Source organism: Quercus lobata, chromosome 10, assembly GCF_001633185.2.
Source record: "Quercus lobata isolate SW786 chromosome 10, ValleyOak3.0 Primary Assembly, whole genome shotgun sequence".
In the NCBI taxonomy this organism is placed as follows: Eukaryota; Viridiplantae; Streptophyta; class Magnoliopsida; order Fagales; family Fagaceae; genus Quercus; species Quercus lobata.
The window spans coordinates 46089997-46234175 of record NC_044913.1 but is presented as its reverse complement, the minus strand read 5'-3'; the positions used below and the strand labels follow the sequence as shown (position 1 = coordinate 46234175).

At 36.9% G+C, this 144179-nt stretch overlaps 6 protein-coding genes and 1 long non-coding RNA gene across 12 annotated transcripts; all 7 read left to right on the top strand.

Annotated features, from left to right (window-relative positions):
• Positions 1-29663: 29663 nt before the first annotated feature.
• Positions 29664-36296, top strand: LOC115965301 (probable methyltransferase PMT19). The gene is made up of 6 exons (XM_031084494.1): positions 29664-30610; positions 32176-32386; positions 32762-33059; positions 33977-34366; positions 35097-35174; positions 35952-36296. The coding sequence occupies exons 1-6, from the start codon at positions 29909-29911 to the stop codon at positions 36148-36150; spliced, it is 1878 nt and encodes a 625-aa protein (XP_030940354.1). The 5' UTR covers positions 29664-29908; the 3' UTR covers positions 36151-36296.
• Positions 36297-61512: 25216 nt separating this feature from the next.
• LOC115963099 (DNA-directed RNA polymerases II, IV and V subunit 12) lies at positions 61513-66917 on the top strand. The gene is made up of 3 exons (XM_031081991.1): positions 61513-61666; positions 61775-61867; positions 66660-66917. Exons 1-3 carry the CDS (start codon positions 61627-61629, stop codon positions 66680-66682), a joined length of 156 nt encoding a protein of 51 aa, XP_030937851.1. The 5' UTR covers positions 61513-61626; the 3' UTR covers positions 66683-66917.
• Positions 66918-72097: 5180 nt separating this feature from the next.
• Positions 72098-83987, top strand: LOC115963763 (pentatricopeptide repeat-containing protein At1g06710, mitochondrial-like). Of its 2 annotated transcripts, XM_031082911.1 has the most exons (10): positions 72098-75211; positions 76328-76647; positions 76757-76830; positions 76942-77025; positions 77238-77268; positions 77860-78033; positions 78528-78709; positions 81347-82604; positions 82983-83105; positions 83928-83987. In XM_031082911.1, exons 1-2 carry the CDS (start codon positions 72239-72241, stop codon positions 76370-76372), a joined length of 3018 nt encoding a protein of 1005 aa, XP_030938771.1. In that variant the 5' UTR covers positions 72098-72238; the 3' UTR covers positions 76373-76647; positions 76757-76830; positions 76942-77025; positions 77238-77268; positions 77860-78033; positions 78528-78709; positions 81347-82604; positions 82983-83105; positions 83928-83987. The 2 variants fall into 2 exon arrangements, with proteins under 2 accessions (XP_030938771.1, XP_030938772.1); XM_031082912.1 differs by lacking the exons at positions 77860-78033; positions 78528-78709; positions 81347-82604; positions 82983-83105; positions 83928-83987 and having other exon boundaries at positions 77238-77446.
• On the top strand, positions 81770-82300 carry LOC115964839 (cysteine-rich receptor-like protein kinase 29). The gene has a single exon (XM_031084076.1). The coding sequence runs from the start codon at positions 81770-81772 to the stop codon at positions 82298-82300; it is 531 nt and encodes a 176-aa protein (XP_030939936.1).
• On the top strand, positions 82409-85793 carry LOC115964838 (cysteine-rich receptor-like protein kinase 10). The gene is made up of 8 exons (XM_031084075.1): positions 82409-82604; positions 82983-83041; positions 83506-83703; positions 83890-84100; positions 84227-84464; positions 84592-84742; positions 84924-85021; positions 85514-85793. The coding sequence occupies exons 1-8, from the start codon at positions 82409-82411 to the stop codon at positions 85716-85718; spliced, it is 1356 nt and encodes a 451-aa protein (XP_030939935.1). The 3' UTR covers positions 85719-85793.
• Positions 85794-89396: 3603 nt separating this feature from the next.
• Positions 89397-135439, top strand: LOC115963765 (putative receptor-like protein kinase At4g00960). 5 transcript variants are annotated; one of them, XM_031082917.1, is made up of 8 exons: positions 89397-90407; positions 90786-90908; positions 91379-91506; positions 91688-91904; positions 92027-92264; positions 92393-92543; positions 92973-93029; positions 93191-93283. In XM_031082917.1, the coding sequence occupies exons 1-8, from the start codon at positions 89633-89635 to the stop codon at positions 93191-93193; spliced, it is 1692 nt and encodes a 563-aa protein (XP_030938777.1). In that variant the 5' UTR covers positions 89397-89632; the 3' UTR covers positions 93194-93283. The 5 variants fall into 5 exon arrangements, with proteins under 5 accessions (XP_030938777.1, XP_030938774.1, XP_030938776.1 ...); XM_031082914.1 differs by having other exon boundaries at positions 92973-93452; XM_031082916.1 differs by having other exon boundaries at positions 89399-90407; positions 91694-91904; positions 92973-93452.
• LOC115963766 lies at positions 103627-106154 on the top strand. Its single transcript, XR_004085909.1, has 4 exons — positions 103627-104539; positions 104626-104796; positions 104919-105393; positions 105472-106154. It is a non-coding gene; the product is annotated as an uncharacterized LOC115963766 (long non-coding RNA).
• Positions 135440-144179: the final 8740 nt, after the last annotated feature.

Below are 144179 nucleotides of genomic sequence, written 5' to 3'. Positions count from 1 at the left end.
TGAGATCATACGAAAACAAACCAAATTTCTCATGCATATTTATTCACTTTATAATCTAGCAAATAAATAAAAGAATTATATTAAAGATGAGAATTGGAGGAGAGGAAAAGAAACAACAAAACTAACCCCGCCCACTACTCTTTTATTCAAACATGAACTACAAAAAATTAATTAACCTCCACTCTCGCATAGTAAACGTCGAATATGGTGGAAATCAAGCAAAACACCAGAACTACAACTTTATACTAGAAATACAACTTTTCATGCAAATTCAAAAATAAGGACTCCTAAATAGAAAAGCTACTGGCTTACCACAACACAATGGCTCCAACTTGACCATCTGGTTTTGAGAGATGAGAAGTTGCTACAACGATTTTACGTTTAGGGTTTGTGGAGCATAATATATATATATATATATATATATTTATATATATATATATTTTTTTTAATTTATAAAAAAATCCATACATATTCCATGGTAGTTTTTGTATTAGTATGACTTTCACATCTTCAGGAATCTCGAGCCACTTCTCAACATTGCCATTCCACGATAGGGGCAGTGTGAAGAGAGAAGTGATTGTGCAAAGGAAGATTGGAGTGGGAGAGAAGGAGGTTTACTACGTGTGGATCGTTTGAAGTAAAAATAATTTAAATAAAAGAGAGATGACGTAGAAAATTGTGGTGCGAGTAACAAAAAGTCAACCAAAAGTCATAGGCAGGAGTCCTAAACGTGCTCATGTATTATTGGGTTTAATCAGAATTTAGGTTTTTGTATTATAGGGTTTTAGGGGAAAAAAATCAGAATTTTTATTTTTTTTAAAATAATGCTGACGTGAAAATTTGTGGAGCTCAACCAAAAAGGATTCGGTTTATATATATGTGTGTGTGTGCGTGTGTGTATGTATACATATTTGTAAGGACACGATTCCTGCGCGGCCCAGTGACATTTTTGGGTTCACGCGGGAGAGATCCCTCACAATACAATTTGTAGAGAGTGGGCTTGAAAAGCTTGGGCTTGGTCACGGGACGATGGTCCGGTCTGGATTTCAGAGAGGTCCCTGTGGAAAGTGGACTGGGCCTAAACGTTTAAAGCCCCGCCGTGCTGCCACTTCTGAGAATGGGCTCCTCGGACTTGATCCGAGGACCCTTGTGGTCCTTTCCGGCTGTCCAACGGAGGACCTTCTCTATTCTCTGCATGGATCGTTCCGGCGATCTTATTCATGAAGTCTTTCTCTTTTTTTCCTCCCCACTAGATTCACTTACTTCTCCTTTTATACTAGCGTGCGTTCGATGTCCTTCGTCCACGTGTAGGGTCAGTCTTTACAAATACTGACATTGGTCCCATCAGTCTAATCCCGGAATTGTTGGGGATGACTTGATAAAGCTGCAGAGTACGGTTCTGTCAGGCATTGGGCCTTATCCAGAAGGGTATTTAGGGTAATCGCCCCAAGGTATTTTGGATTTCCTCCCGAATTTGTCCCTTTATTCTGGGGGGATTATGGGCCTGCCGAGGACTAGACTGTCCTCGGCTGCCTCCCAAAATTGGTCTGTGCTCTGCGTCATGGAGCTTGGGCTACAATTCTCCTCGGATTGGGCCCTCGGACTCTCTAAGGGTGAATGGGCCTGGTCCACGAATTGTTGGGCCCCACAATAGCCCCTCAAAACCCTTCTATCCGAATTCCGGATTGGAAAGGAGGGTTTTGGCAAACCCGGGCCCTTAATATGGCCCATTTAGCTTGATCCCGCATTTATGTGAGCGGTTTCCTAGGAAGTTAGGCGGTTTTTGAGGGATTCCTTTTAATCCGCTCGGAATCTGCTCCTGCCGCTTGGATGTCCCAGACGCGCCCTTAATGAATCCCCTTAACGAGGCTCATTTATATCCGGCGGCTCATTTGATAAGGTGGAGAAGTGAAACGGACGCCTCTTTTTTCTTCAGATTCTTTGGGAAAGTTGAATACATTTAATGCCATCCGTTCTGCTCTTCCTATAAGTAGGCAAGCAGGAGGCCATCACTTTCGTACTAACCCCCTTCCCTTCTTATGAGATCACGACAAATGATGAAGAAATCATGCCCCTCCTCTAGACACCATATTCTGATAAAACTTGAAATGGCTCGATCAGGGCAAGGGTGGCGCAGACTTAAGATCCGTCCCGCCTCTCTTTTAGCCAAAATCCGAAGCAGGGGCTCATCACGCCGAACTCTTGGCGTGACTGAGTCGAGAATACCCAATATCAGCACCACCCGGCTCCTCATGAGCGTACCTAATATGGCACCAACGTGTTAGGAGTCAGGGCTGAGGCAGGGGCTAAGTGCTTCTGCTTCTCCCTCTTTTGCTCCTCGGTGCCCTCCTCCACCTTCTTCTTATAGTCTTCCCAGCACCAGTTCCGTCTTGGTGCCTTCCCTTTTCCCTCTTTTGTTCCTTTTCTTTCTTTTCATCCCTACTCTCTTCTTCTCCTCCTTCTTTACTCATGTCCTCCATCTTCCTCATTCATCTCCTCCATCTTCTTCAATTCTTCTTCCTTCTCCTTCAATTCTTCTTCCTTCTCCTTCAGTTCTTCTCCCTTGTTCTTCATCCTTTTCCGAAGGAGGTTCTTGTCACGATATGAGCAATGTTGAGACAGAGACTGAAGAGACCTTGAAGATGAGTTTAGAAGAAGCCTGACTGTTTACTTCTCTGTACTGCGAGTGTTATCGTTGCTTTAGCAGTTCTTCTTTTGTATAGGCTTGTTTGAGCCCTTTTTCGTACATTTTAATAATCTCTTATATTAATAAAAGTGTTTACTATTTCATTTTGCATATTCCGTTTATGTTTTTGTATATTGGTAAACGCTGCTCGGCTCAATGAGAAAGTATCTAAAACCGATGACAACTAAGACCAAAATACTTGATAATAAAAAGATGTTGCCATAACTTTAATATAAGTGTTTGGCCCAATAAGGCCGACCAGTGAAAAGTAATAATTACCATGCTGGCCGAGGAGAGAACTGGAGGTTTGATGCCGTGTTTGGGTCCGAGGACCATGCAAGGCCTTGACTCTATCCAAAACTCGTAATAATAATAGTTTTTATACTTGGTTTCCCCATAGGCTTGAGTCCGAGGACCATGCAAGGCCTTGGTTCAGTCCAAAACTCGTAATAATAATAGTTTTTATACTTGGTTTCCCCATAGGCTTGAGTCCGAGGACCATGCAAGGCCTTGGTTCAGTCCAAAACTCGTAATAATAATAGTTTTTATACTTGGTTTCCCCATAGGCTTGAGTCCGAGGACCATGCAAGGCCTTGGTTCTGTTTCATTCCCTCTCCTTAGGTACCCCGTACGCAGCCGGGCAGGAGGTTGTCCCTGGCATTAGTTATTACCCGGCGTGGGCCGTAGTCCGTGGGCTATCATGTAGCAGGGGCATGGGCCGCGAATTTTCTAGGCCCACAGATCAGGAGATATTTCCATAGTCTTTGGCCACGCGGCACTTTTGGGTGTCCCGATGTTCGAGGTGCACCTCCACGAGGCTCCTTTAGTCTTGTCGTTGCAGAGGTTTGTTGGAAGTCGAGCTGGAGACGTTTTGTCTGTAGCGTTCCTTGGGAAGCTGCGCTAATTAAATGCCACCACCCTATCTCCTCAAATAAATAAGAGAGCAAGTTTCTTTGCCTAGGCACCAGCTCCTTAGTCTCCTCCTTCAGCTCCCTTCCGCAGTAAGTCATGTTTGAGACGAGGGTCGGGGAAGAAAAACTCTCTCCGCCGCAAAGGCGCCACGTTCTCCTAAGGCTCAGAAGAGTGATATACGGGCAACGAAGGCGTAGATTCAAAGAGATATTCCCTTATGACAGAGGGGAGAGGGTGTTTCCCACGCTTTTAGTCAAAATCCGAAGCAGGTTCTGGTCATGCCAGATTTTTGGTATGTCCGAAGAAGGAATTTCCACCATCAGCACTGTCTACCTTGTAGCCGGCAAATTTCTGCGGGGGCTCCCCAACTTCCGGCTCCCTGCACCTTCTTTGTAGATGGTGTTAGCCTGAGGTCAGGTTCTTTTGCTGCCTGAGTTTCGGGCACGTGAAAGCGTAGAGGATGAAACGAGGTCTTGAGGCAGTAGCCAACCTCTCCTCTGTGCTACCTGCATCCTCCCACTGCGGCGTGAGGCTCAAGTTGGGCTCCTTTGCTGCCGGAGCTATGGGCATGCGAAAGCATGGGGGAAGGGACAAGGCCTCGAAGCAGTAGCCAACCTCTCGTCTGTGCTACCTCCTCGGCCTTCTCTTGCTTTCTTGCAACTTTCCTTTCTATCATGTAGCAAGTTTTATCACAAGTTGATTTCAGCTTCTGTTGTATGCTGTACTGTTTCTTTGTTTTAATAAAAAAGGAAATTTTGCCTACTTATTTTGAATACTGCTCTTTTGGCAACATTATTTTGTGGAAGGGTGTGCTCCCTGTGTTTGTTTCTTCAATGATACTTAGAGCAGGAAGTTTTGAAACATAATCCAATCAATTCTAATGTACCAACACTACCAAACATTACGGCAATAATTCATAGCAAGTTTAACTCAGGAAACTAGCAAAGATAACAATTGAATATTCTGTGATAAATATGAGTACCGTCCGAGGAGTTGACGGAGGGTAAAGAACTCAAATCGTTTCTCAGAGGACGTATTGCCCTACGTCGCGTCGATTCCCTTGGTGCTGCAGATATAAGAGCAGACTTGCGAATCCCCGCAATTTGGGAACTGACCCAATGGCGAGTGGAGAGCTTTCCTCAGATGAATCCAAATTCTACGTAATGTAGTTTTTCCTTACGAGTAGTTGGTTTTCCCATAGGTTTGAGTCCGAAGACCATACAAGACCTTGGTTCTGTCCACAACTCGTGATATTTATCTCTTGCACTTGGTTTCCCCATAGGTTTGAGTCCGAGGACCATGCAAGACCTTGGTTCTGTCCAGAGTTTATGAGATTTGTTTTTCGTGTTTGGTTTCCCCACAGGCTTGAGTCCGTGGACCATGCAAGGCCTTGGTTCTGTCCAAAACTTTTGATATTGATCTCTTGTACTTGGTTTCCCCATAGGTTTGAGTCCGAGGACCATGCAAGACCTTGGTTCTGTCCAAAGTTTATGAGATTTGTTTTTCGTGTTTGGTTTCCCCACAGGCTTGAGTCCGTGGACCATGCAAGGCCTTGGTTCTGTCCAAAACTTTTGATATTGATCTCTTGTACTTGGTTTCCCCATAGGTTTGAGTCCGAGGACCATGCAAGACCTTGGTTCTGTCCAAAGTTTGAGATTTGTTTTTTGTGTTTGGTTTCCCCACAGGCTTGAGTCCGTGGACCATGCAAGGCCTTGGTTCTGTCCAAAACTTTTGATATTGATCTCTTGTACTTGGTTTCCCCATAGGTTTGAGTCCGAGGACCATGCAAGGACCTTGGTTCTGTCCAAAGTTTGAGATTTGTTTTTGTGTTTGGTTTCCCCACAGGCTTGAGTCCGTGACCTGCAAGGCCTTGGTTCTGTCCAAAACTTTAAGATATTGATCTTTGTACTTGGTTTCCCCATAGGTTTGAGTCCGAGGACCATGCAAGACCTTGGTTCTGTCCAAAAGTTTAGATTTTTTTGTTTGGTTTCCCCAGGCTTGAGTCCGTGGACCATGCAAGGCCTTGGTTCTGTCCAAAACTTTTGATTTCATCTCTTGTACTTGGTTTCCCCATAGGTTTGAGTCCGAGGACCATGCAAGACCTTGGTTCTGTCCAAAGTTGAGATTTGTTTTTGTTTGGTTCCCCACAGGCTTGTCCGTGGACCATGCAAGGCCTTGGTTCTGTCCAAAACTTTGATATTGATCTCTTGTACTTGGTTTCCCCATAGGTTTGAGTCCGAGGACCATGCAAGACCTTGGTTCTGTCCAAAGTTTTTGAGATTTGTTTTTTGTGTTTGGTTTCCCCACAGGCTTGAGTCCGTGGACCATGCAAGGCCTTGGTTCTGTCCAAAACTTTTGATATTGATCTCTTGTACTTGGTTTCCCCATAGGTTTGAGTCCGAGGACCATGCAAGACCTTGGTTCTGTCCAAAGTTTATGAGATTTGTTTTTCGTGTTTGGTTTCCCCACAGGCTTGAGTCCGTGGACCATGCAAGGCCTTGGTTCTGTCCAAAACTTTTGATATTGATCTCTTGTACTTGGTTTCCCCATAGGTTGAGTCCGAGGACCATGCAAGACCTTGGTTCTGTCCAAGTTTGAGATTTGTTTTTGTGTTTGGTTTCCCCACAGGCTTGAGTCCGTGGACCATGCAAGGCCTTGGTTCTGTCCAAAATTTTTGATATTGATCTCTTGTACTTGGTTTCCCCATAGGTTTGAGTCCGAGGACCATGCAAGACCTTGGTTCTGTCCAAAGTTTATGAGATTTGTTTTTTTGTGTTTGGTTTCCCCACGCTTGAGTCCGTGGACCATGCAAGGCCTTGGTTCTGTCCAAAACTTTTGGTTTTGATCTCTTGTACTTGGTTTCCCCATAGGTTTGAGTCCGAGGACCATGCAAGACCTTGGTTCTGTCCAAAGTTTAGAGATTTGTTTTTTTTGTGTTTGGTTTCCCCACAGGCTTGAGTCCGTGGACCATGCAAGGACTTGGTTTCTGTCCAAACTTTTGATATTGATCTCTTGTACTTGGTTTCCCATAGGTTTGAGTCCGAGGACCATGCAAAGACCTTGGTTCTGTCCAAAGTTTGAGATTTGTTTTTTGTGTTTGGTTTCCCCACAGGCTTGAGTCCGTGGACCATGCAAGGCCTTGGTTCTGTCCAAAACTTTTGATATTGATCTCTTGTACTTGGTTTCCCCATAGGTTTGAGTCCGAGGACCATGCAAGACCTTGGTTCTGTCCAAAGTTTGAGATTTGTTTTTTGTGTTTGGTTTCCCCCAGGCTTGAGTCCGTGGACCATGCAAGGCCTTGGTTCTGTCCAAAACTTTTGATATTGATCTCTTGTACTTGGTTTCCCCATAGGTTTGAGTCCGAGGACCATGCAAGACCTTGGTTCTGTCCAAAGTTTGAGATTTGTTTTTTGTATTTGTTTGTTTTTCGGATGTAAGCCCCTAGATCAGGGCGGGGAGAGCCGGCTTGAGGCCAAGAGCCCCTAGGGCGGCCTACGCCATGGGCGCTGCAAGGAGTAGCCCCTAGCAGAAGTTTATGTCGGAACAACAGCTGCACGTCAAAAGAGACGGCGGAAGCTCCGTGAATTTTTGCTTAGTAGAGAGTTGACTCCACCGCCACCTGCGCCAAGCGCGCATGCTTTCCCACAGACGGCGCCAATTGTAAGGACACGATTCCTGCGCGGCCCAGTGACATTTTTGGGTTCACGCGGGAGAGATCCCTCACAATACAATTTGTAGAGAGTGGGCTTGAAAAGCTTGGGCTTGGTCACGGGACGATGGTCCGGTCTGGATTTCAGAGAGGTCCCTGTGGAAAGTGGACTGGGCCTAAACGTTTAAAGCCCCGCCGTGCTGCCACTTCTGAGAATGGGCTCCTCGGACTTGATCCGAGGACCCTTGTGGTCCTTTCCGGCTGTCCAACGGAGGACCTTCTCTATTCTCTGCATGGATCGTTCCGGCGATCTTATTCATGAAGTCTTTCTCTTTTTTTCCTCCCCACTAGATTCACTTACTTCTCCTTTTATACTAGCGTGCGTTCGATGTCCTTCGTCCACGTGTAGGGTCAGTCTTTACAAATACTGACATTGGTCCCATCAGTCTAATCCCGGAATTGTTGGGGATGACTTGATAAAGCTGCAGAGTACGGTTCTGTCAGGCATTGGGCCTTATCCAGAAGGGTATTTAGGGTAATCGCCCCAAGGTATTTTGGATTTCCTCCCGAATTTGTCCCTTTATTCTGGGGGGATTATGGGCCTGCCGAGGACTAGACTGTCCTCGGCTGCCTCCCAAAATTGGTCTGTGCTCTGCGTCATGGAGCTTGGGCTACAATTCTCCTCGGATTGGGCCCTCGGACTCTCTAAGGGTGAATGGGCCTGGTCCACGAATTGTTGGGCCCCACAATATTGATAAGAAAAGCAAAATAAATTTTTTTTTTTCAGTTCCAAAGATTAAGTATTTTGTAGTCAATAAAAAAAATCATTAATAAAATTGGTCCAAAGAATTATCTTTTTTTTTTCTTCAAAATTAGTAGCACTTCTTAAAATATTTAGCGCCTTTTCGCATCCAAAAAATAAAAATAAAAAAATAAAATTTAGCGCCTTTAATGCAGTAACAGCATTGTTTAGGAATTCATAAACTAAAATGTCTTTTTCTTTTTAAAATAAAATATCTAGCACTATTTTGGGATTTGTGCGTTAAAATCCAATTGATAAGAAATTATCTTTCCAATAAACACTATTTTATAAGATTGTTTAGTTTTTGAAATGCATTATATGTGATTTAGGTATGTGAATGAGATTCGTATATAGAATATTTAAATAACAAATTCTTGTGAATTCATAATTTTTTGATTTATAGTTTGTGATAAAATTAAGCATGTCCTTTGATAAGATTATAACATATCATATAATCTATCTTGGCCAGGGCTACAGTGAAAACTTTTGATTGATAAATAAATAAGACACTAATTACATACTTTTTTTTTTGAGAGAGAGTTTCAACCTATGGCGTCCGCTCCTAATGATAGTTTTTTTATCTCAGACCAAGACACTAATCAGTTTTTTGTATAGGTAGGGATTGAGTCTCATATCTCTTATTCAACTATCAAAAACTTTACCAATTAAGCTAACTAGAACCCACGAGACTAATTACATACTTAAATCAACATGAATGAGTCTAAAATCATCCAAACAATCCATTTAAAGAAGCATGGTGGAGCAAACTCAGAGAATAAAAAATGGGTTTGCATTGATAAGTATATAATCTAATGTGAAGGACATAATTAAACATGCAAGGAGATAATCAAGTAGAGTACATAATTAGTATGTTAATCAAAGAATTAAATCATGTATATAACATGTTAATTGCCCAATTATATTCATCAAGCATGTTGTTAATCACACCACCCAAACAAGCATGCTATTATTTATGCAAAGAAAGTGCTAAAAAACAAGACAATTAAAGGGTAAAGAAGCTTACTTAAGAGAGGATTATTAAGGTATTAATGAAGGATTATTATTTTGGGAATTTTCTAGAGAGAGAGAGAGAGAATTTCCAACAATTTTTTTTTTTTTTTTTATTAGGAGAGGCTTGGTTGCCAATGGCAGGTGAAGGATCAGTTAAATAAATAGGGATTGGGCCTATTTCTTCCCAGCCCCTTTGTTTTTTTCCAATTTCCTACACATTGTCAGCTCAAAATTTTCTATTCTCAGGTCGTATCTTGGAGCACTTGTTTGGAGAGCTTCTGGTATTTCGATTTTTGTGTTCTTGTTGTCATCGAAAAAGACTTGCACCCTACTTTCCAAAGTTACACACTTTATTTCATTTGTTATTGTGGTTGAAAAGTTATTCAAGCGGTTAGTAAGATGGTTCAAGACAAAAAATTTGCAAAGGTGATTTTTGGACAAACTTGTACACTGATATCTTTCAATCTGAAGATGATCTTGACGAATCGTTTATTCCAAGGCATAGATAATTGATCCTACTTCATGAAAGTACCAACGTTTTGGATTACCCATTCATGATGTGTAGCAAAATTTGGTGCAAAGTTACCGCACAAGCTAGTTTTGGAGTTTGGACCCAGTAAATGGGTTGTCTAATTCTTCCATTCGTGTGTATTTTTTTGGCCTTTCGACCTCTGTTTGGGGTCAAGTGAGGTGTCTTTTTTTTTTTTTTTTTGACCGAAAAAAGGTTGAAGTGAGGTGTCTTTAAAAAGCTTGTGATGTCTATTTTTCTAAAGATATCCCTTTTATGGCTCCAATTTCAAATTTGGCAAATTAGAAGCTTTGGAAGACGGTTCTAAACACAAGTTTTTGGTTCAAAAAGTCCATTTTGATAATTCTTGTAATTTTTTCTTACTTGTGTGAAATTGATGTACTCCAAGAATGCCAAATTAAAGTTTGTCATTAAAACTTTTCAATGACACCTTAGTTGTACCAACCCAACGCTGTTTGATCTTGATTTAATATAAATTAAGCCATAATCAAGCTTTATGACGCTACTAAAAATGGCTAACTCCTTTGGCTAAGTTTTCAGCATTTTGGCTATATATTGTCGGTTTCAACTTTGATACGGGCCCAATGAAAACCCTAATCTAGGCATGCAAAAACTATGTACGTGTTTTGTGATAAACCCTAATCTAGAACATGTGAACATGTTATGTGAATTGAAACCCTAAAACATTTGAAAGTTAAGAAAAACCTAGATCTAAGATAGTAATCCATCAAGAACTAGGAAATAAAACATGCTTGAATCTAAAAGAATTAGGATATAATTAAAGAAAAATGTTTAGAAATCTTATATGGATGCACTAGCACTCCAAGCAAGAAAGTTTCTTTGGAGAGTGGGATTTGTTAATAGAAAGTTGATAGCTTAAGACCAAGAGGACCAAGGTACCCCTTCTATTGAGTTGGGACCAAGAGGACCAAAATACAAAAGAAACCTTCCTACTACAAGCCCTAGAGAATAGGGACAGAGAGAAATGAAGAAATTTCAGGTTATTTTTTTTTCCCCTAAAATTTAGGATAACTTGAACTTACATTAGAGAGGGGGGTATTTTTCTTGAATGCTAGGGATCAAGGATGAGTTTCTAGGCATCGTGTGACTTAAGACATTTATGATTTTCTGAGTGAAAATATGTTGGGTGCAAGGTCAAACTGAGTGGAGAGCAAGCTAGAGAAAAAAAATGAAGGAAATTTTGTGGTTCTGGTCCAAGTCCCAACTGGCACTTGGTCCGGAATCCTCCAAATTCTTTACTTTTCGGTTCCTTTCTTTCCTGTTTTAATTGTGATCTGATTTCCTTCAAATTTTAACTCATTTTTCAGATTTCCTTGATCTCCGATCCGAGCTCAGTAAATTAATTCCAAATAAATCAATTTAGCTAATTAATTATTTAATCAATTAATTTTTACCAATTTTGCATGAAATCTGATGACGTTGAAAATTGTCACCAATGAGTCACACCGTACTCGCGACTCAAAGCGAACCTGCACACCAAGAACGAACGGAAGAAGACCTTTAGAGAGCACCGGTGTGGTGCCGGCCTAACACTCTCCGAAGGTCAAGTCAGAAGTCGTCGTTTCACTTTTTTAGAGCGCAAGAGAGGGTCAATTAATCTTACCTCGATTTCCGAGAATGTCAGTCCTTTTATAGTGGTGGAGAGGTGGCTTTTCTTCTTGACCTCCAGATCTTTCCAATGTGGGACTATAGTGGTGGAGAGTAGGCTTTTCCTTTTGACCTCCAGATCTTTCCAATGTGGGACTATGATACCAATTCTCCAAAATGTGGTGAACAACGATTTCCCTTTTTGGATCTTAGTGTTTTTCTGGGTGATAGAGATTTCGGATCATGGGCCCATATTGCGCCTGTCAGCGATAGGCTTTCACAGCGCATGGGACTATCTTCACACAGGTCCAACAGTCCCAATCCGTCAGGCCCATTAAGGTAGGCCCAACAGGCTCTATATTTTATCATCTTCAGTTGCCCCCTTCACCCCAATGATCCGTCTGTTTTTTGGGTCAAAGGATCAATGGGGTGACGATCCTAACGTAGGGGCATGACGGGTATTTTTATGACGGAAAGGTATCCGTGAGACCAAGAATGATTAAACTGATTGACGGATTTATGGAATGTAGTATGACGGTTCCAGGCGGATTAACCCGTCAAAAGAAGATTCATCAAGTTGACGGTTACATGAAGGGTACAATTTGTTGATGTGCCCTGACAGGTTGTCAACATTTATTGATCCTGCCACGTGTCAATCTCTGAGTGGCCGTTGTATAGGATCGAAGCGTCACTTCGTCTTCCGTGCATCTCCTATATATAAATAAGGCGCCTTACTTCCATTTTCACATTTTTTAACAAGAAATCGACTGTCAGAGCGAAGTCGTCAACCTTGTCAGAGCACTCCGTCGTGGACGTGAATCTACCGATTATAACAACCGTCACCCCTAATCCGCCAAGTGTGGTAAGTACTTCAATACATAACCAAGTTACATTTCCGTCCATGCATTGTTGTTAGGCTTACTATACCCGTCAATGATTTCAAACTCGTCAGTCTTAGGTTTTATCGTCAATTGTAGGAAATGTCTAGTGCGTCAAGTAACCAGTCGATGGTTCGTGACGTGGCGGAATACGAGAATGTATACCCGTCCGGTCATAAAGACCAAGAGAGCCCCGGCGAAGATAGGAGTCCGTCCGCCTCCTCTTCGTCCTCTACAGATGAGGATGTGGAGATAGTTGAAATAGAGGGTTCTGATGACGACGGGAATCAAGCACTGGAGTTCGTTGTAGGTGCTGATGGACTGAGGAAGTTCATCATGTTGCCAGAGTGGACAGTGCATAAGTTCACATCCGTCATCAGGGAGAAACATTTTAGCACTTTTAGAATTAACTTCCAAATCCCGGACTACGTTTCCATCCGTCTGCCTCATGTGTCGGAGAAGTGTTACTATGAAGGGGTAGAAGGTGTCGGAATATACGAGCAGGCGTTGAAGGCAGGACTTCGGTTCCCGCTCTCTACACTTCATAGGGAACTTTTGCACTACCTAGGGCTGTCCGTCACACAAATATCCCCTAACGCCTGGAGAGTCTTAATAGCCATGGAGATTCTCTATGGTGCATGGTCGAACGGAGAGAGGAGACTGACGGTCCGTGAATTTCTTCACTGCTACCGTCCAGACGAGATCTCTGGGTCAAGGGGGATGTATAGTTTTGCTAGTCGGAGCCCCTTGTTGAAGGTGATCTTTGAGACCCCAGACTCAAATAGAGACTGGAAGAGTCGTTACTTCTTCCTGGAGGGTAACAGATGGATGAACCATCCAGGGGAGACGGAGTACCTGCCCGTTGACACAACCTGGGCAGTGATAAACCAATTGCGTATGCACCCATCTTAGTTTTGTTCTGCTTTTCATATCCGTCCATTTTTATGTGTATATTCTAATCGTCTTTCTCTGTAGGTAGACGGTGCCCGCAAGTTAGCCTTGAGGAATTCAGTTTCCTTGAAGAGATTTGCAGAAAAACTAAGCCGGAAGAAAGGACCTGGGCCAAGTTAGTGAATCCAAAAACAATACATTGGTATTGTGACGGTCCAGAACCTACTCGCGAGGCCATTGCATATGACGAAAGAATACACAAACGTGAGTCCGTCAACTTTCACTCTTGAATTTAGCTTTTAATTTGAGTAAAAATCTTAATCCGTCCTGTATTTGCAGAAATGGACGACGCAAAGAGAAGGGCAATGATAAAATCACTAGCCGTCGAGCAAAAGAAGACGGGTGAAGTTGTGGTTCCTAAGATGCCGGGGTCGTCGGCTAAGAGGAAGCAGCCACCAAAGTCTGACCGTCCATACAAGCAGCCGAAGGTTTCATTGGAACCTGTTGTGGGCTTGATGGCTGAGGGTGTTAAGACCGTCACCCAAGCCAAACATGGAACCGGTAAGGGCTTAATGCATGCCCCACCCGTCAACGAGGAGAAGCCCCCTTCCCTTCTCTGTGACGACTCGAAGTATGCCTTGGAGAAACTTTCGTCGATAATTTCCGCAGAGGATTACGAGGATCTGGGGAATCATTCGACGGAGGCAATGGGGGAGACGGGCTTATTCGCCGTTGGACAGGTAACCGTTTTTTTTTTTACATCCGTCATTGTATGCCCGTCCACTCTTAGTTTTCTATTTAACACTTTGATTTTGCCTATTTCAGTCCTTGGTTATGATGAAGGGCTTGATGGATCGTTGCCTTAACCGTGAAGCGGCTCTTGAGCGTGTACGGACAAAGGCTGGGCAGACGGAGGAGGAGCTTAGCCAACTGTACAAGTGGAAGTCCACAATGGAGCAGAAGTTTGAACTGTCTGAGAAGACCAGGAAAGAGTTCGAACAGAGGACGGAAGAAGCTGGGAAGGCCTTGAAGGGAAAGGAAGATGAAGTAAAGGACTTGAAGAAGAAACTCCGTCAGGCCAAGGATGATGCCGTCAACGAGTATCGCGACTCAGAGGCATTGTTGAAGGAGCTGGGGGGATCGTTCCTTCAAGGCTTCGACGATGCACTCCGTCAGATAAAAAAGGCCTACCCAGATCTGGACGTGTCCATGATATCCGTCAGCGACCAAGATCAGACATCTGCTCTGCCCGTCGCTTCAGACAATACGGAGGACCTCTTTGGAGACGAAGCAGCTCAGGGTGACGGAGAGTCCGCTATGCCGAATGAGGTTCCTGTTGCCGACGCCAAGAAAGCTGATTAACCCCTTGTAATTGTTGAGGAGGATCCGTCCCCTTTTTATATATTTTTAGTACTTTGTAAACGGTTTATTTTAAGTTTGCTTTTGTATTGAACAATGTTTTTCTTTCATAATATGCTTCTTCATTATTTGTATCCGTTTAAGGATTTTCTCTCCGTCTTCTTGTATATTAAGCGTTAATTTGGAAAAACTGTTCTGTTTATCCGTCCACTTAAAAAGTTTTCCTCACCTTTAATCGAACCCGTCTATGACGTATACGATATACTATCCGTCCACTTTTATGGGCAGTTTTTTATCAAGTCGATGGTCTGTTCACCTTGTGGTGGTTATACCGTCCACTTTATGGACTTATTAAATTACTCGCCGTTTTGGTGATCCATCCACTTTGTGGCGGCTACACCGTCCGCTTTATGTACGTATATAATTTATACAACGTTTTGGGCGATCCATCCACTTTGTGGAGGTTGTACCGTCCACTTTATGGACTTGTAGAATTACTCACCGTTTTGGTGATCCGTCCACTTTGTGGAGGCTATACCATCCACTTTATGGACTTGTATAATTCTCACCGTTTTGGTGATCCGTCCACTTTGTGGAGGCTATACCGTCCAATTTATGGACTTGTATAATTCTCACCGTTTTGGTGATCCGTCCACTTTGTGGAGGCTATACCGTCCACTTTATGGACTTGTATAATTCTCACCGTCTTGGTGATCCGTCGGACATTCATCTTGTGAATTTCAAGTAATCATCTATGTAGGATGGTGACATCCGTGTAAGATGGTCCGTCCATCTTGTGGACTTTATTTTGTGTCCGTCCATCTTGTGGACTTTTAACTAGCATTCGTTAACTTTGAGGACAATTGTAATGACATCCAAGTAGAAGAAGATCATAATTGTATCTAATTATAGAGATGCGTAAAGGAAAAGTGCCTGCCCCCTTGGGCTTAAAAAAGGCACGACAAGATTGTAGCAAGAGAAGCACAGTTTAAAGAAAAAACTTATAAATAGTTAATAAAGGCCAAATGGAAAATTGGTTGCCGTTCGCCGTGTTACTGTCACTGGTAGTATTTCCTCAAATGCTCAGCATTCCATGGATGTGGTAGCTTCTCCCCCTCTGTAGTCTCCAGGTGGTATGTTCCTTTCCTTTTCCATGTCGTGACTCTGTAAGGTCCTTCCCAGTTGGGGCCGAGTTTTCCCTGTGTAGGGTCTCTAGCTGCACCCATGACCCTCTTGAGTACCAGGTCTCCTACTTGGAAGTCTCTGTGTCGGACCCGGGAGTTGTAATGTCTGGCCATGCGATCCTGGTATCTTGCGATCCTTTGCTCCGCCGCCGACCTTACCTCATCTATCAGGTCCAGCTGTAGCCTCATAGATTCGTCGTTCCTGCCTTCGTCATGGTTGTGAACCCTGTAACTTGTGAGGCCAACTTCTGCGGGGATGACCGCCTCACTCTCGTATGTCAGTTGGAATGGCGTCTCTCCTGTCGGAGTCCTCGCCGTTGTCCTGTATGCCCATAGTATGCTCGGTAATTCTTCGGGCCATATTCCCTTTGCCCCCTCGAGCCGAGTCTTGATAATCTTTAGCAGGGATCGGTTCGTGACTTCAACCTGGCCATTGGCCTGAGGATGGGCGGGTGATGAGTAGTGGTTTTTTATTCCTAGCTGTGTGCAGAAATCCCGGATGTGGCCGTTGTCGAACTGCCTCCCGTTATCCGAGACAAGGACTCTAGGAATACCAAACCTGCATACGATGCACCGCCAAACAAAACTTCTAATGTTCTTTTCTGTAATGGTGGCCAAGGCTTCCGCTTCTACCCATTTTGTGAAGTAGTCAATACCCACTACCAAGAACTTTAGCTGCCTTACCGCCGTTGGGAAAGGTCCCATGATATCCAGTCCCCACTGAGCGAACGGCCATGGAGCCGTCATAGGGGTCAGCTCCTCAGCCGGCTGTCCGATAAAATTGCTGAACCTCTGGCATTTGTCGCAGCTTTTAACGTAAGACTCGGCATCCTTCTGCATGGTTAGCCAGTAATACCCAGCCCGTACCAGTTTGTGCACCAACGACCGCGATCCAGAGTAGTTCCCGCATATTCCTTCGTGTACTTCCCTCATTACGTAGTCTGCCTCCTTAACCCCGAGGCATCTTAGGTAAGGGCGGGAGAAACCTCTCTTGTAAAGAATGTCTTTTATCAGGACGAATCTTGCCGCTTGGACTTTCAGCTTCCTCGCTGCCTCCTTCTCTTGTGGCAATAACCCGTCCTTCAAGTATGAAGTTATCTGGGTGGTCCAGTTTCTTTCAGAGCGTATCTCCTGCATATTGTCGGGGTCTATTAGTGGAAAGAGTTGAACAAAGGAAAGTACATTACCCGGTGTCGTCACATGTTCTGCTGAGGCGGCTTTGGCTAGCCGATCGGCGAGCTCATTTTCTTCCCTTGGTATTTGGACGACCGTCACTTTTAGCCCGTTGGCACTCGCCCTTACTTGATCAAGATATCTCTTCAACCTTTCCCCCTTGCATTCATAATCTCCGTTTACTTGATTGGTCACGACTTGAGAGTCGCAATGAACGACCACACTTTCAGCTCCGGCAGCTTTGGCTAGGTCGATTCCTGCTACCACCGCTTCGTATTTTGCTTCATTGTTGGTAATGGGGAAGTCGAGACGGACCATACATTCGATCTTGTCTCCTTCAGGTGACAGCAAAACTATGCCGGCCCCTCCTATTCGCCGATTGGATGATCCGTCGGTGTAGATGCTCCACTGGGGTGGTTCTTCTGCCCCCTTGTCCTCGTCATGCGTAAACTCTGCTATGAAGTCGGCTACAGCTTGTCCTTTAATGGCTACACGTGGACGGTACTTGATATCAAACTCGCTCAATTCTATTGCCCACAGCGTCAGTCGACCAGCGGTTTCAGGATTACTCAGTGCCCTTCGCAAGGGCTTGTCGGTCATTACGTTCACGGTATGGGCTTGAAAGTAGGGTTTGAGCTTGCGAGCCGCCGTGACCAATGCAAAAGCGAGTTTCTCCATGGGTTGGTATCTTTCTTCGGCACCGCGAAGAGCCCGGCTGGCGTAGTATACAGGCTTCTGTGCATTATCCTCTTCTCTGATTAAGGCCGCGCTGACGGCGGCAGAGGAGACAGCCAAGTAGAGGAAAAGTTCTTCACCTGGTTGCGAGGGACTCAATAGGGGTGGTGAAGATAGATATGCCTTTAATTCCTCAAACGCTTGCTGACACTCGTCCGTCCACTCGAATGATTTCTTTAATGTGCGAAAGAAAGGCAAGAACTTGTCCGTTGCTCTCGACACAAACCTATTTAATGCCGCTATCCTGCCGTTAAGGCTTTGTATCTCCTTCACATTTCGCGGGGGGGCCATCTCTACTATGGCTCGGATTTTGTCCGGATTAGCCTCAATTCCTCTCTGGGAAACCATGAATCCTAGGAATTTGCCTGCCGTTACGCCGAATGCGCACTTTCCCGGATTGAGTTTCATGTTATAGGATCGGAGCGTACCGAATGTTTCCTTAAGGTCCTCTAGGTGGTCTTCCTCCTTCCGGCTCTTTACCAGCATGTCGTCGACATATACTTGGACATTCCTCCCGATTTGCTGCGCGAACATCTTGTTCATTAGCCTCTGGTATGTTGCCCCCGCATTCTTCAGGCCGAATGGCATTACTTTGTAACAGAATAGTCCTTGGCTGGTTACGAACGAAGTCTTCTCCTGATCGGCCTCGTGTATGCGGATCTGGTTATAACCCGAGAAAGCGTCCATGAAGCTTAATAATTGGTGTTGAGCCGTCGAGTCTACTAGGACGTCGACCCTTGGAAGGGGGTAGCTATCTTTAGGGCACGCTTTGTTAAGATCGGTGAAATCCACCCACATCCGCCACTTGCCGCTCGCTTTCTTTACCATTACTACATTCGCCAGCCAATCGGGATAGTAGACTTCCCTGATGAAACTTGCCTCTTGGAGTTTGCGGACCTCTTCCGCTATTGCTTGGTCTCGTTCCGGTGCGAACGCTCTCTTCTTTTGTCGGACGGGTGGAAATGAGGGCAATACATTCAATTTGTGTACCATGACCGAGGGATCGATTCCCGGCATATCTTCATGGCTCCAGGCGAACACATCCTTATTGCTCCTCAAGAAAGCTACGAGCTCTTGACGGATTGCGGGTTTGGCAAGCGTTCCGATTTTGGTTGTTCTGTCTGGATTGGAACTGTCGAGGGTTATCTCCTCCAGCCTCTCTGTGGGTGCTGCCGTCGTTCGGTGCTCTTCTATGCTCAAGGCCCGGATTTGGTCTTGCATTTCCATCATAGCTACGTAGCATTCTCGTGCGGCAACTTGACTTCCGCGTAGCTCTCCTATCCCATACTCCGTTGGGAACTTGATCATTAGGTGGTAAGTTGATGTTACCGCCTTCCACGAGTTGAGTGTAGGTCGTCCAAGAATAGCATTGTAGGCGGACGAACAATCGACCACCAAGAATGTCACGTTCCTGGTGATTTGTTGGGGGTAATCTCCTACCGTCACCGGTAACGTTACCGAGCCCAAAGGGAATACCCTACTTCCTTCGAAACCAACGAGCGGAGCATTTGTAGGTATTAGCTGCTCCCTGTCAATCCTCATTTGCTAGAATGCTGGATAGTACATGATATCGGCCGAGCTGCCGTTGTCGATCAAAACTCGGTGCATGTTGTAGTCTCCTGTTCGCAGGCTGACGACGAGGGCATCGTCGTGTGGATGGTGTAGGCGCCGTGCATCCTCTTCCGAGAACCAAAAAACAGGGCCCTCTCTGTTTGCTATCTTTGGCACTATGCCCGTCAGCTGGACATTCTGCACCATCCGAAGGTATGTTTTGCGAGCCTTTTTTGACGATCCGGCCGCAACCGTTCCTCCGATTATCATTCTTATGACCCCTAACGGGGGTCTTGGCCGCCCGTCTTCTCGGCGAGGATGTTGTTCTTGTGGGGGTTGATCCGTTCTTCCCTTGTTGACAAACTTCTGCAGCTTCCCTTGTCGGATAAGGGCTTCGATTTGTTGCTTCAAGTCATAGCAATCAGCCGTGTCGTGGCCGTGGTCACGATGGAAGCGGCAATATTTGTCTCTGGACCTTTTGCTGGGATCACTCTTCAGCTTTCCTGGGAACATCAGGGACCCTTCGTCCTTAATCTGCATTAGGACTTGGTCTATCGGTGCGGTTAACGGGGTGAAACTTGTGAACCTTCCGCCCGTGGGTTTTGGACGTCTGTCCTCCCTTCGGTCTCCCATCCTTCCCTTTTTCCGCCCCTGGTCCTGCCGGGGATCCTCTTGTCTGTCTCTTTTCTTGGGTCTATCTTCTCGGGCTAGTAGCGCGTCTTCGGCGTTCATATATTTGGTGGCCCTGTAAAGAACCTCCGACATGATCTTAGGATCATTTTTGTACAAGGAGAACAAAAACTTACCCCCCTTCAACCCATTCGTGAATGCTGCTACCAGTATTTTGTCGTCGGCCTCGTCGATCGAGAGCGCTTCCTATTGAAGCGTGATATGTAGGCTCGCAACGTCTCCTCCTCTCACTGCTTGATGTTCATTAAACAAGCCGTGGATTTTCTATACCGATGTCCTCCGATGAAGTGCGTGGTAAATTGAGCACTTAGTTCCTTGAAGGTGCTGATGGAGTTGGGTGCTAGTCAGCTGAACCAAATCCTTGCTGCGCCCTTTAGGGTAGTAGGAAAGGCCCTGCACATAATCGCGTCTGCCACTCCCTGAAGATGCATCAGGGTCTTGAAGGTCTCTAGGTGATCTAGAGGGTCCTTGACTCCGTCATAACTATCCATATTCGGCATGCGGAACTTATTCGGCAGGGGGAAGGAGTTGACGGTTGTCGTGAAGGGCGAGTTAGTCCGGTTGACAAGGTCGTCAAGATCACTTGACACTCGACCCTTGAGAGCATTCATCATTACATCCATCTGTTCCTTAATCGCCTGCATCTCCACGATGATGGATTGTGGAGCTGTATCCATCGGGGAAGGGATGTTAACGTCCCGTCGCACTGGTCTGCTCGGGGCGTTACTCTCCTGCTGTCCGTCCTGATCTCTCCTTTCAGCACTGGTCCCTTCTTGATCCGCTCCTTGGTTATTGACCGCCGCATTCTTTTGGTTCAGCTGCTCTTCTAGGTCGTGGTTTTGTTTGGTTAGGCGCTCCACGGCTGCGGCGAGCGTCTTGACCTATTTTTCAAGGGCAGTCGTGGGGGCTTCTTCCTGAACGTCATTCGTGGTTGCCATTGAGCGAGTGAGTACCATGTAACTCTTTTGTCTAGGAAGCGATTAAGCGCTACACGTTCCCCACAGACGGCGCCAACTGATGACGTTGAAAATTGTCACCAATGAGTCACACCGTACTCGCGACTCAAAGCGAACCTGCACACCAAGAACGAACGGAAGAAGACCTTTAGAGAGCACCGGTGTGGTGCCGGCCTAACACTCTCCGAAGGTCAAGTCAGAAGTCGTCGTTTCACTTTTTTAGAGCGCAAGAGAGGGTCAATTAATCTTACCTCGATTTCCGAGAATGTCAGTCCTTTTATAGTGGTGGAGAGGTGGCTTTTCTTCTTGACCTCCAGATCTTTCCAATGTGGGACTATAGTGGTGGAGAGTAGGCTTTTCCTTTTGACCTCCAGATCTTTCCAATGTGGGACTATGATACCAATTCTCCAAAATGTGGTGAACAATGATTTCCCTTTTTGGATCTTAGTGTTTTTCTGGGCGATAGAGATTTCGGATCATGGGCCCATATTGCGCCTGTCAGCGATGGGCTTTCACAGCGCATGGGACTATCTTTACACAAGTCCAACAGTCCCAATCCGTCAGGCCCATTAAGGTAGGCCCAACAGGCTCTATATTTTATCATCTTCAAAATCAGTTATAGATGTTAACAAGAAAATTAATTATTAATTTGATCGTGCAAATAAGTTCAATCGTACAAATTGGTATTTTATAAATTTTTGTGATTATTGGTTCAAACATCCAAAGATGTTAACCGGAACCTTTATAGGTACTCTTACTAGCAAATATGACTTTTGTGAAAAATGTGCATTCATGTAAAAGTTACTTTGAAATCTTGTGACTCCAGCCAAAAGACATTACTTAAATTGTAATGTTCCTAACACAAAATGTCTCAAGTTTCTTAAAGGTTAGTATTATTAGATAACACTTAAAAAAAATAAATAAATAAATTAAGAATAACTCAGTTTATAGTTTAAATAGTGTTTATTTTAAATATGTCAAATCAATCAATTTAAGGTTTTTTCCCCTCTTGAATAGTACCTATTGCAAATAATTTTTATTTTATTTTTTATTTTTTATTTATAGTAACAAACACACATACCACTACAACAAAATGTAGTTTCAGTGACGAATTTTAGTGAGGAAAATTTTTTCCTCACAAAAAAGTACTATATAGCGACGAAATATATATTTCGTCGCTATTTATAAAAAAATAAGTAATATTTAGTGACAAAAATTAGATTTCGTCGCTATATGTTGTGTTGAACTCAGGCGCCAAGCGAAAAATGCTAGCGCAAAACTAAATTTAGCTACAGCGACGAAATTTTTCGTCACTAAAAGATTAAGTTTTTTGCGATGAAAAATTTCGTCGCTGTAGTGAGAACACTATTAGTGACGACAACTATTTCATTGCTGAATATAACATATAGTGACGAAAATAAGTCGTCGCTAAAAACAAAAACATAAATATCAGTATATTATCAGCGACAAATCCATGTTCGTCACTAAAGCCAGTCAATAGCAACGAAGTTTAGTTCCTCACTAAAAGTCTTATACTAATATGGACTCAGGCGCTAAGCGGAAAATTTTGGTGCCAAACTAAATTCAGCTATAGCGACGAACCGGTTCGTCGCTAATAGTAGTCAATAGCGACGAATTCGAGTTCCTCACTAAAGCTCTTATACTAATATGAACTCAGGCGCCAAGCGAAAAATTTTGGTGCCAAACGAAATTCAGCTATAGCGACGAACCGGTTTGTCGCTAAAAGTTTAGGTTTTTTGCGACGAAAAATTTCGTCACTAAAGGTGTTAATGAGAACACTATTAGTGACGAAAATTATTTCATCACTAATAGTAGTCAATAGCGACGAATTCGAGTTCCTCACTAAAGCTCTTATACTAATATGAACTTAGGCGCCAAGCGAAAAATTTTGGTGCCAAACGAAATTCAGCTACAGCGACGAACCGGTTCATCGCTAAAAGTTTAGGTTTTTTGCGACGAAAAATTTCGTCGCTAATAGTAGTCAATAGCGACAAATTGGAGTTCCTCACTAAAGCTCTTATACTAAAAGTCCAATTTCATCACTAAAGGTTCTTAGTGACGAAAAACTGGACTTTTAGTGACGAATTTTTTCGTCACTAAAAATACATTTTCTTGTAGTATACATACATAAGGAAGAGAGAAAGAGGTTCTAACATAAAGACACATCACAAACTCAACTCAAAAGTTATGGTAAGTTTTAACAAATGTGAGGTAAGTTATATTACATATAACACACTCTCTTAAATAATATGAGACAATTGCCCATTCTTATTTTGAGAAATAAACACACACACACGAGGAAGAGGGAAAGAGACTAAAAATAAATTTGATCATACAAATTGACATTTTACAAATGTTTGAAATTATTGCTTTAGGCATTCAAAAATGTTAACTTGAACGTTTAGATACTCTTACAAGAAAATATGGCTTCGTGAAAATGTGCATTCACGTAAAAGTTACTCTGAAATCTTGTGACCCCAGCTAAAAGTCATTACTTAAATTGTAATGTGCCTAACATAAAATTTCCCATGCTTCTAATAGGTCAGTATTATTAGATAACACTTATTTTTAAAAAATTTAAAATTTAAAATAACTCAATTTATAGTTTAAATAGTGTTCATTTCAAAGGTGTCAAACCACTTAATTCTATATAAAGTGTAAGAGTTAAAGTCTTAATGATCATTCTATAATTAGCTTAAAAATAATAAAATTTCTAAAGTGAGAGCATATCAATGGATAGGAAATTCATGAGAAAACTTTTGTTGTGGATGACGGTTTTCGTTATCCTTTTTTCTGTTAAAGTGCAAGCTACTAGCCTTGTGTCTGCCACTTCCCAGTTCCCATCCCCCTTTAGTTCTAATCCTAGTTACCCATCTCCCAAAACTTGATAACGCACGTTTATCTCAAATTTCATGATTGCTTTACAAATCAGATATCTTTATTTTGTCAAGACGTACATAATGAAAGGAAATTTGGAAGATGTGTTTCACGCTGTTATCAAGATTGTGCTATCAATCTAGAGGATAAAAGTGACCAAGATTATCGTATCGCTAAAAAATGCTTGAATTTATGCGTCAATACCTTTAAGAAGGAAAATGCAGAAATCTTTCTCTCGTAAGGGAAAGGAAGTAGAGTTAGGAATATATGTCTATCGTATAGGACTTTGTTTTATGGAATGTTACGAGTGAGATTGTTAGCGACACCTTTAGATTTAGGCCAAAATGGGCAAACGCCCCTTTCACACAAAAAATTCAGCATTTTGCCCCATTTCCTAAACTAGTTAGAGAAAAGCCTCTATTTTGAAACTCAATTTTCTCAAAATCAAGTTTTGAGGTAAAACTCGATTTGTAGAAAATCGAGTATGGGGTGATCAAACTTAAAAAAAAAAAAAAAAAAAAAAAAAAAAAAAAAAAAAATGGAACTTGAGTTCCATTTAAAACGCCATTATAGGGCTCCTTGAACGTAGCTATAGGTATGAGGTGATCAAACTTTAAAACGCCACTATAGGGCTTCCTGAACGCAGCTATAGGTATGGGGCAATCAAACTTAAAAAAAAAAAAAAAAAAAAAAAAAAAAAAAAAAAAAAAACTTGTATGGATTTTGAGTTTATTGAGCTTGAGATCCATTTAAAATACCACTATAGGGCTCCCTGAACGTAGCTATAGGTATGGGGCGATCAATCTAAAAAAAAAAAAAAAATGCATGAAACTCAAGTTCATGGAGCTTGAGTTCTAGATTTTTTATTTTTTTTTTTATTTTATAAATTTTTAGTTTGTTATAACTTGATTGTCCAAAAATCGAGTTTCAAAATAGGGGCATTTCCCAAATTAGTTTGGGAAATGGGACAAAATGTTAGATTTTTTTTTTTAAAAGGGCAAAAACCCATTTTCTCCTTAGATTTGTTTTAAGGGCATGAATGTACATATCTGCATGAACAATACGTCTATGAGCAACCAATACATTTTAGCAGGTCATGATGGGGGAGTTGATCTTATAAAGCTTGAAAACACTTTCTAATGATGGCTTTGATAAATTCCTCAATTATTTATATGATGATTATATTAGTAATGAGCTATAGTTGAAAACCACTTGATGCAAACGATTCTCAGTGAATATGGATAGTCAATGCCTTGAGGGTGATCTCCTCTAGAACCTTTGAGGAGTGAGGTAAAAAGTACCAAGCTATAAATCCAAGAAAAGGAGAACTGGTGTTTCCTCTTTTAATGATCTGTATACAGGAGGGTCGAACCACCAAAGGAGCTTTTTGCACAATTTTATTATTAATTCTATGATATTTCCTGATTAAAAAAAAAAAAAAAAAAAAAAAAAAAAAAAAAAAAAAAAAAAACTCTATGATATTTATAAATTTTGGCCTCATTAACACTAACTTGGGCCTCAAGTATAGCCGATCAACATTAACTTCACCAAATAAGAGATTAATTTCATCCAAAATTTACGATTTTGTACGTTTTTAGACCCCTTAACACAAGTTGTTTAACCTAGTTATATAGCCAAGTGATTACTTAGATAAATTATTCAGATCTAGGTTAACACAATAAAATTATATCATGTAAATAATGCGGAAATATAAAGAACACAACGATATGATAATCCAGGAAAATCAATCTCGTAAAAAATCTGGGGAGGATTTAACCTAGTTATCTTTAAGGTAAAACAGATTTATTATGAAAAAATTGAAGTTTTTACCATAGAACTTAGACCACTAACATCTTATTGCTACCTTGAGTAGAAAACTTACTATCACAACCACGTAATAGTTTTGAGTCCACGAACTACTTTTTTTTTTATCCACTGCAACCATAAGTTCTCCTACTTGTGACTTTGAGACTCCACTCAAAGATTTCAGATCTTTTTTAAGTTCTTTAAGCAGCAACTGAAGCAACCATCAAGTTTTTGATGTAAATCTTGATCTTGATAGCTCTATGTGTATATGGAGGTAAACACCTCTAGATCTCACAAAAGATTCAACACACAACACTCCAAAAAAACCTTTAAAACGTAGCTTGGGTTTTTCCTTTTATACTTAGAGTAAAAAAAAAAACCTTACACGCCAAACAAGCTTGGGCTGAATTGTAATTTCTGTAGAAAAATAAATTTGCACAAGATTCAATCAATCGAGTCTAATTTTCGATCGATTGAGCCTTACAGATTTTGTCCAATACTTTTTGCAATCACTCGATTCCAATTTTACAAATAAATACACTTTGAGTAAGCCTAAACCTAGACTCTATGTTTTGATCATGATTTGCTAACATATTACAGATTGAAGTTCTAATACATTAGTTTCTAAAGTCTTAGAACCTAACAGATTTCATAAATGTTGACTTTCCAAATTGAATTAGATACATGCAACGTATGATTATTTTCCACCTTGACCAATAGGATCATAACACGCTAGTAACTTTAAATTGGACCAATTAAAATTAATTGTTTATAATCACACGTCGTTGGTCTTGTTTCACAAAAATGCATCTTTAGCCGTTAAAACTTAGATTAATGATATCTTTAAACCTGGTGATCTAATTAAGGCTTGTGACTTGTCATTTTGATCATTATGACTCTAAGATTATTTAAATGAAGCAATTGGAGATTAATTCAAAATTATGTTTTACTCCCCCCCCCCCCCCCCCCCCGGGAGGTGTGAAATTACCATTTTGTCCCTTGATAAGGCTAAATGCAGGTTGCAAAATGGAGTGAGATAACTAAAGGATTTGGCATTTAATTTTTTTTTTTAATATTATTATGTACGATCTAAGGAGTGAGATATGAATGCATGGACATGTGAAATGAATGAATATATGATCATATAATTCAATCTATCATAAAGGTTAAAGGATTTGGCGACCTGTGTAACTCAGTTGTGTTTTCATCACTCAACTGAGTTTGTAAAATTTGTAAAATTACATCTATAAGTCTACTTTATTGACTTCTTTACTGTTTAATGTGTTATAATAATGGAAATAGTGTCCCGTGGGTAAGTTATCAAGATGGAAATCTGGTGAAAATAATGGAAATATTGAGGTGAACTCATCTAGCTCGAAAAAGAATAAAATCCCTTGTAAGAATTTACGATACTTTCCTTTGAAGTCAATACTACAAAGATTGTTTATGTTTCCCCATACAGTTGAGGCAATTAGATGACACAAAACAAGTGTGTTGATTACAGAGTATTAAGGCATTAGGCAAATTCCATTGCATGGAGAATATATGATGAGAAACACAAGTCATTTGCTTCAGACCCCTACAATGTTAGGCTTGGATAATTGGCAAGCGATGGCTTCAATCCTTCAGGGACTCTAATTTTAGTAATGTTTGCGCGCAAGAAGCATAATCTTCCTCTTATTTTTATTATATAAGCATTTGTTGCAAACTGCTTTGAACTTCAACACAAAATACACAAAATACTTATAATTACCACTAATTATCATGTATTGCGTGTTTTATATATGAAATCACACTTTTCCAGCCTTGAACCGAAATTACTCATAAAACGCAGTAGCACTTCCCTAAAACACATATTCCAATTACTGCTTGATCCAATTTGATGCAAATATGTAAACATCTTAGATAATCCCTTGGCACACGCCAATGGCAGTATCCCACAAACTTTTGGCTACGTGCAATTGTTATTTCTTCTGCTGCTAGGGAATGTTGGAAGTGGGTGGATAATGTAGCCATTGATGTGACTCAAGAGGAGTATAGCAATAATAAATACTACACTTTAGCTCTTAGATATATATAGACATAGATAGATGTGTTAATACCCTATTTTTGCACTCCCAAGTCCAACCAAGCACATTTCAATATCCTTAATCAGAGACCTCAAAACACATTGAATGGAAAATAACTAGCCACAAAAACACCATATTTGCCATCTCCAAGGCTGTTTAAGCCCAGCATGTAAAGTGTAGCCTGAATCAAAACCTAAAATGCAATAAATAAAATAAATAAATAAAAAAGAGCTTGCCGCAAGTATGGTATAATTTTAAATCAAGTTCAAACCCCCGTCATATGCCCAAAAAAATCCTTAGGAAGATCTAGGATTCTGCAAGGAAAATGATTTAAGGTATGAAAGGTATGTTATGAGAAAAACCATTTTCAGCCCTTGCATATAATTTCTAGGAAATCAATGCTGGTTACAATTTCTCCATAACTTTCGCTAAGTAGAATTATCTCATTGTCTACTATATTAAAAATGAAGGCCCTAATTCCAAGGAGTTGGCTTAATGATTCTTTAAGGTTGTGGTGACTTTAAGATTATTTTCTAGAGGGGTCAATAAGAACATAAATTGTATATAACATAATATAATATAATATAAAAGAGAACTTGAATATATTGATATTACACCCAAAAAAAAAATCAAAAATCAAAAACCTAAAAGACGATAAAGTTTAGCTACAAATTTGGTTGTAGTTTAAGGTTACAACCTTACCTAATATCTTTTTATTGGAGATGAATTTTGACAAATCCACTGTTGAATTGCATTTTCTGCTTATATCTTCCATAATTGCAAAATTTCTAAAAAATTAAAAATTAATAACTATGTCATCAATAAATTGTTAAAATTGTAAATTTTGTAGTTTAAAATTATGCATAAAATATAAACTTATATATGTGTGTTGTGAAGCTCCCTCTTGGAGACTTGAACCTCGGCCTTTGCCCCCCACACCTCACAATTATCTATAATTATGGAGTGATCATCGTACCAAGAGTGTGCGATGGTGACATGTGTATTTAGAGTGTAAAGAATATGTAATTTAATAGTTAGATTTAGAAAAAATGTAGTAATGTTAATTTTACTAAACGAAGTTGTAATTTTAGACTACAACCAATTTTATAGTTAAATTTTGTCCAAGCCCATATTCATTATTAGTTTTACAATTTTTATTTTTACAAGATTTCATATTTTAAAATCGTTACATGATATCTTCATTATCAATCCTATGATCTACATCTCCTTTAATGTACATAATCAAACAATTATTCATCCGCTGATCTCTCATTTGAATGATTTATTTCAAAAAATTTAAGATCTAGAAGGGCTTTTTCTAAACTTTAAGATTAACAAATTTCTACTTTTGTTGTTGGGTTTTTTATTTTAAATTTATTTTTTCCAAATTTTAGATCAAATTGGTTTGTTATTAAGTTTGTGTGTGTGTGTGTTCAAAAAGACTAAGATATTATTAGAGGATCATATACAAGAATTTTATATTAGAGGGTCAAAAAAAATTATAATATATATATATATATATATATGTATATATTTGCTAGTTTGGGCTTCAAGTGGAGTTGCGCATGTCCTAAGGCCTCATGAGATCCATAAGATACCAGGTTTGAAATTTCTTGGTAGCATTTTGGGGTTACCCCATAGGATTCCTCCATATAATAACCTGGTGTGTGTAGGACGAGGAGACTACATATACCCAAGAGAATAGTTAGATATTTAAAAAGGTCTGGACACCCTTGTTTATCAATAAAAAATAAAAAATGAAGCCTTGTACATGCCCTTTTGTATAATTTTTTTGAAAGTTATTTTTTGTGAAAAAGAAATTTATCCAATATATTGATGACATGACATTTTTGTATTTAAGTTAACGCAGGTATCCCCTCTCTCTCTCTCTCTCTCTCTCTCTCTCTCTCTCTCTATATATATATATATATATATATATATATATGCAATACACATTATAAGAAAATCGAAAACCACTCTCTTCTCCTATTCTTGATGATGTGTGTAGTAAGATCAAAGACTGGGTAATAAAATTTGGGTCTTGGATTGGATTCTTTTAAGAAAATTATTAATAAACCATTTTAGTTTTAGGAAAATTATTTTAGAAAAATTTTGACACATTTTTATGAAAATTATAAAAAATATCAACATTATTAATTATTTTTTAAGTATTTTATAAATCAGTATCCTTAAAAGACAAAAGACACCGTTATCTTTCTCATCAAATTTTCCCAACTAAAAATACTCCCTAGTCCCAATCTCATGGCAACCTCAACAAGTGATCGGTGGTTAAATTGGTCTCTTTAACTACGTACAGACACCACTCATTCTATCCAAGAATTATTTAAAGCCATGTTTTCTGTAAGACAGGTGTGGGAAACAGTGTACTAAAAATTGTAGTCATTGCTGTAGAAACTCAAACTCCATCTCATAGTCTCAAATCATGACTAAACCTCAGCAGTGAGCAGTGCACAGCTAGCAGCTTTGGAAAGCTCGAAAGTCGAAACCCCCATCAGCTAAAATGGCAACCCCACCACCATCACTCCAAGCTCCAACTCCAAATCCTCTCAAAAGACCCTTAATCAGACTCTTCCTCCTCACCATCCTCTGCTCTCTCTGCTACTTTCTTGGATCTTACACCAACACTAACTCAACACCAACTCCACCATCCACGCCTCTCTTTCAAGACCAACTCCACTGTTCCAAACCCAACTTCACAATCCACAACACCCACTACTTCTCTCCACCACCACCACCTTTAGACTTTGAACCACACCACACTGTCACACTCACTCTGCCACAAGACCAAGGACAAAACATCAAGCTCTTGGGCTTTTGCTCTAGAAACTTCACCAATTACTGCCCATGTCATGACCCTCCAAGAGAGAAGCAATTCATTACTGAAAGAAGGTTTCACAAGCAGCGGCATTGCCCTGGAAATGGAGAAAAACCACGGTGCTTGGTGCCAAGGCCGGCCGGGTACAGAAGGCCATTTCCATGGCCAAAGAGCAGAGACTATGCTTGGTTTAGGAATGTGCCTTTCCCCAGGCTCACTGAGTTGAAGAAATCACAGAATTGGGTTCGTTTGGAGGGTGATCGGTTGGTTTTTCCGGGAGGTGGGACTTCGTTTCCAAAGGGAGTGAAGGGTTATATTGAAGAGATCAAGCGGGTTGTGCCACTGAAATCTGGAAATATAAGGACAGTTCTTGATGTTGGATGTGGGGTAAGTTTGTGTTTTGTAATTGTCATTTGATTTATGTTTGTATTTTAATGTTTTGTCTTATCTGTTACTATAAAGAAATGGATTAGAATTGTTTATGGTTGTGAATGTTGCTTAATTTGGAATCTTGAATATCTAATTTTTTGTTTAGATTATGCTGGTTCTTTTAGTGAGGATTAACAAGATCTGTCAAATTCTGTAACATGTTTGACACTTTTTTAAATTGATTTTTCTTTGCTCAAACTTGTAAGTTATATGGGTATTCTATGGATCATGTTTGAAGGTGGCCAATGTGGGATTGAAATGTAACATGCTTAGTTTGAATGGTTTTATATTGAAGTTAGTAGAATTTATTACTACTTAAAACTTTTAACCACTACTTGAATGGCTGATCTAACTTTTGCCCTTTCCAATTTTTTGACTTGATTCTTTTGCTGTTCAGAAGGCTTATAATAGAAAAGAGGCTGCCAATGCAGTAATATTGATTCCATCTTAGAATATCATATTACTAACATAGCTTAGTTACTAAGACCACAATGATAATTATAATTCTATATCCATACAATCGATGGCCCTTTTTTTTGTTCTAATTTCAAGCTTTATATTGGGATCTTTCTGCATTTTGTCTTCTATCTAAAGGGGAACTATTTTAAATCCCATTTATAATGTAAGGCAAGATAACCGCTCAAAAGATCAAATGTTCCTATTGTCTTCTTTGTTACTGATACATTTGTGTCCTGGATGATAGTTTCTGCTAACTTTCATGTCCTCTTTCAAACATGATGAGATAGGCATTGATCGGTTAGTGAAAACACGGGTTACCTAGAATAGGCTCACGCTTTATCATTTCCCCCCACTTTTTTCTTTCTTTGTCTAGTTATACTTACTATTAATTTGGTTTTTTTGGTTCCCAGATAAAAACCAAGATAAAGATTGTGGAAATTAGTACTCTTCTTGTTTCATTATGGATATATCACATGTTGCCAATGTATGCTTTTGTTCGCACTGTAACCTTTATTAATTTTGAAATTTAGATAGTGTCATGAGATCCATATTTTGTACGTTGGTTATACACATAGACATGTATGCCCTACACCAATTCATGGTTTGTCTTTTGAATACTTGAATTAAAATATTTTTATTGATCACTTGCAGTTCCTCTCTTAAAATGTTTGGAAAAAAATTTTAACTCTATTTTTGTATGACCATTTTTGCGGAACCCCAGAATCCATAAGAGTTTTATATTTGTTAATTTGCTTCTCTTTCTCCCTTCTTCCTCTTTCTAGGCACCAATTTTGGTTGTGATATTGATCACATTGATCACATTTATATTCATGCTGCATTTAAACCACTCCAATTATAGTAATTTTCTTTATTAAAAAAGGTTTTTTAGTAGTCATTTTTCTAATTTATGATTCACCTTTCTAGTGTTGGAGAGGAATAATGTCTTGGAATAAACAATAATGAAAATAGATAAGGAATCCTGATAGCTTGTAATGTATAATTACACAACAAATTTGGGTTACTCATTGTAAGCAGTCTTGTGTATTGCATTACACACTTCTTAGGTTGCAAGCTTTGGAGCCTCTCTGATGGACTACAACATCTTGACGATGTCAATTGCACCACGGGATATACATGAAGCTCAAGTACATTTTGCCTTGGAAAGAGGACTTCCTGCCATGCTTGGTGTGCTAAGCACCAATAGGCTACCATTACCCTCAAGAGCGTTTGATATGGCTCACTGTTCCAGATGCCTTGTACCATGGACTAGTTATGGTACTTAAATTAGAATCTTCAGATTTGAAGCTGTTTGACTCCATATTATTGTAAATCCAAAATCTCTTCTTTTAATGCTTCATGGCACTTGCAGGTCCATGTGGTTTTGAAATTTGAGTTGTTCCATAAGATAACGAAAGCTCATTGGAAAAAAATTTAATGGTAAAATGACTTAGGTTTTTTAAAACCCTAAATTGTCTTTGTTCCAGTGTTGGAAATGATTCATCCTATGAAAGGAGGCTGGAATAATTCCAATTACTAAGTGAATTACAATCAAATCATTGTGTACTGTCTCTACAAACAATGGCCTGGGTGTGATTGGCTTTATTTCAATAAAAGTTGCTTTATAGTCTGATCCTTTTTCATTCACTACAGATGGATTATATCTGATGGAGATTGATCGAATTTTACGTCCTGGTGGCTATTGGGTACTGTCTGGGCCACCGATAAATTGGAGGGTCAATTTCAAAGGTTGGGAGAGACAGACTAAGGACTTGGAAAATGAGCAAATCAGTTTGGAAGATCTTGCTAGGCGATTGTGCTGGAAAAAGATTGCAGAGAGAGGTTCAATTGCTGTGTGGAGAAAACCCAGTAATCATATGCACTGCATCCAAAAGTTAAAGGCATGGAAATCAACTCAATTCTGCACTTCACCTGATGCTGATGCTGGTTGGTGAGTTTCTTATTCCATTTTCACATTTAACATTGTATAGTGAGTTTAATGACATAGGTTGTGTCCAACTGAGATATCAGACGTCCAACATGGAAAACTTAAAGCAAATTGCACTTATGCTTTCAGAATTTCAACTTTGGTTGCTGTGTTTAGCATTTGTACCTTGAAAGAAGCTGAAAATTTTGTTAGTAGGAAGTCTATAAAAGTTTGGAGCTAGTATTATTATTGTAAATTCCAAATTATACTCTTGTCCTCTGCTTTCTTAGCAAGTATATGCAGCATACCACTTAAATAGGTCATCAAAAAAGTATTCCTGAAAAAACAAAAACAAGAGCAAATTCTATTACAAATACATTGTGTCTTGTGGAATCTCCATCAAATGCATCACAGGTCGTATGTCCGTTTCTCATGGCAAATAGAAGTCCAAATTCTTCCTAAGTGTTGACAATTATGCTCTCTCAGTATGTGTTGATGACATGGCTTGAATTAGCCAAGCTATTAGCTGAATGTGAGTGGAATTAAAAGATCAATCTTGCTGAAATCTAAATGGTTTAGAAACCTGATGTTTCTTGCACCATTTTTAGCCAACTTTGGGGGTCTGATATGTTTGTCTGCTGATTGTTCATTCTACTTGGTGGATGCTGCATCTAGGGAATTAGGCTTAAGAGAAACTCTCTTGTCCTGTTTATGAGAGACTGCTCTTTGCTAATATTTGGAGTTTGAGTTTGTGAGAGTTTTAATTTAAGCCACCTTTATAATCTCCCTACTGCAGATATAAGCCTAAGGTCAAACTACAAAAACTATCATTTGTGATTCCTTTGTTCTATTTTTTCTATTTTTATTTTTCCTAAATCCAAAGTAAATAACTGTACTCGCAATAAGACGTACTGGGTAATTCTTTATGTATTTCTGAACAGGTACACAAAAATGGATCCATGCATTTTCCCTCTTCCACAAGTGAAAGATGTCCACGATATATCTGGTGGTGCTCTAGAAAAATGGCCTAAACGGTTGAATGCTGCTCCACCTAGAATTACAAGTAAAATTATTAACGGAATCACGGTGAGGACCTTAAATGAAGATGTTCAGTTATGGCGAAGGAGAGTTTCCCACTATGGGATCATACTCAAATCTCTCAACAATTGTAAAATTAGAAATGTTATGGATATGAATGCTGGCTTTGGGGGTTTTGCAGCTGCTCTGACAAAGTGTCCAGTTTGGGTGATGAATGTTGTTCCCTTTGATGCAAAAAATAATACCCTTGGTATCGTCTATGAGCGAGGCCTAATCGGAACTTACATGAACTGGTAAGAGTTAGAGCCAATCTCTCTCTCTATCTCCTGTTTTTTCTTATCTGGTATTTTGTCATGTTTTTGAGAATCCCTGAGGCAGGTTGGGCAATGTATGATCTAGATGGAACCAGGGAATTTGTTAATCTCTATGGATTTTTGCAATTATTACATGTAATTCCCTTGATGTGCTATGGTTGGCCTTCAATTGCAAAATTTGTGATGCCTTCCAAAGTATGAGTTTCCAATAGTGTAACTATTATTATGGCATGCTTGAAATGTAAATGTATCAGAAGTTCTGTACATAACTGTTGCTACTGTATACGCTGGACTCATCTGCCTTCCGAACTACTGTAATGTTTCAATGAGAACCATACTTACTTCATATATTGTGCTTTTACCTCTATATTCTATTCAAAATTTTGGCTGATTTACTTTAATTAAATATTGTAGACTATTGGATTAATGAATTTTTTTGGGAAAAGAATGGGCTGAAAATATGAGAAAAAATAAAAAATGAAAGTCCTCTTCCTCTCTCTACCGCCTCCACCTGTACCCATCTCCTGTCAAGTGTTCTCCCTGCCACATTTTGGATCATCTGCTGCCCAATGTGGTGCCCACCATTTTTGGTTCCTGGATTTCTGGGATAATTTTTATTACATACTATTTAACGTGCATTGAATACTATTTAGATGTTCTTTTTTAATTCAAAATTGAGTTTATGGACAGTGTTACTGCTTACTTTCAGGTGTGAGGCTTTCTCAACATACCCACGAACATATGATTTCATACATGCCAACGGTGTATTCAGCATGTACATGGACAAGTAAGCTTTCGTATTTCTATCTGGTTTATTGGAAGAATTGTGGTTACAACAAAACTTCTCCTACCCAACACCTGCCCACTTAATGAAGGAAAATTTAATTGGATATAAAGAAAAACACCCTAGGAAAGGAGGGGGAAAAGAAAAACAAAAAAGAGAGAATCAGTAGGAATTAGTTGTATTTTCTAAAGTGATCTATATTTGTGATTGGTCCTTAAATTTGAGTTAATGCTTCTCTTAGATCCTTAAGTGCAAACTACTGGACCAAAGATTATGATTAAAGTAGGTAAGCTTTTAGTCAGTTTGGCTGACATGAGAATCATGAGATAAAGTGGAAACTCTTTTTCTTTTCCATCAAAGTTGGAGGTCCCCCCATATGCAAAGTTTGGTTGTAAGTTCTAACATCTTCATCATTGAAAAGAAGGCTTCAACATCTACACAAACTCATTGTAGTCAATATGTCACTTGATATGGGCTTTCTTCTGCACTCTATAATACATGTTAACGTTTCCTTACGAAACAGAGATCTAATGAACCCTATTTATTCCCCTTCATTTATTTGTTATTACCATCATTAGTAACAACATTATTCTTACTTTTATCATTATTTCATATAGCATATTTTACAATGTCCTCAGAAGGGCCGTCAATTTGGCCTGAGGATTGAGATTATGAGGTGTGTAGAGGCAAAATAATATAGAATTAGAAGTTACAAGAGACAAACCATTTAGTTTTGGTTGTTCTAGTATTTCTAACTAGAGTTATTTATGTCTCATTCAGGTGTGACATTCTTTATATACTCCTTGAGATGCATCGGATTCTTCGGCCAGATGGGGCTATAATAATAAGAGAACATGTGGACATCATTGTGAAAGTAAAAGACATCACAGATCGGATGAGATGGAATGGCAAGATATTACACAGCGAGAATGGGCCTTTCCACTCTGAGAAAATACTTCTTGTAGACAATTCTTTATAGGTACGTTTATGCTAACACTTTTTCCAGAGAAAACTAGTTGATAGTTGTCAAGCTGTCAGTAAGTTGTAATATTACAAATACCATGTCAAGAGCACAAGGTGAACTTTTTTATATTTATTGGAATGATATTGTATTTCCAAGAAAAATTGATGCTTACAGTGTGATTTTTAGACCACTAATCCAAAAGTTTTAGCTAAAGGGGAAAGGATGAGTCTAAGCTACAAGTGTACCCCCAACCTTTCTGCATGTGGAATTTTATTAAACTTTTAAATGAAAAGCAAAGAGATGGCAAGGTTTGAAGTGAACTCCTCATACTGTAAGACCTTGAGCATGATATATTGTCATTTATCTCCGACTATTGAAGTAACGAGAAAAGAGATCTGAGCACCTGATTGCATAAGCATGTTTGAGCTTATTTTAAAAGATTAAGACATGAATTTAGACATCAATACGGAAGTTTTCCAGCATAATAGCAAATACTGCAACAATCTGCAGGGAACTCAGCATAGTAAGAGTACAAGAGATATCTTCAAATTACCTTATTATTGACATGTACTTTATAACTTGCTTCTGAACTGTACCTTGCACGGTTTGAAGCAAGCTTATCTTATATAATGCATCTCTTATCCTAATCATTTCATTAGCTCTACGAACAAGTATTTCGTTCGAATGAATCATCATAGTTATTGGCAGCTCTATTCTTCGGCATCTTTCAAAAGTAAGTGCATGGTAGTAAACTAGTAATCATATAAATGTTTTAACCAAAATATCTTCACTCATCCTTGAGCTACTTAAATTTTCCATGAAATATTCCAAACCTCTATGCTACTTAATTTCTTTCTTGATAAATTGCTAATTGTTCTAAGAGCTTAAACTATTAAGAAATGATGAATTTAATTATTTATCTATTATTGTGACACTCTTCCTCGCTTTTTCCATACTTCCCCTTAATAAGTGAGGCTCAACACATTAGATTTTTTATTTTTTAAATGGAAGATAGAGAGGAGATCATGTTGAGCTCAAGATTACTTGCTTTTATTCCATAATAAATTTTCAATTGTCCCAAAAGATTATGCTATTAGAAAATATTAAATAAATCATTTAACTATTGTTCTTGCATTTCTCATAAAAGTATTCTGATCCTTTTTATGACGCATTAAAATTTTTGTAACAAAGCTACGCATGTGCAATGAGTTTTTGCTGAATGCTATGCATGTAATTTTGACTATATAAAGATAGCTTGCATACACAAATGAGTAATACGCTAGTTTCGATACTTTAGGCTTGTGAACAAAATGGTGAACATAAATTGGTGTATGACTATGGTTGATTATTTTGTTACTTACCATGAAAAGGAAGACAAATAGAACATGTTCAATTTTTGTTATTCGTTATTATTATTATTATTATTATTTTTTTTTTATGTAAAAAATGATGTATATTAATAAAAAAAGTGGTAGCCAGTAAGACAAAAAAAAAGAAAAAGAAAAAAGGACACGTGGCCTTCTCTGTATAGTTTGAAATTTGAAGTCCAGGAAACCTTAAAGCCTCTGTGGCTATAAAATGAGATTGGTTGCTTTTGCTCCTGACAGAGTACTTGCCTTGGGAAGGATTAGGATCCGGTGTTGTCGGGTGCAATACAACTCATCTGTCTCACAATTTTTTCTTTTTTTTTTTTAATTTTAATTTTTACTTTTTATTTCTCATAAAGTTTTTCATAATTTTTTTAATCAATGGTTGACATTAAAAGTTGCTTTTTGCAATTATCAATCTCAATCATTAAAAATAATTGGTATTATTAGTCTATAGCTGCACTTGGAGTGACTATAGAGTAGGCCACTTAAAGAGAGAGAAAGAGATGTGCACTGAGGAATCTTGTTGGTTGTAGACCTATGGCTCGCACTTGTAGAACTATTAATTAATTCTTGTTCAAATTCATTATTTGTGATCCACGAACCTCTGATATTCTTGCAGAACTATTAACTATTTCTTGGGCAAATTCATTATTTGTGTTGCAAACCTCTGATATATCAGATATTTCGTTCAGTTCTAATACATAGTGAAATATTTTAATATTTTAATCAATTAGACTCTATAAGCTCGTCTATTCACAAAGTACCCTAGGAAAATTCATTCGTCACTAAGAATGAAGCATTTACTTCCAAAAACTTGGAAGTATTTCACCTTGGGCTTCTTTTCTTTCCATATCTCATATGACGTTTTCTTTGTTTCCACTCGGAAGAAGATTCTATTCCCAATGTGGTATGAAGTATTCACCGCTTCAAACCAAAATTTTTGTAGAATATCCTTGTTAAAAAGCATTACTCTCGCCATCTCTTGTATCACATAGTTCTTCCTTTCAACAACCTCATTTTGTTGTGGAGTTTTGGGGGCCGAGAATTCCTTCTTAATTCCATGCTCATTGCAAAATGCTTCAAACTTTGCATTCTCAAATTCCTTCCCATGATCACTTTTTATTTTGATGATGGGAACTCTCTTTTCATTTTGAAGCTTCTTGCAAAGTTTTTCCATCTTTTCGCATGCTTCCGACTTTTCTCTAAGGAATTCCACCCAAGAGTACCTTGAGAAATCATCAACCACAACCATAATGTACCTTTTTTTCCACCCATGCTTTCCATTCTTGTTGGACCCATTAGATCGACATGAAGCAACTCCAATAGTCGAGATGTAGCAACAACATTCACTTTGGGATGGGTTGATTTAGTTTGTTTTCCTAATTGACATGGGCCACAAACATTTTTCTTGATCTTTCCAAACTTCGGCAAACCAATTACGACTTCAAGCTTCAAAACTTTTGCCACTTGCTTGTAATTGGCATGTCCAAAGCGTTGGTGCCATAACTCCAACAAATTAACTCCGGCACTCCAGCATGATACATTCGACTTGGGAACCACACCATAGCAATTGTCGGTGGTCCTAAGTCCTTTCAAAACTTACACACCTCTTCACTGAGGATTATACACCCTTTCTTGGAAAATTGGACTAGAAAATCTTCATTAAAGATTTGGGTGATGCTCAACAAGTTTGCCTTTAGCCCTTTGATGTATAGAACATCGGTCAACAAAGGAAGTCCTAGAATGTCAATAGTTCCCTTTCCAAGGACTTTTGAGTGGCTGTCATCCCCAAATTTCACATAACCATCCTCCTTTTCTTTAAGGCTTTTAAAAAGAGATTTATCACTGGTTATGTGCCTTGAGCACCCACTATCAAGATACCACAAACATGAATTAAACACTTTTAATGCGATATGAACAAAAAGACATGCATGTGACAAACATTCTTGTTTTTCAAAGCAAGACTCATCTTTCTTTATATTTTTCTTAGCTTTTTAGACCATCGAGCTTATTACACAAATGTCTATTCCTCCTCTTATATTTTGCAATAAAAGAATTAGACTCACACAAGCTATTATGAAGCACATGATTTCTATGCTCTAGACATTTCAGCATGTGTATGAACATTCTAGCATGTTTCTTAGACTTTAATAACTCTAAGAGCTCATTACTGGGACAATCTCCAAAGATGCTCATAGAGTCATTATCACAAACACATGAACCACAATTCATGTTAGCCTTTTCCATTGTCATATCCATACCAAGGAGGGGTCTAGGATCACACAGGAATAATGAAATCCGACAAGTGTACCCGCTCTGATACCAATTGAAAGCTCTAATATGTGCTAAAACACAAGAGCTTGTTTAGACCCCCAATTAAAAATTACAGCTAGATTGCTTTTACTCTAACTTAAACGAAGTGCAAAACAAGAGTAAATATGCACAATGAACCGATAACACTACTCTAAGCCATATTCATCACAATCAACAAAAAAAATGAAAGTTTAAAGAGTAGGGAAACGTGTTATCGAAGAGGAAACCGAAGAACTAGGCGAAAAATCTCTCTGCGACCCTCCAAGTCGAAATCGATCTACTAGAGAATAAAGTTGGAGTACATGAATAACAAAAGACCCTCCAAGCCTAGTCTACCCCCATGTACTTGAGCCCTCCAAGCTCCTGCTACCAACGGACTTCTCAGAGTCTTGTCTTCACTAGCTTTCTGGATCCTGCAATTCAGCCCGATTGCATCTGCTACTAAATGGCTCCTTTTAATGCTTCCCAACAACACCAAAGTCTCACTAAACACTCAGAATGAGTGTGGTAAGTGTTTGGGCTAACAGCCTCTCAAGGATCTAGAGATGGAGAGGTAGGAGTTGAGGAAAACTATAAGGAAATGTGTAGAAAATTGTGGATATGACAATCTCTAACTCTCAAGTGTATTTCCTAGGGTTTTTTCTCTGAAAAACACTCCTTACAATTCGTGGGTAATGAAGGTATTTATAGTGTGGGTAAAGAATTTGATTAAGCAACTTAACTTTTTGCCAAATAGAATGTTTCGCGGGTACTTTGCGAGATGGCCCTTCTCGCAAAACACTTGCGAACTTGACAGCACTGGAATAGGTTCCACCTATTCTAGTGCTCCAAAAGCGCTGGGATAGGATCACTCCATTCCCTTATGGAGAGAGACCTATTCCAGCATTGCCCTGGCACAAGTAAAAACATCGGAATAGCATTTGAAAAGCGCTAGGACCTATCCCAGCGCTTTTGAAAAGCGCTAGTATAGGTCCGGAGACCTTATACCAACTGTCACTACGCAGCGGTTTGAAGCGTCGGGAAAAAAAAATGCCGGGATAGGAATTTTGACCTATCCCAGCGCTTTCTGGGGCTATCTCAACGGTTTTGAAAACGCTGGGATAGGCCCCTTTTTTTTGTAGTGTGGGAAAAGGAAAAGCCATAACCAGGAGGATAACATTAAATATGAAGTCCACAAGATAATCTTAAGTTCTTAACTCAGACGTACATCATGGCATCTTCACACAACTTAATTTCAGTGCTTGAAGTTTCAAGCTAGGATGTGATCAGTAGTTAATTAGTGGTGTGATCTTAGAGTACATATGAATTACATAACTTGAATGATGTGATTCTTAAGTTGTTGCATTGAGCAAGCCTTGAGCTATCTTCAAAGTTATCTGCTCCTATGAGCATGGATAAAAAAAAAATAAAAGTTAACAGAGATTAAAAAGAAAATGAAAATGATAAAGAATAGAAGCTACCCTTAAAATTGCACAAAATAACACTCCTTTAAATTATGGACAAATTTCCAAAGTTAGTATAAATGTAACATATAAGTTTATATCCTTTGACACCATTATTTTTAGGGGAAATTGCACTTTACCCACCTGTGGTTTGGCCCGTTTTAACAGTACCCACCCGTGATTTAAAAGTTATCACTTAACCCAACTGAGGTGACCTCCGTTAGACCCCCATTACCCACCTCTCCCTTTTCATCGTTAAAAATAGGGGTAAATGTGTCTTTTTCATTATATTTTATGTCTCTCTCTTCTTTTCTCTCCTTCTTCTTCTTCTTTACATAAAACATAAAAGAAAACAAATACACCTACAGTCACAAACAAAGCCACAAATCCATGTAAACATAGACCCATAGATTCGCTAGCCTTCCACTGCTAAATCCAAAAATTGACTACTTAATTTTTCATAGAACAGTCACAAAATAAAACTCTAACCCTCTTTCTTTTGTTGGGTTCTCTTAAAAAAACCCAGATTTGCAAGTAAAAAAAAAAAAAAAAAAAAAAAAAAAAACCTAGCAATCTGTTCAAATTGACTAGTTAATTCTTCATAGAACAATCACAAAATAAAACTCTAACCCTCTTTCTGTTGCTGGGTTCTCTAAAAAAAAAAACCCAGATTTGCAAGTAAAAAAAAAAAACTGCAAAAATAAAAAATAAAAAAAACCCAGCAATCTGTTCAAATTCACTACTTAATTCTTCATAGAACAATCACAAAATAAAATTCTAACCCTCTTTCTTTTGCTAGGTTCTTTAAAAAAAACTCAGATTTGCAAGTAAAAAAAAAAAAAAAACCCAGCAATCTCTTCAAATTGACTACTTAATTATTCATAGAACAATCATAAAATAAAACTCTAACCCTCTTTCTTTTGCTGGGTTCTCTAAAAAAAACCCTGATTTACAAGGTAAAAAAAATAAAAATAAAAATAAAAAAAAACCCAGCAATCTGTTCAAATTAATTACTTAATTCTTCATAGAACAATCACAAAATAAAACTCTAACCCGCTTTCTTTTGCTGGGTTCTCTAAAAAAAACCCAGATTTGCAAGTAAAAAACAAAAATCTACAAAAAAAAAAAAAAAAAAAAAAAAAAAACCCAGCAATCTGTTCAAATTGCTAGGTTCAAATTTTTTGGGTTTAATGGATTTGTGGGTTAATGGGTCAATATTGCTCAGCCACAGATCCAACAGCGAACCCAAATCTGTTCAAAATGGCGCCACTCTGAGCCAGTCCAGGAGCTTCAGCAGGTGGAGTACTAATCGAAGATGGAGGACTCACCGGAGCCTCAGAAGAAGCTAGAGGAGGAGATGGTGGAGAGTTCACCACTGCCGGAGGCGGAACAGGCACTGGAGTCTTTCTAACTGTAGGTGACGGCGTTGAAGCTTTAGGAGCAGGTGCTTGTGTTGGCGACTTTGATGGAGAGTGCGAAGGAGACTAGGCTAAAGTTGCTATAGAGGAAAACCCAAGCTTCAATACACCTTCTTGCTTGCAAGTTTCAGATTTCACTTTGGCAATCTAAATGAAGAGAGAAAGGAATTATGGGTTTGGGGATTTTTAGGGATTCTAAGGTAGAGAGAGGGAGAGAGCTTGTTCTTTCTTTTAGGGTTCTATTTGGGTTCTAATTTTGGCTTATATAGTAAAGGGGATTTTTTAACGGAAAGGGCAGAGGTGGGTAATGGGGGTCTAATGGAGGCCACCTCAAGTGGGTTAAGTGATAACTTTTAAACCACGGGTGGGCACTGTTAAAACGGGCCAAATCACAGGTGGATAAAGTGCAATTTCCCCTTATTTTTATAACAAAATATTTCGCTTTGAAAGAGGATTTTGACTAGCTTTTATACAATCATGATGGATGTCATTTTTCATTCATAATTTAGATAAAAATCATCTTTCAAAAATGAATATTCAACTAGAGAAGTCACAACAATAAACTGTTTGCATTTATACAAAACTTAAATATAAAATATTATTTTAAGATAAAAAATTTGTCTATGTAATAGGTGGGCACCGAAGAAAACACAAGATTGACAGGTGACCAGTTATAAACACATGTCTTGTCAATGTCGCGTCCATATTATACAATTGACACAAGCCAAACCCTTGACAGTGATAGTGATCATGTAATTAACCAATAAGAGAGAGAGAAATCTTACCAACAGTGGCAAATTGGAAAGTTGTCCAGCCTCCTCCATTGCTCCTATCGCCAACAATAACTATTTTGCCTTTTCCATCCCCAACTAACATGATGTTCTTTTGCTTGGTTGGAATCTTAATGCATTCATGATAAGTACCAGCTTGTACATGAATGATAGTCCTACTCCCACATTCCATGGAAGCCTTAAGTGCTTCACCTATAGTCTTGTGTGTCCCACTTCCATCCTTAGCCACCACAGCACTAACTTCTATCTCTCCCATAGAAGCATGTAAAAGCTTTCTTTCTAATACTGACACCCAAGATGGAAAATCATCATACAACAATCTTCGATTCCCACCACATATAATTGAAGTTTTAGAGTGTTAATGTGTTGCTAATGAGTTGGCTCAAATTTTGGATTGTAGAATCCAATATTACACCTTTCTCTACCTCAATTTTATCATTTTCAAGGATCTCGAGACAAGTTTCTTGATTGGTGCAAGCAACACTAAGCCATGTTTGGATGTCATCAGTGGTGGTTTGTGTTTGTTGGTTGTTGTTGTTATTGATGACAACATTGGTGAGTTGGTCTAGAGTGTCATCGAGCAACTCGAGGCAGTCACTTATTCCACTGGTTATGTCGTTGCTACGAGATTTTTCATAATTAAGGGTAAGGTTATAGGCAAGGGCTCGAGCTAAGTATAATTTGAAATATGATATTTCTTTATATATTATTAGAAACAGAGTAAAAGAGAGAGAGAGAGAGAGATTGAAAAACTGAATCTACTCTTTGATTGAAGAAAATGAAAGTAGTTACAAAATAATTATCACCTATGCTTTATATACACATAAACAGGGGCTAACAGAGGCTAACAAATTTTCCCTCCAAAAATAACTAACTAACTAATTATTAATACATCCAATTACAATTTGACATCTATCACTTCTATTTGCTTCTTCTTGTTTCTCTGACACGTGGACTTCCCTTTAGTCTTTCCTTCTTTCTTCTTTACTCTACTTGTTCCACCATGTTGACCTTTTCCAATTTTAATACTCCCCCTTAAGCCTTGAACTGGAAGATCATGGACTTGAAGATGAGTTTCAGTCTGCAACTCCTTTGGCAACTGCTTTGGCATGAAAATATCTTGCAAACCCAACTTCTGTGTCAATCTTGTGAAAGAATTGAAGCCTAAAGCTTTGGTAAACACATTAGCTACCTGACCATTTGAATTCACATGAAAAGTTTTAATCATTCCCTCCAGAATTTTGTCTCAAACCAGATTACAGTCTACCTTAATATGCTTAGTCCTCTTATGGAAGACTGGATTAGCAGCTATATACAAGGCTGCTTGATTATCACAGAAGAGCATAGCTAGTTTGGGGTGCTCAATTTTTAAATCCTTAAGTAATTGAAGTACCCAGGTTATTTCACATGCTACACTGGCCATTGCCCTATACTTAGCCTCTGCTGATGATCTTGAAACTACTCCTTGTTTCTTTGATCTCCATGCTATCAAACACTCTCCTAAATACATTGCATACCTTGTCAGTGACCTCCTTGTATCAAGGCATCCAGCCCAATCAGCATCGCAAAAGGACTTAATGTGTAAATCAGAGGTGCTTGAGAAGAAAAGTCCCTTACCTGGGGATCCTTTAATATACTGAGACAAACTTACTTAACCTATGCACAACATAAGTAATATCAGGCCTTGTCAAGGTTAAGTATAGTATTCTCCCAATTAACCTTCTGTACATTCCAGGGTCTGCTAACAACTTTCCTTCATATTTAGAAAGCCTAATGAAAGTTCAAATAGTGTAAAAACACTTTTGAACGTTTAGACCCCCAATTTACAAATTAACCAATTCAAGTTTTATGTTAAACAACTAGTGTGCGGAAAATGAACAAAAGCTATAATATAGAATTGGAAAAACAATCTAAGCCAAATTAAAATCACAACTCACAGCAGATAATAAAAGGCAAAGATAAAAAGGGAAGGAAGATGCAAACACAAAGACAACACGTGATGTGTTATCGAAGAGGAAACCGAAGCCCTCAGCGTAAAACCTCTCCGCCGCCCTCCAAGCGGTAAACAATCCACTAGAAAATGTAGTTGGGATACATGGACAGCAATAGACCCTCCAAGCCTAATCTACCTAGTGCACCTAAGCCCTCCAAGCTTCTTGCTCCAACGAGGTTACGCCGAACCTTCTTCTTTTCTAGCTTCCCGGATTCCGCTACTAGACCATAGTATCAACCAATGTAGATTGGTTCCTTCCTAACTGCTTCCCAGAACACCAAACAGCCTTCTCACAGTAATGAATATGGTGAGAACAAGGTTTTGGTAAACTGCCTCTCAAGGGTTTGACAATGGAGAGGAAGAGAGTTGAGGAATTTGAAGAGACTCTAATGTATAGATTGTAGGTGAATTAATCTTGTTTTACTCTAGGGTTTTTCTCTCAAAATTCTCTCTGGAAGCTCTCTTTCTTTCGTGGGTATAAGGGATATATATACTAGGGTGAGAGAGGAATGTGAAACATCAGGTTTTTCAAAATAGGGCTGGCTCGCGGCTTGGCCTCGTGACTTGACTGAGTTGCAAGATCCAGTCGCGAGATAACCGTATGGCCAGTTGTCCTGTTTTGTCCTGTAGTGCTCCAGCTAGCATGACTATTCACCTTCTGGCATGCTTGGCACGTGTGCTGCATCTGACGGCTTGCAGCCGCGAGTTACCCGCGAGATCCAGCCGCGAGTCTCTGTTTTCTTGCACACTCTTGAGCACTCGACACTCTATCTCACTCACTACCCTTACAACAAAACCCACCTAAATACAGGGTTACTAAATGCTGAAATACAAGCAAATTTGACACGGAATAAAGCCAATAAGATGGTTGATTAAATTCAACCTTACAATCTCCCCCTTTGGTTATTCCGTGACAAAACCCTAAAACAGACTCTAGACTTAACATGTGAGTTGGGAACAGTTGAGCAAAACTCACTCACACCTAACTTTAGAAGCTGTGAAGCACTTGAATCATAAGAACTTGAAACTCCTAAAACACAACAATACACCATAATCATTGTATGCAGAAAAGTATGAAATGCATATGAAACAGGCTTAAGGTGATCAAGCAAAGTATCAAATCATGGCTTGATCAACCAAGTAATCACCACAAGGTAGAGATCACAGTGCTCATTCACACTTGGAATGAACACATGAACATACAAGTTAACAAGAACAAAGCAAGTTACTTGTATGCCTAACACTCAATCAATGCATAATACACTAAGTATATGCATCTAGGAACAATCCTACAAGGGCACAAGAGTGACAGTACTTAAAAGAAAATGCAAGATATTTAGATAGAAGTACTGATTTAAACAAAGTATAAAAGGCTGCATAAAGCATGGTACAAACCATAAAGCCTACAAAAATGCATAAAAACATAACCCTAAAAACTTACATAAGCAACATGGGTACAAAACACAATATATACTGAATAACATCAACAATATATATAAAAAGATTAAACCAAGTTTATAAGTTATGAGTTAGAAACAAAAATACACCAAAACCACAATGTATCAAACCCATATCAACAAATTATCAAAACATAACATAAATCGAGTTTCAAGTGCTTTATGACTGCTCCCCCTTAACATAGTGCTCCCCCTCAAGGTCTGTTTCTCAAAATTTCTCCCCCTTTTTGACCGGAATGGCCAAAAGGTCACTGCCCATGATGTGTGGTGAAGCTGTCAAGTTTTGCGGAGAGAATATCAAGCTAATCCTGCATGGCTGCCATCCTCTCAGACTGTACTGTCTGGACATCTCTGAGTCCATCAAGCCTTGCCAGGATGACCTGAAATGCATCTTGAGGTGCAGTTGTTGAGGTAGAGGCCCTGTTCCTCTTTGCTCTGCTTCTGGGTGTGGATAGCTGTCCTGCAGCCTCTGCTTCAGTATCCATTGGATCACCTTCTTCTTGTTCAGCCCCTTCTTCATCTACATCACCCGGAAGCTGTACTTGTATTCTTATGATGGTTTGCTTGTTGATTGCTGAGGGTGTTGGCATTAGGCTGAGGTCTTGCGGAATCGGGACACCTTTTGCTCTGAACCCTCAAGACCAAGGACCTCATCAATAGCATGGGCATCTAGAGTGAATTCATGCCCTCTTACCCAACAATCTAACTCATCTTCCCTAATCTTCACATTAGAGCAGAATTCCCTTATCAGAGGCTCACAGACACCTGGTAATCCACTTAACAACTTTTCCCAACCTTTGCCCTCAAAACAGGTGGGAATAAATGTGTCCTTTAAGTCCACTAGATCCACAAATCTCTCTTGAATTATGGTTCCCTTCATGAAAGAATCTTTGTATCTCTCAAAGTGTTGCAGACCTAAACAGATTATTATCCATTTTCAATTGTTTGTCAGCCTTCTTTGCAGGAGTTTTCTTCTTCGGAGTTGAGGGAGCCATCTGTAATCAAGCAGAAGAGGCCACAACACACAGATAGCACAATAGATAGAATTATAAACATCAGGGAATATGAAAAAAATGAGCAATTTGGTGAAGCAAATGCCACATAGTATAGACCTAATCAGAGAGAAAAGAGGACAATATCATGCAATGACAATATTATGCTAACACACAAGCCCCACAAATAGTGCATACACCACATGACAAGACATGGAACGGTGCGAAATGCAACTAATCATGAGTTACATTAAACACATGGCAGATAGAGACAACAAACCGGATTCACCACAAATGAAGGATTAGAGATCACAAAAGACCCATATGAATTAGGTTCAAGCAAAATGGGTAAAAGAAACCAACATGTCATAGAACATCAAATAAAGATTAGGCAGTCAGATAAACTTAAGATGACAAATAGAAGAACATATATGAAACCAAGAATTGAACAAAAATATGCATGGGAACAATTTCTTACATAATCTAAACAAGAACAGACCCAAAAACACCGAAACAAACCCTTAATAAAAATCAAACACCAACACAAATATTCACGAAAATGAAGATCAAAGTAAGAGATATGAGGTGAGAGAATAAGAGCCCATACCTTGTTTTTTGAAGATTTGAAGGTGAACAAGTGCAACAATGGAGTTTGTGAATGGAGACATGGAGTGTTTGGGTAAGAACAGTTGAGAGAGTAAGTGAACAGTCACAAAACGTTCGAGGAAAAACTGAAAAAGATTTAAAAACTGCCCCTATTTTTTCCAAACACGCGTTTTTCGTGACTTAAGTGAGTCGCCAACAAGTTGCTAGGTCAAGCCGCCAAAACACTCAAAGGCAAAATTTTGAAAAAAAATTTTAAGTATTTTTCGCGACTGGAAGGTCTACCCACGAGGGAGTCGCGAGCTGAGCCGCGAAACTCTCTGAGTAACTCTCGCAACTGGACCTTCCACTCACGAACAAGTCGCCAAAATTGACTCGCGAACTCGCGACTGAGGCCTGCGACTTGACTTACCCGCGAATGAGTTGCCAAAACAGGGCAAAAATGATTTTTGAAATTTTCAGATTTTAAGAACAAAATACTTTCCAAAAATACCTAAAACAATCAAAAATCTTTTTGTGCTTGACTCAACAGAGATTGAGCATGTGAAAACACATTTCATCAAGTACAATCACGCAAATGAATATGACATTTATTGAACATAAACTTGTGTGTTGTGTGTGGATATCAACAATGAGATAGTCCTTAGTCTAATGTGAAGCTTCAATGATCAATTCAATCAAGGCATACACAATTAGCACTAGATCATGTGACCCATCTCAATTATAGAAATATGCATATATGACCTCCCACGAAACTTGATAACACAACTTGGAGCTTTACATTTGACTCCACTTTCAATCATACCATTTGAATCTTTTTGATCTTTTTGAGACAATCACCTCTCATTGTGAGAGTGATGTTTGATATTATACTTTGATGAGATAGCCTTTGGCTTTCTTGAATAAACATTTACTTTAATCTTTGGTCACTTTCCCTTTTTCTTAGTCGAATACTAGTATGTGTGACAGGCTTTTGCAGCTCAAAATCTCTTTTCATTTGGAGATTTACATTTGGTGAGCTCTATTTAACAAAAACAAAAATAAAGAGTGGGAAGATATATAGACACAAGTCTATGCATGTCTCAAGATCAACATAACCATTCACTAATCATTCATGACAAGTTTGAAGATATATTTACAACAATCACATAGATTTCAAGATTTCTCCCACAGTGATAAGAGTGCAAAGAAACAAGCTATGCTCGAAAATGCACAAAGCCATTAGCACAAAAGTACAAGGCAAAACAAGTTTTGAGACAAAACTCAACAATGTTATTCAAACTTTTTGATTTTCTAATTTTTTTATGTGATTTTTGGATTTTTGACACATAAGAAGAAAAAGATTGATCAAAAATAAAAATGAACAAAAGTATGCACAAATAGACAAACAAACAACCTTCAACATAAATAACAAGCAAACAATCAAACACAGTTACAAAGCATAGGAACTATTAATGCATGGACATGTTGTAATGCTTATGCATGAGTACCCTTTTTCACCCACACGTCACTTGCGTTTGGGGTGATTTCCTTATAGGATTGGGTACGAGAGTTAGGGCTTTCAAACCTTCGTGTGAAGCTTTCCAAGCAGTTGGTGAATGCACCAATCATTTTCATCACGTTCATCATTCCGGGATCACAGTTTTGATCTCTTAATGGTTCACCAGCCCAATTTCTTCTATCATTTCTAGGTCCTCGTGACCTTTGAGGAGTTGCACTATTCATTGCTCTCAACTTTTGACAATTTGGTCGAGTATGCCCTTGAAGTCCACAATGATGACACACATAATTTGATCTAGGACCTCTTTGTGGTTGTGGACAAGACTTGGCTCGAGATTCAAACCTGCCCACAGATTGATTACGTGAATTCAACAATTGTTCGTTCCCCACATTTCTCTTCTCCTCTATCTTGGGCTTCTCAGCAGTAGGACCAACATCAGCTGATTTTTTGGCCTTTGTAAACTTCACTTCTTTAGTGACATTTCCAGATGAGCTACTTCCTCCGGTATATCCCAATCCGGATTTGTCTGAAAAGCTCTTTTGAGATGAAATAACATCATCTAGCTTCTTGGTGATGACCCTCTCTATTTTAGCATTCGCTTGCACAACCTCTTGCTCAAGAAATCTCACTTTTGTGTAAGCTTCTAACAGCTCACCATTCAGTATTTCTATCTCACATTTGGCCTCCCTATATCAGATTAGGAGACTTTTATAGTCCTCCTCTGCCTTCTTCATTTTTCTCACAACTGCCTTGGCCACCCTTGTGTACTCACCCGACTTCTCCAGGAGTGAGTTATAATTCTCTTGAAGATTGGCTGTGCTTTCATCTTTTTCAGCATTTGATTCTTCAACAACTCCCAATGATTCTTCATCACTATGTTCTCCAAGGTCTCGTACAAGCAGATTCAACTCGTCTGAAGACTCAACATGGGCAATAGTCATAAAAGCTGAATAGTTCCCCTCTCCATCACAGCTTTCTTCAGAATCTGAGTCGGATGAATCCGAGTCACTCAATGTCGTGGCATACACTTTGCCTTTCGATTTCAAATAATTCGGACATTCTTTCTTAAAGTGTCCATGCCCGTTACATTCGAAACAAGTGACACCTTGTGTAGATTGGGATTCTTTTCCATCTTTCTTTTTGAATTACCTTTTCTCCCTTCCTGAACTTTGGAATTTTCCTTTATCACCAAATTTGCCATTATTTTTGAATTTCAAGAATTTTCGGAAATTTTTTACAAGGTATGCAACGTCTTTGTCAACCACATCTTCTCCCGATGAGTCATGGTCTTCCACCTTCTCATTAATGGTCTTAAGAGCAAGAGATTTACTCTTTTGTTGATTGGACAGCGACATCTCATAAGTCTGAAGAGAACCAACCAGCTCCTGGACTTTGATGTCATCAAGGTCCTTGCTTTCTTCAATCGTTGTCACTTTAGCATGAAAACATTCCGGCAATGATCGAGGGATCTTCCTTACAATTTTAGAATCCTCCGTTTTCTCTCCCAAATTGAACTTGCTTACAATCACCTCATTCAGCTTGCTATAGAAAGAGTCAAAGGACTCATCCTCACTCATTTTTAATTCCTCAAATCGAGTGGTTAGCATCTGCAGCTTGGTGTCTTTTACTTTCTTCGTGCCTTCGTAAGTGGTCTCCAATATCTCTCATGCTTCTTTAGCAACAGTAATGTGAGAGATCCTGTGAAATTCATCTGGAGACACACCACAGAAAATCGCATTGAGTGCTTTACTATTAGCATTAGATGCAGCGAGTGCTGCCTTATCCCATGAGGATTTGGCTTCCTCAGGCCTGGTCCAACCTATTTCAACAGCATCCCAAACAGATTCATCAATGGAACACAGAAAAGCTCTCATGCGAACCTTCCAAAAAGTATAATTACTACCATCAAAATATGGAGGTGCATTTAGAGATTGAGACCGATCCATCTCAATAGGGAATCAAGGATCACACAATAGTAATGAAACCACTAGAAGTGTACCTGCTCTGATACCAGTTGAAAGTTCAAATAGTGTAAAAACACCCTTGAACGTTTAGACCCCCAATTTACAAATTAACCAATTCAAGCTTTATGTCAAACAACTAGTGTGCGGAAAATGAACAAAAGCTATAATATAGAATTGGAAAAACAATCTAAGCCAAATTAAAATCACAACTCACAGCAGATAATAAAAGGCAATGATAAAAAGGGAAGGAAGATGCAAACACAAAGACAACACGCGATGTGTTATCGAAGAGGAAACCGAAACCCTCGGCGTAAAACCTCCCCGCCGCCTTCCAAGTGGTAAACAATCCACTAGAAAATATAGTTGGGATACATGGACAGCAATAGACCCTCCAAGCCTAATCTACCCAGTGCACCTAAGCCCTCCAAGCTTCTTGCTCCAATGAGGTTGCGCCGAACCTTTTTCTTTTCTAACTTCCCGGATTCCGCTACTAGAACATAGCATCAACCAATGTAAATTGGTTCCTTCCTAACTGCTTCCCAGAACACCCAACAGCCCTCTCACAGTAATGAATATGGGGAGAACAAGGTTTTGGTAAAATGCCTCTCAAGGGTTTGACAATGGAGAGGAAGAGAGTTGAGGAATTTGAAGAGACTCTAATGTATAGATTGTAGGTGAATCAATCTTATTTTACTCTAGGGTTTATCTCTCAAAATTCTCTCTAGAAGCTCTCTTTCTTTCGTGGGTATAAGGGGTATATATACTAGGGTGAAAGAGGAATGTGAAACGTCAGGTTTTTCAAAACAAGGCTGGCTCGCGGCTTGGCCTCGTGACTTGACTGAGTCGCGAGATCCAGTCGCGAGATAACTATATGGCCAGTTATCCTATTTTGTCATGTAGTGCTCCAACTAGTATGACTGTTCACCTTCTGGCATGCTTGGCACGTGTGCTGCATCTGGCGGCTTGCAGCCGCGAGTCACCCGCGAGATCCAGCTGTGAGTCTCTGTTTTCTTGCACACTCTTGAGCATTTGACACTTTATCTCACTCACTACCCTTACAACAAAACCCACCTAAATACAGGGTTACTAAATGCTGAAATACAAGCAAATTTGGCACAGAATAAAGCCAATAAGATGGTTGATTAAATTCAACCTTACACCTTAGTTTCTGCTCCATAGGAAATCTAACTGGCTTTGATCCAAGAAAACTAATATCCTTCAAAATTTCAAGTGCATACTTTCTTTGTGTCAAGTTTATGCCTGCATCAGTCCTTGCCACCTTAAGACCTAAAAAATACCTCAAAGAACCAAGGTCTTTTAAGCCAAATCTATCATCTAGTAACTTCTTCAAATTGTTCACACAATCAGGATTGTTTCTAATAAGCAAAATATCATCAACATACACCAAAAGCACTATAAAGGAAGTCCCTCGAGTGTGAGTAAACAGTGAGTAATCAGATTTGGATTGAACAAATCCCATTTGAAGAATGGTTTTGGAAAATTTGTCAAACCATTGTCTTGATGCCTGTTTAAGACCATAAAGACTCTTGTTTAATTTGAATACAACATTCTCCCCTTTACTGTGAAAACTAGGTGGTAGACACATGTACACATCTTCATTCAAATCACCATGCAAGAATGCATTGTTAATATCCATTTGGTGAAGAAACCACCCTTTCACAGTAACCAAAGTGAGTACAATCCTAACTGACATAGACTTAGCCACTAGTGAAAAAGTCTCAGAATAGTCCAAGCTAAACTTCTGTGTGAAACTCTTAGCAACCAGCCTAGTCTTATATCTTTCAATAAAGCCATTAGGGAGATATTTAACCCTATAAACCCATTTACAACCTATAGGCCTCTTACCAAGAGGCAAAGGCACCAAACTCCAAGTGTTAGTGACCTCTAAAGCCTCTATTTCCTTGGCCATGGCAGCCTTTCATTCAGGATATTGCACTGCTTGATGGAAAGAGGTAGGTTCTGAAGGAGTGGAATTAACTGCCATAACAAAAGATTTAAAGGTAGGGCCAAGGTGAGAATAGTCCAAATAGGCTGAAACATCATATGGCAGACCAGAGTGGGGCTTAGTGCTAATAGACTTGCAAGCATATTGATAGGTAAGGAGGTGGTTTATGTGATCTAGTGGACCTTCTGAGAGTAGGATTGGAAGTTGAAGGTGAGGTAAGTGGTGAAACAGTAGGTGAGGTACTAAGAGTAGAAGTCAATGAAGGAATGGCAACAAGGTCAGGTTCTGCAAAATCAGGTGTTGCACTAGATGGTGTAGCAGGCAGGATGCTAGGTGCAGCAGGTGCTACATCAGATGTTGCAGCAGGTAGGGTGCTAGGATCCACATCAGAGGTGGAAGGAATGCCATTTGAAATAGAGGAAGAAAGATTAATAGGATCAACAAATTGAGATGATTCTGAAATACAATGAGGAAAAATGAAATCATCTAAATAAGAAAGGGAAGGTTGTGAGGAAAGAGCATAAGGGAAAATATGCTCATAGAAAAATAATTTTTTTGGATATGTGAACAAAATTGGAAGTGAGATCAAGTACCTTATAGCCCTTAATGCCTTGGGAATAGCCTAAAAACACACCTCCTAGCTCTAGGAGCAAATTTGTCTCTATTATGAGGTAAAGTTGAAATGAAACATAAGCAACCAAAACATTTGAGATGATTATAAGATGGTGCTGATTTTAAAAGAAGCTCATATGGACTTTTTTTACCTAATAACTTGGAAGGAAGTCTATTAATAAGGTAAACAACAGTTAGAATGCAACCTCCCCAAAAACATAAAGGAAGTTGTGATTGGAACCTTAAAGCTCTTGCAACATTGAGAATGTGTTGGTGTTTCTCTCAACAACACCATTTTGTTGAGGGGTATCAACACAAGTCAACTGATGCAAAATGCCATTTGATTGAAAGAAATCCTTAATATAGAATTCAGTTCCATTATCACTCCTTATAGTTTTGACTTTGCAATTGAACTGTGTAGACACCATAGAAGTAAATTGTGGAAGATACACTTGTGTTTCAGACTTATGTTTGAGCAAATATACCCAAGTGCATCTAGTAAAATCATCCACAATTGTTAAGAAAAATTTAAAACCATCAATAGTGTTTGTAGCAAATGGACGCCAAAGATCACAATGAAGTAAATCAAAAGGATTAGTTGAAACATGAGTGCTAGCTGTAAAAGGAAGTTTCTTCTGTTTTGAAAAATGACAAATATCACAACAAGAAGCAGTTTTATTGATATTAACATCATGTACATGTTGCTTCAACAATTGAAGTTTAGAATGAGAAGGACGTCCTAATCTACTATGCCATAAATCTGATGAAGAAACAGAAGTAACAGCAACAGCAAGTACAGATGTAGAAGATCTACAACCTGAATCTTGCAGTAGAAATAGGCCATTGTGTGCTTTACCCAGACCAATCATGCTCCATTAAGCAAGGTCCTGAATAAAACAACAATCACCAAGAAAAATGAGGCAACAACAAAGTGATTTTGTGAGTTTACTAACAGAAATCAAGTTGAATGTAAAAGAGGGCACATATAAGACATCAGTTAAAATTAAAGTAGAAGAAATATGCACTATGCCTATGTGTGTGACTAAGGCTTGTTCCCCATTAGGCAAATAGACAAAAGTATGGACTATTGAGGTAATTGAAGTCAATTGAGTAATAGAATGAACCATGTGGTCTGTTGCTCTTATATCAATGATCCAAGTATTGGATTTATATGCTTGCCTATCAACTACTTGAGCAGCAAAGATAGAATGGGAAAGATTAGGTGGAATCCAGAAGGAATTACCTGAAAAATTTGATGAAGTAGAAGGAGAGGATGATGTGGAAGGCAAAGGATGTGGAATGGAAGGGTAAGAAGTCATAACAGAAGCAACTTGGTGACCAGTCTAAGCATCATTGCCTGATCTAGCAGCCATATGGCACTTCAGAAAATTTAGAAATTGCTCACATTGAGCCTATGACAGTGATAACTGTGGACTAGCTTGCACAAAAGAACCTCCACCAGAGTGACTAACATGGTTCTGTGAAGCCAAATTTGATTGAACACTAGCACCTTGCAAAGCTCCTCCAAGCAAAAAACCAGAATGCAGACCACCAGACAGTAAATCAGAATGCACATTTGGATCAAATCCACAGCTTCCTGTGGTTTGCATTGAAGCAACCTGATTTGCCATGGCCTTGTTACCTCCTTTTGGCTTGTAACTAGGAGGGTAACCATGGAGCTTATAGCATCTATCAGCTATGTGTCCAGTAAAGCCACAATAAGTGCATACAGGCCTGTCTTTCTTGCCATTACCCCTTTTACCTTCATTCTTATGTCCTTGATGACCAAGAAAAACTTTGCTATTATTCACATACATAGCAGCAACATCACTTGAATGAATCATGTTGAAACTTTGACCAATGTTTCTCCTCTTCTCTTCTTGCAAGATCAGAGAGCACACTTTGCTAAGAGAGGGCAAAGGTTCAATTAGTAAAATCTGACTTATAACATGGCCATAACCATCATTCAGTCCCATCAAAAACCTAAAAACATGCTCCTTATGATGAGCATCAAGTTGAGAAGACTTAGAACCACAAGTACAAGCACATGTACAAATTGTAAAAGGCTGGTAATTAGCATACTCATCCCACAAGGTCTTGAATTTCGTAAAGTAAGAACTTACTGAAAGTGATCCTTGTGCAAGATGTGCAATTTCCTTCCCAAGCTCAAACAACCTTGGAGTGTTACCTTGAGATAGCCTATCTTTGAGATCAATCCACAAATCTCTGGCATTGTTGATGTACATAACACTAGCGTTCAAATCCAGACTAAGTGAATTCATTAACCAAGAAAGCATTGTGGTATTGCATCTACTCCAAGAATTATACAATGAAGAAGATGAATCAGGCTCAGCAATCGATCCATCCACAAAACCAAACTTGTTTCTGGAACTTAGAGCCAAAAACACAGATCGCGCCCAACTCATGTAATTTTTTGGACTAGTGAGTGGTTGCGATGTAAGCATGAGACTTGGATTTTCATTCGTAGGAAGAAAGAAAGGATTATTTGCATATTCATCTGCTATTGTTGCACTTGAAGCAGGTACTAAATGCACAATTTGAGATTGAGTGTTGGTTGTGGAATTGGAAGCCATAGATGAGAAAAGAAAAATAAAAACAAAGCACTAAATTCTGTTTAGGAACTAAGAAAATGAAAGAGGACTCAAAAAACTTGCTTTGATACCATATTAGAAACAGAGAAAAGAGAGAGAGATTGAAAAACTGAATCTACTCTTTGAATGAAGAAAATGAAAGTAGTTACAAAATAATTATCACCTATGCTTTATATACACGGAAATAGGGGCTAACAAATTTTCCCTCCAAAAATAACTAACTAACTAATTATTAATACATCCAATTACAATTTGACATCTGTCACTTCTATTTGCTTCTTCTTGTTTCTCTGACGCGTGGACTCCCCTTTAGTCTTTCCTTCTTTCTTCTTTACTTTGCTTGTTCCACCGTGTTGACCTTCTTCAATTTTAATATATATATATATATATATGTGTGTGTGTGTGTGTGTGTGTTTTATTGTTAAGGCACAACCTAGTCTAATGTAAATTAAGAAAATTAAATAAATGATTTCAAGTAATATATATATATATATATATATATATATATGATTTTACCCAAAACACTAAAGCTATGAACACGATTACAAACACAAAGAAAATAAATGACACATAAACATAAAAGACCAAAATTTATATGGAAATAGGTTTAACCTAAAGGGGAAAAAAAATCATACGACCAACTCCAAACAAAATCAACATAATAACTTGAGCTTACAACAAATATAGAATGTTTTTCTCTATCAACAAATACAAACTCTTCACAAAATCCTGAATATGGTACAATCAACGTTATAGTGAAATTTTCACTTTGAATTCTACAACTCTTCATGGTCAAAGTATTTTAAAACACCTAGAGAAGACCCTGAATTTTCTCCTTTGCGTTTGTTTCTTGGCTTAAGAAAAAACTGTGCTCTTTCTCAAAAAAAAAAAAAAAAAAAAAAAAAAAACTGTGCTTAAAAAAACATTTAAAAACTCTCTCTCATACACACACTCACACATACCAGTACTAGGGATGGAGCTATCTAGGGGCTGAGGGGGGCCATGGCCCCCCCTAGACTTTGAAAAAAAATTCCCTAGTATATATATTAGCATAAAAAATTTACTTTTGACTCTAAAATTAATATACTTGACCCCCCTCTCCCAAACAATTTTCAAACTAACCCATGAAACCAAAAATGAAAAAAATTATCAAATCATCCCTTGTCTGGTTTTCCCAAGAATATCAAGAAAAACATTTAGCTAAACATTTGGACAATTTACAAATTCGGATAATAAGGAAAATCTACAAAACAATTCACATATTCAAATAATAAAAAAAAAAAATCTTTGGACACAGTCTAAGTAAAAAAAAAAATTTATAACAAATCAACTATAAATCCTAGCAAAACAAATCACAAAAACTCAATAATATTTACCCAATTTTTACCTCTCATTTGAGAGCTCTTTGTCCCTCTCAAATGACTCCATCCCATAGTCACAGAAACAACTCTTATGCTGCTAATTACTCCATCCACACATCAATCAGTGTCACCAATAACTTGGATCAGTTGGTGTCTTTAACTCAACCTATGAATTTTTTTTTTTAAAGAGCTACTACTCTTTAACATAACCCGTGGAAATTTTTTATTTTTTTGAATGATAGAATTTTATTAATTTTTAATGTTTGATTAACTTTGGGACACACTTGACATGCATGCGTAAATGTAATACACGTGTGAAACAACAATCTATTGTTTTGTGTCTTACCTAAACTACCACCAGAGCATGTGTGTGATTAGTCTATTGGTAATAAACATTATGCCTTAGCTAAATTAATGTAGTGATGGGAAAAACTTTATTATTTACATAGTTGAAAACTCAAACTTACCGTTCATTATCATGTGATTGTTTGACATATCTCTTTTTCTTTTCTTTTTTTACTACTTTTTCAAAATTGAAATTTTTTAAAGGAATAGATCTCACATCTTTATGCTACCTCAACCTTAACCAAGTAATTATAAATAAAAAATTCTTTAACCTAGACACCAATAATTATCTCACCCTTTTTTTCGTTGAATATTACTGCATGATGTTGATTAACCATTATTTTAGTTGTTTTATTAATGTAATACTAGAAATGGATTTGAACTTTTAAATATAGTTTTTGTATTTTTTTTTTCTTTTAGAATCTTTTATATATAGCATTATGAAGTTATTAGCTATAGAATTATGTGAAAAGAATAAATAGATTTAAATATATATATATATATATATATAATGTGGATAGAATAAAGAATTAGTCTAACCTTAGTTAGACCTTGAAAATATCAAGACATGCCAATTGACTTACAGAACTTTTGATTATAACTATCTATTATCGATTTAAAAAAAAATACAAAAAAAAAATTAAAAAATTAATGCTAATAATGCATCGTTATCAACTTCTAGTATTAATATTCCAACTTTCTAAAATTCTTGAACAAAGAACTTTGGTCGCCCCTAAGTTTGAATCTTAGTTCCGTCCCTGACTAGTACCACACTATTTCTCTTATTTCATTGCCTGAAGAAATTCAAAATTATGATAGAAATTATCAACTTGAGCCTTATAAATTCCTTGATTTGTGCAATCTACAAAAACCCAAAACTCTCTGTCTCCCTTTGTTATCTTATAGGCGAAAATCTTTTTTCCTCTCTTTTTTTTTTTTTTTTTTTTTTTTTTTTTTAATGCTCAATTCTATAACAAGCATCTTCGAATTTTGAAAGGCCATCAAATAAAGGAACTCACTATGTTCTTTCAAAAGTCTCTGTTTCTTCTTATATATATGGAAGAGCGAATGGATCAAAGTTGCTACACACTTAACACTTTACGATACTACTTATATGTAAGGAGATTTGAGATTCTAACTCCTATTCTTCCTTAGTAGGCAAGAAATACTAACATAACAAATACTGTCTAATGATTAACCGTTTTTAGTTGGGGAACATTGTTTATTTATTTCATACTATTATTTTTACTGTTATAGATTTTTTTGAACTGTTATAGCTAAGGGATAACTTTGTTCAGTTATGAGATTCGTTTTTATTGTCTACAATGCATGGTAATATTTCAAATGGAAAATTTGTTATTTACTTTTTTTATATAAATCACTTATTTTTATTGTGGATATATCATATGATGTTCTCTTATTGAATTGTTGGGCTTAATTATCTTCACTCATCAACTTTTCAGCTTATAAGAGCTGCAGGCTTTTCTTAAGGCTACTAGTTGGTGATTTCAAGAGCTTTTGAGTGGAGACCACTCTTATAATATTAGAAATAAAGTACATCAGAAATAATGTGTTTTCTTTTTTTAATGGGTGAGCTTCGGCTCGCCCTAGTACGAACACGCTGACGCACACCGTATATATAGGCATGAAACCTAGCTGGTAGCACACCAAACGCGACATTCTGTTGAATTTTTTTGCCATGAAAATGAGGCACCTTTATTGCTGTATCCTCAGCGAAAGCTTGGTGAGAATAGTGTTTTGTGTGCTATGATGCACTTGTGGCAAAATGCTATCGGATTTTTGTCGTGGAAATTTGACAACAATTCTAATTATTTCTATTTTACCTAAAATGTTACTATGTTTTATTTGTAAATCTTTATATTTATATATATATATATATATATATATATATATTTAGTTAACTTTGTATGTAATCTAATTTTATTTACATTTTACAAACAACAGGTGCACTTGATGAGGCTAATAATGTGATATGGTCCACATTTTGTTTTAATGTTCTATTGTATTGTGATGAAGATAAGATCTGTAAATAACTTTGGATTGTATAACATTAAGTGTTTATGTATTATTTAATTTACACTATGTAAATTTAAATATTTTATATATTATTTAAAATTTTATTTTTTTGTTTATTTATTATTTTATTCGTATTGAAAGCAACAAAAATTAAGTTTCGTTTTCATTTGAAAAAATACAGGTCATATTAGGTTGACCCAAACATTAAAAGTCTAAGTATTGGTAATCTGTTTAAAATGACCCATTTTTTTACTCAAACTCATTTCTAACCCGAGCCCGATAGGGTCAAATTCAATCTCAATTGACCCGATCTATTTTCTAAGTTTACAAATGAGTGTTAGTTTGTAATTCTCTAAGGACACTGCATTTTGAGCAATCCTTCATTCTAATAAATATTCATTTTATTTCTTAAAAAATGGTTAAATTTAATTGATGGTGTTTTTTTTTTTTTTTTTTTTTTTCATTTTGATAATTCAATATTTAAAATAGGCTATGAGAATTTCAACCTTTGACGCATCGAAATACTAAAAAAAAAAATAAAATAAAAAAACAGAAAGACTGAACTCAATATATAGGGACCGCCGAATAGAGACAGAGACTGAACTCAATATAGTATATATATTGGGTAAAACAAAAACATAGCGGTCGTTCACTTGAATAGAGACAGAGAGAGAAACCCGAAAAGCCCTCGAAGATTTCTTCATCAACTCCTTGATGGATCCTCCACCGGAACAAGTCAACTACATCTGCGGAGGTATTTTGGTTTTTTTGGCAACCAAACATAGACTTATGATTTAAGCAGCAATATTGATAGTGATTATATTATTATTATTATTATTATTATTATTAATGGGTTTTACAGATTGTGGGATGGAGAACACTCTGAAGCCAGGTGATGTGATACAGTGCCGAGAGTGCGGTTACCGCATCTTGTACAAGAAGCGCACTCGCCGCAGTAAGCTACTTTTTTCTTTCTTCTTTTTGTTTCTTTGGGTATGAAAATTAAATTATATTTTTGCTATTATGGAAGTTTGGGATTTTATGTTATAGTTATGATTGAATTGAATATTAGCTTTGTGTTTTTGACTCTGTTTGAATTTATTTATTTGATAAACTGTTTGAATTTATTGATAAACTGTAAGGTTGTGCTGATTTATATACTTGTTGGGTATGGTAATAGAGGCTAAGAGAGAGTATGACTCTGGATTGAATACAACTGCAGAGAAGAATACATGTAGTTAATTTTAACTAGTTTGTTGAGAATCTGTAGCCAACTCCATAAATTTTGTGACTAAGGCTTGGTTTTTATTTTTTATTTTATTTTATTTTTTTTGTTGTTGAGGGTTTTAAGTAGTTAATGGAAGATCTGGAGACATATGCCTTATTTTAGACTTAGTGGGAATGGTGGTTGCTTCCTATAAGTTGGTATTGGCTAGGGTAATAATTTGAGTTTTTTTTTTTAGTGTTAATTAGCAGAGCATAAGACAGGTGCATTATTTTAAGAACTCAAGACTGAGTCGTTCATATTAGATTCCACCTTTGGGGTCATTGAGTGGTGTTCAGGATCAGATCTAAGGTCTAGTGCAAGATTGAAAGATTCTACAGACTCCAAAAAAAAGCAAGTAATGAATATGTAGGTGTCTTTTTAAAACCATAATTTTTGTTAATAGAATCAGGGCTAAATGCTAAAATATATGCTGTTTTTTTGGAGACCTCCTTTCTAGAAGCGAGAAGTGCCTTTTTTTCTGCATTCTAATCCCCTCGTTGTAAAAGAGAACTATGTGATGTTGTCTGTTAGTATCTTCGGTGGCCTAGCTTATTAATATGGAGGTTTTCACTAGTATACCAACTTTCACATTTAGAAAGGATTAATGTAAAGAATGGGAAAGGGATTTAGAGAGTAGGATTCAAGGTCAGCTGGGCCTCCTAAGAACAAGAAGTATAGAGAGAAGATTTATTCAAGAGAACAGAGGAAAGAATCACTGAAGAATACATCTATTTGCTTAAATTCCTTGTGTATACAAGTTGTTGCCTCTTATACTACTCCCATAGCACCTTACAACTAACTCCATCTAGTAACTACCACACAGCTATTAACTAACTTATTATACCAACTGTCAATGTAACCAACTATAACAGACTCATATTCCAGCTATCAATGTATATCAATGTGTAATCCTAACAATACCCTTCCCTTTAGAAGACCTTGTCCACAAGGTGAGGGAATCTTTGCTGCATAATATACAAACTCTCACAAGTAGCATCTTCAGGACCTTCCCCCTGCCATTGGATTAAGACTTGAGTGATAGTTTTGCTATGAAGCTGATGAGTTCTTTCTTGTAGCACAACTGCTGGTTCTGATGTGACAACTCCATCCAAATCAGTAGGTGGTAATGTTGGAACAGAGACCACATGTTGCCCCAACTTAGCCTTCAAGCAAGAAACATGGAAAGTAGGGTGGAGCTTAGAATTTGGGGGTAAATCCAATTATATAACACCTCACGAACCCTCTGCAGAAGCTGAAATGGGCCATAGTACTTAGGAGATAATTTCTTTACTTGGTGGTGCTTTAGGGATTTCTGTTTATTAGCCTTGAGTCTGAGAAACACCTAATCACGCACTGCAAAACTCCTTTCAGCTATGTGCTCATCAGAATACAACTTCATAATTTCTTGAGCTGCCACCAGATTATGCCTCAACAAGGAAGTTAATTGTTGCCTTGATTTTAGATGGGCATCCACACTTTCAACCTTTGTTGATCCAGGAACATAATCCATAAGCCTAGGAGGTGGATATCCATACAAGATCTCAAATATAGTAAGCTTGAGAGAGGTATGAAAATTGGTATTAAACCAAAGTTCAGCAAGAGGTTACCATTCCACCCAAGAAGCTGGTTTATCAGTTGCAAAAGCCCTCAAGTAATGCTCAAGACTTCTATTCACGACCTCAGTTTGGCCATCTATCTAAGGGTGATAGGCTGAATACATGGCCAGTTGAATGCCTTGAAGCTTCATCAACTCTTGCCAAACATAAGAAGTGAAAATAGGGTCCCTGTCATTGAAAATTGAAGTAGGCATACCATGCTATTTGAACACATTTTGCATGTAAAGGGCTGCTACCTTAGAAACAGTATATGGATGAGACAAAGCTACAAAATGAACAAACATAGTAAACCTTTCCACAAGCACTAAAACCACATCCTTCATCTGAGATTTTGGAAGACCCTAAATAAAATCCATGCTCAGCTACCCAAGGCTTCTCTGGTATAGGTAAAGGTTGTAACAAACCAGCTGGACTGCAGGTTTCATGCTTGAGCCTTTGACAAGTGTCACACTCCCTGACATACTTCTTTGCATCAGCTCTTAACCCAGGCCAATAAAAGTCCCTTTGGACCCTGTGTAGCTCTTGAGATAGCCTGAATGACCTCCCAAAGGATCATCATGAATTTGCTGCAAGATAGCTATCTTCAAAGAATCACAAATACCCAAATAAATTCTGCCCTTATATAAAAGCAATCCATTCTGTAGAGTAATGCCCTTAGGACCATCCACCCCTGATTGAAAAGCCTTTAAGATACTCTGGATAAATGGATCAGCAGCATAACTAGCCTTGAGTTGGCCTAACCAATCTCATAATGGCATATGATTCTTTAGTAGGTTAGATAAAGAAAGCTTAGAAACTTCCACTACTATTAAGTTGCTCTTTTCCCCAACTTCTATAATTGTAAGAGCCTAGTTATGTGAATATGTTTTACTTCAGGTTATCTATTTATGTATTTAAGCATGTATTTGTGTGTCTCTGTATGTAATCTTATATTTATATACATTCCTTTTAAAGTTGAGATAAATTACCTGGTTTTCAGATCCTCGTGTAGTTGTTCATATTTTGTGACCAAGAATAATTGTATTTTCCTTTCAATATTTTTCTGAAACCTTCCTTCATGTGATAGCATTAAGGTGTTTAATTTTGATTATTAGAGAATTATAAATTTTATAAGCAAATTGTATCTGCTTTTTGTTTGGTTTACTAGTGTCACAACTAGGGCATGACAGTTGAGTTATCTGCTTTGGTTGTCTAGCCTACTCTTAAAGGAACAAGGTGTCAATAAATATTGTGATTGATTGGTTTAGGCATTTGAATTATGATTCATTGTGTTTCAGTTTAGTGTCTATGCAGTGTAATGTTTATCAAGTAGGTGGTGTGCTTATTTCATTTATATGCTTGTTAGGTATGATGCGTGAATTTTACTGAGTGTTTAGATGCAGTGTCATTATTTCAATTCCCTCTTCTAAGAGAAGTCTCATCTATTACCAATGTTGGATCACCTAGGAAGCTAGGATGCGCCCAGAATTTAAAATATGTTGTTCATTTTTAATGCATAGCAACATGTAGTAAAAACCAATGCAACTCTGTGTAAAGGAAAGTGCTAGTAAAATTCACTGATAATCAATATTCATGGAATGCTCAAATGCATCAATTGAAAAATATATATTAGTTTGACATTTTGATTTGTGGAGTTCAGCAAAAGATAAAACAAAGGGCATGATTTTGGTTTCTGAGCTGTGTTAGGTTTCAATTTCATTCTTGAATTATCAATTATGTCAATTTAGTACCTAAAGTTATGAAAATGGTTTACTGCTACCTTTGCCTCCACTTTCCTTTCAGAAATCAACTGATTTTTGTATATGATTTTGATAATTAATTTCAACAGTGAGGGTAAGAGTTACATTGAATTGTTTTCAGAATCTCAGGGACTAAATTGACATAATAAGTAGTTTTGGGATGAAATAAACTATGACGCCTAGTTACTTATCAAAGAAAAAACTATGATGCTTAGTTCAAGGACCGAAATAATTGTTTGACCTAAAACAGACCTCACACTAAATGTCTGGTAGCATATGATGTGCTCATAGAACATTGTTGGTTCAGTATCTAAGAGTCTTCATTCGACATCTTTGGTTTAAATCTTACAAATCCTGGTTTCATGAGTTATTCTGATTTGCATATACAGTGCCTGCATTTGGTTGATAGCACTGTAGGGATAGTGCTAGTGTATGATGTGCAGATTATTGGCAAGCTTCCGAGTGAGATATATATATATATATATATATATATTTTACTTTTTTTTACAAGTAAGAAGTGTCCATTTTGAAAAAACTACCATATGCAAAAGGAGCACCAAGAAGTCAAAAAGTACAAGGAAGAAAAAGAAGAGAACAAAAAAATAGTTACAAAAGAGAGGAGAACTAAAGAACTGAGATTGCTATGATATGCTAGATATACACTGGTAACCCTTTTCCTAATAGTTCTACCTTTTGGGATTGATGGTTTCGAACAATTTTATTCCAAGGTGTTTCAAGCAGAGCTCTTTCGCTCTTCTTTTTTTGGATATACCGAACCAACTGCCTCACCATTCATCTTATTCTTATTCTTATTCTTATCTGGAGTTTTAGAAAGCCCTTGTGCTTTCAAACAGACTTCACTAACAGATGTCTATTGTAATCTTTTTTTTAAATAAAATAAAATAAAAAATAAAATAAAAAAACACTATCTAATGTAATATGGTTAGAATATGGTAAGTGCTGGGTGGGATTCTAGGTTTTATATTTTGCTGTGCATCTCAATGTTTTCTTATTTCTTGGGATCTTGTTGGAGCAAATCTTGTACTTGTAAACCTTATTGAATTATCTGGTTTTGCAATGCATGTTGCGTTGAACAGTGAATTAATATGGTGCTTTCTGTTGCAGTTGTTCAATATGAGGCACGCTGAAGAAGAGAGGTGGGGAGGCAGGGGCATGCAGCAGCAAACAACAAAGACTATCTGTATTGGGTCCATTTTACAACTTGTTAATTTGGTGATTTAGTATGTAGTCATAGAAGACTAAATTATAAGTTGCACTGTCTAAGTTTGGGATCATTGGATTTGATCTCTCATGATTAAAAATTTTTATCTGGACCTTAATGTTATATAGTTACTTAGATTCCGATTTGATTCCTTTTGTTTATGCCGAGGTTTTAAATTCCATTCCTTCCAATGCTCACGAACTCCAGCAGTTCCAGTCTCTCAATTCCAAGTCCAAGCTGTTCCAGATTTTTATTTTTATTTTTTTATTTTTTTTTTATTTTTTTTTTATTTTTTTAATATTGACTAACGGAATTCAAGTGAACCACGTGGTTAAAAAAAAAAAAACCATTGGGGTCGGGCCTTCTTTTATCCTTTAGAGACTAAGAATGTGATAGAACATCCATCGACAAAAGGATCATTCCATTAATTTCAAGAGTTTCTACCGATTGAGAGAGAAATTATTGGTGTTAGGCCTTCATTCTTTAGAGACTACAAGTGTAATACAGCATCAGTTGACAAAAAGATCATTCCATTAATTTCAAGAGTTTCTACCCGATTGAGAGATAAATTGGGTTTCAGTTTTGAAAGAGAAAGAACCCAAGGAGAGAGAGAACTATAGATTGTAAATCCCACCAAATGAATTCACAACTGCTTACCTTCACAAAATTGTAGACTGCAGCCACTTGTCCCTAGCCAAAAAAAAAACCTAATTCTCTTTTCCAAAACTCACACACCCCTTAGCACGTTTTTTACACATTAAAAATCTCTCTTTAATTAGTTCTAAAGAAGAAATTATTTTCCAAAATTGATTTCTTAAAACATTTTTCAAATCTTTTTGTTCTTGAGTTGTGATTACTAACAATTATGGTGTTCTTTGATTATCTTTGTCTTTTCCAACTAATCTTTGTGTTATAGGCACTAAGGGGTTGGTTAAAAAACTTCAAATATGTGATTCTAAAGTAAGGTGAACCTCTTTTCCATGGTTTCTCACTTTGCTTAATAAAATTTACAAGATTTTCTTGGTATAGTTCCTCCATTTTGTTATATTTTATTTGTTTGATGTTCTTAATTATGTTTGATATGTTTTAATATGATTTTAAGTTGTTTATAATCTATTTTAGGTTGTTCTTGTTTCATTATTTTGGTTTCATGAAAAGTATAACATGCATGTTTATTTTATGTTAGTTTAGTATACTTGTTGATTTTGTTTCATGTTTATTTGTTTATATTGGTGTTTGTTTTATTTGCTTTATGTTAGTTTAAGTGTTTAGGGTTCTAACATGCATGTTCGATTTCTGTTTTAATATCTTTGAATGATTAAATCTGTAAAAATGTAATTGTTTCGAATCTATGCTAAAGGATGCATACGTATCTTTGAGTATGTGTATGCATGATTGAGTATGTGTATGCATCCCGAACCTAGATTAGGGAAAAATCTTGTTTTTTATTATTTTAATTACTATTTAACATGTTATTTGATTTTGTTTGACCCTATTTAGGTTAATATGTTGTGTTTAATTGTTTCTCATGTTTGTTTTAGTATTTTTGCAATGTTTAGTTTATTTAATATCTTTTTCTTTGTGCATTTATATTTAATTGTCAACTTGCTATGTTTAATTTATTTTGTCTGATTGTGTTTTATTTGTTTCTTTTTTATATAGTGATATTTAATATGTTGTGTGTTTTATTTCCTTAAGTGCATGATGTATGTTTAGGTTAAGGATTAAAGTCCTCTTAATAAACTTTTTAATTAAATACAGTCTAGCAACACATAATAGAGGCCGGCCTACAAGTTGAGCAGTCTTGAGTATCTAACACATTCCCAAGCCGTACCCAAACTCTGGACCCATAATCTAGTATGTGGACCCATGTATGTAAGTGATTGGCCCAAAAGACCCAATAAGGTTCCTAGACCTAATTTAGGTGGTGACTCCATTTTTTCTCTGCCATGGTCTACTCGGCCGGGGCGTATTCTTCTTTGCGCCCACAATCCACAAGGATGGTGAATGACACCATTAATAGACATCCAAGTACTCAAATTTGATGGGTTTCTATTACTTATTTCATTCCCTCACATTTTAAACTTCCAACTAAGGGAATGATTTTCCATTCTTTATAATAAAAATTCCAAACAAGGGAATGAAAGAGATATTTCAAAATAATTATTTTTATTCATTTCCTTTTTCTCTTTCTCTTAGAGAGAGAGAGAGAGAGAGAGAGAGGTAATTAGGTTCTTAGATTGTCAAAATTTCAATACTATTGTTATTAAAGTGTTCAAGAGGGGGAAGCCATTTAATAATTCGAGAGACAACAACTTTTAAAAATTTATCTGGGGAAGCAAGATGATAGAATTCAATTGCTAAATGTATAGATTTGTAATCAAGATGAGATTGAGATATAGATGTATTATTGAATAGTCTAGCATTTGGGGCTAACCAAAGTTGCCAAGTAAAGAAAGCAAATAACAAATTCCATGGTACCTGCTCGTCAGGGAGAATTGTTTCAGTTGTAGAGTTCATTTTACTGATAAAACCCTAACAATATTTAATTAAAGCCCAAACAAAGGTTAAAACCGAAACCCAAAAAATTGAGTTTCTTCAAATATTGTATCTTAATTTGAAATTGAAAGAATCCCAATTGGAAACTGGGATATTTGTGATGGATCTGAATGAATGCTCAATCTAACCATATGGTTGGCTTTTTATCCCTTTATTAATACAATTGTTTTGGCTAATTTAACATATGCAATTTCATACTAATCATGAAATAGTGCATGCGTCTGATTAGCTAGTGAATAAAAATTGTTCAGGCTGATACTTAGAAATCAAACCAGGCACAAAGATCAAATCATTAACATTAATCTATGTTAATTTATGATAAAGAAACTGTTTTGGCGTATAATTTGAGATTTTCTGTCAGGTATGAGGAGGAATTCCAATTAAACAAAAGAAAAACAGAGCAAACCTAAGTGCAAATGATAACAAGGACCCATTATATTTGCATGATGTGCGACAAAAAAAGAAAAAGAAAAAAGAAAAAAGAAGAAGCTAAAAACTAATTTATTTCCAAAAATTGAATGATAGATTATTTGAAATAAAATAGAGACAGAAAGCAGTGCAAGATCTGCAAACTCTACATAAAATATGCGGTTATTTACAAAAAAAAAAAGAGCAAAAAAAGCTAATTTATAATCAGCTTATTTAGCTTTTTGTTGAAAGTGTTTTAAATTATACTTACCCTTCCATTGCAAGTCACATGGGCGGCGCTACAGCCAGCCCAAGGGGTTCATATGAACCCCTTGACCTGGCCAAAAAAAAATATATATATATATATTTTTTTTGTATTTTTTTATTTGTTTTGACCTCTAAATAAAAAATTTGAACACCCTGAATCTAAATTTTGTTTAAACCTAGATGAAATAAGCTTGAATATAATTATCTTAGGGCTTTTTTCATCAAGAATGCTATAAAATATAGCATTTAATGTCTGTTTGGCTAGCTTATTTTTTGCCAACTTATTTTGCTATTTAGCTTATTTTTGCTGTTATTTAGCTTATTTTTGTTACTATTTATGAGTCCTACTGCACTTTTTGGTACTATTTATGAGTCTCACAGTACTATTTCAACTAATATTTACCTTTATTTATAGTACTTTCAGCAAAAAGTTTTCAATTTTAACAAAATAAGTAGATCTCAAATAGACCCTTAACATCTCAAAAAGTTACTTTATTCATTTTAACAACTCACTTTATAATACATCAAATATCAAAGGTTCTATTATTTTACCACTTCATTTAAATAATCTTTTATTTATTTATTTATTTATTTTTATATTCTTTCTTTATGTTTTCAATTAGCTACCATGTACCTGTTTGATTAAACAAATTTATATTTTTTTAACATCTTGCTATAATGGGCTGTTAGAGATAGTAGCCCACTGTAGTTGGATGTCAAAATTTATAGCATATAGCACTTTTAATGTAGTGTGCTTTTTCTAGAATTAGATGTTAAAAAATAGCATTTTTAGCATTTGAAAGCTTTGATAAGAATGCTCTTAGTGCTACTTTCACAATAATTTTATAATAAAGGTTAAGTTATATGTTGTAATTGGTTTTTATTTAGACTCACAACTGACATCACTTTTTTACATACTTTTAACAACTTGCCACCTAAATTTTATTATGAAAGTATTGCGTCAGTAGCATTACTGTTAAAATTTCTTCTTCATTAAGCAAAATAAATTAATAAACCTTCTCTCTAGACTATTCTTAGGTTTGGCACTATTGACCCCCTAGAAAAAAAAAATCCTGAAGCTGCCACTGGCAAGTCGGTTTTTAAGGGTGAATTTTATCTATGATTTTGTATCATTTGGTATTAGAGCAAGTCATCACATAGCTTGTTGAATATGGAGATCAAATGAGTTGCGGTTTTGTGGTTAGATCTAAAGGGTACTTAGAAGCTAGATTAAAATATATTGCTAAGTTATTGACTAACGGAGTGATTCTCCAAAAAAAAAAAAAAAAAAAAAAAAAAAAATTGATATGTGAGTGACACTTTGAAAAAGTGAAATTCTTAAAAAAAATGTACATAAAAGTTAAAAACTAGCCAAATAAGTTGGACACAAAATAATTCATCAAAAAGGTTTTTATTTTTTATTTATTTATTTTTTTTCGTAATATAGGGTGTGTTTGGAATCTTTGGATAGAATTTATTTTACTGAAACTGAAAACTGAAAACACTGTAGCAAAATAATTTTTAAATGTGTAAATAGTACTGTAGGACTTATTTTTAATGAAAAAGTTGATAAAAAGTGAAGTTTGTGGGTCCATGAACAGTACATCTGTGCACTGTTCATGGAAGAAAAGTCAACATAAGCTGCTAAAAGAAAAAAAAAAGGAGAAAACGTAGGAGAAGAAAACGCAGCCGTGAATAAGTTGGATCCAAACATGCACATAATTCGCAAAAAGCTATATTTGGCAATGTCAAGACTCAAGGGACAAAAATTCACAAAAAATTATATAAGTAAATCACTTGCAAAAACCTATGTTTTGCAATATAATTGGCAGAAAGCTATATAACTAAATAACTATATTTCACAAAAAGCTAATATATAATAATAAATTAATAACTAAATAACTTGCTAAAGGATTTAGTAATATAAATTTTTTTTGGGTTAAAATATATAATTTTCAAAAAGCTAATATTTAGCAATGTCAAGACTCAAAAAAAAAAAAGAAAAAAGAAAAAAGAAAAAAAAAAAAGACAAAAATTGAAACTACGTTGAACTTATACACCTTTTTTGATTTTTACCTGAATTTGAAACTTGTTGGTTCATTCTTCTCAAGTCTCAATCCCACTTCCACACACACACTCTCTCTCACAGACTCACAGTCCCACCTTAGCTTAAACCCTGGCCTGAACCCAAAACCCCCATTTCAAAAACATTCCACCTCTAATCTAATCAATTCTTCAAAGAAAGAATATGAGCAAAAGAGTGATAAAGACTCTTCTCTTTCACTCACTCCCTTCTTTCTCTTCCTCTCTTTCTCTCAACTCCAACCCCAAATCTTCATCCATTATCTCCCGCCAAAATCTCCTCTCCGTCATTTCCAGATTCGTCTCCACCTATTCCCCCGACAATCTCGACGGCCTAATCGATCCGGACGACCCCTTTTCGCTTGATAATTCGCGGGTCAAACCCGTTTCAGCCGAAGATTTTGCCTTTCTGCAGGACTCTTCCATGGATTCCAATGCTGTTAGTGGGTCTTCTGGTGGAAAACTCGACTCCGGTAAGTGTTCAAATGATGCTGCTTTGATAGTTAATGCAATTCATAGTAATGGTGATGTGTTTGGTGACAAAACCGACAAGTTTCTTAGGCAGTTTAGGGACAGATTGAATGAGACTTTAGTGGTTGAGGTGTTGAGTCTTGTGCAAAATCCTGAATTGGCTGTCAAGTTTTTCATTTGGGCGGGGCGGCAAATTGGGTATAGTCACACTGGAGTTGTGTATGATGCGTTGTTAGAGAGATTGGGGTGTGATAGTAATGAGAGAATACCGGAACAATTTTTAGGAGAGATTAAGGATGATGATAAGGAAGTGCTTGGGAAGTTGCTAAATTTTTTGATTCAAAAGTGTTGCCGAAATGGGTTATGGAATTTAGCATTGGAGGAGCTTGGGAGGCTTAAGGATTTTGGGTACAAGCCCACGAGATGGACGTATAATGCATTGGTTCAAGTGTTTCTTAAAGCCGATCGGTTTGACACAGCTTATTTGGTTCATAGGGAGATGTCGAGTTCAGGGTTTAGTATGGATGAGTTTACCTTAGGTTGTTTTGCACAATCTCTCTGCAAAGCGGGGAGGTGGAGAGAAGCTCTCTCGCTGTTTGAGAAGGAAGAAATTGTACCCAACACAGTTCTTTATACAAAGATGATATCTGGGTTGTGTGAAGCTTCTCTTTTTGAGGAAGCTATGGATTTCTTGAACAGAATGCGGACTAGTTCTTGTATTCCTAATGTTGTGACATATAGGACTTTGCTTTGTGGGTGTTTGAGGAAAAGACAGCTTGGTAGGTGTAAGAGAATTCTTAGTATGATGATCACAGAAGGTTGTTATCCTAGTCCTAAGATTTTTAATTCTCTTGTTCATGCCTTTTGCAGATCAGGAGATTATTCTTATGCCTATAAGTTGCTTAAGAAAATGGTCAAATGCAGTTGCCAGCCAGGTTATGTGGTTTACAATATCTTGATTGGTAGTATATGCGGCAATGAAGAATTACCTAGCTCAGATGTTTTGGAGCTGGCTGAGAAAGCTTATGGTGAGATGCTTGATGCAGGGGTTGTATTGAATAAGGTCAATGTCAGCAATTTTGCTCGATGTCTTTGTGGTGCTGGAAAATTTGAGAGGGCATATACTGTTATTCGTGAAATGATGAGTAAGGGATTCATACCTGATAGTAGTACCTATGCTAAAGTGATTGGCTTTTTGTGTAATGCCTCCAAGGTAGAAAAGGCCTTTTTATTGTTTGAAGAAATGAAAGGGAATGGTATTGTTCCTGATGTTTATACATATACAATTTTAATTGATAGCTTCTGTAAATCTGGTCTTATTAAACAGGCTCGCAACTGGTTTGATGAAATGGTAAGGGATGGTTGTGCCCCTAATGTGGTGACATATACTGCTCTTATACATGCCTACCTTAAAGCTAGGAAAATTTCCAATGCAAATGATCTGTTTGAGATTATGTGTTCTGAAGGTTGCATTCCTAATGTTATAACATATACGGCTTTGATTGATGGCCACTGTAAAGCTGGGGAGATTGAAAAAGCATGCCAAATATATGCAAGAATGAGAGGTAATGTGGAAATTTCTGATGTAGATATGTATTTTAGAATTGATGATGGCAATTCCGAAGAGCCAAATGTGTTTACATATGGAGCATTGGTTGATGGTTTGTGCAAAGCTCACAAGGTCAAAGAGGCCCGTAACTTGTTGGATGCTATGTCAGTGGAAGGCTGTGAGCCAAACCATATTGTGTATGATGCTCTTATAGATGGATTCTGCAAGGCTGGGAAGCTAGATGATGCACAAGAGGTGTTTGCTAAGATGTCAGAGCATGGATATAGTCCTAATGTCTATACTTACAGCTCTTTGATTGACAGGTTGTTTAAGGATAAAAGACTGGATCTTGCTTTGAAAGTCTTGTCCAAAATGCTAGAAAATTCTTGTGCACCAAATGTTGTCATATACACAGAGATGATTGATGGCCTCTGTAAAGTTGGAAAGACAGATGAAGCCTATAAGCTTATGCTAATGATGGAAGAAAAGGGGTGTTATCCAAATGTTGTGACTTATACTGCAATGATAGATGGCTTTGGGAAAGTGGGTAAAGTCAAAAAATGTCTTGAGCTCTTGAGAGAAATGGGCTCAAAGGGTTGTGCTCCAAATTTTGTCACCTACAGGGTTCTTATAAATCACTGTTGTGCCACTGGCCTTCTGGATGAGGCTCATAAACTCTTGGATGAAATGAAACAGACATATTGGCCAAGGCATATATCAAGCTACCATAAGGTCATTGAAGGTTTCAACCGAGAGTTTATTATCTCACTCGGGCTTTTAGATGAGATCAGTGAGAATGATTCTGTTCCTATTGTTCCAGTATACCGAATACTGTTTGATAGTTTTATTAAGGCTGGGAGATTAGAATCAGCTCTGGAGCTGCATGAAGAGATTCCGTCATTTTTCCCTTTAAAAGCTGCCAGCAAGAATATGTATACTTCTTTGATTGAGAGCCTCTCCCGTGCAGGTAAAGTCGTTAAGGCTTTTGAGCTGTACACAGATATGGTAAGGATGGGTGGTGTTGCAGAGCTGAGCACATTTGTTCACCTTATTAAAGGGCTCATCAATATTAACAAGTGGGAAGAGGCACTTCAACTGTCAGATAGCATATGTCAGATGGTCAGTCTCTCTCTATCTACATTTTCTTTGCTCAAGCTTTGGTATACATTATGGAAACAAATCATGTTTTTGCCTATTGAAGTTGTCAGTTCTCAAAATTTTGTCAAATATATATATATAGTCTATCCATTTGGTTGTGAAATTGGTTTCTACTTAAAATTTGCAAGATATGAGAAAAAATTGCTCCAAGTTAAAATAAATCTGAGTCTTTAGAATAATTATGGGTTCATGAATCTGCACCCTTTAGGAGAATATCTGTTTGCCATCTTTTGTGTTGTGGGCTAATGATATCTAACTACGTTGAATTGAATGATGAAAGCTGGTTTTCTTGCTGTACTGGAGACTAGCTGTCTGTCATTGCATCTTCTTAGTTATGTACTTATTTTGGTTTGAGTATTTAGCCAAAAAAAAAAAAAAAGGATATCTAGGTTTGAAAATATCCCTGACTAAATTCAATAATGAAAGTTTATATGTTGGTTCTTTAATATCCTGCATGTTTTGGGTCTGTAAATGGAAAAACTGGGTTTAGCATGTAAAGGTTACTAGGTCAGAGTGACACTTAATAGAATTTTTGGCATAAATGCAAATAGATGTAAGGAGACCACTGTTTTCTTCTTTATTTATCCTCCACTTTTTTTTCCAACTGATTGTAGTCTAAGAAGAATGAAAAACTGCTTGGGAAGTATTAATTAGGAGACTTTTGGATATTTATAATATTGTAGTAGGATAAGCTACTTCAGGAAAGCTAAAACCACTTTGGTTGAGGGGGCATCTAGCTGTATATATTATACGCATTAATATTGTGGCACTGGTGGAAGGTCTCACTTGAGTTTTACCATTGCCCACACATTAATGATTCTCTTTCAAGTAAAATCACATATTAGTAGGTGGCACTGAAAGAGAGACATTGAAAACTATTTTGTTGTTTAAGTGATAAATTGTGCTTGCTTTGTGAAAAGACAAAAGAAGCTGTTACTTCGGAAACAGTGTTGCTGAAAATTTTAGTTGTCCCTTGTATTGTGGTGAAACCTGTTTAAGAATAAATAGGTGTCTAGTTACTTGTCTAATAATTTCTTCTTCTTTTTATCATTATTTATTTCTCCTTTCTTTGAGCAGGATATCCATTGGCTTCAACAAGAAGATACATCTTCCAGAAATTAGGCTTTTGAGCATATCTATATTTTTTTCTCAAGGTTGATGTGATAGCATAATGGTGTATGTTAAAGTTTTGGTTCAGATAATGACTACATTGGTGGAAACTCTTGATGCACACATGAAATTCCTAGGAGGTGATAGCTATTGCATAATTTGCATCGCAATGAAATGAGTATAAAAAAAATATGGACATCTTCGATTGACTGTTTGAAGCAACTAGAAGCTGAAATAAAGCTTGAGGGAAATATTTTGCCTTTCAATTATTCATTCTCATAAAGTTGGTGAGCTCTCTTTAACTTCTTAACAAAAACCAATTGAAAAAACTTCTTAAAAAAAAGAGAGGTCCTATTTATCCTTATTTGCGTTTATTTTGTGCACCATTGCTTACAGCTAATGCGGCCTATTGGGTATGATGCGAGTCAATGTTGCTAAAACTGATTTACTTCTTCAGTCTCTTAAAGTTGGTGAGCTCTCTTTAACTTCTTAACAAAAACCAATCGAAACAAGATTCTTAGCAAAGAAAAAATGTCTTCTTTATCCTTATTTGCATTTACATTGTGCATTGTTGCTTACAGCTGACGTGGCTTATTGGGTATGATGCGAGTCAGTGTTACTAAAACTGATTTACTTCTGCAATACCCTCCATTGAATTTGTCAAGGTCAGTTTATTCATTAGTATTCTTCTGTGACCTAGACGGTAGTGACTATGTATATCTTGTTCTTTCATCATTCAATGTAAATAAATCCACCATTCTTGTTGCTAGCTTTTAGTAAAATCATATCATTCATGATGCAGCTGTGTTGTATACAGCTAAAGTTTGTTATTGAATGCAATGCATGATGTGTTATTAGAACCAATTTTTTGCTGCAGATAGCCTTCGATTGTGATAAGGACTTCTGAGGTGTTGGTTCTATCTTCTTTCTTGTGCAGCTTTGACACTGATGATGACAATACATGCATAGACACTGACAAACACACCTACAAATTATCACACTTTCCCCCCACTCTTGCCTGGGAATGTAGTCACATGAATTTGAATTTAATTGACTGTTTGGTCTCATTGATGATTGGAAATACTTTCTTTCCCACAAAAGGCCTATTTCAATATAGATCACAACATGGATCTAATCAATTTTAATTTATGGAGTAATGTCAGCAAGATCTGTATTATTTCACTGGAGATTCTAATGACATGTCACATGATGCAAATTTGTATTGCATGTGAATGAAATTTTTATATAGAACAGATTGGTGCTTTTGCCATGTACATATTCTCTTAAACATTGTCGTTACACTTCAACAACGTCTATAGAGACAGTTGCATGATCCATAGAAAGTGACCCAATTTAAAATTTTTATAAACATGGCACTGTGGAGTCGAAAGGTGAAATCCTTTCTAAAGTTCGTTGAATGCAATGGCATTGTTGTCAAATATGAATTCACATAAGAAATCTATGTGAATTCATTCTTGTAACATCTCCATGTTTTACAGAAACTAACAATTTGCATGATGGGTGCTGGAGGTTGGTGTTACTCACTTTTAGTTCGTTTGTGCTGTTTTATACAAAGGAAAATCACATTTTTTCAGATTACATCTCCAAATTGAGGAGGCTGTCTTCCAGCCACCTCTCATAGACCTTGCACAAGTGGGAGCGATGTGCCTTGGGTATGAAATTTGTTTATCTACAGAAAATTTCTTTTTTATTGTCCCATATATGTCTTTTTTATGAGAAACTTCATATAGTTCATAACCAACAAAACTTATTTATATGTCCTTTCTTGGAGAAACTTCTTATAGTTCATAACCTACAAAACTTAATAAATAAATAAAAAAGGGTGGGGGGTGCAATTTGTTTGGAGAATGGAATCTTGAGGCCCAAACACAAGTCCTCCTTCCAAGATATAATGATTATACATACCAATGGTGGAGATCCATGCTAACTCGGCTATCTGAAACCCTCTAGACTGATCTATAGACAATAATTGGTAAGATGCTATATAAAAAATAAACTTCTAACAATAATTTATGTAAGCTTCTTCTCTTTAGAGAAATAAAAGTTGAGGGCTGAGGTCCTCAAGAATGAATCTCAGATAGAATTTCCCAAGTGTTTTTCATTGTCTTTTCTTTTTGTTACATGATTCATGACTGTAAAATTGCAGGCATTGGAGTGGCAGTAAGAAGCTCAACAAACTTGTTTGCTTCACTTTCGAATGGGGTACTTTGCCTCAAGTACAAATTTCCCTTTTTTGTCGCCTTAGGTGTTTATTTATAGCTGGGACACTTTGAGCAGGGTATTGGATGTGGGACACTATCATCTGGTGCTTCTTTTTACAAAAATCAGGTACCATGTACTTTAGTTTTTCCCCCCCTCCTATCTTACCAAGAGCTTTATTTATAATTTAACATTAAGGAAATTATTTTCTTACAAGCAACTTCTATAACTCTAGATCTTTATTATTTATAATATCATAAGTGGCCTCACTCTTTTTTTTTCCCCTTTCTTTTTTTCTCTCCTACAACTCAAAATCTTCATGTGCTGATGAAATTTATAGAGGGCTTTATATTAAAAATAATATTGAATTCATTTATTATAAATACTCAACTCCAAATGCAATTTTGAAAATTTTCTTTATTAGAAAAAAAGGTAAACAGCTAATTTCATGCTCATCGAGGGAGTGCCAAGACACACAATAACTTTTTTTAGCTAAAATGACAGGTTGGGTTGGGTTGACATGTGGGTGAAACATGTTGGTCCCTATTTTTCGAAATAAAAATCCCCCTTTTATTTGGTTTTCCCTTGATCAAATAGATCACAGATACAAAAATACTGTTGATCTCAATTCTCAAATTGACCAAAAAAAAATCTCAAATAACCACTTCTGGTCTCTCTATTCCTTCACCTTCATAAGTTCGTCTTTTATTGTTGGGTAAATTATACCAACCTCCCTTGTGGTCTCACAAAATAACACACCTCCCTCAAGGTTTCTATAAATGCAATAAATCCAAATGCCCTCTCATAGTACTACTTCCTTCATAGAATTTTTCATTTTTTTAAAAAAAGATTCACTCTTGTTCACAAACCTTAAGGGGGCAGAGTGTTATTTATAATAACAAAGGGAGTGGAGTGCCATTTCCTCCCTAGTTTTGGCAGGAATATTTTTTGAAATAGAATATTTTTTTAGGAAAGCCAGGCATGCACTTATCTGTCACATTTATACAAACCTCAAAGGGGTACCATTAACACATGCCTTTGGTAGAAGTATAATTTCGATAAATCTCAAGATAGGTTGGTCGTTGTTGTAATCTGTGTTCTTTCTCCCTCTGTCTCTACTCTTACTCAACCAAACCTCTAGCCACACTACAATATGCCAATCTCCCTCCATCTCTAGTTTCAATTCCACTTTTTCAATTGTTCATTTAGTTGTCGATGACCATGCTGTTGGATTTTGTATAAAATTAATTTTATGTATATTCAAGAAATGGTTGTATGATATCATGTAATGTTTCATTTCTTTATGATGGTTGTATCATGATTACATATTACTAGATTGAAATTCTAAGTTAGTAATTTTAGAACATTTATTTTGCATGGTGTCAAAGATTTAATGTTTGGAAAAGTGGAGGGGGGGGGGTGTGGGGGAGGAAGTCAAGAGTTGAAATGAAAAGAAGGAAAAGGAAATGAGAGTACCTTTCATTCAAAGTGTTTGGTTTGCAAAGGAGAAAGGAAAGGAAAAAAATCCTCATGCTCTAGTACAGATTCTCTCTTTGTCCTATTTCCTTCCAATTTGGGAGGAAAGGAAAATGTTGGCCCTATGGAGAACTTTGCATTTTCCTTTACCTCGTTCTATTTCTCCTAACAAATAAAGGATTTTTCTTTTCCTTCCTTTGCCATCCATTGCTTTCTCTCCAGCTTTCGTTGAGATGGAAATCGAATACATGATGAAGAAAATGAGGATTGCCTATGTAGTTCAAGGGTTTTGTTTTTTCTAATGCGAAAAAGAAGAGGAAGCAAGTTATAATGGATTGAGCTGACACACTAAAGACAAGGGGTGGCAATTCGTGTTCATGGGTCGGGTTTGTGTTATGTCGAGTTATGAGTATTCGGCTATATGTGTTGACCCGAACCCGGCCTGTTTACTAAATGTGTCGAGAATCCTTGACCCAAACACGACCTGTTTATTAAACAGGTCAACCCGACTTTACATATTTAACTCGTTTAATTAACAAATCATGTAAAGGTCAGTACAAATGACCCGTTTTATAATCTATTTAATTAATAGGTCATACTTAACCTATATAATCTTTACCAATTCCTATTTATATAAAATTAAATTACAATTACAACTATAAATATAATAATAAACATATAAAACAACCATAAATTAAGTAATAATATCAAAATAACTAATAATTTTACTAGTTAAATGGCTCAGGCGGGTTTGTATGCTGAACACGAATACGACCCGTTTATTAAACGGGTTAGTTGTGTCAACCCAAATATGACTCGTATCCATTTAACTTCAACCCATGACCTGTTTATAAATGGGTTAGTCGTGTTGGGTTCACGGGTCGTGTCAGATTTTTTCACCCCTACTAAAGACCAAATAAGTCGAACTCCAACTTGCCCAACTCTATTTGTTACAAGAATTTCACATTAGAAACTGGCAAATTGGATATCATGGTTTTTTCTTCATTAGAAACTAACTTGTAATCTTTGTGTAATTATAAATATTATAGTTAAATAACCAAATCATATTTGTAATGAGGGATTTTATATTATTTTAATAGGATAAAAATGTTGGGCTTTGAAAGTTTAATGGTGTGCATTGAAAAGATAATAAATAGTTTAGTTTTATTAATTGCATCTGTCAAGATGTAGATATTGTCGACTGCCACTTTCAAAGTTTGCGTAAAAATAAGGTATTGTTGACTGCCACTTACAAAGTTTGCGTAAAAAGCTCTCCCGTGTTAATTTCAGAACATGCGCGCGACAATCATAACAAGGAAGTCCCCACCAAGTTGCAATACCGGTGCCAAGTGGTGCAAGCGAGACCTCACTTCCCAAAAAAAGGGTAAAGTTTTACTAGTAATTATCCCCTATACCAAATCAAAGAAAAAAAAAGGGTTATATCTAGCCGTGGAATATTGTTCATTGTAAACGTTCCCAAGAGGACTTACGCTGTTGATCGATTCTTCTTATGCCCTTACAGTCTTGCACTCATATTTACATAGAAAAATTGGACACGTTAGTTTGACTGAAAAGTATCGAGAAACAAATGGTTGAATGTTTCAAAAAAACCATGGACTTCCTTTTGTTCAAAGTCTTTACTTAGCCCACTAGTTCACCCCTCTCTAAAAGTTTAAATAATAAGTTTCTTAACCCAAGTCTTGCCTTAAACACATGGCAATGGTTTCTTCAAGACTTGTCTTCCTCTTTTCCATTTGCATACTGATTTCTCAAGCCATTGCTCAGCCAGACTTCCGATACTCTTACTGCTTAGACAAGGGTAACTACACAAGCAACAGTACCTACAATACAAACCTCAGTCAAGTCCTCTCCTCCCTCTCCTCCAACACAGAAATTGACTATGGGTTCTACAATTTTTCTTATGGCAAAAGCCCTGACAAAGTATATTCACTTGGACTTCGTAGAGGAGATGCCAAGCCAGATATTTGCCGTAGTTGCCTCAATAGCGCTACAAATCTTCTCCCTCTGCTTTGTCCCAATCAGAAGGAAGCGATAGGAGGGTATGACGAGTGCATGTTACGCTACTCATTCCGCGACATATTTAACATCAAGGAAACTAGTCCTTCTTTCTATTTGTGGAACCCAAATAACGTATCAGGCAATTATGATCAGTTCAGTCAGGACCTGATGACCTTGTTGGATAGCAAAAGAGTTCAAGCTGCTGCAGGTGGTTCTCTTCGTTAGTTTGCGGCGGGAAATGCAACAGCACCAAACAATCAAACACTATATTCAGTTGTGCAGTGCACACCTGATTTGTCCGATCGAGATTGCAGTGATTGCTTGGCTGGGGCTATGGGAGAAATACCAAATTGTTGTGATGGGAAGCAAGGTGGGAGAGTTATCAGACCCATCTGTAATTTAAGGTTTAAGGTCGGTCTCTTCTATGACACCACAGCTGATAATGCATCATCACCATCACTGTCTCCACCACCGCCTCCAGTACCATCAGTATCTCCTCCAGCATCAAACAACACCCCTGCTGCAAAAGGTACCAATGCCATTAAGCTTAAAATGTAATCCATTTGGATGCAACCTTTTGGTGAATACTTATTTGCTTTGCTGAATGTTGATTAAAGAAAAAAAAAAGACTTTAAGAAGCTGTATAGAAGCAAATAAGTTCTGTTAGAATTATAGTTAAATGATTAAACATACAATTTCCTAATAACTTTTAAGCTTTTGAGACAATTGATCATTTAATCAGGTCAAAAGCTGACAACTTTTTATGAAGGAGTCCTTATTACTTTCCTTATAAGTTCACAAGTTTCGAAACTAATTTTAATTTTATTACTCTATCCATGTATCCATTTGAATCTTTTAACATACATCTGTCAGATTTTTTTATGTAAACATATTTCTGGTTTTGCAGGAAAGGAGAGTAACAAATCTCAAACAGTCATCATAGTTGTACCCATTATTTCTTTTGTGGTACTAATTATAATCTCCTCCTGCATCTAATTAAGAGTCAGGAAACCAAGGGAGAAACCACAAAGTAAGTAAAATAATTCGTTTATTTCTTTTTGTTATCCCAAAATTTGAATTATTGCAACGATAATAACAAAAAATGTCAGAAATTATGTGCTTGGTTACGTAGATGTGCTTCCTAAAGTTCTCAGGTATGTGTGATATTTGTGGGAGTAAAAAATTCCACCTATATTATGAGCCTATGAGGACAAATTTCCCAGCAAGTATTAACGTAAAACACGACATACTTTGGGGATTATTTATTTATTTTTTATTTTTCATAAAATGATACTTAGCTACTACAAATTAAAAATAATCAACGTGTTCCGTCAATAAATTGACTTGCACTAAAGCAAACAAAAAGTTATTGTATACTAATAGACATGAGTTTCCTATCTAGAAGATTTTGATAAATAATTAGTTTTTAGAGGTCATTGCTGTTGCATGAACGTATTTTAAATTGTGTTGTTTTAAATAATGCACTAACGTCTTGTTCAAGCAAATCTGTGGATGAGATTAGAAGTGGGGAATCTTTTCAGTTAGGCTTTGGTACTATTAAAGTTGCAACAAATGACTTTTCTGATGCAAATAAGCTTGGACAAGGTGGATTTGGTGTTGTTTACAAGGTAAATCTAACATTATCAATAACCTTAAAAAGGATAATTTAATGGGCAGGACCAGCCTCATGATTGAATTAGGATATTGATTCAAACACTTTCCCCCCACCCCCACCCCAAATTGGAAAAGTTTGTAGTCATGATGCACATGTTAAGTCTAAGGGTTAAATATGTTCTAATCTTACACGGTTTTAGGGTAAACTCTCTGATGGACAAGTTATTGTTGTGAAAAGGCTTTCAAAAAATTCTGGTCAAGGAGATCTTGAATTTAAGAATGAAGTTTCGTTAGTGGCCAAGCTTCAACACCGACATTTAGTTAGACTCCTAGGATTTTGCTTGGAAGGAATTGAAAGGCTTCTAATTTATGAGTTTGTGCCCAATGGAAGTCTTGATAACTTCATTTTTGGTATGATTTTACTTCTACCTTTATTTCAAAATTATATTCATTGTAATTTATTTTGATTACATGTCTTTTATGGATATATTTCCTTCACAATTTAGTCCAATATAATATATTTGATTGACTATGCAGATCCAATCATGTGTGTACTACTAGATTGGGCAAGACGCTACAAAATCATAGGAGGCATTGCACGAGGTCTTCTCTACCTTCATGAAGATTCTCGACTTCGTATTATTCATCAGGATCTTAAAGCTAGCAATATCCTATTAGATTTTGAAATGAATCCAAAAATTTCAGATTTTGGTATGGCAAGATTGTTTGAACTTGATCAAAGCGAAGGCAATACAAGTAGAATTGTGGGGACCTAGTAAGTATCAAACTTTTTTTTTTTAACAATCTAGTCTCTTACATAGGTATACTTTAAGTTTACATTGTACCAAAAGAAACAATATGAAAGGCTAATAGTATTTTTGAAAATAATTGTGAATGTGCAGTGGATATATGTCTCCAGAATATGCAATGCATGAACAATTCTCAATAAAGTCTGATGTCTTTAGTTTTGGTGTGCTAGTATTAGTGATAATAAGTGGACGAAAGAATAGCTCCTTCCGAAATGGAGAGAATATTGAGGACCTTCTAAGCTATGTAAGTATTTTTATTTTTGGGTCTAATGGCACATACACCCCTTAAGTATGGAGTGGTAGGTCGGACTAACGATTTGCATGTCATAACATCTCCATGTTTTACAAAAACTAACAATTTGCATGATGGGTGCTGGAGGTTGGTGTTACTCACTTTTAGTTCGTTTGTGCTGTTTTATACAAAGGAAAATCACATTTTTTCAGATCACATCTCCAAATTTGGGGAGGCTGTCTTCCAGCCACCTCTCATAGACCTTGCACAAGTGGGAGCGATGTGCCTTGGGTATGAAATTTGTTTATCTACAGAAAATTTCTTTTTTATTGTCCCATATATATCTTTTTTATGAGAAACTTCCTATAGTTCATAACCAACAAAACTTATTTATGTCATTTTTTGGAGAAACTTTTTATAGTTCATAACCTACAAAACTTAATAAATAAATAAAAAAGGGTGGGGGGTGCAATTTGGTTGGAGAATGGAATCTTGAGGCCCAAACACAAGTCCTCCTTCCAAAATATAATGATTATACATACCAATGATGGAGATCCATGCTAACTCGGCTATCTGAAACCCTCTAGACTGATCTATAGACAATAACTGGTAAGTTGCTATATAAAAAATAGACTTCCAACAATAATTTATCTAAGTTTCCTCTCTTTAGAGAAATAAAGTTGAGGGCTGAGGTCCTCAAGAATAAATCTCAAATAGAATTTCCCAAGTGTTTTTCATTGTATTTTCTTTTTGTTACATGATTTCTTGATTGTAAAACTGCAGGCATTGGAGTGGCAGTAAGAAGCTCAACAAACTTGTTTGCTTCACTTTCGAATGGGGTACTTTGCCTCAAGTACAAGTTTCTGTTTTTTGTTGCCTCAGGCCTCAGGCATTTATTTATAGTTGGGACACTTTGACCAGGGTATTGCATGCGGGACACTATCATCTGGTGCTTCTTTTTACGAAAATTAGGTACCGTATACTTTAGTTTTCCCCCCTCCTATCTTACCAAAAGCATTATTTATAATTTATCATTAAGGAAATTATTTTCTTACAAGCAACTTCTATAACTCTAAATCTTTATTATTTATAATATCATAAGGGACCTCACTCTTTTTTTTCCCCTTTCGTTTTTTCTCTCCTATAACTCAAAAATTTTCATGTGCTGATGAAATTTATATAGAGGGCTTTATATTAAAAATAATATTGAATTCATTTATTATAAATCCTCAACTAAAATGCAATTTTGAAAATTTTCATTTTGAAAAAAAGGTAAATAGGTAATTTCATGCTCATTGAGAGAGTGCCAAGACACTCAATAACTTTTTTTAGCTAAAATGATAGGTTGGGTTGGGTTGACATGTGGGTTATACATGTTGGTCCCTATTTTTCGAAATAAAAATCTCCCTTTTATTTTGTTTTCCCTCAATCAAATAGATCACAGATACAAAAATACTGTCGATCTCAGTTCTCAAATTGACCCAAAAAAATCTCAAATAACCTCCTTTGGTCTCTCTCTATTCCTTCACCTTCATAAGTTTGTCTTTTATTGTTGGGTAAATTATACCAACCTCCCTTGTGGTTTCACAAAATAACACTCCTCCCTCAAGTTTTCTATAAATGCAATGAATCCAAATGCCCTCCCATAGTGCTACCTCCTTCATAGAATTTTTCATTTAGGAAAAAAGATTCACTCATGTTTATAAATCTTAAGGGGCAGAGTGTTATGTATAATAACCAAAGGAGTGGAGTGTCATTTCCTCTAGAATTTTGGCAGGAATATTTTTTGAAATAGAATATTTCTTTAGGAAAACCAGGCATGCACTTATCTGTCACATTTATATAAAGCTCAAGGGGAAGTATCATTAATACATACATTTGGAAGAAGTATAATTTCGATAAATCTCAAGATAGGTTGGCAGTTGGTGTAATCTATCCTTTGTTTTTTCTCCCTCTGCCTCTCCTCTTACTCAACCAAACCTCCAGCCAGACTACGATATGCCAATCTCCCTCCATCTCTAGTTTCAATTCCACATTTTCAATCGTTCATTCAGTTGTCGATGACCATGTTGTTGGATTTTGTATAAAATTAATTTGATGTATATTCAAGATATGGTTGTATGATATCATATAATGTTTCATTTCTTTATGATAGTTTGTAGCCTTTTTTCATGATTACATATTACTAGATTGAATTTCTGAGTTAGTAATTTTAGAACATTTATTTTGCATGGGGTTAAAGATTTAATGTTTGGAAAAATGGAGGGGGGGAAGAAAAAAAAAGTCAAGAGTTGAAATGAAAAGAAAGAAAATGAAATGAGAGTACCTTGCATTCAAAGTGTTGGTTTGCAAGGGAGAAAGGAAAGGGAAAAAAAAATCCTCATGCTCTAGTACAGATTCTCTTTTCTCTCTATTTCCTTCCAATTTGGGAGGAAAGGAAAATGTTGGCTCGATGGAGAACTCTGCATTTTCCTTTCCCTCGTTCCATTTCTCTCCAAACAAATAAAGGATTTTTCTTTTCCTTCCTACCGTAGCAATCCCTTGCTTTCGCTCCAGCTTCCCTTCAACCAAACACATATATCTTGAACATTTTTCTTCCCATAGTGTTCATTAATCCTTATATAGAATATGGAGTAGTTCAGGAACTTGCAAAACCTTTTTTTTAGAGAGATGGAAATCGAATACGTGATGAAGAAAATGAGGGTTGCCTATGTAGTTCAAGGGCTTTGTTTTTTCTAATGCAAAAAATAAAAAAAAATGCAAGTTATAATGGATTGAGCTGACGCATTAAAGACCAAATAAGTCGAACTCCAACCCGCCCAACTCTATTTGTTACAAGAATTTCACATAAAAAACTAGCAACTTGGATACTAAGGTTTTTGTTTTCATTAGAAACTAACTTGTAATCTTTGTATAATTATAAATATTATAATTAAATAACCATATCATATTTGTAATGAGGGATTTTATATTATTTTAATATGAAAAAAATGTTGGGCTTTGAAAGTTTAATGGTTTGCATTGAAAAGATAATAAATAGTTTAGTTTTATTAATTGCATATGGCAAGATATAGATATTACTGTCTCTCTCTCTCTCTCTCTCTATATATATATATATATATATTTCTTTTTTAATTTTTAAAATGTCCAAAATTTGTTACATATATAACGTTCAGGAATCAGGTATTTAGGATAATACTATCAATTAGCTTTTAAATTTTGGTAGAGTATGCAAATTTGTTCCTTCTACATTACTCTATATAGAAAAATAAGGTAGTTAGTCATATTTTTATTTATTTTTTTATAAATAAAGTAGTTATTGATTTATATATTCACATGTCCTTTTAAAACTTTGTTATTATTGTGATACAAATGATAGAATCATGCCTAATAGATTTTTTTATGAGTTATAAAATATATTAAAAAAATTCGAGACATTTCCTATTGTTTTTCTTATTTTTTATAATACTATAGTTGGGGGAAGGGTTGTTCAGCTCACCCATAGACTTGACCCACCTGAAAAATCTGATTGGATCTGAGTTGACTGCCACCCCTACTTGACTGCTCTGGCAATTGGCGGCGAGTCTCTTTCTACACAAACCGATGTCGGTGGGTCGGTTGTGGATCTCCTCCCCTAAAACCTGAAAAACTCAAACTAATTGAATAGGAGGCCCTTTTTTAGGCGATCTAGTGAGCTATTAGCCATTTATAGCAAGATCTTAGCTAGATCCGGCTAAATTTATATTGAATCTAGCAACATCTCACTAGATCTGGTGATGTTTTCATCGGATTTTCATTTTTATCTTACTGGATTGTCGTCGTTTTTTAGATCTATGACACCAACCAAATCGATTGCTACCATTTGAGGCCTTGATCTATCTAATCCGATCAACTTTTTTGATCAGTGGTGGGTTGAGAAATGTTCCTCCCAATCAGGTCAGATCTAGGGGTTGAGCCTAAACTCGATAACATAATCTGTGGATAGCCTAGTTGGGAGAGGGGGATATAACCTAACCTGTGGACAGCCCTAGTTGGGAGAGAGGGATTTAAACATAGAAAATTGGAAAATATTAAATTATACAAATAAAATCATCTTGAAAAATATACATAGAAAGAAAATACTACCCAAGATTTAAAATTTAGAACATATAATAATATTTTAATAAACAAATCAAAGCGTTAAAATGAAGAGTGAATCAAAATCCAACTTTAGAAAAGTTTTAGAAATTCCGCGCAATGTTTTAAATTAGATAATGTTATGCTTAACTTACTATTTCTCCCTTCTTTTGCTCCCATTATTTATTGTATCTTGTTGATTCTCTTAGATCACGTTCCATGGGCTGTGTTGAATGGGATGGGAGTCCACTGGTCCCAATAAACCTGTCTTGTTCACTGACTATTTTTGCCAGTCCCCACCAAGTCAAGTGGCAATGCAGGTGCCAAGTGGTGCAAGCAAGACCTGAATTCCCAAAAGTTCTAATAAACTTATAATTTTTATTTTATTAAAGACTGACTATTTTATTAGGGCAAAGAAAACATGTACAATCGTCATGTAAAGAAACATGTAAAGTTTTACTAGAAATTATCCCCTACACCAAATCAAATAATAATAATAAAAAGGCTATATCTAGCTGAGGAATATTGTTCATTATAAACGTTCCCAAAAGGACTTTACGCTGTTGGTCAATTCTTCTTATCCCCTTACAGTCTTGCACTCATAATTACATAGAAAAATTGGACAAGTTAGTTTGGCAGAAAAGTATCGAGGAACAAGTGGTTGAAATGTTTCAAAAAAATCATGGACTTCCTGTTCTTCAAAGTCTGTATCACAGCCCACTAGTTCTCCCCTCTCTCTAAAAGCCTAAATGATAAGCTTCTTAACCCAAGTCTTGCCTTAAACTCATGTCAATGGTTTCTTCAAGACTTGTCTTCCTCGTTTCCATTTGCATACTGCTTTCTCAAGCCGTTGCTCAGCCAGTCTTCCTCTCTTCCTGTTTAGGCAAGGGTAACTACACAAGCAACAGTACCTACAATACAAACCTCAAACAAGTCTTCTCCTCCCTCTCCTCCAATACAGAAATTGACTATGGGTTCTACAATTTTTCTTATGGCAAAAGCCCTGACAAAGTATATTCACTTGGACTTTGTAGAGGAGATGCCAAGCCAGATATTTGCCGTAGTTGCCTCAATAACGCTACAAATCTTCTCCCTCAGCGTTGTCTCAATCAGAAGGAAGCAATAGGATGGTATGACTATTGCATGTTACGCTACTCATTCCGTGACATATTTGGCAAGAAGGAAATTAGTCCTCCTGTCTATAATTGTAGCGGGAATAACGTATCAGGCAATTATGATCAGTTCAGTCAGGACCTGAGGAACTTGTTGGATAGCCAAAGAAGTCGAGCTGCTGCAGGCGGTTCTCTTCGTAAGTTTGCGGCAGGAAATGCAACAGCACTAAACAATCAAAAACTATATTCACTTGTGCAGTGCACACCTGATTTGTCCGATCAAGATTGCAGTGATTGCTTGTTTGGGGCTATGGAAGATATACGAAATTTTTGTGCTGGGAAGCAACGTGGGAGAGTTGTCAAACCCAGCTGTAATTTATGGTTTGACGTTGCTCTCTTCTATGACGCCACAGCTGATAATGCATCAAACAACACCCCTGCTGCAAAAGGTACCAATGCCATTAAGCTTAAAATGTAATCCATTTGGATGCAACCTTTTGGTGAATACTTATTTGCTTTGCTGAATGTAGATTAAAGAAAAAAAAAAAAAAAAAAGACTTTAAAAAGCTTTATAGGAGCAAATAATGTCTGTTAGAATTAATATTTAAGTGATTAAACTCACAATTTCCTATAACTTAAAGGACAATCGGTAATTTAACAAGGTTAAAAGCTTACAACTTTTTATAAAGGGGTCCTTGTTACTTTCCCTATAAGTTCTCAAGTTTCGAAACTAATTTTAATTTTGTTACTCTTTCCATGTATCCATTTGAATCTTTTAACATACATCTGTCAGATTTTTTTATGTAAACATATTTCTGGTTTTGCAGGAAAGGAGAGTAACAAATCTCAAACAGTCATCATAGTTATACCCATTATTTCTTTTGTGGTACTAAGTATAATCTCCTTCTGCATCTACTTAAGAGTCAGGAAACCAAGGGAGAAACCACAAAGTAAGTAAAATAATTCGTTTATTTCTTTTTGTTATCCCAAAATTTGAATTATTGCAAAGATAATAACAAAAAATGTCAGAAATTATGTGCTTGGTTACATAGATGTGCTTCCGAAAATTCTCAGGTATGTGTGATATTTGTGGGAGTAAAAAATTCCACCTATATTATGAGCCTATGAGGACAAATTTCCCAACAAGTATTAACATAAAACACGACATACTTTGGGGATTATTTATTTATTTATTATTTTTCATAAAATGATACTTAGCTACTACAAATTATAATAATTAATGTGTTCCGTTGATAAATTGACTTGCACTAAAGCAAACAAAAATTTATTATATACTAATAGATATGAGTTTCCTATCTAGAAGGTTTTGATAAATAATTAGTTTTTAGAGGTCATTGCTGTTGCATGCGCATATTTTAAATTGTGTTGGTTTTAAATAATGCACTAACGTCTTGTTCAGGTGAATCTGTGGATGAGATTGGAAGTGTGGAATCTTTGCAGTTAGGCTTTGGCACTATTAACGTTGCAACAAATGACTTTTCTGATGCAAATAAGCTTGGACAAGGTGGATTTGGTGTTGTTTACAAGGTAAACCTAACATTATCAATAGCCTTAAAAAGGATAATTTAATGGGTAGGACCTGCTCATGATTGAAGTAGGGTATTGATTAAAACACTTTCCCTCCTACCCCCACCCCAAATTGGCAAAGTTTGTAGTCAGGATGCACATATTAAGTCCAAAGGGTTAAATATGTTCTAATCTAATACGGTTTCAGGGTAAACTCTCCGATGGACAAGTTATTGCTGTGAAAAGGCTTTCAAAAAATTCTAGTCAAGGAGATCTTGAATTTAAGAATGAAGTTTTGTTAGTGGCCAAGCTTCAACACCGAAATTTAGTTAGACTCCTAGGATTTTGCATGGAAGGAATTGAAAGGCTTCTAATTTATGAGTTTGTGCCCAATGGAAGTCTTGATAACTTCATTTTTGGTATGATTTTACTTCTACCTTTATAAATTATATTCATTGTAATTTATTTTGATTACATGTCTTTTGTGGATAGATTTCCTTCACATTTTAGTCCAATATAATATATTTGATTGACTATGTAGATCCAATCAAGAGTGTCCTACTAGATTGGGCAAGACGCTACAAAATCATAGGAGGCATTGCACGAGGTCTTCTCTACCTTCATGAAGACTCTCGATTTCGTATTATTCATCGGGATCTCAAAGCAAGCAATATCCTATTAGATTTTGAAATGAATCCAAAAATTTCAGATTTTGGTATGGCAAGATTGTTTGAACTTAATCAAAGCGAAGGCAATACCCGTAGAATTGTGGGGACCTAGTAAGTATCAATCTTTTTTTTCTTGACAATCTAGTATCTTACCTAGGTATACTTTATGTTAACGTTGTACAAAAAGATACAACATGAAAGGCTAATAAGTATTTTTGAAAATAATTGTGAATGTGCAGTGGATATATGTCTCCAGAGTATGCAATGCATGGACAATTCTCAGTAAAGTCTGATGTCTATAGTTTTGGTGTGCTAGTGTTAGAGATAATAAGTGGACGAAAGAATAGCTCCTTCCGCAATGGAGAGAATATTGAGGACCTTCTAAGCTATGTAAGTATTTTTATTTTTAGGTCTAATGGCACATACACCCCATAAGTATAGAGTGGTAGGTCGGACTGCATGTTCAAATACCACCATGTGGTGGGGTGGGGGGTGAGGGGATTAAATGGCACAACGGGAGTGGAAAAAATAAATTGAAACAATACCCTTTTATCTTTAGGATGTGGAGTATCAAGTATTCTACTGTACCTATTACTATGGCACTAATATTGTCCATAAAGTTACAAGTTATTGATGTAGCTTGTGTAGCTAGTTGGCTTTATACCAAATACATAGGAATCTAGCACAAATGAAGGATGAGGAGGTTAAAGGAAATGAAGAAATACATCAAGTTGCGTTGCCCAAATATATTTCTTTTTAAAACACAATAAAATAATGTTTTCTTGAATACTAAATAAGTCAGTTTAAATTACCTTGCAGGCATGGAAAAATTGGAAACAAGGTATAGTTTCAAATCTTGTAGATCCCACGTTGAAGGTAGGTTCGACAATTGAAATAATGAGATGTATTCAGATTGGATTATTATGTGTTCAAGAAAATGTAGCTCATAGACCAACTATGGCATCTGTTGTTCTCATGCTTAATAGCTACTCTATTACCCTATCAATACCTTCGAAACCTGCATTTTTTATGAACAGTGATACTGAATCAAACGTTTGCTTGCAATGGGAGCATGATTCAAGGGTGACAGAGTCAAATCAATCTAAAAGTAGCTCTGTCCAAGCTTCGATAAATGAGGTGTCAATCACAGAGCTATCTCCTCGCTAATGTTTAATGAATTTGAAGTGTAATACTACTATTGTCCTTATTTATTTATTTTAATTGAAGAATACACAATATAACAATATATGAGTTATTGATGATACATTAACAACGGTAGCATTCTTTTCAAAACCCGAACTATTTAGTGACCCAAAAGAAAATTGGCTTTCTGTTTTCTTTTCAAGAAAACAGAAAGCCACATTATGATTTGCCAATCTTACTCTCTCCAATTTCAATTTTTCTATTTGAATCATATGATATAAAATTGAATTATAAAAAAAAAGGATTTGGTATAAAATTAATTTTATGTATGTTATAATGTTAAAGATATTGTCATGTGATGTCTTGTAATATTTTACTTATATAGGATGGTAGTGGCATTTTTTCATGATTCCGTATTACTGGATTGAAATTCAAAGTTAGTAATTATGGTGATTCTAAAAAAAAAAAAAATGGTAATGTTGGAACATTGATTTTGCATAAGATTTAAAATGTGGCAACATGAGGGAAAACAAAAGAAAGGCGAAAAAAAGTGGAGTACTTTTCAATTTTTTATTTCTTGTCCCATATTTTATTGTATTTTGTTGCCTTCCTTAGATGAAATAATTCTAATGAAATCATTTTTATTTTTTTATAAAATTTTCAAAATAATTGAAGTAACAAACTATTAATGATAAACAATAAAAAAGAGAGAGGTTATTGTGAGCCTACTTAAAAATCAATAACTTTGTCGTCTTCAGTTAACAAGAAAAATACAATAAAATAAAATCAATAACAATAACAATTTGCAAAAAATAAAAATAAAATTGTGGAAAAGATTGCATACCTCTAATATTACTCCATTTAGATGCCATTCCATGTGCCGTATGTGTTGAATGGGATGGGAGTCCACTAAGACCAGTACACCTGTACGTTGACTACCATTTTTTTTTATTTTTATTTATTTATTGTAAAACATTAACTAGATTTCATTAATATGGACTAGAGTCCAATGAGATTACATCATTCAAAATCTGGAGTTCAATTGAGGGAGGACTATCCTCAACCCATATTATACTATCAGTTACATTCTTTGCATTCCTAGCTACAAAGTGAGCAGCTACATTGATGTTTCTTCTGGTATGCTCAGCCTTCTAGGAGTTGAAATTCAGCAAACATCGCTTCAAGCTTTCAACAATCTTTAGAATGGGAAGGGCAGGAGGGTTGGAACTATTTAAGGCTTGTATAACTAGTTGGGAGTCCCCTTCCACAACTATGTCCTTTAGCCCCAGGTCCCAAGCCAAGAGAATTCCTGCTTCAGCTACTTTAGCTTCTACTTCTAGGACCCCCAACAGGAAATCTACATTCCTGCACATTGCGCCCATCAGCTGCCTCTGGTCATTTCTAATAACCACCCCAATTCCACAACAGCTCTGTTCTTTGAACATAACAGCATCTATATTGACCTTGTACTTGCCTTGAGGAGGAGGGGCCCAGTGCTTGATCATAGGACCAGGTGGGGTTCCTTTATAGTGGATTGGTATAGAGGCACACACTTCGTCCTCATATTTGTTAGCCTCCCATGCAATGGTTTTCCACTGTTTGCAAACTCCCCTATAACGAGTTGAGTTTCTGTTGTTCCACAAGCTCTATGCCGTGATAGCAAAATCGTTCCAATTCTTTTCCCCCTGCGCCTCCTTTAGCAGCCAGACCATGTCTAGAAATTCCTTTGGAGGGTTGAATTAGGTTGTCAATCCTGAATTTTGTTTCATTCCAAGTTTCCTTTGCAATCATGCATCCCCACAAGATGTGGCCAGATGATTCACTATCACTACAAAAGTCACACTTGTCCTTTGTTAAGACCTTTCAGTGTAGCAGACACTGCTTCTTGGGGAGTACATTTTTACAGGTTCTCCACATAAAGTGCTTAACTTTGTTTGGACACTGTAAGTTTCATATGACCTTCCATATCGCTGTCATTTTGGAGTTGTTGGAGCAACCTGGGCTTTCCTCTCTTCCCTTAGTGTCAACGAGATATTCAGATGCTATTCTGTATGCACTCTTGACAATGAATATGCCATTTGGGGACTTCACCCAGATTTGGGAGTCCAATGGGTTCATGGGGCTGATTAGGATGCTTAGGATAGCCTCAGCTTTGTTGGGGAGGAAAGTGCATCTCATTAAGGTGACATCCCACTCAGCCCTTTCCTGCACAATAAGGCTTGCAACTTTCACTCCACTTCCCATTGAGGGATCTATTTCTCCTTCCAGATTTTAATGCTTCTCCCATCACCAACAACCCACCTTGCCCCCTCCTTAATCACTGGTTTGGCAGCCAAAATACTTCTCCATATATAGGAAGGATTTTTTCCCACCTGAGCTTCCATGAAGGAGGAGTTCATGAAGTATTTTGCTTTAAGTACTCTATGGATTAGGGAGTTGGGGCTTTGTTGTATCCTCCATCCTTGCTTGGCTAGGAGGGCGAGGTTAAAGGCTTTCAGGTCCCTAAATCCCATAGCCCCTTTTGCCTTTGGTTTGCACAAATTTTTCCACGATTGAAGGCCTTTTTCTTGCCTCTGCCTAACATTGGGGGTAAGGCCAGGTACTTTTCATGTTGTTTTACAATTTGGGATCCAAAGGTATCCTTCACAAAATTTTGAATTTCTTCTTTCATATTCTTGCTGAAAAAAGCGAGGTTTACTCCCTGTTAAGCTTTTGTCCTCCTTTTCATAGACATCCAACACCGAGGCCACATGCTTACATTCCTCCATCTAATCAATGTCTCTTTCTTTCCATCCTATCTTCTCATCTGGGTGCATAATTTCATTGAAATCCCCATAAACCAACCATGTTATCTTGCATTGGGCATTGAGGGATTCAATTAATTGCCAGGAACTTTACCTTTTGCTCGTGTTGGGGTGACTGTAGAAGCTAGTGGTCCTCCACAGACCGCCTTTCCCTTCGCCATGGACTACCACGTTGATGTAAGAGTGCGAGCAGCTCTTGAAATGTACATCTACTTCTTCCCTCCAAAGCTTCGCTAGGCCTCCACTCTCACCATTTCTAGGGACTATATTCCCTTGAGTAAAGCCTAATTTGTGTTGAAAGCCTTTCATTCTATCAGTGTTTGCCTTTGTTTCTACCAAGAACACCAAAATGGGGTTTTTTCCTTTCACCTCCTTGGTGAGTGTTCGAACTATCGGAGGAGTCCCCAACCCACGAAAATTCCATGCTAAAATGCTCATTGGTTTCAACAGTGCTGCACCGTAGCCACCACCTCACTGCCAACCTTAGTTTTATCTTCATTTAGACTTTCCCTTATCTGACCTTTCCCCTTCTTTCATTTGGTGTTTGGTGTGTTAGGATCTAATTCCTGCAGATGGGACAGGGCCAATTCTTTTTGTTTTTTCTGCGCTAACTTTTTTAATTGGGCTTGGCTTGTTGGATTTTCTAGCTAACCTTTTCCAATGCCCACTTTTGGGGCCCAGAGTCTCAGCAACCCACCCGTTTTCTTGGTTGAAACTCATTGCTAGCGGGCTCGAGTTGTCATCGGCCCATGACATGTTTTCTTTTACCTCTAAGCCCATTTCTCTACTAGCTTTCGTGTATCTTATCTTTTCTATAGGTTTACTAGCTCCCACCTCGGTCTTCGTTCTCTCCCATTGCATGTCTCCCTTTAGGTCTGCTATGGGTAGGATGTTTGTCAGGGAGTCCTTCCTTCTTATGTCTAATCCATCTTCATCTTTTTCTTGTAGTAGGTTGACCTTTCCATTTCCATGATCAATTTCTAGCATTTGACACATCACCCTTGTTCCCTTTGGACAGTGGCTTGGACCAAACCCTTAACAGGAAACCTACCCATCCACGTGATCCTCACTTACTCTCATCCTCTCATCTTGCTGGATCTTTTCTCGTGTTGGCTTTCTCGCCACTGTCTCCTCCCGACTCGAACTAACTTTTGGTCTATTTACTTCTTCCATTTTTCCCTAATCTTTTCCCACATGTCTACCTAGCTCTCCTCTGAGTCACGTCCCATATTGCATACAATCTTCTCTATCTCTATTCCCCGTACTCATCTTTTCTAAACAGTCATTTTCTCCATGGTTCAGCATCCCACACTGGTAGTAGGAGTTGGGAAGCTGCTCATATTTGAAGAAAATCCATCTGCTCTCTCCACCTTCAATCGTGACTCTTTTTCCCCTGACCAGCTTTTTTGTAGCATCGAAATGTATTCTCACTCTTAGAAATTTTCCCCACTGTACTCCTTTTTCAGGCACATCAATGCCTAGCACCATTCCAATCTTCGCTTCAATCTCTATGCCTGATTCTCGTGTCATGCTCTTTAGGGGGAGGTTATAGATTTGAACCTAAAGCGGGGTCCATTTCAAGACTATCTCCTTTGGAACTAGCTCACCTTCAAAGTCCTGTAGGAGTATAAGTTGCTTCTCGTAGCTCCAAAGGCACATCTCCATTGTCCTTTTTTTATCTCTTCCATAGCCAAATTCCACTAAGAACATGTCTTCTTTGATTTCAGAGATCTGTAGTCCCTTGTTTGGTTTCCACACCATTTTCATGTTCTTCCTTAGAGCTTCCAACATGATGGTGCAATGAGTTAGAATCTTCATAACCACTCAGCTTCTTCCGATCTCCCTCACCGCCTTCGTACCATTTGTTCCTAGTTCAATATCTTCGCCTTCTTCTTCTGTAAAAGTTAGCTTACTCCATAGAGCTTCCAGCTTGTTCGCCATTAGGCTAGAATACCCACTCTCCCTACCTCTGAGAGAGGTTAACAAGACTGGCCTCACCACACCAGGAGGTCACAAGACTTTTCCAAGGGGATGACGCAAGACTAGCATGGCTTCTACATACGTGAGAGCATGAGTACACATACCATTTTTTAAGTTTATAGAAAAGTCCTAGTGGTGTAAAGTTGAAGTAGGTGAAGTAAGACTTGGCTTCCCTAAAATTTTGATAAACTAGTATTTAATTATTTATCTCCATGATTATGAACCAATCTGATATGAGAACTATAATGCATATATTGAATATATGTGATAATTTTTGCTATTTAGTAAAGGTAAGACTAAAATGATAGGAGTTTTTTAGTTCAATTAACACCACCCGAAGTCATAAGGTTTAAATCAAACTACCCTCAACTATCAAATTATAAAAATAAATAATAAATAAAAGCAAAAGTGCAAAAGAGACCAATATAATGGTAGCTCTCCGTAATAGGTCAACCATGCAAGTCCTATATAAAAAGAAAAATTTTTATGAGCAAATATTTTAGAGCTAACCATTTTATTTTAATTTTTTTGATATCTTAATCAAAACTATATGTTCAACAAAATGAAGGGGAATAATGGTATTTACCCCTAATTTGAAAATTATGTAGCAAAATGCTTATGTTTTGAAATTATTTAGTAAAATGCTCTTGTTTTAATTGGAACTCGATTTCAACAAAATTGAGTTTGGTGAAAAACTTGATATCTTCAAAATCAAGTTTTATATATATTTTTAAGTAGAACTCGACATTAATTCGATATTGCTAATGTCGAGTTTCACTTAAATTTTCAAAAAAATTTAAGTGGCAAAATATTCATAGAACTCGACATTAACTTGACATTGCTAATGTCGAGTTTCACTTATAACTCGATTTTGTTAATGTCATGCTTATATATTGTATCTCCTACCCTTGTAAAAGAAATGGGTAGTTGTGACTACTGGAGTAGTTAGCCTAGTGGTCATGGGCTCATTTCTAAGGGTTTGGGAAATGGAGGTCGCAGGTTTAATTTCCGCAATAGAAAGTTCTTGAAAAATAAATTCATACTTACTGGTTGTTACATACAGTGTGACACAACATTGTGTTTTATCTTTAAACTCACATTTGCAATTATGAAAACACAATGTGTTTTATTCTCATTCATTTATCCTAGAAACCCAGGCGGTGCATGTTGGCGAGAGTGGTGGCTGGACTTCTCGGGTTTTGCAGTTCGGCGAGCTATGAGGTTGATAAAGCGGCGCGTGTAACCATAATCCTATTTGGGACTCGAGAATTTTAGCGGCGCGTGGGAGGAGGAGCTAGAGCCATTGTTTGCGCGTGGTGGTGTGTGCGGTTGCCGATGGAGGCCAAGTTCTTGGGCTTTGGTTACAGGAGGTTGTGGGCACGTTTGTGGTGTTGGTTTCATTAGGGGAAGCCTTGATTTGCATAGATATGATAGGGGGAGGCACAAATTGCTTGGGCTTGAGGATCTTGATACAGTAGTAAGCCATGGCGACTGCATGATGCCGTGGAGTCTAGATCTGAAGTTAAGCAGGGGCACTGTGAATCTGTGTTATGCATGTATGAATCTTCTTTACTGTGTAGAGATGTTTGTTTGATGCCAAGAACGAAATTTGGCTCTAGTACCACGATAAATATAGTATTAGTAGCGTGATGTGTTATACCATGTTGTATATGTTAGAGTGGATGCGGAAGGGGAAGTATAAAATAGGAATATTGAGAACACGAGAGTTACGTGGTTTAGCTTTGTCGGCCTACATCCACGGAGGAATCTCTTAAGGGCTATATCTTTTTTGTATAAGAGTGTAGTACAAAATCTGTGTTACAATGAACCCTAACATGAGTATATATAGGAAACTAAATCCTAGATTACTAGTACAAGCAGGAGTGGGCTTGGACCTATTACATTTGGCTAATATATCTAATATATTTCTAACAGAGAGAGTGCCAAGATAGTACTCAGACAACCTTTTCAGCTAAAATTCACAAATCACAACCTTGTCCAATTGAAGGATACAATAAATAAGGGAAGGATCAGCATCTATCAAAATTTTCGGCCAACATCTATGGGAAATTCCCCAATGGCATTGATTGTTACCTAGTAAAAATAAAGTTCAATTCACCAAGGGTAGAAGTAGGTATGTGTTGTGGTTTTTTGGCTCTGCAAAAAGAGGTCTAACTCATGTCCCACCTGTGAAAAATGACAAGTCTCAGTGTGTGGAAATCCAAGCAGAGCGTGGTTCACAAAATGTGGAAAGGAAATGAATGCGCGGACATTTTGGCAAGAAAAGTATAGCTAAAATGGCTTAATCCCTTCATCATCTAAATTGAACAATTAAAAATTGTGGCCACCAAACAGGTAGTCCATGTCCATCTCAGACCAACAATTGCCCATGAAATAAATTGAATTTGATTTGCACTCTGAAAAATCATGAATGGACAATGACAATGATTGATTTCCGCCCAAAAACACAACTTGATCCTTCAAAAATTCCACCTTTCCATGTCCCACCTTTGAAAATGACTAGGCTCAGTGCGTGGAAATCCAAGCAGACCAAGTGTGGTTCACAAAATGACTAGGCTCAGTGCGTGGAAAATGACTAGGCTCAGTGCTTATACAACTGAAGGATACAATAAATAAGGGAAGGATCAGCATCATTTCCATGTCCCACCTTTGAAAATGACTAGGCTCAGTGCGTGGAAATCCAAGCAGAGCAGGTGTGGTTCACACAATGTGAAAAGCAAATCAGTGCGTCGGCAAAAAAAATAAAATAAAATTTTCTACTGCTAAAATGGCTTAATCCCTTCATCATCTAAATTGAACGATCCAAAATTGTGGCCACCAAAGAAGTAGTCCATGTCCATCTCAGACCATCGATTGTCAGTGAAATAAATTGAATTTAATTTGCACTCTGAAAAATCATGACTGGACAATGATATCGATTGATTTCCGCCCAAAAACACAACTTGGTCCTTCAAAGATTCCACCTTTTCTAACATTTTCTTGCTGAAATCTAACCTGTAGACACAAAAAACAACTTTGAGTAGTATGGACAAACCAAAGGTTGTGTGTCACTGGAACTGAGTAAGTAACAAAATTCCCTTCTGCAATAACAAATTTTCCAACGGTGCATTGGATGATCAAGAAGTCACTTGATGTCTTTGCCAAATACAACTGATCATTGAAATTTTGTCTCTGGGAAATTTACTATCAACATGTTTTAGTGGTATTTTAGAAGGTTCAATGCTCTAGATTTTCGTGTTGTACTCTAATCCTCCTTATATTTTGACTCAACTTTAGTTGATGGGTGTTATCTATCTTAGATTTTGTACTGTTTAATTTGTTTTAGGCTAAAATGTAAATTACATCTTTTAAGTTTGACTGAAATACATTTAAGTCCTAATTTTATTTTCATTCATTTGAGTCATTCAAGTTTTAAATTTATTCAATTCAGTCTTTCTATCAAATTTAGTTAAAAAATTTTCCCTAAAAAAAATTATTTTCACATGAAAAAATATATAAAATTAGTAAAAATATATTATAAATTTTTTTTATGTAAGAATATTTTTTTTTCAAAAAATATTTTTTTCATTAGTTAATTGCATACTTAATAGATTTTTTTTATTTCTATTTTATGAAATTGAATAAAAGGCTTGAATTGAATAACTTTGAAATTTATAGGATTCAATTGAAAGAAAGTAAAATTAGAAGACTGAAATGAATTTCACTCAAACTTAGAAGGTGCATTTTGCATTTTAGTATTTCTTTTAATTATGTTCCCTTTCACCGAAAAATGAAAAAAAAAAAAAAAAGATTATCCATTTCTTTGAAATGAAAATCTCCTTTTTATTTTTTTTTCCCAATCAAACAAATTCATACGTACAAAAATACTTCATCTTTCTCAACTTTCAATTCTCAAATCTACAAGTTAGAAATCTCAAATAACCACCTTCAATCTCTTTCTAATCTCTATCCTTTATGTTCTTCCATTTGTACTTTTATTTTGGGGTAAATTACATTAATCTTCTCTGAAATTTCACTTAATAAAAGTGCCACTAAACATTGTACGAAATGACACTCCTCCTTCAAAGTTTATATAAATACAAAATATAAGTCCATACTTGATCTTTGAAAAAGATATTCCATTCTTTCTAAAGGGATCATACTAAAACTTTTGGACAAAATAAGACCTCCCTCCCATGAGGTTTGTATAAAGAAAATGGAGAATTACACTTTATCACCCTAAACTATACTCCAGATTACACTTTGCACCATAAACTTTTCGAATGTACATTTTGCACTCTAAACTATGACCATTATTATACTTTGCACCACAATGTTAAGTTTGCCATTAACTTGGATGAAAAAGTATGACATCATGTGAAAAGACTCAATTGCCTATTTTCTCAATCCTTTAAAAACAAAGAAGAAATTACATTTTACTACTCTAAACTAGGGATGACCATGGGTAGGGTATACCCATATCCAACCAAATTAATTTATCCATGGATACCCAATTACTTTACTCAATTAGTATCTATACCCAATTGTTAGCCGGTTTGTTTACCCATAGATATCCATACCCTATCCAAACCCAATGTCTATAAAATCATCAAATATGCTCAAAAACCACTTGATACTGCACAAGATCAGTAGGCTGAATGCTCCGACTTCGGGGGGCTACTAGTGGTTGTGGAAGGCCTACAATGATGAACACAAAATCAAAAGGGGACCGAAGTGGACCGGCCAAACACCCTCCGTTGGCTAAGTTAGTTTCTCACAAGAAATGGAATTCCAACTTTATCGAATGTATAATCTCAGAAAACACACACTTACCTTGATCTGATTCAGACTAGTCCTTATATAGAGAATCTTGAAGCAGTTATTGGCTTAGTAACTTCCCCAAGATTCGTGGAAATTAGTGAGTCCAGACATAACTTCCTCAACATCTATAGGAATTGCAACCGTTGATGGAAGTTACGTATTTAGGAGGAATTTGTGGCGATGAATATGGCTTTGGTAACCGCTCCAAGATTTTGTGGCTCGAATCTTCCACACACGTGAGTGAATCTACACCTGAGGATTTCTAAGTTTCATATGGTCATCCATGCGCTTTGTGCATGGATGACTCTTTTGTTCACACACGGTGTTATGCGAATCGTCCATGTGCTTTGCCTGTGGACGACTCCTTTGCTCAGACGGTCTACTTGAACATTTGGTTCAAGGCTCATGGACGAGCCATTTGGACGAACATGAGATGTGATTTTCACTGTCCCTATCCCATTAGTTGCCCCTTCGTCCAATGGTTGTCCAAAGACATTATTCGGATTTAATGCATAGCTTTGTGGTTCTAACAATTTTTTTTTTTTTTTTAGTTTGGGCCACGTGTCATGACTTCGTTGGTTGACCTGTTAAGTAGATTGCATTTGTCAAAAGGTTTCCATGTGTCTTTTTCTGAATGGTTGGCGTCGCTTCGTTGACCCCATTTCTAGGCCCTATAAATAGGTGCATTCCGTCTCTTGCACCTCACAAGTCTCAAAATTCTTTGCTATCTCGTCCAAGAGCCTCGTCTAGCCCTCTTCCTAGTTCTGTTAGGTATTTCCTCTTCTCTTAGGTTTTCGTCTTAATCTTTCTTCGTTTCAATCATGTCTTCGTCTAGTAGTAGTTTAAAGAAGGAGATAGATGAGTACCAGGAGGTTTCTTCTGGGAGTGAGGGTAGTTATAAGGGTAGTGAAAGTAGTGCAGCCAGTAGTAATTCTTCAGATGAGTACTATTCATTTGGGGTCCCTGGTATTCCCTTGGAGGAATTCTAGGAATTACAACGTAGGTTGGCTTTTGGATCTAGGGCTAGCTCGTCCAGACAGCCACCTAGCCCTCCTCAAGACGAGGAGGAGGAAGAAAATATTATTTATAGTTGTGCCCCTAAAGTAGCATCCATTTTAGATGCTACAAAGTTGAAAACCCTTGTAGATAGATATCAGATCCCAAAAGAGCTTAAGCCTCGTCTACCCATGGAAGGAGAATGGTGTTGTTCTCCTTCTTTTGGTTTAGGAGTATACACCTCCTATCTCTTAGCTGGCCTTAGGTTTCCTCTAAATTCTTTTTATCGAGGTCTTCTCCATAGGTTGGGTATTGGACCTAACTAGCTTAACCCCAATGGATGGAGGACGGTAGTTGCCATGCAAGTGCTGTGGCGTGAGACATTGGAAGGGGATTGTCCTATCATAGTGGACGAGTTCCTTTACTATTATAAGCCATTTGAGATAAAGAAGTCTGCTGCTTTTTACCAGTTCTCATCCAGGGGCTCTTACTATAGTTTAATAAAGGGCCATAGCTCATCTGACAAGCTCTGGAAAATAAAATATTTTATTATTTCCGGAGATTGGTCTGGCGACCCAATAGATGTGGGTAATGCTCCCTTCCCACCTTTTACCAGCCCTCTAGGTTGCCTTCGTCCTGAGGGTATGTTTCCTTTCCATTTTTATTTCATTTCTCTTTACATATTTTCAAACATTCAGTCGTCTAACCTTTTTTCTTTATTGATGCAGCTGTTGTTCGTCCATGCTTAGACAAATTTTACTTGGATTGAATTGACCAAGTACGTGCCTTCCTTGGGAGAACTTTTCATGATCTAGTGACTTTCAGTCGTCTAGCTATGTGGGGACTTGGCCTAGTACCTACTTCTGAGAATCTTGGTCATGAGGAAACCACTTGTCAAAGTAAGCATCATTTCTTCTTCTTCTTTCTTTTTCTTTTCTTTCTTCTTCTTCTTCCTTTTTTTTTTTTTTTTTTTTTTTTTTTTTTTTTTTTTTTTTTTTTAACTTGATTTTCCTCGTCGCAGGAATAACTACAATGAGGGAGAATAAGGAAAAAACCATAACTAATGGGGACGAGGATGCCACTGCACCACTAGTCGTTCAGAAAACTTCCGTCCAGATAGGGAAGAGAAAGTCTAAGTCTATATCCAGTGTTGTGGACCTGGATGACCTTCCAAGTCGTCAAGGTCCTAAGAAACAAAAACCTGGCAAGGCTTCTCTTCCCAATGTTCCCAAGTTCACACCTCTGACGATAAACCTGGATGACCCTCCTGTTGATATGGAGCCTGTCCAAACAATCCATCCCGCCTATATTGATCCTACTCCCCGTCCAGCCAAGACTCCTCGCAAGACTCATCTGAGCGTCCTTCTAACCTGGTGCTGGACGAGAGCTACGTATGGAGGACATTCAAAGGAATCGTCATTGACAATGAAGTCAATGAATGCTACAATACGTCAGTGAAAAGGTTTGAATGCTCTAGTATCCATGACCTCTTTAAGGTAGTGTTTCACTCGTTCTCATGTGTTTTCATTCAAATTTTTAATTAAAATGTCTAACTTCCCTTCGTCCATATACAGGCTATGTTAAAATTTTACACAGTAACCTGCCCGGCTAAAGAGCTTGCTTCAGAGGCTAAGACCGCTAAGGATAAGGTTAAGGAGCTGAACAATGAAATTCTGCTAAAAAGGGGGGAGGTGCTTAGGTTGACTAAAGATTTCAATCGTCTGCAAGGAAGTGAGACAAAGCTGAAAAACGAGGTGGAAGAGCTTAAAACTAATAACATCGAAAAAGATACTTGCATCGTCTATCTCGAGGGACAAGTTTCTGAATTTGTCTCGTCCTTAGAGAAAGCATGTGGGGAAGCCATAGCAGCCTTCAAGAAGTCTGATGAGTACAAGAATCGTTTAGAAAGTCACTATGCAGTTGGCTATGAAGGCTTCTGCGCTGATGCTAAGGAAACATTTCCTGATTTGGACTTTGATTCTTTCAAGCTTCCCCTTGCTACTGAAAGCTCCTTATTGCAGACGAGTTCTAAGGACATCAACATAATGGACGATGCTAATAACGAAGTGACCCAGGACGATCCCAAGTTTGCCCCTAGTGGCTCATTCAAGTTTACTCAAGTACAATTATCTCGTCTAAGTTTATGGACGAGCCTTATATACAATCAGTTATATTATCTTTGCATAACTTAAGGGTTTTTGGAACATTGGTCGTCCACCCTTCTTTAAATTCTATGAATGAATGAATGTTTTCCATTTTCGCCTTCCATTATGTTTGAATACGTTTAAAGCTTTATGTATGAACTTTATTTACATTGTCCATACCACTTCTATGGCTGTGTGGTTCGTCCACTTAGGAAATCATTTTACCTCGTCTTGATTATATGGGTGAATTTCTTCTTACATCACCAAAATAGAGTAAAATGAATCCTTCATGTTCGCTATTAAGTGCAGCTCGTCTATGAATGACGTTCCTCTTGGCTAGCTTTATTTGTTATTCAAATTTGGGACGATCATCTCCTCGTCTTTAGCTAAATCGTTTCCAGCAAATACTCGTCCTTACACTGGATTGTTAGGCTGGTTAGATTTGTCTATAGGCTTGTGTTTTTACACAACTTTTATTCGTCCATAGTTTAGACGATCATTCCTTTGGTTTCATCTCGTCTTAAGTTTTAGACGGACATACCTTAGGTTTATTCTGTTGCTTTATCCTTTCTTTAAGGAAAGCTTATAGATGACTTATCCTTGCGTCCAAGGATTTCATTCGTCTTTGGTTGTTTGCCTCCTGTGGATTATTTCGAATGAAATTGCACAAATGAAGGATTCCCACACAATTATGCATATACTTTGAAATACATCATATATATATTTGGAAATCCATACTATGTAAACATTCGTCCACAGTCATGGCACATGCTTGAAAGCTAGTGCCTTTAGGGAATTAAAAATACTTACACATAAACTCGTCCATGAATAGCAAAAAAGTTAAACACTAATGTACTTTCTAGGAGATTATTAAAATATTTAAAACACACAGTAGTAGTAAACAAACAAACACGAGAATACAATATTCCACTTGTCCATAAATCTCGTCCGTGACCACTTTTGTCCAAGGTTAGTATTTATTGATAGTATTTCCTTAGGTGCTCAACATTCCAAGGGTGTTCTAGCCTCCGTCCATCCAAAGCTTCCAAATAGTAGGATCCTTGCCTCTTGCAGTTGATAACCCTATAAGGTCCTTCTCAATTTGGCCCCAGTTTCCTGTAGGCCGGGTTTCTTGTTGCCAAGGTAACCCTCTTCAGGACAAGATCCCCAATGTTGAAGCGCCTAGGTTTCACCATGGCATCATATTGCCTTGCCATAAGATTTTTGTACCTTGCTGTTCTTTGTTCTGCGTCCATCCTCACCTCGTCCATAAGGTCAAGGTTAAGACAGAGCTATTCTTTATTTTCTTTAACTTGATACTTCTTTACCCTGTGGTTGGCCATGTGCACCTTTACTGGTATGACTGCCTCACTTCCATAGGCAAGTTTAAAAGGAGTTTCCCTTGTCATTTTGTAAGCCCACAAAACACCTGGTAACTCATCCGGCCATACTCCTTTTGTCCCTTCAAGCCGAGTTTTGATGATCTTTAACAAGGATCGGTTTGCCACTGCTACCTGGCCATTGGCCTGTGGGTGGGAGGGTGAGGAGTAATGGTTTTTGATTCCAAGTTGTTCACAAAATTCTTTGAAAGGTGTGTTGTCGAACTGTCGTCCATTGTCAGACACTAGCACCCTAGGTATATTGAATTTACATACAATGCTTTTCCAAACAAAGTTTTTGACATTCTGTTGTGTAATCTTCGCTAAGGGTTCAGCTTTTACCCATTTAGTGAAATAATCTATTCCTAGCACTAAAAACTTCATCTGTCTAGTCCCAGTTGGAAAAGGGCCTAAGATATCTAAACCCCATTGTGTAAAAGGCCAAGGGGCCATCATTGGGGTAAGATACTCTGATGGCTGTCTAGGAATATTACTGAAACGTTGACATTGATTACATACCTTAACATATGCCTTAGCATCAGCTTGGATTATTGGCCAGTAGCATCCTGCTCGGACGACCTTGTGGACAAGTGATCTGGCTTCTGAGTGGTTACCACATGCTTCTTCATGAACTTCTCTCAGTAAGTAATTCGCTCGTCTGGAGCTAAAGACCTTAGATAATGTTGGGAGAAACCTCTTTTGTATAGCACTTCGTCTATAAGGATGTACCTGGCTGACTTAACCCTGAGCTTTCTAGTTTTGTCCTTCCCTACTGGAAGCTTTCCGTCCTTCAGGTATGATACTATCGGTGTCATCCAATTTTCCTCACCTTCTATATGCAACATTTCTGGTAGGTCTATGCTTGGCATGTATTGTATTTCATCAAACTCGTTAATTGCTTCATTTACGGAGGCTTCCTTTGCTAGAGTGTCTGCTTCTACGTTCTCTTCCCTTGGGATTTGAATGAAATCAGCTTCTTTGAATTTCTTCATAAGGCGTACCACATTCTTTAAATATCTCTTCATTTTGTCTTCCTTGGCTTCACATGTCCCATTTACTTGGCCTATAACCAACTGAGAGTCTCCCAAGACGAGTATTGAGTCTGCTTTGACAGCTTTGGCCAACTCCAACGCTTTAAGAAGGGCTTCATACTCCACTTCATTGTTAGTTGTTTGGTATTGCAAGTGAACCTTGTGCTTTAATTTGTCTCCTTCTGGTGACTGCAAAACAATTCCTATACCTCCAGCATGCAGTGTAGACGATCCATCTACATGGACAACCCATTTTTTATTGTCTTCTCTTCTGCCTAAGTCCTCATAACTTGGAGTGAACTCTGCAATGAAATCTGCCAGGGCTTGGGCCTTTATTGCATTTATCGGTTGGTACCGAATGTCAAATTCACTAAGCTCGACTGCCTATTGAATAAGTCGACCTACAGCTTCCAATTTGTTCATTGCCTTCTTGAACGGATGGTCCGTCATGACATAGATGACATGAACGTGGAAGTAATGTCTTAACTTCCTAGAAGCTGTTATTAGTGCAAAAGCTAACTTCTCTATCAGTGGTTACCTTCCTTCTGCTCCTCTAAGTGCTCGGTTAGTGTAATACACAGGCTTTTACACCTTTCCTTCTTCCCTGATCTGCGCTGAACTCACGGCATGTGGGGACACTGCTAAGTACAGATATAGTTCCTCTCCTTGCACGGACGGACTTAATAATGGAGCCGTGGTAAGATAGTTCTTTAGGTCTTGGAAGACCTTTTGACACTCGTCCGTCCATTCGAATGCCTTCCTAAGGACTTTGAAGAAGGGTAAACACTTGTCTGTGGCTTTTGATACAAACCTGTTCAAAGCAACAACTCGCCCAGTGAGGGACTGGACTTCCTTGATATTCTTTGGTGGTTCCATGTTCAAAATGGCTTGGATCTTGTCTGGGTTTGCTTCAATTCTCCTTTGTGAAACCATAAATCCCAGAAACTTTCCTAACGATACTCCGAATGCGCATTTTACTTGGGTTCAGTTTCATCTTATATCGCCTAAGTGTTTCAAAGGATTCCTGTAGATCGTCCAAATGGCTTCCCTCGTCTAAGCTCTTCACAAGCATGTCGTCAACGTACACCTCCACTTTCCGTCCTATTTGTGGACGGAATATGTGATTCACCAACCTTTGATAAGTTGCTCCTGTGTTCTTTAGACTGAAAGGCATCACCTTATAACAAAACAAACCTTGACTGGTGATAAAGGAGGTCTTTTCCTAGTCAGACTCGTCCATCTTTATCTAATTATATCCTGAGAAAGTGTCCATGAAGCTCAACAACTGATGGCTAGCCGTAGAATCCATGAATTAATCAATGCATGGCAAAGGATAACTATCCTTAGGGCAAGCCTTGTTCAAGTCAGTGAAGTCTACGCACATTCTCCACTTGCCATTTGCTTTTTTCACCATCACCACATTAGCTAACCAATCTGGGTAATAGACTTCTCGGATAAACTGTGCTGTGATCAGCTTCTGAACCTCTTCCTTGATTGCCTTATCTCGTCCAGGAGCAAACACCCTCTTCTTCTGACGAACAGGCTTAGAAGAGGGGTACACATTCAATCGATGAGTAATTACACTTGGATTGATTCCTGGCATGTCGTCATGACTCCACGTAAAAACATCAATACTCTTCCTCAGGAACTAGATGAGGTCTTTTTTCACTTTCTCCTTCATACTTGTTCCAATTCTGGTGAATTTTTTAGGATCATCTTCTTGCAAAAGAACATCTTCTAGTACTTTAGTGGGTTCTGCAACAACCCTTCTCTCCTCAATACTCATTGTCTGCACCTGCTCGTCCAAAGACATCATGGCTAAATAACATTCTCTAGTTGCCAACTGATCTCCTTGTGTGTGTCCTATCCCGTACTCTGTAGGGAATTTGACTGATAGATGGTAGGTAGATGTTACTGCCTTCTAACTGTTCAGAGTTGGTCTTCCAATAATAGCATTGTATGAGGATGAACAATCCACCACGAGGAAATTGACTTCCTTAGTTATCTACTGTGGGTATGATCCCACCACTACAGGTAACGTAATGGTGCCCACAGGCTGCACCTTTATTCCTCCAAACCCTATCAATGGTGAACACACTGGATGAAGTTGATCTCGCCTAAGCCTCATCTGTTGGAAGGCAGGGCAATACAATATGTCTGCTGAGCTTCCGTTATCCACCAACACTCTCCTGATTGTATAATCTGCAATGAGTAAAGTGATGACAATGGCACGTCATGTGGATGATGGATCCTTTCAGCTTCCTCATCAGTGAATGAGATAGTTGACTCGTCGGTCCCTTTTGTTCTCGGTGATCGTCCAGAGAGTTGGACGTTTTGCACCACTTTGAGATATGTCTTCTTTGACTTAAAAGATCGTCCTACTAAAGTCCCTCCTATGATAACCCTTATCTCTCCAAGTGGGGGCTGTGATGATTCTTCCATCTTTCCTTTCAACTTCTCATCTTTATGATCCCTTCCAATGAAATGCCTTAACTTTCCTTGTCTAATGAGATTCTCAATCTACTGTTTCAAGTCATAACACTCGTCCGTGTCATGCCTATGATCTCTATGGAAGCGATAGTATTTATTCTTATTGCCCTTGTGAGGATCTCCTTTCATCTTCTCTGGCCACTTCAAGGATGGATCATCTATGATCTGCATAAGCACTTAATCGAGTGGGGCATTTAAGGGCGTATAATTCTGATTCCTTGCTGAGGGGCCTGTCTTCCTATTATCACGGTCCTTCTTATCTTTCGTTCATCCTTTCTTTGGATGAGGACCTTGCTCAGAGTGTCGCACGGGGTTTGCTTCCACCCTTTCAGCTCTCTTCCTCTTCTTAGCTATGATTGCGTCTTCAGCATAAATGGTCGAGTTTGGCCATGGATTGAGGCTCCTTCTCATAAAGCTTGTGGATGAAAAAATCCAAATTAACCCCATTATGGAAGGCCACTAAGAGTAGCTTGTCATCTACCTCGTCCATGGTCAGGGCTTCCTTGTTAAAATGAGTGATGAAGGAGCGCAGGCTTTCATTCTCCCCTTATTCTATGGTTAACAGGTTGGATGAAGAATGTTTGTGCCTTTGCCCTCCAATGAAATTATTGACAAATAACTTACTTAATTCTTTAAAAGAACTCACTGTGTTCGGAGGTATTTTGCTAAACCACACTCATGTCGATCTTTTGAGAGTGGTAGGGAAGGCTCTACACATAATCTCATCTGGGACTCCTTGAAGGTGCATGGTAGTCTTGAAAGTAGCAATATGATCAAATGGGTCACGTGCTCCATCGTATGAATCCAATGAAGGCATCTTGAACTTCGGTGGTAAGGGGTGTCCGTTGATGGAAGCCGTGAAAGGGGAATCTGTTCGGTGGACTAGATCCTCTACTGGATTTGCCCTCCTCATGTTCTCCTTCATCTCTGCGATAACCTTCCTCATCTGGTCCATTTTCTTCTCCAAATGTGGCACCCTTCTTGATGTGGTACCCCTTGATTGGCTTTCAGGCTCAGTGTTTCCCTTACCTTCTTGATTTTGGGCTTGACCTTTAGTGTACGTCTCATAATGTTGCTTCCTCAAATTAATCTCCCTGGTTAGTTCTTGATTCTGATGGGTTAACTCCGCCATGGCGACTGCCATAGATTGCATGTGTTGAATAGAGGGCTGTTGCATCACTAGGGCTGATTGATGATCGCGATGGGGATTGCTTGAAGCATCCCTACTCTCCTAATGGCCCGGGCTGGTAGCCCTTGATCTGGTTTGAACCATTCAACCTTTTGTCCTAGAAAGGAAAATTGCAAAAATACAAATCGCTTACCCACAGACAGCGCCAACTGATACTGTACAAGATCAGTAGGCTGAATGCTCTGGCTTCGATGGGCTACTAGTGGTTGTGGAATGCCTACAATGATGAACACACAATCAAAAGGGAACCAGAGTGGACTGGCCAAACACCCTCCGATGGCTAAGTTAGTTTCTCACAAGAAATATTTTTTATATAAAATATTTATGCACATACTTGGAAGTTGTGAAAAAAATAGGTGGTAGCAGATTGTAAAGTGTATGGTTTTTTAACATAAATGTGGGCACCTTGGGATTGAAGAAAGAGAGAAGAAGGTAGAAACTGCTGGCTTTTTTTTTTTTTTTAAAAAAAAAAAGGTTCGTTGGGGATGCGCGTGCAGCCGTGTCCTGGCTGCATGTTGCGTCCCCAAAAGTCCAACATTGGTGCGGCAACTAGATTGCTACACCCGTGCTTCCCAAATTGAAATTCTAAACAGTTTAAGAAAATTATTTAAAAATGTGCTAGATTATCAATGAAGGTTAATTTCTCTTAATTCAAATCGGTCCTTATATAGAGAATCTTGGAGCAGTTATTGGCTTAGTAACTTCCCCAAGATTCGTGGAAATTAGTGAGTCTAGACATAACTTCCTCAATGGCTATAGGAATTGCAACCGCTGATGGAAGTTACGTACTTAGGAGGAATCTATGGCGATGAATATGGCTTTGGTAACCACTCCAAGATTTTGTGGCTTGAATCTTCCACACACGAGATGGAAGTTACGTACTTAGGAGGAATCTGTGGCGATGAATATGGCTTTGGTAACCGCTCCAAGATTTTGTGGCTTGAATCTTCCACACACGAGAGTGAATATGTAGCTGAGGATTTCTAAGTGTCATGTGGTCGTCCATGTGCTTTGTGCATGGACGACTCTTTTGTTCACACACGGTGTTATGCGAATCGTCCATGTGCTTTGCCCGTGGACGACTCCTTTGCTTAGATGGTCTACTTGAACATTTGGCTCAAGGCTCATGGACGAGCCATATGGACCAACATGAGATGTGATTTTCACTGATGGAAGTTACGTACTTAGGAGGAATCTGTGGCGATGAATATGGCTTTGGTAACCGCTCCAAGATTTTGTGGCTTGAATCTTCCACACACGAGAGTGAATATATAGCTGAGGATTTCTAAGTGTCATGTGGTCATCCATGCGCTTTGTGCATGGACGACTCTTTTGTTCACACACGGTGTTATGCGAATCGTCCATGTGCTTTGCCCGTGGACGACTCCTTTGCTTAGATGGTCTACTTGAACATTTGGCTCAAGGCTCATGGACGAGCCATATGGACCAACATGAGATGTGATTTTCACTATCCCTATCGCATCACCACTAAGAAGTCCCATCACCACTAAAAAGACCAAAATATCATCAAAATCTCTAAAATGAGCAAAATGCCCATGAAACCTCTAAAATGACCAAAATACCCCTAATATCTATAAAATCACCAGTTATGCTCAAAAACCATTAAAATGACCAAAATACCCCCAAAATCACCAGATATGCTCAAAAACCACTTCAAATTACTAAAATACCCCCTAAACCTAAAAAATGACCAAAGTACTCACAAAACCTAAAAAATAACCAAAGCACTCATAAAACCAAAAAATTACCAAAATATCCCCTAAACCCTAAAAATGATCGAAATACCCTCGAAACTTGAAATTTGACCGAAATACCCCCGAAACTTCAAAAATACCAAAATACCTCCAAAACCTAAGAAATGATCGAAATGCCCCCTAAACCTAAAAAATGACCAAAATATCACCGAAACCTATAAACTTACTGAAATACCCTTAAAACTTACCAAAATACCCCCGAAACCTAAAAATTGACCAAAATACCCTGCAAACCTAAAAATAACAAAAATACCCCCGAAACCTATAAAATGACCAAAATACCCCCGAAATCTATGAAATAACAAAAATGCACCTAAAACCTATATGATGATAAAAATACACCCTAAACGTGTAAAAAAAAAAAAAAAGTCTAAAATACCTTTAATACTATAAAATGACCAAAATAGCCTTAAACCTTTAAAATAACTAGATACACCTAAAACCTCTAAAATGACCAAAAATAACCCCAGAACTCTTAAACTATCAAAAATACTCTGAAACCTATAAATCGACCAAAATAGCCCTAAACCTCTAAAACAACCAAATACCCCTTGAAAATATCTAAAATGACCAAAATACCCTTGAAACCTTTAAAGTGTCCAAAATGCCCCTAAACCTATAAGATGACCAAAATACATTTGTAACCTCTAAAATTACCAAAATAGAGGTTTGGGGTATTTTGGATGTTTCGAGTCTATTTTTGTCAAATTAAATGTTCTGAGAATATTTCAATCATTTTGTAGGTTTTGAGGGAATTTTAGTAATTTTTTAGGTTTTAGGGTTATTTTGGTCATTTTTTAGGTTTTAGAGGTATTTCGGTAATTTTTTATATTTTGTGGCTATTTTGGTAATTTTGTAGGTTTTGGAGGTATTTTGGTAATTTGTAGGTTTTGGAGGTATTTTGGCAATTTTAAGGTTTCAGGGGTATTTTGGACATTTTTTAGGTTTCAGGGGGTATTTTGGTTATTTTTTAAGCTTTGGGGGTATTTCGGTCATTTTTTTTTGGGTTTTAGGATCTTTAGGTTTCGAGGTTATTTTAGTAATTTTGTAGGTTTAGGTGCATTTTTATCATCTTATAGGTTTTAGGGGCATTTTTGTCATTTTATAGGTTTCGGGGTATTTTGGTAATTTTATAGGTTTCAAGAGTATTTCCTTCATTTTTTAGGTTTTTGGTAATTTTTAGGTTTTAGGGGTATTTCGGCCACTTTTTAGGTTTAGAGTGTATTTTGGAAATTTTAAGTTTTCGTGTGGTATTTTGGTCATTTTTTAGGTTTAGAGGGTATTTTGGTACTTTTTAGGCTTTGGAGGGTATTTTGGTCTTTTTCTAGGTTTTGGTAGTCTTTGGGTCAGTTTTTAAGTTTAGGGGGTATTTTGGTCAGTTTTAGTTTTCAGGGGCATTTTGGTCATTTTTTCCTTTTCAGGGACATTTTTGTCTTTTTTTTTAGGTTTTAGGGATATTTTTGGTAATTTTATAGGTTTAGGGGGTATTTTTGGTAATTTTAAGGTTTCGGGGGTATTTCAGTCAGTTTTTAGGTTTAGGGTGCATTTCGACAATTTTAGAGGATTTTAGGAATACTTTGGTCATTTTCAAGTTTTAGGGGCAATTTGGTAATTTTGATTATTGGCTAATTGGGTGGGTTGAGGTTTACCCATAATAATTTGATTGAGTTGGGTTTGAGTTAGATTTAATTAGTTAAATGGGTAATAATGGGTAATATCCAAACTTTACCCAAAATATTTGGGTACTATCCAAACTCTACCCAATTACCTTCTACCCATTAAGAATTGGGTATTACCTAGAATAATTGGATCGGGTAGGGTTGGATATCCATTACCCATTGGGTATGGCCATCTCTACCCTAAACTATTCTCTTGATTACACTTTGTATCCTAAACTTTAGATTTCCATTCAAATTAATGGCAAACTTAACGTCGGGGTGCAAAGCGTAACAAATGTCATAGTTTATGGTGCAAAACGTGCATTCAAAAAGTTTAGGGTGCAAAGTGTAATCTAGGGTATAGTTTAGGGTGTTAAAGGTAAAGTGGAATTTTTCCTAAACTTTTCGAATGCACATTTTGCACCCTAAACTATAATCATTGTTACACTTTGCATCTCAACGTTTAGTTTGCCATTAACTTAGATGAAAAAGTATCACATCATGTAAAAAGACTCAATTGCCCATTTTCTCAATCCCTTCAAAACAAAGAAGAAATTATATTTTACCACCATAAACTATACTCTTGATTACCACCCTAAACCTTACCTAAGGGAATATTTATTTTTTAAATATCACTCATTTGTACAAACCATTTGAGGTTAAATTTTATTTAGGGAAAATTACAGTTTACCTTTACCACCCTAAAATATACTCTTGATTACACTTTACACTCTAAACTTTAGATTTCCATTCAAGTTAATGGCAAACTTAATGTCGAAGTGCAAAATGTAACAAAGGTCATAGTTTAAGGTGCAAAACGTGCATTCAAAAAGTTTAGGGTGCAAAGTGTAATTTAGGGTATAGTTTAGGGTACTAATGGTAAATTGTAATTTTCTCTAAATAAAATTTAACCTCAAATGGTTTGTACAAATGAGTGATATTTAAAAAATAAATATTCCCTTAGGTAAGTAATTAATACTATGAGAGGGCATGAGTTTATTTGTTACATTTATAATAACCCCAAGGGGTAATCAATATATATATATAAAACCGAAGCTTTTAAACCTCCTACAATTTTCCACATCAGCACAATATTTAAAAAAAAAAAAACCATAAACCCAAAAAAATAAATATAAATTCTAAAACCAAAAATAAAAACATAAACGCAAAATACTTTTCTAAAACCCTATAAACTGCTCTGCCATTCCCCCATACGCAACCTTTTCCTTCCTCTGCCTTCTCCTTCCTCCAAAACGCAGACTGCCGTTCCCCCACACGCAAAATGCAGCTCAACGGCTCCACCTTCAGTCTAAAACGCAGGCCACCATCAGCCCTTCTCTCCCACAACTCAACGGTTCCACCTTCTCCGGCACCACCCTTCTCCAGCTCTACATTTGTCAGTGCTACTTCTCTCCCACCCTCAGTTCTTCTCTCCCACAACACTGTCGACACTTGGGTTTCTACCACCGGGTTTGTTGTTGGGTTCTACCCCTATCGAATTTTTATTTTTATTTTTGGTATCTAATTTGAGTTTGGGGTGAGTTTGTAGAGAAAATCTAATTTGAGTTTGGGGTGAGTTTGTAGAGAAATTTGAGTTTGGTTTTGAGAATATATGCTTATACATGACTGTATTTTGGTTGAAATCAAAGAAGCCCCAACACCCCGAGGCAGAACAACCCCACTTGAGGGTGTGGCTGAAGAGAATAGAATCCCAACCCTTCAACCTCGAAGTGTTTGACAAAATTCCTGAGCCAAACTGAAAAAAGGGCTTTGGCTTGGAGGCATGACGCTTCCTTTCCTCTTTCTCTTTTGTCTTAATTTAAGTTTTTTTTTTTTAGAGCTTCCACGTCTTCTTCTTCTTCCTCTGGATTGGATTTCTGGTATTGGTCTTCACTACTCATTTGATCTGTAGAGTTGATTTTGCTTTTGATTCTGTTTGATCTGTATGTATATTTGTGTTCTGTTTGTGTGTATATGTGTACATAATATGTATGTATTTAAGCTTCGCTGAAATTAATGCTACGTGTTTCATATTATTCTGTCGGTTTTGTATTCTGTGACTAGGTTTCTGTGTTTGTGTGGTTGGCTTCAATGTTTTGCTTAATGAAATGATTTCATTGATTTGGGACATGAAATTTTATGAACTCTGTTTTTAGTTTTTAATTGCCTTGATTTAAAGCTTTGAGAACTTCTTATTTGTTCACTTGATTGTGGTTTACTTTTATGCCAAAATGAGTTGTGCTTAGAAAAAATGTATTTTCTTTTGGGGAAAACAGAGATTCTAATGTAAAGTTCACATTGTTTGTAAATCACTGTAAGCTGACATATGTTTTGTGAAAGTCCCCTATTTTGGATTGGTAAAAATTAGATGTGAAGAATAAAGGGGTTTTTGCTGAATTTGTTTATATTTGTTTGTGTTGTTAGGAAGTGGAAGGATATTGTGGATGAATCAACCTGGAGAACACACATCCTCTACTTTAATGGGTAACACTGATTGTACTATTTGGAATGAATTTAATTTCAGTTTCTCTTTTGAGTAAGTAACTGAGTGCAGATTACATTATAGAAAGTAAGTTAAAATTGGTAATTGTTGTTGTTGGCAGCTGATGGAGACTCACCTCAGCAGAAAGTTACTCAAAATGGTTATAAGTTGCTATAAGTTGATTTTTTTTGGGTTATCTTTGAATTACAGCAAGTACTGTTAGTGAGAATTTGTATTGCAACTCCCAACTAAAACTGTGAGTTATAATTTTGTTAATAGAGAACTATAAGCGTTTAGAATTTTGGTTAAGAGTAATGATTTTTACTGATAAGTTCTTTGGAATTTTGGTTTTCTTTTTAAAATTTTCTTATTGAATAGATGTAAGCCTCAAAAGTTTGATTCCCTTGCTCTTTCTTATTTCACTTTTATGCTATTGGTTAAAAGATTTGTGAAGCTTTCTTTAATTTACAACCTCTCTCTTTTAGTTTATTTGATTGCAACTCAGAAAAGGGAAGAAAGAGAGAGAGAGAGAGCGAGTGGCAGCAGCCCAAGGAAAGAGAAAGAAAGAGATACGAAGAGTATGTTGGGATAGGAGCGTTGAAGAAGAAGAATGAAGAAAAATTGAGAGAGGGAAGGGAAAATGCAAGAAGCATAACAGAAAGTCAAAAACATAAAATTTAGTGCTATATACAAAGACAAAAGAACACCTCAATCAGAATGAGAAAGGGTTTGTTCCTTATTTCACTTATTTTTTTATTCATTTAGTATTTTGGATTTTTCAAATTTAAATTTTGAATGTTTTTTTTTTCCTTTATGATTTAATTTTGGAATTTCGTACTTTCAAATATTTATTTAACTAGCCTTTTCTTTTAATGTGAGGTTGATTAATTAAATATGTATTTAATTATCCCGTGCATCGCACGGGTTAGCGACTAGTGTCATTTATACAGCAGTTTGGAAGGAGTATTATTTTGTTCAATATCAAAAAAGGTTGGTGCAATTTATCTATTTTTTCTTTCTCTCGCTGTAGTCTTATTCAAGCAAACAGCAAGCCACATTATGATCTACATCTCACTTCTCCGTCTCCAATTTTAATTTTTCTATTTCAATCTTTCATTCGATTGTCGATGACTGCACTGTTGTATTTGATATAAAATTCTGAAAAAATGTGCGGGAAGGTCAAAAGACTCAAAACCTATTATGGCGGTTTAAAGCCGCCCTTATAGAGACTACAAAACCTCTAGTTACTAAGCATATAAATTTAAGTTTATATATAAAGTTACAAAATGACATAAGAGGAATATGAATTCTAATTTCCTAATAAATAATAGAGCAGTTTATGCCACCCATCACTATGTATTTAAGCTAATACTATCAATATTAGCTTTTAAATTTTTTTAAGGAAAAATGGATTTGAACCGTAGTTTCCCTAATAAAGGAAAGTAGTTTTTATTATTTATTATTTATTATTATTATTGATTAAAGCAGAGTAGTTTATTTACGCCGCTCTTGACAGTGTATTTAAGCTTAATACAATTTTTTTTGGAGAAGAATAAGCTTAATACAATTGATATTAGCTTTAAATTTTTTCACTCTTGATAAACATTTCTATAGGGATATCCATTTTAGTAAGAAAAATATGATAGGTTATTGACTTATTCATATACTTAAATTTTACTTCTTAAAATAAATTTTGTTATTGAGATATGACATTTAGGATTGTGCGTACTATATTTTTAATGAGTAATAAAATATAGACTAAAGTACAAATTACACCCTTAAAGTTTGAGAGTTTTTGAATTTTCCACCCTGAAGTTTTAGAATTTGAATTTTATCTATTGAAGTTATATTCTGTATGCGTTAGCAGCCTTTTTGCCCATATTTTTTGTTAAGTGCCACATGAGCTTGTCACGCGTGTTTAGTTTGTCTAATGAAAATGACATGGCATCATTCTATTGAGTGAACTAAACATGCATTGCAAGCTTATATGGTGCTTAATGAAATTCAAATTCAGAAACTTCAAAGAGCAAAATTCAAATAGAATATGATTTTAGAGAGTAAAATTCAAATTCAAAAACTTCAGTGTAAAATTCAAAGATTTCCAAACTTTAGAGGTGTAATTTGCATTTTACACTAAAATATATATATTTTTTAAATCAAAGGAGGCATATTAGTACTATGTAAAAATGAGATCATCTAGGAAAATAAAAATAGAAAAGAATTAAAAGCACAATATTTAAAATTGAAAACATATTATCAAAGTGTTAAACGAGGAGTGGATCACATCCACCTTGAAAATAAATTTATGAAAATTCATCTAATATTTTTCTTGAGAATGAATACTTCCCAAAAGCTTGGATATTAGATCGGATATTAGATCAGAAATGCTATATCTACAATATTTTCACAACAAATCTAGATCATAGGTTGTTATTGATGGGTAAAAAAGTAATTTTAGTGGTGAATATAAATTATAACCTATATAAATTAGCAACTTTGATTTGTCGTGAATGTATTGTGAAAAAGATAAAAAAAAAAAAAAAAAATCTAATAACTAAAAACAAATGCACAACATTTTCCACAATTCTCCATGTGGCTGATCATGATTGATGAAAAAAAAATTAGCAGGTCCATGTGAAAGTATCCTGCAGCCAGTCAAAGTCTACCACGTAAGAAAGTTATGAAGAAAGTCATGAGTTTATTTATTTTTTTATTTTATTTTTGAGAATGAGTCATGAGTTTATGAGTTTATTTGTGGTAGTAGAAGTTGAAAACGATTGTCTCCAGCATTACTCCACGAGATGCCATTCTATGTGGTGTGTTGAATGGGATGGAAGTTAGGACCACTCCACCTACATAGTTATAGTTGTAGGTGGAGTGGTCCTAATTAGGGACCCAACTTTGGTCCGTAATCTCAAATTAAGGACCCAACTTTCTTTTCATGTGCCAAACGATCTAATCTGTGTGTCTCTTTTTGCTTCAGCTCTCCTTTTCTTAGGCAGTGACTTTAGGCGTATGGTATACCCAGATATCTCTTTTCTCTTCAGCTTATTCCACACGCCTAAGGAAGTGATGCTGGCTTTTGAGTCTTTTCCAATTACCCCGTTAGTGAGGTGTTTTTATCAAGCGTGCGCTGGACCATAGAGGGTATGTGCATCCTACAAAATGCCTATATCAATGTGAAACTTTCTTGACCTGAAATCTTGCGAAAATTTTATGGAAAACATGGTAAAAGTATGTTCAAGACTTCTCTTCCTGTTAGCCATTTGCCTGTTCATTGCTCAAGCCATTATTGCTCAGCCAAACTTCGAAAATAGTTGTGTTTAGACAAGGGTAACTACACCAGTACCCAAGTAACTCCTGAATTTTATGACATTCCTTGAAGGTGGATCTGGAAAAATCATACAATCATCGGCAAAAAATAAGTGGGTTAGTTTGGGTCCATTCCTGGAAATAGAAAACCCATGAATTTCTCCTCGTAATGCCACACCACTTAACAAAGCATTTAACCCTTCCACACAAAACAGGAATAAATAGGGAGAAAGAGGATCCCCCTGCCTCAAACCCCTCGACGGTGTGATCATACCCATTGGTTCACCATTCACAAGAATAGAATATGAAACTGAAGTAATGCACTCCATTATCAACTCCACCCAAGACTCTTGGAATCCCAATTTGAGAAGGAATTGCTCAAGAAAAGACCATTCCACCCTGTCATAAGCTTTGATCATATCCAACTTCATAGCCATAAGACCATTCTTCCCTGTGCAGTTCGTCTTCATATGGTGTAAGGACTCAAAAGCAATTAAGAAATTATCTGAGATCAATCTATTTGCAATAAAAGCAGAGTTTTTGAAATTATGGAGTGAAGCATAGGTTTAAGACGATTAGCTAGCACCTTACTGATTGTTTTATAGATCACATTGCACAGGCTTATAGGTCTAAAATCAGTAACTTTCTCCGGGTTATGAACTTTAGGGATTAACGTAATAAAGGTATGATTAATAGATTTAAGAACAGACCCCGAATTTAAACTTGACAACGCAGCCTGAGTAACGTCCATACCTACGTCTGTCCAGTAACTTTGGTAGAACAACGGGGGCATATCATCCGGGCCTAGAGCTTTAAGTGGTGCCATCTGCCTTATAGCTTCACCAACCTCCTCACTAGTATAGGGTTTTCCAAGCTCTTCTCTCATCTCATCAATAACCACAAATTGAACTCCATCCAAAATGCGATCTAAATCCTGTGGGTTAGAAGAGGTAAAAAGTTTAGTGTAGTACTCAACAAGGAAGGCCAAAACAGCCCCTTCATCCTCTAGCATCACTCTTTGCTCATCCCGCAACCCCTTAATAAAATTATACCTTTTCCTCTGTGTTGTAGACCCATGAAAAAAATGAGTATTCGGATCCCCATTCTTCAACCATTGTATCCGAGACCTTTGTTGCCACATTTTTTCTTCATTGTCATATAAAACATTTAACTCTTTCTTCAGCCGATCAACCTCCTCACAATTCCCAGATCTGGTCGAGACATCTTCAGCCCTCCAAAGCTGCTCCTTGGTCTACTTAATACTACTCTTCACATGCCCAAAGTGTTCTCGACTCCTTGCTTTCAGACCCTGTTTACATTTTTTCAATTTCAAAGCCGTGGCGTACATAGGTGTTCCACTAGGAGAGCAATCCCAAGCTCGGGTAATAGTATCCTTACACCCAGGATTCAAAACTCACATAGCTTCAAATCTAAAAGGTTCACGACGCCACTTGTGATGCTCCCCACCTACATCCAAAGACAAAAGAATGGGACGATGATCCGATGTGAAGCAATTTAAATGTCGATCACTGGCATAAACACAGGCCACAACCCGAGGGCACTTGGATTGAGATAAAACTCATTCTTTTAAATTTTTTAGTGATAAGGACGTGCCTCAGTTTGTACTTTGATCATTTAGCTAATTTTTCAAACATCTCAGTCTTTATAAATAGAGGAGACCTCTCAAAATTCAACACTTTTTTTTTTATTACGCTCTCTGACTCCCCTCTTTCTGACTCTTCTCTTTTTTTATTTTCTCTCTTACGTTAAAGATGTTCTAGAGGCTTTGACCTTAGGAATTTCTTTTCTGTAAGGAAAATATTTCAGGTTTCAAAGAGAATTGAATAAATTTCTTTGAACCCTAAAATATTCCCTCACTAAGAAGAGCATGCTCATGCAAGTGGTAGTTTTTCTTTTCTTTTTCTGTTCCTTTTTATTAATTCTACTTGATGATGCATGAATAAGTTTGTGATGTTTTTATTATTTTTGAAACTGATGTCATTTCCATGTGTTGTTTAAACCTTTCTTAAAACATGTTCTTAATGTATTTTTGTTGTTATGATTTCTCTTTTGAGTCTCAAAAATCTACTAATTAACAAAGATTTAAAAAAAAAAAAACTAAAACTGATCTGAATTTTTCAAATCTAATTTTTTCAAAACACATCAATACTGATCTGTATTTTCATTAAATACAGATCTGATTTTTTTACATAGAAAACTGATCTGTATTTTCATTAGATACAGATCAAATTTTTTTTAAAGAAAATTTTCTTTGTCGCAAAATAGCAGATATTGAAATTTAAAAGAAGAAGTTAAAAGTTGAGATGATTTTTGATTGATGCATGTAACATAGATTTATTTCATGGGTGTAGTTCCTCTTCTAAAAAATTCTTTTTCTTATTTTATTCATAAAAAACAGATTTGATTTTTTTTTTCTCTAAAGATCTAAATTTTCTTATTCACCAAAATAGATCTGATTTTTCTAAATAAAAACCACCATTTTTTTACTTTGCTCCAAAAGAGATCTGACATTTTTTACAAAAATCTTGTTCTTTCTATTTACACAAAAACAGATATGATTTTCTTCACAAAACTAATTTTATTTTATCTACACAAAAACAGACCTGGTTATTTTTTTAATGAATCAAATCAAACTTTTTTATTCACAAAAACAGATTTGATTTTTATTTTTTATTTCCTAAAAGAGAGGACACATTCATAAGATAAGTTTATGTGAGTTAGTTTTGGTCAATGTTTGTCATGTATGTTCAACATATCATTCATATCATGCATAAAGGGTATATTGGTCATTAGAGTCTAGAAGACTAGACTCTGTCTGGGCGAAATAGGTGCCTAACACCTTCCCATTCTAAAACCTAGCCTCCGAATTTAGTTCTTTTGGATAGGTAGACCTGTGCTTTGTCTTTCTTTTATCTTTGGGTAGATTGTAGCTAGGACAAAAAGGCATGTATTCTTTTGGTAGATTGTAACTAGGACTCTAAGCCTTGTAAGATTCATTTTATCAAGCTTGTATTCATTTCTATTCAATCAATGACAATGAAGCATTTTGATCATGTGTTTTGTATTTTATTTTTTTCTTATTTTTTTGTATAAAAAATAAGTGGCGACTCCACACCACTTACCCAAAAAGAGAGGTGCCCTTACAAGCACCCAAATCTCTTTTTTGAGAGCACCATCTCCTCATTGAGGAAGCTTTGCAGTCACTCACAATATTATTTCGGGTCGGGTCATAATCTGGATCAAACACAAATTAGGCTCCATAACGCCCAACATTTGATGACCATTCTGTTGGATTTTGTATAAAATTAATTTGATGTATATTCAAGATATGGTTGTATGATATCATGTAATGTTTCATTTGTTTATGATGGTTGTAGCCATTTTCATGGTTACATATTACTAGATTGAAATTCTAAGTTACTAATTTTAGAACATTTATTTTGGTTGAAATGAAAAGAAGGAAAAAGAAATGAGAGTACCTTGCATTTGAAGTGTTTGGTTTACAAGGGAGAAAGGAAAGGAAAAAAAATCCTCATGCTCTAGTACAGATTCTCTCTTCTCTCTATTTCCTTCCAATTTGGGAGGAAACTATGGAGAACTCTGCATTTTCCTTTCCCTCGTTCCATTTCTCTCCAAACAAATAAAGGAATTTTCTTTTCCTTCCTACCTTTGCCATCCCTTGCTTTCCCTCCAGCTTCCCTTCAACCAAACACACACACACACACACACACACACACACACACACACACACATATATCTTGATCATTTTTCTTCCCATAGTGTTCATTAATCGCTGTATAGAATATGGAGTAGTTCGGGAACTTGCAAAAACTTTATTTATTTATTTATTTATATTTTAGAGAGACGGAAATTGAATACATGATGAAGAAAATGAGGGTTGCCTATGTAGTTCAATGGTTTTGTTTTGTAATTTTTTTTTTTAGTGCAAAAAAAAAAAAAAAAAATGCAAGTTATAATGGATTGAGTTGACACATTAAAGACCTAATAAGTCAAACTCTAACTTGCCCAACTCTATTTGTTACAAGAATTTCGCATTAGAGACTAGCAAATTGGATATCAAGGTTTTTTCTTCATTAGAAGCTAACTTGTAATCTCTGTATAATTATAACGATAAGGTTTAGCTACAAAATTGATTGTAACCTTAAACTAAAACCTTACTCAATATATTTCTATTGGAGATGAATTTTGACAAATCCACCATTGGATTACATCTTATTCTTGTATCCACCATGCTTGCAAAATTTCAAGAAAATTAAAGATCAATACCTATGTCATCAATAAATTTTTTAAATTGCAAGTTTTTATAGTTTAAAATTATGCATAAAATATAAGCTTATAGATTATGTAGTAAATAATATCCAATTGACACAAAATTTGACATGTGTATTAAGAGGGTAAAGAACATGTAATTCAATGGTTAGATTTTCAAAATATGTAGTAATGTTTATTTTATTGAGTAAGGTTGTAACCTTAAGTTACTACTAATTTTATAGCTAAACTTTGTCTGAATTATAAATATTATAATTAAATAACCATATCATATTTGTAATGAGGGATTTTATTTTATTTTAATAGGATAAAAATGTTGAGCTTTGAAAGTTTAATGGTTTGCATTGAAAGGATAATAAAAATATGGTTTAGTTTTATTAATTGCATTTGTCAAGATATAGATATTACTCTCTCTCTCTCTCTCTCTCTCTCTCTCTCTCTCTCTCTCTCTATATATATATATATATAAATATATTTCTTTCTTTTTTAATTTTTTGAATGTCTAAAATCAGTTACATATATAACGTTCAGGAATCAGATATACAGGATAATACTATCAATTAGCTTTTAAATTTTGGTAGAGTATGCAAATATGTTCCTTCTATATTACTCTATAGAAAATAAGGTAGTTAGTCATATTTTTATTTATTTTTTATAAATTAAGTAGTTATTGATTTATATATTCGCACATCCTTTTCAAACTAAATGTTATGATTGTGATACAAATGTTAGAATCATGCTTAATAGTTTTTTTTATGAGTTATAAAATATATTAAAAAAATTCGAGGCATTTCCTTTTGTTTTTCTTATTTTTTATAATACAATAGTGGGGGAAGGGTTGTCTACCTCACCCACAGACCTGACCTTAGGGATGGCAATAGGGCGGGGCGGGACGGGGTCGAAGGATGGGGTCTTCGTCCCCGCCCTGCATGGTATTGTCTTGCCCCATCCCCACCCCACCCCGCATGATGGGGAAACCTTTCTCACCCCATCCCTGTCCCTTAGGGCCCCGCGAAGCCCCGCCCCACCTCGTAAAACCCTACTTTTTTTTTTTAAATTTTCCCTACAATTAGTACAATTTTTTTTAATGAAACCTATTTCATTAATAGAAATATACTTAAAATTACAACTAAATTTATCACATCAAATCAAATCAATTTTTAGAAAAAAATTGAATAATATATCCAAGTGTTTAACAAGAAAATCACCAAAAAAAAAAAAAAAAAAAAATCTCATAGTATAACACATAACAAAATAAAGGCAAAAAACCACATTTGGTAGAATAAAATAAGCTAATATTGATATGTTTGTTTAAATAGTAGGGTTTTAGGGTATGAAAAATTTACAATTATAACCCTTAGCAACACAGGGTGGGACAGGGATGGGAAGGGACAGGGTGGGGTGGGTCTAAAAAGTCTAAACCCATCCCTGCCCCGCCCCGTGGTGCAGGGCTAAAATCTTGCTCCATCCCCACCCCACCACCTTTGCGGGGCAGGGAAAACCCATGTGGGGCGGAGCTGGGAGGGGCAGGGCAAAATTGCCTTCCTCAAATGGCATGTCTCCATCAAAGTTTAAAATTACACCAATTCATGTGAATTTGGAAATTTAGAAATTTTCTTAGTTACCTTTAATAATGCATTGGTTGCTTTCAGCAAGGAAATGCATACAATTAATAAAGGCCTACTAAATCCATATCATGTCATTGTTGAAATAAGAGTCCAAGCTTTAAATTCATGCGCTAAATGCTAATTCAAGTTTTGCGTTTTCCTTCAAGTCTTTCACTCACATTCTTTCTCCTGTCTGCAAGTATTCTATTATGATGTGAAAACCATGTTGGATCAAAATATGAATGTGGATCGGTGTTCTTCAACGATCACCTGAATGTGGAAATATAAGGCATGCAATGACCGACCCATATTATTTACGACATTTTTTTGCAAGTTGAAGGGAAAAAAAGATGTATATTTCTCCAAGTTTCAATTTGCAAACAGGGTCACTTTCACACGTCATCTATTGAAGAAAGTCCTTTCGTTAAGACAAAATTGTCGATCACTTCAAAATTGCCTATCACTGAATAAAACAATGTTTTTTTTCCCTTTTTTTTATTTTTATTTTTAATTATAAATGTTAATAGAGTGGGATGGGACATTGGGACTACATATGATGCATAGGAAGGTTGGGGCCCCATGGCATAGCTAAATGAATTAAGGACGTGATTTGCTAAGATACAAATAAGGAAATAACTAAAAACGAAATCAATCAATTATGGACATGATTTGCTACTTCCCAACTTCTACGCCTGGACTTCTGTCGAAAATAGTCATTATCATTGATTTGGGTCTTCTGTAGACTTCTAGATAATTGCCGGTAATAGAATATATATATCTTCTGTAGGACTTATGCATGATTGGTAAATTAACCTTAAATAAGGAAGTTGTGGATTCACAAAGTTAGTTACCTGTTCTCTGAATTCTCAAAATCACGCTTAAGCATTACCTAACATTATTTTAAACTAATAAATAAATAAGGGTATAAAAGTCATTTAAAAAATTCTTTGTAAATTTTTTTTTTGAAACTAATTCTTTGTAAAATTAAAAATACAGAATTCACCTCATTTTCCTAAAATTTAGCATACCTATTTAAAATTTAAAATACTCAACTTCTACACAAATACAAAGTACAAACGTCCACCACCACATACACGTTCTAATCCTTATATTTTCTTTTATTTTTTGAAAAAATAAAACTTTTAAAATTGTTTAGAAATCTCTCTTACTCAGTTACTCCTTAACTAAACTTTAAAAGTCTTAAGTTTTAACTTATCTAAAATTTTAAAACTTAAGACTTTTAACTGTTCACAAACACAACTGCCAATATTTCCTTAAAAAAAAAATTGCTTAGACCTATATGTCTACCCACATTTTAATCTCACTTAAAGTTATAAGTTAAAATTTATTTATTTTTTGATACACTTGCTAGATTGGGTTAGTTCAATTCTAACACCGAAATCAATGGCTGAAACAAACTTTTTAGAGGGGTTTTCTAATTTTAAAACATTTTGTTGAGATTCAATCATCCTTGTTCATGAATTATTACTTGAGACTTGAAAATGCAATTTGAGTACACTAAACGGCATGTCTCCATCAAAGTTTTAAAAAGTACACCAATTCATGTGAATGTGGAAATTTAGATATTTTAGTAGATACCTTCAATAATGCATTGGTTGCTTTTAGCAAGGCAATGCAAACAATATAGCTCCAATCAATCCATATCATGTCAATGTGGAAATAGGGTCCTAACATAAAATTCATGCGTCGAATGCTAAGTCTATTCTTGTGTTTTCCTTTTAAGTCTTTCACGCGCATTCGTTCTCCAGTATGCAACTATCTTTACTTCATAGAATTAATGTTTCAGCATCTATTGCAAAAAAATAAAGGTCTAACCAAAATATGAATGTGCATGAATCGGTGTTCTTCAACAATCACCTCAATGTAGAAAATTAAAGCATTGATTGACTCAAACTCAAATTATTTAGGTAGTTGTTAGCAAGTTGAAGGAAATAACAAGGATGTAGGCCTACTCAGTCTTTGTCATTGCAGAAATTAGATTCACTAATTCGAAAGTATATTTCTTTACGATTCAATTTTCAAACAAGATCACTTTCAAGTTCTTGGATTATTGACTGGTATCTTCTAATAATAGCTCCAAACTCTTATTGGCACTAGGGGAATGGATTGAGAATTCATAGTGTGACCCTATGGTGTCATCTATCATTCTCAGTTGCTGGGTCCAGGCTTCTTTGTTCAGTCTTTTCTTACTTTTATATATAAAATTCTATCTTCTGTTTCAAAAGAAATAATAAAATGATAATATTATTAATTAAATATTGTGAAAGACCCAAACAAATGCAATTTTAATGAGAGTTAATAGACAGTTTAATGGAATACTAACTAAGGTCTTAATTGAATACTTTTAAAACTTAGAGAACTGAATTGAACAAAAGTAGAGTTAGAGTATTGAAATGAATTATGGTGACACATAGGGGGTGAGTTTTGTATTTTAGCCTAAATTATAATGACTCTTTCTCCTAATCAATGCAGTTATTATTATTATAGACAAACATCTAAAACCAATTGAGGACTGTAGGGATGGCAATGGGGCGGGGCGAGTTCGAAGGATGGGGTCTTCACCCCCACCCTGCAAGATTTTGTCTTGCCCCATCCCTGGCCTGCCTCGCATGACGAAGAAAATTTTCTTGCCCCATCTCCACCCCTTGGGGCCTCACGAAGCCCCGCCCCATCCCATCCTGTAAAATTCTATTTTTTTGTTAATTTTCCCTACAAGTAGTACAATTTTTTTAATGAAACCTATTTCATTAATAAAAATATACTTGAAATTATAACTAAATTTATCCCATCAAATCAAATCAATTTTTAGAAAAAATTGAATAATATATCCAAGTGTTTAACAAGACAATCATTAAAAAAAAAAAAAAAAACTCATAATATAACACATGACAAAATAAAGGCAGAGAACCACATTGGGTAGAATAAAATAAGCTAATATTAATATGTTTGTTTAAATAGTAGGGTTTTAGGGTATGAAAAATTTATAATTATAACCCTTAGCAATGTGGGACGGGGTGGGGACGGGAAGGGGCGGGGCAGGGTGAGTCTACAAAGTCTAAACCCATCCCCGCCCTGCCCCGTGGTGTGGGGCTAAAATCTTGCCCCATCCCGCCCTGCCAGCTTTGTGGGGCGGGGAAAACCCGCGCCAAGTGAAGCGGGGAGGGGCATGTTAAGCGGGGCGGGGAAAAATTGCTATCCCTACCTGACCTACTTGAAAAATCCGATTGGATCCTAGTCAATTGCCACCCCTACTTGACTACTTTGGCAATTGGTAGTGGGTTTTTTCTACACAAATCGATGCCCGTGGGTTGGTTGTGGATCTCCTCCCCTAAAACTTGAAAAACTCAAACTGATTGTTTAGGAGACCTTTTTTCGGCAAGATTTGCCAAATCTAGTGAGCTATTATCCATTTCTAGCAAGATCTCAGCTAGATTCGGCTAAATTTCGATTGAATCTAGCAATATCTCATCAGATCTGGTGATATTTTCGCAAGATCTAGTGAAATTTCACTAGATTTTCACATTTATCTTACCGGATTGTTGTTGTTTTTTAGATCTACAACACCAACCAAACCTACTGCTACCATTCGAAGGCTTGATCTATCTAATCCAATCAACTTTTTCAATCAATGGTGGGTTGAGAAATGTTCCTCCCAATCAGGTCGGATCCAAGGGTTGAGCCCAAACTCAATGACCTAACTTGTGGATAGCCCTAGTTCGGAGAGAGGGATTTAAACACAAAAAATTGAAAAATATCAAATTAGAAAAGTTTTAGAAATTTCGTGTAATGTTTTAAATTAGATAATGTTTTGCTTAACTTACTATTTCTTTTTTCTTTTGCTCCCATTATTTATTGTATCTTGTTGATTCTCTTAGATGACATTCCATGGGCCGTGTTGAATGGGATGGGAGTCCACTGGTCCCAATAAACCTGTATTGTTGACTGACTATTTTTGCCAGTCCCCACCAAGTCAAGTGGCAATGAAGGTGCCAAGTGGTGCAAGCAAGACCTGAATTCCCAAAAGTTCTAATAAACTTATAATTTTTATTTTAAACATGTAATGCTTTACTAGTAATTATCCCCTGTACCAAATCAAAGAAAAAAAAAGGTCATATCTAGCTGTGGAATATTGTTCATTATAAACGTTCCGAAAGGACTTACGCTGTTGGTCAATTCTTCTAATGCCCTTACAGTCTTGCACTCATAATTACATAGAAAAATTGGACACGTTAGTTTGGCAGAAAAGCATCGAGAAACAAACGGTTGAATGTTTCAAAAAAAAATCATGGACTTCCTTTTCTTCAAAGTCTTTACTCAGCCCACTAGTTCACCCCTCTCTCCAAAAGCCTAATTGATAAGTTTCTTATACCAAGTCTGGCCTTAAACACATGGCAATGGTTTCTTCGAGACTTGTCTTCCTCTTTTCCATTTGCATACTGATTTCTCAAGCCTTTGCTCAGCAGCGATACTTCCTATACTATAATTGTTCAGACAATGGTAACTACACAAGCAACAGTACCTACAAAGCAAACCTCAATCGAGTCCTCTACTCCCTCTCTTCCAACACTGAAATTGACTATGGGTTCTACAATTTTTCTTATGGCAAAAGCCCTGACCAAGTTTATTCAATTGGACTTTGTAGAGGAGATGTCAACCCAGATATTTGCCTTAGTTGCCTCAAGAACGCTACAAATCTTCTCACTCTGCTTTGTCCCACTCAGAAGGAAGCAATAGGAGGGTTTGACTATTGCCTGTTACGCTACTCATTCCGTGACATATTTGGCATCATGGTAGGTAGCCCTGCTTTCGTTATGAGGAACGTGGATAACGTATCATCCAATTATGAACAGTTCCGTCAGGACCTGACGACCTTGTTGGGTAGCCAAATTAGTCAAGCTGCAGCAGGTGGTTCTCTTCGTAAGTTTGCAGTGGGAAATACAACAGCACCAGACTCCCAAACACTATATTCACTTGCGCAATGCACACCTGATTTGTCTGTGCAAGATTGCAGAGATTGCTTGAATCGCACAGCTACGGAGCTTTTACCAAACTGTTGTGATGGGAGGCAAGGTGGGAGAGTTGTCAGACCCAGCTGTAATTTAAGGTATGAGATCTATCTCTTCTATAATGCCACAGCTGATAAGGCATCATCACCATCACTGTCTCCACCACCGCCTCCAGTACCATCAGTATCTCCTCCGGCATCAAACAACACCCCTGCTGCAAAAGGTAACAATGCCATTAAGCTTAAAATGTAATCAATTTGGATGCAACCTTTTGGTGAATACACATTTGCTTTGCTGAATGTTGATTAAAGAAAAAAAAAAAAGATTTTGAAAAGCTGTATAGAAGCAAATAAGGTCAAAAGCTTACAACTCTTTATAAATGGGTCCTTATTACTTTCCCTATAAATTCTCAAGTTTCGAACTTAATTTTAATTTTGTGACTCTTTCCATGTATCCATTTGAAACTTTTAACATACATCTGTCAGAATTTTTAAGTAAACATATTTCTGGTTTTTGCAGGAAAGGAGAGTAACAAATCTCGAATAGTCATCATTGTTGTACCCATTATTTCTTTTGTGGTACTAATTATAATCTCTTTCTGCATCTTCTTAAGAGTCAGGAAACCAAGGGAGAAACCACAAAGTAAGTAAAATAATTCATTTATTTCTTTTTGTTATCCCAAAATTTGAATTATTGCAAAGATAATAACAAAAAATGTCAGAAATTATGGGCTTGGTTACATAGATGTGCTTCCTAAAGTTCTCAGGTATGTGTGATATTTGTGGGAGTAAAAAATTCCACCTATATTATGAGCCTATGAGGACAAATTTCCCAGCAAGTATTAACGTAAATCACGGCATACTTTGGGGATTTATTTATTATTTTTCATAAAATGATACTTAGCTACTACAAATTAATAATAATCAATGTGTTCCGTCAATAAATTGACTTGCACTAAAGCAAACAAAAAGTTATTATATACTAATAGACATGACTTTCCTATCTAGAAGATTTTGATAAATAATTAGTTTTTAGAGGTTATTGCTGTTGCATGCACGTATTTTAAATTGTGTTGGTTTTAAATAATGCACTAATGTCTTGTTCAGGTGAATCTGTGGATGAGATTAGAAGTGTGGAATCTTTGCAATTAGGCTTTGGCACTATTAAAGTTGCAACAGATGACTTTTCTGATGCAAATAAGCTTGGACAAGGTGGATTTGGTGTTGTTTACAAGGTAAACCTAACATTATCAATAGCCTTAAAAAGGATATTTTAATGGGCAAGACCAGCCTCATGATTGAAGTAGGCTATTGATTCAAGCAGTTTCCCTCCCATCCCCACCCCAAATTGTAAAAGTTTGTAGTCAGGATGCACACGTTAAGTCCAAAGGTTTAAATATGTTTTAATCTAATACATTTTCAGGGAAAACTCTCTGACGGACAAGTTATTGCTGTGAAAAGGCTTTCAAAAAATTTGGGACAAGGAGATCTTGAATTTAAGAATGAAGTTTTGTTAGTTGCCAAGCTTCAACATCGAAATTTAGTTAGACTCCTAGGATTTTGCTTGGAAGGAATAGAAAGGCTTTTAATTTACGAGTTTATGCCCAATGGAAGTCTTGACCACTTCATTTTTGGTATGATTTACCTTCTACCTTTATTTCAACTTATATTCATTGTAATTTATTTTGATTACATGTCTTTTGTGGATAGATTTCCTTCACATTTTAGTCCAATATAATATATTTGATTGACTTTGTGTAGATCCAATCAAGCGTGCAAAATTGGATTGGGCAAGACGCTACAAAATAATAGGAGACATTGCTCGAGGTCTTCTCTACCTTCATGAAGATTCTCGACTTCGTATTATTCATCGGGATCTCAAAGCAAGCAATATCCTATTAGATTCTGAAATGAATCCAAAAATTTCAGATTTTGGTATGGCAAGATTGTTTGAACTTGATCAAAGCGCAGACAATACAAGTAGAATTGTGGGGACCTAGTAAGTATTGTACTTTTTTTTTTTTTTTTTTGACAATCTAGTAAGTATCTTACATAGGCATACTTGATGTTTACATTGTAACAAAAGAAACAATATGAAAGTGCTAATAAATATTGTTGAAAATGATTGTGAATGTGCAGTGGATATATGGCTCCAGAGTATGCAATGCATGGACAATTCTCAGTAAAGTCTGATGTCTTTAGTTTTGGTGTGCTAGTGTTAGAGATAATAAGTGGAAAAAAGAATAGCTCCTTCCGAAATGGAGAGAATATGGAGGACCTTCTAAGCTATGTAAGTATTTTTATTTTTGGGTCTAATGGCACATATACCCCGTATGGAATGGTAGGATTGCATGTTCAAATCCTACCATGTGGTTCAATTGGAGTGGAGAAATTTGAAACAATACCCTTTATCTTTATGTTTATGATGTGGAGTATCAAGCATGCTACCTGTTGGGCTGTACCTATTAAGTATGGCACTAATAATGTCCTTAAAGTGTCAAATTATTGATGTAGCTTGTATAGCTAGTTGGCTTTATACCAAATACATAGGAAATGAAGGATTAGGAGATTAAAGGAAATGAAGAAATACATCCCAAATATATTTCTTTTTAAAAAAAAAAAATAATGTTTTCTCCAATACTTAATTTGTCATTTTAAATTATCTTGCAGGCATGGAAAAATTGGAAACAAGGTATAATTTCAAATCTTGTAGATCCCACATTGAAGGCAGGTTCGACAACTGAAATAATGAGATGTATTCACATTGGATTGCTATGTGTTCAAGACAATGTAGCTGTTAGACCAACTATAGCATCCGTTGTTCTCATGCTTAATAGCTACTCTATTACTCTACCAATACCATTAGAACCAGCATTTTTTATGAATAGTGGTATTGAATCAAACATTCACTTGCAAGGGGAGAATGATTCAAGGGTAATGGAGTCAAATCAATCTAAAGGTAGCTCTGTCCAAGCTTCAATAAATGAGGCGTCAATCACTGAGCTGTCTCCTCGCTAGTGTTAAATGAATTTGAAATTTAATACTACTATTTTCCTTATTTGTTTTTTCAATTGAAGAATGCACAATATATGAGTTATTAATACATTAACAACTTAGCATTCTTTTCAATTTTCAAAACCTGTATTATTTAGTGACCCCCAAAAAAAGTAATTTTGGATTTGTTTACTGTATTATGGTGTTGGATGAGGACTTTGTGTTTGATTGCCAAAGTCCTCAAACACTATGCTTGATTTGCTTTTCCTCGTGTTTCGCATCCAATGGAAGCTCCTAATGCAAAAACATAGGTCTCAACATGGGGTTTTTTTAGCCCATTACAAATAATATTGCTCTCGTGGTACTAATGATATTCTCCTTCTGCATCTACCAAAGAGTCAGGAAGTCGAGGGAGAACCCAAAAAGTCACATAATTAGTTTATTGTTATCCTAAAAGTTAAATTTGAATCATCACAAAGAATTAGCAAGTAGAAAGATGGACTGATTATGAACAAATCAATGGTGGGTGAGGTTTAAGACTGCCTATATATAGTACAATTTAAAAGAGGGGGAAAGAAAAGAAAGAGTTCTATAGTTCTACTTCTAAGGCCATATTGATAGTTTGCTGGAAGTTTTGTGATCATCAAATTCAAAACAATATGGTTCAAGCTTGGTGGGCTAAAAGTTTGTTAGTAATAAAATTGAAGTATGTGTGGCTTCATGGAGAAAATGGGTGAAGAATAGTTTATGAGTTCTTCTAGGAGTCATGTAGGAAAGTTGTGGCAATGCTTGTAGTACTAGAATTTTTTATTGTGTATATAGGTGGAAAATGTTGAAATAGAATGAATATCAGTGAGCATATTTCAAGGGAAAAAATCTACAGAATCAAATTATCGATTGAGGCTTGTAATTGTAAAGTTGTAATGTTTTCAAGCTTGTTTTATATAACTAAGTACGTATTTTGGAGTTGGATAAAGAAAACAAAACCAATTTATCTTTGTTTCTATCATCCTGAAATTTCTAGTGGTCCCTTGTAGTAGATAATGATTTCGGTCCATGCCATTGATACAAGTTGTTCAAAAGTTATCAGCGTGAACTGTACTGTGGCAAAATTGAAGTACAATTATGGTTCTTTTATTTGACAATAACCATTGAAAGTTCAATAAGTGTATGAAACACCTTGAACGTTTAGACCCCCAATTTACAAATTATCAATTCAAGCTTAATATCAAACAATTAATGTACGGAAAATGAACATAAGCTTAATACAGAATTGATAAACAATCTAAATAAAATAAAATCACATTCACAGCAGAAATTAAATGGAAAAGATTAAGGGAAGAGAGATGCAAACACAAGGACAACACTTAATGTGTTATCGAATAGGATACTGAAGCCCTCGGTGTAAAACCTCTCCGCCGCCCTCCAAGCGGTAAACAATCGACTAAAGAATATAGTTGGGATACAAGAATAGCAGAAGACCCTCCAAGCTCCTACTCCAACGAGGTTACGTCGAACCTATTTTTTCTTTAGCTTACCGGATTCTGCTACTTGACCATAACATCTACCAATATGAAATTGGTCCATTCTTAACTGCTTCCCAAACACCAAATGGCATCCTCACAGATATGGGTATAGTGAGAAAAGGTTTTGGCAATGGAGAGGAAGAGAATAGAGGAATTTGAAGAGTCTTTATATGAAGATTATGGATGAATCAATCTTGTTTTTCTCTAGGGCTTCTCTCTCAAAATTATCTCTGGAAACTCTCTAAATATCGTGGGTATAAGGGTATATATATAGTAGGGTGAGAAGGAATGTAAAAAGTCAGTTTTTCCCAAACAGGGTGTTCTGCCGACTTGACCTCGTGACTGGGTTAAGTTGTGAGTTCAAGCCGCGAGCTAACGGCCTAGCCAGCCTGGGACTTTTGTCCTGTAGTGCAACAGCTGGTGCGACTCTTCAGTTTCTGGCATGCTTGGCACGTGTGTAACTTTTTGGCGGCTTGCAAGCCGCGAGCCACCTACGAGATCCAGTCGCAAGTCCCTGCTTCTTTGCACAATCTTGAACATTTCTTCACACTCTCTCACACACTACCCTTACATGATTCCCACCTAAATACATGGTTACTAATTGCTAAAATACAAGCAAATTTGGTATGGAATAAAACCAACAAGATGGTTGATAAAATTCAACCTTACAACCATTATGGTGGGTAAGATTTAGGAATGCCCAGAGGCTATAGCACATTTGACTAGAAATTTGAAGGAAGCATTAAAAAATATACAAATTTTCCCATTAAAAAAGTACAATTTTTTGTTATGAATATTACGAATTCGAAATGATTAAAAATCTGTTATTTAATATCATAAGTGATTTGTTAAAGTAACCTCACTTTTTTTCCTTTCTTTTTTCTCTCTTACAATACAAAATATTCGTGTTTTTTTTTTTTTTTTTTTTTTTTTTTTTGTTTTTGACAAGAAAATCTTCATGTGCTAATGAAATTTATACTTTTGAATGCATTTTGGAAGCTCACTTAGTGTGTAAAGCACTTGTGAATTTTTAGACCTCCAAATTCAAAATATCCAAAGTAAGCTTATATTCAAACAATTGATGTGCGGAATGATAAATACAAGTTATACCCAAACATGCAAACTACTCTAAGTCATAATTTAATTACAACACAGCAGTAATTAAAAAGCAAAGAGTAAGGGATAGAGAGAAGTAAACGCAAGATAATACCGGTACGTGTTATTGAAGAGAAAACAGAAGAACTCGGCGAAAAACCTCTCAGCCGCCCACCAAACGATAAAATGATCCACTAGAAAATCAGTTGAGATACATGAATAGTAATAGACCCTCCAAGCCTAATCTACCTGATGCACTTAAGCCCTCCAAACTTCTTGCTCCAATAGAGTTAAGCCTAACCTTGTTTTCTCTAGCTTACCAGATCCCGTAATAATCCCATTGTATCAACCAAATGAATTAGTTCTCTATTGAACTACTTCCCAAGTACCAAATAACCTTCTTACTAATATGAATATGGTGAGGTAAGAATTTGGCTAAAGATCCTCTCAAGGGTATGACAATGGAGAGGGTGAGAGTAGAGAAATTTGAAGAGTCAAATGTATAAGATTGTGGATGAATTAATTTTTTTGTTTTGGGGTTTCTCTCTCAAAATTCTATCTAGAAGCTCTCTACATTTCGTGAGTATAAGGGTATTTATAGTAGGGTATGAGAAGGAATGTGAAAAGTCATTTTTTTGCAAAACAGGATGCTTTGGCGAGTGACTCGCGACTGGGATGAGTCGCGAGTTCTAGTCACTAAATAACAGAATGGCCAGACAGTACTTTTTGTTTTGTAGTGATCCAGCTATCCTGACTCTTCAACTTCCTGCATGCTTCACTCATGAGTCCGTCACGAGATGCTCTTTGATGCACACACTTGATCAATTATTCACACTCTCTCACACACAACCCTTACATAATTCCCACATAAATACAGGGTTTCTAATTGCTGAATTATAAGCAAATTTGGCATGGAATAAAACCAACACATAGTTGAATAAATTCAACCTTACACATTTAGGTGCGGTTTGGATTCCGCGTTTCTTGCATTTCCGCGTCGCATTTTTTATTTTTATTTTTTTTAGCCGTGAATGTTGACTTTTCTCTTGAACCGTGCATCCGTTCACTGTTTACGGGACCCACAAACATCACTTTTCAACAACTTTTACATTAAAAATGGATCTCACGGTACTATTTACACATTTAAAAATTATTTTGCTACAGTGTTTTCAGTTTTATTCCAAATGCAATCTTGAAAATGTTTTTCATTAGCAAAAAGGTAAATAAGGGAAAGATCAGCATCTATCAAAACAGATCACGGATCACAAGCTTGAGAGAGTGCCAAGACAGTACTCAGATAATCTTTTCAGCTAAAACTCACAGATCACAAGATTGTCCAATTGAAGGATACAATAAATAAGGGAAGGATCAGCATCTATCAAAATTTTCAGAATTCCCCAATGGCATTGATTGTTACCTCGTAAAAATAAAGTTCAATTCATCCAAGGGTAGAAGTAGGTATGTGTTGAGGTTTTTTGGCTCTGCAAAAAGGTCTAACTCATGTCCCACCTGTCAAAATGACTAGGCTCAGTGCGTGGAAATCCAAGCAGAGCAAGTGTGGTTCACAAAATGTGAAAAGGAAATCAGTGCGCGGACCTTTCAGCAAAAAAAGAATATCTTTCTAATGCTACCACAACTTGATCCTTCAAAGATTCCGTCTTTTCTAACATTTTCTTGCTGAAATCTAACTTGTAGACACAAAACAACTTTGTATGGTATAGACAAACCAAAGGTTGTGTGTCACTGGAACTGAGTAAGTAACAAAATTTCATTTTGCATTAACAAAATTTCCATCAGTGCGTTGGATGATCAAGAAGTCACTTGATGTCTTCACCAAATACAACTGATCATTGAAATTTTGTCTCTGGAAAATTTACTATCAACATGTTTTAGTGGTGTTTTAATTAGAAGGTTCAATGCTCTAGATTTTCGTGTTGTTCTCTAATCCTCCTTATATTTTGACTCAAATTCTAGTTGATGGGTGTTATGTAACTTAGATTTTGTACTATTTAATTTGTTTTAGGCTAAAATGTAAATTATATCTTTTAAGTTTGGTTGAAATTCATTTAAATCATAATTTTACTTTCATTCATTTGAATCATTCAAGTTTTAAATTTATTAAATTCAAACTTTCTATCCAATTTAGTTAAAAAAATTTTCCCTAAAAAAAAAATTATTTTCACATGAAAAAATATATAAAATTAGTAAATAAATATTATAAATTTTTTATGTAGGAATATATATATATTTTTTTAAATATATTTTTTCATTTGTTAATTGCATATTTAACATAATTTTTTTTAATGAAATTGAATAAAAGATTTGAATTGAATAACTTTTAAATTTATAGGACTTAATTGAATGAAAGTAAAATTAGAAAACTAAAAGGAATTTCAGTCAAACATAGAAAGTGCATTTTGCATTTTAGCATTTCTTTTAATTATATTCCCTCACCAAAAAACAAATTATCCATTTCTTTGAAATAAGAATCTCCTTTTTATTTTGATTTTTTTCCCAATCAAACAAATCATCTTTACAAAAATACCGCCTTTCTCAACTTTCAATTCTCAAATCTACAAGTTAGAAATCTCATTTATCCCTTTATTACATTTTTCCATTTGTACTTTTATTTTTGGGTAAATTACACAAATCTTCTCTGAGATTTCACATAATAAAAGTGCCACTAAACATGGAATGAAATGACACTCCTTCACGGTTTATATAAATACAAAATATAAATCCATACTTGACTTTCGGAAAAGATATTCCATTTTTTCTGAAGGGATCATACTGAAACTTTGGACAAAATAAGACCTCCCTCCCGTGAGGTTTGTACAAAGAAAACTTAACCTCAAATGGTTTGTACAAATGAGTGACATTTAAAAAAAAAAAAATTCCCTTAGGTAAGTAATACTATGAGAGGGCATGAGTTTATTTGGTACATTTATAATAACCTCAAGGGGAATGTCATTTATCAATTGTTTGGGAGGAGTGTTATTTTGTTCAACATCAAAAAAGGTTGGTGCAATTTATCTATTTGTTCTTTCTCTCGATGTAGTCTTATTCAAGCAAACAGCAAGCCACAATATGATCTACTAAACACATGGCAATGGTTTCTTCAAGACTTTGTCTTCTTCTTTTCCATTTGCATACTAATTTCTCAAGCCATTGCTTAACCAAACTTCCTAGACCATTTCTGCTTAGACAATAGGGTAACTACACAAGCAACAGTAACTGCTATGCAAACATCAATCACGTCCTCTCCTCCCTCTCCTCGAACACAGAAATTGACTATGGGTTCTACAATTTTTCTTACGGTAAAAATCCTGACGAAGTATATGCACTTGGACTTTGTAGAAGAGATGTTAAGCTAGATATTTGCTGTAGTTGCCTCAATAACGCTACAAATATTCTAATGTAGAACAGATAGGACATGCTTTCCTAGAGTAGCAGGGACGCTGGAAGCAAGGCAGTCAGTTTCGTATCGGAGGTCGTTTCAGTTTGGCTAGGAGAATGAAATATTTCAGTACTGGTTGGTACTGGTGTACCGTTTTGGAATTATCGCTATTATATATATATATATATATATATATATTGTAAGGACACAATTTGTAGCGACCCCAAAATGATATTGGGTTCGTACGTTTAAGGGCCCAAACAATATCATTTGTAGAGCGTGGGCTTGAAAGGCTAGGCCTGGGTCACCGAACAGTGGTTAGCCATGGTTTCTATGGAATTTACATGAAGGTGAACCTGACGTGTCTAACAAGACCTTCCTCTGATGCGGCATGAGTGGTTCCGGACTTTAGACCTCGTCCGAGGGGCTTAGTGTTCTTATTCTTCTCCTTTTTTAAGACTTCATGGTCTGGGAGACCCCCCTCTTCCATTGGTTCTTTTTCCCTTTTATACTAACATTTACCCTCCTTCCAGTGTCCACGTGTAAGCTTCACTTTCTAGGGCTGAGACTTGTCCTATCAACCCATACCTAGAGTGGTTGGGGGTGGTTGTAAAAGTTGAATAGCATGGTGAAGAGCATGGACCTGTTAGACGTAGAGTTCTTTATTGCAGTATTGGCAGCTTTTTCACTTGGCCTATTCCTGCACTGAGCTCGTCCTTTCCTTTAGGGGCTCTATGGGGTGCCGAGCATAAGATCGTCCTCGGCCATATCCTTAGGCCTTTTTTGGACTTTCATTATATGTCCTCGGCAATAGTTTTCCTCGGCTCAGGCCTTGGGCCCTAATGTAAAGTGGGCTGGGGCCACAAATTCTCTAGCCCCACAAATAGCCCCTCAAAATCCTGCTGCCCAACCTCTTGGTTGGGGAGGAGGGTTTTGGTGATGTCGGGCCCACATCATGGCTTGCCCAGCTCTGCCCTTCATTAATGTCGGTGTCTCTTCATTTGCCTGGGAGGTGCGCTGGATTATGAGACATTCCTTTAGATTTACTCACGTAGCGTCCTCGCCATTTCAGTGCTCAAGGTGCGTCTTTAATATGTCCCCTTCACGAGGCCACCCAAATCCTATGGTTGTAGACGGTGTTGGGAGTTGAGTAGAAACTGTCTTGTCTGTAGCACTTCTTGGAAATTTGCGTAGATTAAATGCCGCCAACTTGCCCTCCATATAAGAAGCAGGGTAGGGAGTCACTCCCTTTACGTACAGATCCTTCAGTCCCTTCAAATTCCTAATCCTTCACCTGTGTTCAAAGTTTTCATCGCCAGTGCAATTAAACCTTAGAGTGATATGTTTGAGGCACGAGTGGGGGTGAAGGAACCACACCCGCTCCAGAGGCACTGGGTCCTTCCGAGACTCAAGATGGCGCGGTCAGGACAGGGGAGACACAGACTCAAGACAGTTCTCCGCTTTCACAAGGTGGGAGCGATGCCTCCATCTCTTTCAGTCAAAATCCGAAGCAGGTGCTGGTCGCATTAGATTTTTGGTGCGACAGCAGTGGGGTTTCTCATCATCAGTACCATCCGCTCTCTCTCGAGCGCTGCTAATATGACACCTGCGTGTTAGGAGTCAGAGCTGATGCGGGGATTAAGCATCCCTGCTTCTTCCTCTCTTCCTTCACTGGTGCCTCTTTCCGCCTTCGCTTCTTCTTCTTTCCCATCACCGGGGCTACCCGGGTGTTTCTACTTCTTCCTTTGCTTCTTCTTCTCTTCCATCAGCGGGGCCATCTCGTCATGCATAATCTCTACCAGAGTAGAGTTTTGAAGGATTTATCTCTTCCTTGTATCTTTTTCTTTTTGCTTCTGTAGTTAGCTTTTGGTATAGGCTTACTTAAGCCCCTCATTTTACGCTGTACTGTTTCTTTGTCTTAATAAAAGATGATTCTGTTTTATTCTACATATTTTTTCTTTTCTGCAGTAATTACTTTGTGAATGGATGTATTTCATATGGGTATTTTTTATTATTTTTTTTGAACGATACTTAGGGCAGAAACCCTTGTAACAAAAAGCTATTATTTTGAACTTATTGAGACTGTCAAGCATAATAATACCAACCTACAGTAGATTAAACATACGAGACTAACCGTGATAACAGCTGAATGCCCTGTATTGCGCATGAGGCAGTCATCCGAGAATGAGTAACCTAAAATAAACCATCCAAGAGGGTTGCCAAGTACTAGGGGGCTTGGCCGCGTTCTTGGTAACATATGACCTTAATTGTTTTTGGCATCTGGTCCGAGGACTGAGGTATGGCTATACCGGGCCTAAATACTCGTTTGCGTTAGTTCCCTTAAAATTGAGGATCCGAGGATAGACCGGGACTTCCATTCGGTCCAGGACTTAACCCAATTTTTAATGGGTAATCTCTCCATGGGTCAGAGTCCGAGGACCATTCAATACCCTGGTTTTGTCCAGAAGTTATAATAACAATTAATTAATAATAATAAAAATCTCTCTTAGGCTTGGGTCCGAGGACCATACAGTGCCTTGGTTCTGTCCAAAACTTATAATCTTTCTTTTAAGTAGTTGGTTTCCCCATAGGCTTGGGTCCGAGGACCATACAGTGCCTTGGTTCTGTCCGAAACTCATAATCTTTCTTTTAAGTAGTTGGTTTCCCCATAGGCTTGGGTTCGAGAACCATACATTACCTTGGTTCTGAGGACCATATAGTGCCTTGGTTCTGTCCAAAACTCATAATCTTTCTTTTAAGTACTAAGGATTAGCCCCTCAGCCAAGGCATGGGTCGCCGAACTGATGGTGGAATCCCCTAGAACTGCCCTTGTCGCTGGTGCGTCGAAGCATAGCCCCTAGTAGGA

Coding starts and splice junctions, on each gene's coding strand:
- LOC115965301 (XM_031084494.1), top strand. CDS start 29,909: ATGGCAACCCCACCACCATCACTCCAAGCTCCAACTCCAAATCCTCTC. Junction 30,611..32,175: donor TTCTTGATGTTGGATGTGGG/GTAAGTTTGTGT, acceptor CACACTTCTTAG/GTTGCAAGCTTTGGAGCCTC. Junction 33,060..33,976: donor CCTGATGCTGATGCTGGTTG/GTGAGTTTCTTA, acceptor ATTTCTGAACAG/GTACACAAAAATGGATCCAT.
- LOC115963099 (XM_031081991.1), top strand. CDS start 61,627: ATGGATCCTCCACCGGAACAAGTCAACTACATCTGCGGAG. Junction 61,667..61,774: donor AGTCAACTACATCTGCGGAG/GTATTTTGGTTT, acceptor TGGGTTTTACAG/ATTGTGGGATGGAGAACACT. Junction 61,868..66,659: donor CAAGAAGCGCACTCGCCGCA/GTAAGCTACTTT, acceptor TTTCTGTTGCAG/TTGTTCAATATGAGGCACGC.
- LOC115963763 (XM_031082911.1), top strand. CDS start 72,239: ATGAGCAAAAGAGTGATAAAGACTCTTCTCTTTCACTCACTCCCTTCT. Junction 75,212..76,327: donor CAGATAGCATATGTCAGATG/GTCAGTCTCTCT, acceptor TTCTTTGAGCAG/GATATCCATTGGCTTCAACA.
- LOC115964839 (XM_031084076.1), top strand. CDS start 81,770: ATGGCAATGGTTTCTTCAAGACTTGTCTTCCTCTTTTCCATTTGCATA.
- LOC115964838 (XM_031084075.1), top strand. CDS start 82,409: ATGGGAGAAATACCAAATTGTTGTGATGGGAAGCAAGGTGGGAGAGTT. Junction 83,704..83,889: donor GATTTGGTGTTGTTTACAAG/GTAAATCTAACA, acceptor ACACGGTTTTAG/GGTAAACTCTCTGATGGACA. Junction 84,465..84,591: donor AGTAGAATTGTGGGGACCTA/GTAAGTATCAAA, acceptor GTGAATGTGCAG/TGGATATATGTCTCCAGAAT.
- LOC115963765 (XM_031082913.1), top strand. CDS start 131,685: ATGGCAATGGTTTCTTCGAGACTTGTCTTCCTCTTTTCCATTTGCATA. Junction 134,301..134,440: donor AGTAGAATTGTGGGGACCTA/GTAAGTATTGTA, acceptor GTGAATGTGCAG/TGGATATATGGCTCCAGAGT. Junction 134,592..134,971: donor TGGAGGACCTTCTAAGCTAT/GTAAGTATTTTT, acceptor ATTATCTTGCAG/GCATGGAAAAATTGGAAACA.